A 144,179-nucleotide genomic window follows, 5' to 3' on the forward strand; every position below is an offset into this window, starting at 1 on the left:
TGATATGTATACATATGAATATCAGTATTTCCAATATTATAAGTACAATGTATATATTGCATGAAAAGCGATTATGTTCTTAAAGTACCTTGTACAAGATTCACGGAAGACGCTAAATTTATGAATTGAAACATGAAGATAATTAGGTCCATTAGGGCCCCTTATCGGTTTATTAAAATCTCCTGATAAAATTATGCAAAATATACGATATAATTGTTATAGTGAAGGTAATAAGGGCCTTTGTGGTTTCTTTATGTGGGGATTGTTGTCGAAATAAATGAAATAATTATGATCAAAATAATGAAAAATGTAGTTGTATTGTATATTTGATAAATAAGTTCCTCTGAGAAAGGTTCGTTTACTCAATGAATGAGTTTGTAAAAATTGAAGATTTAGAAGACTAGTTCATTATGACGGAAGTTGGTGTGGCATATCGCTTAGCTTGTGTAAATGATATTTGTAATGAACTTCTGACTTAAAATAATACTATTGTATTATAATAAATAAATTTCCACTCTTCTCCACAAAAATATAATTATCAATTATTCAATCTCTTGACTTTATGGATGTAGGATGTAAGATGAACAACGTAGGACATAATTTATCCTTAATTGACAAAAATTATAAAGTGTTTTATTCCAGAATAGATTTATTCCTCACGAAGGGATTCGTAAGAGGGCGATAAAGTCATATTATGTAATCGATGCCAAACTGTCTGACTACAAGGCTATCCAACTAACATTAAACCCTCTATCGAAGGAAACAATGTATGGAAAACAGTGGATACTTAATTCAAGTATCATGGATGATCCTAAAGTCAACAAAAACATTATAAACATAATTCATGACGTATCTGCAAAGATACAACACGGCGGGATGTATTTATGCTCTTGCAATCAATACTGCAAGAAATCGAAAAATATATACAGAAGGAAGGGATCTATTTTGTCCATAAGAAAGCGAGATTGTCTCAACAATACTGAATTAATTTCTAGAAGCGACATCAGCGATGAAGAGAAAAAGGTTAAGTTAGACAGAATCTATAGAAAGAGGGATTTTATGCACAGAATGAAAATGAAGGATATAGACGATCTATCACGTTCAAGATAGAAGTGCGTGCCACAAGAAAAAACAGGAATAAGGTTGACAATATTTATCTAATGCGAAAGAATCCCATAGCATGGAATGACCCAGAGTACATATGTAGTGAGATCGAAAAAAATTACTTCAAGCTATACTCATGTTATGAATGTACGAAAGAAGTCAAATGCAGAAGATGCATGACGTACACTGCCTCTTTTTTTTTGAAGAATTAAGATGTGAACCTGATGGGGATTTTAAAATAGGAGAAGAAGATAAAAACCAAGTGGAGAAATATTTGACATGTGAAGAAATTAGGAATGCCATAAAATATGTCAAGCTGAATAAATTACCTGGGACGTCGGGCTCAACATTTGAATTTTGTAAAAAGTAAGTTTACCTTTCACTCCAGTTTTGCTCTTTTCTTATGAAAAGGTGATGTCGCTAGGATATTTTCTAGAATTTGCATCGGATGGACGGATAGTTCAAATTCGGAAGATAAAGAAGAAACTTGGACAACTAAAAAATTAACGCCCATTAACCGTGCGAAATTGCATATACAAGATATTTTGATATGCATTGGCGAATTGAAAAAATAAAATCTTTTCTACACCCCTCTCAATATGGCTTTTTCGAAAGCAAACATATGAATAATGTACCCTTTATAGTGCAGACCTTTTTAAAATCTCAATATAATATTTTATTAATGGCAATAGACTTTGCTAAAGCGTTCGACAGGGGATCTCACAAATACATCATTCGTACACTACATATATAAGAAGGGATTCGGCGATCTAATTATTAGAATGGTGGGAGTTACTCTTGCAAGATCTCGCACACTTGTTGGGTATGGAAATCAGGAAGCTTACTTCATGAATAAGAGAGGAGTACGACAAGGTGCCTCTGTGTCAGTAATTTTGTTCATCATAGATATTGACAAAATTATACAAGACATTCAGAATTAATCCTGATATACAACAATTGTAAGTCTTACATTTCTTTTCTAAAGAGGCTTATTGGTGGTGATGAAAATCCGGTGTATTTTTTAGCAGGTCCGTTTTTTAGAATGAGTAATCTGTGGATGGACTTTTCTTTTCCTTTGCAGTTGTCATTATTATTTAATTCATGATTAGTGAATATCCTCTCCTAAATAGATTCAATTATATCCAATACATAATTTGAACATTCAAATGTGTTCATAAAAGATAGAGGGTAACTCTGTGGACATGTTGCAGAGTTATAATCTTGAGTACTTGTTGGACTCAGGATAGAATTGGAGATCGACATTGAAGTAATTCTTGGGATTGTACTTATTCATTTCCTTCCCCCTCTACTTCAAGCTGATTATCCGGGATATAAAGAAACGTAATGACAGCGAAGCTTCTCTCCTCGAAAACATTTTTCAAATTGTCAGGGTTACACTGTTTATTTTCGGGTTTTGCTTAAACTGCCCAAAATACACACTATTTCCATAACTATTTAGTTTAATAGTAACAGTAGGTAGTGACCGAATTGAAAAGAAAAATAGCTTACAGTATTGAAAATGATTTTGTAAAAAACCAAAAACATTCATACAAACTGTCTACATTCTTAGTTTCCAGCCAGTTTTTGTTTATTATTATATTAAATACAGTATCGCCTCCTTGCGGATTATTTATATATTTTTAGTTTGCTCATGGCCCATTACTTTTTGTTTACATACTTTTACATATAAATTAACATAATATTTTATCATCCATGTAAATGATCACTGACCATCAATCAGAAAAATAAAAACATGTATATAGATGTACAAGGAAGAATATCAACTTTTTTTTTTTTTTCTTGTTCTTGGGAATAAAAATACAGCTGTGGGGATTTATAATGAGATGAAGATATATGATGACTTTTTGAGTAATTGAGACGTCACAAACATGGACACGAGGATTCATGTACATACTTACATACCTAGGGTGCTAGTCCATCTGTAGTGAGCGGTTCTAAGAATATCCCTTCACAAAATTGTTAACTTCACATTATATACAGTATTTCATCTACCAATCTGTCTCATCTATAGATAGCTTTCCCGTCTCAATTTTTTTAATTTTGATAAGGGCCATCGTTGTAAAAAAGTTTTAGGAAATTAGGAGGGCTCCTTTATGATTCTTCAAACGGCGGTGGTGGTTTCATATTCTACAGGGAGCGGGGATCAAATTGTCGCCAAAATATTTTTAATACATGCATCTTGTAGCTCCTGCACCTTAAATCCTCAGATACACAGTCCCTTATTATTTATCTCATGGCAGCCCAGATCCCTCGCCATGGCCTTGATGGACCTGGTAGGGTCATCCTCAACCATCTTCTTCACCTTGTTGACAAAGTTGGTGTCCCTGACCTTCCTGTCGGCGCCCTCCTCCTTGGGTGTCCTCTTGATGGTGGCATCAACATCCCAGGTGTCCTCTAGCTTCTTACGGATAGGCTGAACAGTCCGTAAATTCACTCCTAAGGTTGAAGCAATCGTTGAATTGGAGATTTCACCTCCATTATTAACCAATGCCATCAATGCGGCGGACCTCGAAAGCTCCTCGTTCCACTTATAGCTCTTTATCTCCTCATATGATGACGGTATGATACTAACTGAACTACGTATCGTCAGCTGACAAGAATAGCTTTCCTATTTGGTAACCGGTTTTTTATTTGATAATGTCGTCTTCGAGTTATCAAGGTTTAAAGTAGGCGACAATTTGATCCCACCTCCCTGTACTTAGAATACTGAAGAGCTCGTTGACCTTAGAGGGATTATATAGCCTGTTCATTCGCGTGGCAACTCTGGTTTTACTTTCAAAGGTCTTGGGTTATCCTAAAAAAGCCCCCTATCAACAAATCTATAATTTACATTAGATCAGTAGATGAATCATTACATTTATGGCCACTATAATTGGTATACCGCCCTTTAGGGTAACTACATTAAATAAATCAAATTTTGTCAAATAGATGTGTTTTACATCAGTGTGCGAGGTAAAATCGTGGACTTGAATTTAAATCAAGCTAAATTAATTAAGATTGTAAAATAAACAAATAAAAAAGGGTTTAAAAATCAACAGTTGTCGTGCTGACAACGAAAACACAAAGGCTGTCTGATTTGATTCTCTCTCACGTGAGTGTTAAGGATGTCATGAAGGTCGTAGGGTGCTCCTGTAGTCTTGTTTACAAGATTAAAATCATAGTGCTTGAGGTTAGAGCCCTGAGAGGGATATTAGAAGCGGTAAACGCCGTAAAATCGGGATCAGAGATGACGTGGACACAGCAATCATCAAAAGTCCGGTCAAGTCGACAAGGTAGTGTGCCAAGGCTCTCAATGTGAGCGAAGTAGGAAGTATGTGAAGTCTGTGGGGAGGGCATTGTATGTATGACCACATTGGCTACTACTGTCAACAGCAACTAAGACTAACTGGGCCAAGAGAGGACAGAAATTGTGTGACTTGATCAAAGTCTGATAGGAAAATAGGCCACCCCCTCCGTTGACTGTTCACCACTCGACTATGCCATATTGATTGTAGTCGAGAACTGAGCCTGTGCTACCCATCCCCGAAATTTGGCCCAGGTTGAAGGCCAATATGGCATCTAAAGGAAATCATTTTAAAAAATTGAAAAATAAATCAATAAAAAAGTCCTTTTATAAAGCCTAAGTGTTGTACTTAAAATTGCAAAAGTGGACCCTATTTGTTGATTATCAAAAAGTCATCGATTTTACCTTGCACATTGCATGTTAGCCTACAAAACTTTTAGCTGACCTGTTACATGGTACAACCATATATATTTTCAACACAACTCAATTTAATAAATATGAATAATCCATCATACTGAGGATCAATTTCATTAATTAAACCGCTTGGACCCCTCCAGCATATTCATAATTGTAGGAATAAAAACAAAGCGTGAGGAGACGGGACTTTCCCAATGGTCAATCTAATTGATTTAGCCTTGTACATGATATACATACCTTTGCATGTTTGTAAAAAGGGTATTTACAAAATACATTCATAAAAATGTACATTTTATGCAGGCTTGAAACCATTTATGGATTCATGATTTATTTGAATTTGATGCAAATTTATTTGTCCAGTTCTTTGAAGATTGCTCTCTAAATTGTAGGGATATTATACCTTTGCATATTTATATATATATATATAGATCAAGATTTGTAAAAGAAAAAATTAGAGTACTATGAATATGCATATTTTCCATGTAAAATTATAATTTTATTCTATCTATAATTATGGACAACCTTTCAGATGGACTCTACGTAAATTCTTAGTTATTATTATAATTTATTTTTGACAGACGGATTGTCGTTGCAATAAATTTAGGATTTTTTACGATTAAGACTATATTTCTTCAAATGAGGAGCTTTGATATTTGAGCAATGTAACTTTCAAAAAAGAAACCCATGAGTTACTTTTGTGTAATGCATATGCTCTTAAGTTTATATTTGCATATACATATACTAGCAGGCTAGTTACTGCCAGGTAGTATGAGGTTGCTAATAAAGTATTATTTATCCTAAGTCTCCTCCATGCCTTTCATAATCGTGAACGTCACAACATTTTCTTACCAAAAGAAGAAATCTTTTTGATTGCAAGATACTTTGTTAGTAATGTTTTGAACCAGAAATTGCATAAGGAATTATGTTTGGTATTGCCAACAACATGTTTTAGTCACTCTAAAAATGGCAAAAACATCACTTTGATAGAAGATATATGTTGAGCTGTAAATTCTAAGCATTTAAAAGTGTGCGATTTTTGTTGTTGTTGGCCATCTACACATGATTTATTTTCTAAAGCTGTCATCAATATTCTTTCATTCTGTATACCAGAAATTATAACAATAATGGATCACCATGAGGTGCACATGAATGAAGATGTGGAGGATTTGTTGCGTAGTAATAAGTTTAAGTTCCTGTTGGAATCAGAGTAGAATTGAGAATCGAAAACGGAATTATTCCTGCCTATGTCCTTGTTTACAACAGAGTGGAATTTGAGTTTATTTACTTCATAACACAGCTGCTCACAGCTAATTTAATGAAACGTCATGACAAACAAGCTGCTTTTTCCTCAATTATTTATTAAATTCTAAGAAGTCGTGAGGGTAGTTTTAGCCGAAAACTTTTTGGCCGAAGAACAATTTGCCGAACGTGCAATTCCCCGAAAGATCATTTGGGAAGTTTAGCCAAACAATGATATTAAATTTATTGATGTATACATATGCATATTTTAATTCAATTTAAAAGATATTATGCTATATGGGTATTTTTCATTTGCTATATATCTGTCATATAGGCCAATTATTGAGTGTTCTTTTGCAGAAAAATATTTTATATTCATTAACGAAAATTAAATAAGCAACATGAATCCAATTTTAACAACAAATTTGGAATGTGTAATCGCTAAAGAACTTGATTTTTTGACAAATTTCTCAGACAATGTTAATTAATTCGGACTTTTAAATATTTTTTATTCAAAAAGTTGAGAAAAACCCTGTTATTTTTAGTGTAGTTTTGTGTGCTTTCCGTATCATTTTCTACCCAAGTCAGATATATTTAGGGATTGTTTTTCATTAGGTCAAAAATAATGTTTTTGTCATAATTAGAAATAAAGATATGTCTATTAGGCTTTTAATATATATATATATATAAATTAACCATTTATTTTTTCTTTCATCCAATACGAATGAAACTTTGTCCCAAAAATAATAAACTTTTGTGCCATGAATATTTCATTTATTTCAACTTTTGTTTTTACTAAGGATGCTCATGACGATCGAGATAATATGTTATTTGTTTTATCTTTTAGATATACAGTACTTTCAATATTAATATTCGTAGATATATTCATAAGAAAAAGTTTAAGAATGGTGCACTTTTTGATAGATATTATTTTCTTTTATTTTATACAATATATTAGAAGAATAAATTCATTTTTTTTCTTATATGGACAACAATTAAAAGAGTTTCTTCCGTAACTTTTTTTTATGCATACTTAAATATTTAATTGTTAAGTAATAGTCAGATAATATATGTGCAGATTTTGAGACTTGTAGATTCATATATCATATAAAGTTAAACCTTTGGTCTTAATGGTTTAATGTCCTAATAATATCTAATGATTCTCCTCTAAAGTACTTTTCACTAGATCAATTATATTCACATAATTTGATGTTGTACTCTTGCCTTAGTTTTTTTAGTGTTAATGTCTTAGATTAGTTATTATATGTAAATAGAGCAAAAACAATATTTCGAATGATTATGAAATAATTAATGTGGTTTTATTTTTTCTAATTATTATCTTAGACACAAATCATAAAAGACCTACTATTAATGCCTTAGACCATTGAGTTTGTAATCACTGGTCATTATTAATCACATATGTATCTACACAGTAATTATACCTCATGGTTAATTTATCATTAAACATAAATAAATATTTTTTATAACATCTTGACTTTTTTTTCGAACACTAATTGCATCCTCTGATGTGAGAATATTTATTTAATGACTTTCAATTACTGTTTAACTTAAACATTAAAGATAATAATCAGTCTGTTTGTGGAAATAATTAAAAAGAACATGTAGTGTTAAATGAGGCTCTAACGAACTAAATGTTCAGTTATTTTGTCTCTTTGTCTTAGGAACTGCAATTGTTTTCATAGAAGTTACGCTATTAAAGATAAACTTTATGGCAAAATTGTCAAGTCCTTATTTATTTAGTCCATTCTTTGGACCGGTCCTTCGGACTGTTAGTACTAGAATTGTTTAAAAAATAAGTTGAGAACGCCATCTAGGAACAAACTTTATAACTTTTAGTACTACAACTGAATTAGGATGGATCGAAAATGAACCGGAGGGGACTGGAGTCTTCAGTCTTCAATAAGGACACACACAATATTACATATTTTTACCAATATCTCAAGTCCCAACTCTAACTATTGCCCATAATCAGAGATGTGAATATGTGGGCCACTTTGGTGAGCGTAGATTAAAAAAATGTATGTATTAGTTTTTTAGCTGTCCCGTTTTTTTATTTTTTTGGAATTGGTATCCTGAAGAACCATGAATTTTCTTTTCTTAAATAGATTCATTGATATTGCAAGCCTGATTGAACATTTGTGTGTGCTTTTAAAAGACAGAGAGCAATCCTGAGGATTTGTGGCAGAGTTATAATGGTATGTCCTTGTTGGACTCAGAGTAGCATTGGTGATCGACATCGGAGTAATTCTTCTAATTTCCTTGTTTATTTCTTTCTCTCCCTCTTCTCTTATAACAGCTGATTGTACTTGATCTCCTTCAAAACATTATCCTAATTGTAAGAGTTAACATGCTGATTTCGGGTTTATTTTCTTTAACATGCCCATTATACATACGATTTTCATCACTAGATACAAAATGATTTTATTAATTATTTAAGGAATAAGTTATTGTGAAATATTTAACGTATTCAATGTTTATAGAAATATGTAGGGCTGTAAATCGTAAGCTTTTTTCGTATGTAAAAAAAGGAACCGAAAATCAACATGGCGACCCTAACAATTTGAGGAATGTTTGAGATGAAAACAGCTTAGCTGTCACGAAATTTCATTATAAAACTTCAAGTAGTAGTAAGTTGAAACAATTAAAAACAGGTCCCACTTTTTCTCAAGCAAGAAGATTGACAGGAATTACTTCACTTTTGATCATCAATTTTAATCCAAGTCCAAGAGGGACTTAGAATTAATACTCCCAAAGAAATTTTTACTTTTTATATCCGTCATTCATGAGTTATTACTTTATACCTATATGTTGTCGACTCCAGAATGCAGGAATAATTGTAACAGCTTCACATAATACAAAAAAACAAATAGTAATAATGTTCAGGTTGCCAACAACGATAAAACTCACACGCTATGAAAGATTTAGCATTAACACCCTATGAACTTATTCATGAGACATATAATTTCCCAATGTTGTCATCTCTCGGCTGTATTTTTTTACTCACTAAACTAAAAAAGTTATTTTTATTAATCATCTCTTTTGGAAAAATATTAAAGTGGTAAATGAAAATGTCAATAACTGCTCTATGAATATTGAACAGTAATCCGTGGTTATATTAATTGTATCTCTTAAACTTTTCCTTAGAAAAAACAGAAAAAAAAAGGTTCAAAATAGTTATTCAATTATGCGGCCCAACTATGTATGGCCATATTTTTTAATATTTGTTGGGAATTGTTCACAACTGAAGAATAATGACTTCAAACTTTTATGTGGGGACTATAGATATAGTAACTTTATTTATATTTTATACATTTACTACGATGTACCCGTATAATTTTATATTTTATGAGAAATTGTTTTACTATGTACATAATCAAACAAACTTGCAAATCTTCTTCTCTCCCTTTATTACGAATTATTTTATTATGTACATACTAAGAGAAACTTGCTAATTCTTGGACAAACAAACTAACAATTACGTACTTAAATATTATATTATATTATAATATATATATATTTTAGTGGGGGGTAATCATCAGATACACCAGAGCCACAGACGTTTTAAAATATCATGCGAAGGCTTTTACAATTTTTAAAACTAACTATAAGGTGTCTTTATCTAATGAAGACGACTAGCCACCATTCAGCCCTAGTAATCTTCATTTTACCATATCCAAAAAAAATATATAAAAGCGCATTCAAAGTAAAGACCAAAAGTCTTCTCTGGGACTCTAGAAATTCTACCAAGGAAATAGGGAGAAACTGACAAGATAGTTGAAATACTTCCTGACTCTAAAGATAAAGCACCTTTCCTGTTTTTAAGAATTGTGCAACCCCGAACATTATCTCCTCCTTGTGTCTTATTCCACTATCTAAGAAAAGGCAAAGGCCTTTTCTTAGAAAGTGGAATAAATAGTTATTGTGCTAGGTGTGAATGAACTTAAATAACATAAATCTAAATTATATTCACCTTTTCACGCATTCTTGATACAAAAATCGACTAAGAATGACTAAAGAAAAGAATTTTAGACGGCGAAGAGAATAAAACTATAATTTTTCTTAACAAAGAAACGCATGACAAAAGATAACCATTGCACTATCAATTTTTTTCAGAATGCGAAACGTTAATTCACCCCCCCCCCCTTCCATTGATGTACTTGCCGCTTCGTTCTCTAGAGCCTCTTTATCTAAGGCATTCGTGAATTATAAAAATAACCAATTAAAGTATTTAACAATTGTCACAAAATTGTAGAATGGGAGTGGAAACTCAAGCATTTATATTTGTATTTATCGGGAGATATTATTCTCTTGAACTCAATCTGCGTTCGATCCCAGGTGATTCCCTGAGAAATAAATATATAATACTTTATGTATGTATATGGATTTCACCAAAAGAGATTCTTAGGTTAAATGGTAGAATGATTCTAATACGGTTCCCTGATAATTTGAAAATGTTTTGTGAGTGAGCAACTTAGCCTTCAATTTGTTTTATTAGATCAGCTGCATACCTTCATTGCTACTCTCTGTCTTTCATTAGGACAAACACTAGTTATTACTGTATAATTAGGTGTTTTCTTTTCCAGATTTATATCACAATGATAACTGCTTTGAAATATAAAAAAGAGTAGTAATAGAAGCCACTTATATGTATTTAGACATATTTTATGTATTCAGAGTTGGAAAACTGAAAGTAACTTTTACCTTCTTGAGCAGTTATTATTATTATTTTTTTCGAGGAGCGAATTTCCTTTTCTAGTACGTCGAGCCGGCATGCGAACTGCAGACAAATTGAGAGTTTGGTTGTAAGCGTCCCCTCAATTGTCTACCCGATCCGGTGCAGAGGAAGGGGATCCCAGGTGGTTTCGAGACATATATGGAGCAAACGATCCGTATTCTCGGATACTTCACAGATAGGGGAGCCTGCCTTGGAATGAAAGAATGGACGGTCGAATGTGTATAAGAAAGGATGGATGATGGAAAAAAGTGTCTTGGGTATAGATGTTTTTTTTTACTTTATACCAAGGTTAATAGCAATAAAAGGTTATACCCTAACGCGTGTGCAACTGATGTTTGACTTCCACCACGCTTTTTAATATTGACGTCATAGTGTATGAGTGATTGCATTTTTGTCAAATCTGCTTGTCTTGCCCAGCAGTCAGTACGATACATCAAATTGAAAATTCTAGCAAGCCCCGTTTATATGATGGTCTAACATTGTATTTCTATTAACCTTGTTTTACACTAATTGTTGGTTTTAAAATGATAGTTTTTTTATTCTTATGTTTACATAGTCTATCTACGATATTTAAAATTGTAAATCCATATTGGATTAAGAGTAGAATTGAGGATCGACAACGGAATCATTCTCATCAATCCCCTTGTATATTTACAACTTCCCCTCCCTCCCCACTTGTCACAGTTTTTTGCTAATGACATAATGGAATGCATTACAGCTAAGCGCTTATCCTTCGAAACATTCTTTAAATTGTTATTTATTACCATACAAAAAAAATAAAAACTGTCCAAATCTTCGTGAATATTAATTATAAAAATATATATGTCCGTAATCTGCAAGATATTAGTGCCCAAATTAATTATTTCAAAAGCTCTAAGGTATTAACAATTAAGAAGCACTATACTTTATTAAGCGATCGTTTTCAGTAAATACGGCATTTATCAAAGTTGCCAACATATGTTCTTTTTTATTATTATTTAAACAGATTTAAAATTATTTCAACACTGTACTATGCAGTTAGATTTTCCTTTCTTAAGGAATAAAATACTAATGATAACAGCTTTAGAAAATAAAAATCATGTTCATGTTTGAATAACAAAAACACTCGCGTGCTTTTTAAATCATATTTTTTACAACTTTAAAAATAAGCCCTTCAAACAATGTTATTTCATTGTTAAATTTTGAAATAACGAATAATACAATTTAGTTCCCCTTTCATAAGAAAAGGAGATGAAATGTAGATCACGTGTATTTTTTAACTTCCCTGTTTGTTTGTTTTTTTGGAATTGATAATTCAAAGTATTAATTTTCTTTTCCTGAGCTGTTTTCGTTATTATTTAACTATTGAGTTATGAACTTATTTTCCTACAACATTCAGTTATATTCAAAACCTAATTGAGTGTCTGCTCATAAATAACGGAGAGTAATCTTGAGAATTTGTTTATTGTTGTAATTGCTACAGCCCCTCCAGCCCACTCCCTGCGGACGCCTCCGAAAATACACACGATTTTCATCACTACATATACCCCCTCCCCTTATTGGGAGAATATATAGATCATCACCTTGAAGACATTGAGTAGTGACTGAATAGGGATCTGCATAAAAATTCGTATCCAAAATAAATATCATTTCTGATAAGGAGGTAGGAATGAGTGAATACCTTTTATCGCCTAATAATAATATGCACATACCGAGCCAGTTATGGAAGGTTCATACATAATATATGATTATATAAGTGAGGAAAAAAAAACACAATACTTTTGTTAGAAACAAAAGAATAATCTAATCATTGATTTAACAATAGATACAGACTACAAAGTAAGAACTTTTATTGAATTTGTTTAATATCAGAAGAAAAGAGAGCTAAGTTGAGTTATAGGGATGATTTTAAAAGTACATATATGTATGATAACAGAAAAGTTTTATTAAATGAATTACAATATACCTTTTCAAAACATTCAGGGGCGTAACTAGACTCGACGTAACTTGGAAAAAAAAATGATTTTATTAATGTAATTACAAATGGTGCACTCCCAAATCTCATTTTCTGTGATGATAAATATTTAATCATTCAAGCCACATTTAATCCCTAAAATGGCCTTGTGATAGGAGAGGACATAGCAACAAGAACCCGATATCGGTGTCAGAAGCCGGTAGGAGTTATGGTTTAGGCTGCTGTATGCGAGAATGAAAAGTCTCCACTTTTTTATTATAGAAGGGGGAAACTCAATTCAGAGACATACCCGCAGCTGATATTAAAATCTGGATTGTTGCCTAGGGTCCCATAGCTATTTCCAGAAAAGATATATACCTTTAGCCAAGATGGAGCACATCACATACCTCAAGATCCACCAAGGTTTGGTGTGGAAAGAAAAAGGAATTGATTTCTTATTGCAAAAGGCTGCCCTGCTTAAAATACCAGATATAAAACCCTTGGATTCTTCAAATCGGCCATTACTTGAAGAAAAAGCCTGTCGTATGGATCACACAAATATTAACTCATTGTAGGATGCATTCCACTGAATACTGTGCTTGCCTACGTAAAAGCTGTTTCGAGAAGGTTGAGAAAGATTATTCCTGCAAAAGGATGCCAAATTGAATAACAGTATTGTAATGATTAGTCACACTTTAAAGATAATAAATATAAAATTAATTAAATCTATTATTTTCCTTTTAATTAATTAAAAACATGTTACAGAATTTCTGTCATAACCTTGTAGTTTTGTATGGGAATGTAAAAAACCTTGTTTATAACTAATATTAAAAAACTGTATGCAAATTGTCCCGTATAAGAAAATAAAAATATTGTCCTTAAAAATAATTAACTACTAGCCACTGGATGTATTCCCTGCTTTAACGAGATAACCAAGACTAAGTCACAATATACTGATTATACATCTGTTATACACCGTCTATACGTACATATATTACTATTTTGAATCTCATATACTTTTTCCGTTTTCTATTTACTGCACAACTTCTTATTTTTGCAACTTTTGACTATCAGGTGTCATTTTGTATAATGATTTTTCCAATTCGAGTTTTTATTTGAGTTTATATAATTTATTTTTCAAAAACATATTAACTTCGACTGATTTCATATGATTATTAAAGCATTTATTTTTTGATACAAGGCAAATAAAATTAAACATCAATTTAATCTATCTGATCAGATTCCTGATTTACTCTATGAAAATAAAATAATGATTTAGAATCAGCCAATAATTATTGTTTATTTTCTTTGAAAATTATATTTTCTATGGTAAATATCAAAAAGTCACTGCTTATCAGACGATGGTAAATCTGATCTGTAATGTTGTTAATTCTTGATGATTTTCTTGAGTGATTAAGTCTAGCATTTGTAACTGTTTTATTTAATGATTCTCCAGCTTCTTCAAAATATGACTCAATTTCAAATGTGACTCAAATACTTTTTTTTTCACAAATCAATACTTTTTTTAAAATAATAATTAAGTCATTAAATAGTAAAATTTACAAAAAATGAATTTATTTTATTCATATTTACAATATACTCTTATTACGAAAAATTACTAATAAATTAGTTATTTTTAACTACTGGATTCACATGTTATATTTAAAATTGTAAAAAAAGTTCTGAATAGCCTTTAAAGTTTAATTAGAATAGATTATATAATAGATATATTCTCATACGTATCATATACTCGCAAATTAAGTAATAAAACTGTTTTCCTGTTTAATAAACTGTTTTTATGACCGAACAACAAAATATAGACACAAAAAAACAACCCATAAATAATATCATTTTTTAAGGTTTTGGCTGTTTTTACTGTTGAATCAAGCACTGTGCATTAGCAGGGCTACTGGGGATTATTTAAGAGTTAATTGTTGTTTACCATAGTACATACATACATTATAACATAATGCAGGGCCACTGATTACACCACTGTTAATTGAACTTTCAGTTTAAGATAGTTTCATCCACAGTTTGATATTAAACATAAATAAAACAATATTGCAAAAAACACAGTCTCATGATTTGGACATTTAATGGGTTTTTTTCCCCTTTTTGTACTAAGATTATTTTTAGACCTATCTGAACCAAAATTCAGACCCTCCACTGAATTGTCTTATATGTAGATAAAAGATAGTCCTTTGTTTTCTAAAATGCCATGGGACTGGACAAAGACTGATTTTTTTGTGTAGACATAATTATTTTATGGGACCACTGAATTAGTTAAAATTTTAATGGTCTCAGACCATTTTTAAACGAAATCCATGTATTTACAGGGTCTGACGTGTAAATCCGGAGTAAATGTATACCACAACCCAGATGGTGATAACTTAGTTGTTTTGTATTTGATAATTAATCATGGTTTCCAGGAGAGATAATTTATGGAATCAATGGTGTTCAGCCAAGTTGTACACTCTGGTGCAGGCATCGTTAAGATGTACAGTCTAGACGAGAATACGGACTCTGGGATCCTTGGCGGACCTGAAGAAGTCTTTTGTCATGGCATCCCTGTGCTAGCTGATAGTGGCTTTGAGGGGCTTGGTATTTGGATGACAGACATTTCAGACTTCCTCTGAAAATGCACCAAAAATATGTAGTCAAGGGGATTGGCACCAGGGCTGTAGATGTGCCAAAAGTGTCAAAAAGAGTTCAAAAGAACTCAAAAGACTTATTTAAAAATAGATTTATTTCATTGCGGGTGTTAAAAGTGGCATCTACAGTACTGTCCTAACCCTCGAATACACTATTCGGGTACATGTTGAGGGGTTGACATCATGGCTGAAGAGGGGGGGGGGCAAAAGTGTAAAAAAGAGTTCAAAAGAACTAAAAATATAAATTCAAAATAGTCTTGTAACGGAGGAGATAAGTTTCTTTATTTGTGGTGTCAAAAGTGACCTTTCCACCCTCACAAGGTACAAGGTTGTTTGGCAAACCCCGAAATATCTTGCTTTGGACCTCATGGACTTGAGGAAATTGCCTTGGGTGTTTTCTTTAATTCCTCCAGGTCCAGTTTGGCCAGTTTATAGAGCCTTTCTTCCTCTCCAACGCATAGGACTTGCTGAAAGCGTAGACTGTGGTCCTGGAAACGCCCAGCAGCTTGAAGTGTTGGAATAAAATTTGTAGATCACGTTCAAGTGTCATTTTTTCGACTTACTTGTACGTAAGCTTGAAAGTTCAGGTTTTTTTCTTTTAGACCAACTTGGTTATGCTTTAATATATCGAAATATAAATTAATTTCGATAACTCAACCTTCATTAATAATTGTATTAGTAAGTGTTCAGATTTCAATGGACTTCCCAGTAATTGTCAACCTGAGTGATCCTTTTTTTATTTTATTTTAATTGGTCAGATATAGTTGCACTGATTAAGTATGAGTAAACATTATAGTATTACATTTAATCCATCTAGTGTATGAATCTTGTGTGAAGTCCATTTACTTAGCGTTTATTTCCTTCTCTAGGAATGACCAAGACTCGAACCTAATTTAGTTCAAGAAAATAATTTCTCCTGAACACGTTGTCCATTGACCTACGTCATTCCGTAAAGAATCTGAAGAGGACTAAAATTGCCAATCTCAGTGTCCTGATTGTCGTTGCATATAGAGACCACATTTCATTTTATCATAAATTAATTAGTTGATACTCAATAAAATATTTTTATGACTCATTTGAGTAAAAGTTTGTGATTTCCAAATTTATCTACAAAACTTTCATTTTCGGACCGAGTCTCATCACGAAGAAATCTTTATTACATCGAGGTGCAAACATCTAGTATTACAATCATGTACACTCACATATGTGTGGATGATTGTATGTTCCTAACTATAAAACAAATACAAACATGAATAATTAGTTACTTACAATGCGTAAGTGTATGAATGTAAAGGTATAGATCTTAAAATTCTTTGAAGGTCGAATCAAATTAAAGTCATAATTATTTTAGTGTGTGAATATTATCTTTTTTTGTGAGGTGTTTTTATAGAAAAATAAATAAAAGAACAGGAATACCTAGGAGGACATGGTGACCATTTCTATACAAATACAATATACATAGATGATAATGGTCCCCAGAATCATTGTTGGAGTTAGCGGTGAAGGAATAAATACGTATAGAGACGTCACTTCCGTGGAATCAATTCTTATTATTTTTTTAACCACAAATTTAATGATTTCAAACTATGTGGTAGTGGTGATAAATGAATCCATGCTTCAAGCAAATATAAAACTCCACACAAGATCCACCTGAATCGTTGCCCCTTTTTATCACCAGAATCAAGAGGTCATGTCTTCAAACTATCACACAAGTTAGGAGGAATCTGTAGATTTAATTTTCTTCCAACATTATGCAAATAAATCCCCAGTAATTTATATTAATAAAACAAGGTTTATCTGTTTGCATATTTGCTAATTCCTCATTTTTGAGTGTTATTTCTTGTTGTAAAAAGTATCATTGTAGCAACTAGCGTGTGTAGCTATGAGAAAAACAGCAGTAGATATATAAAATAATGAATGTGGTTTTAGAAGGGGTTTAGCAAAGAACTTGTGTAGTTAAACTCAGTACCTCATATGAAAAATAAAAGTAGAGTAGATACATATTTGTTTGCTATTTCTAGCCATTTGTTGTGCATGTTGTTTTTGGTGGTAGAATAATAAAGATTGTTTTAATTTCTGTAGCTCTTTTCAATATTATTTCATTTTTGAGGAGAGAACATCTATGTATTGAGTAACTACATGTGGTTGTGCTCATGAAAAGCGAAAAGTAACATTAACGATTTGTTGGGGGAGTTATATTCTATATTATTTAAGTAAAGTTTGTCGGTTCGTCAACACATAACAATTCCGAGCAATGATGGTTACTACCGCTAGTTTTTTAAATATTTTTAAAACAAATGACGGTAAATAGTCTTGTACCTAGTAACATAACTACAAAGAGGCACTAGGGGCCATGCCCCCGTGTCCCCATCCCAACTAAAATATCTATACTAAAACTGAAGTGTCCTTTATAAAACATTTCAAGAATAAAAAATATAAATGGCATCTTTAGCTAATCAACTCCCAACAAAAAGCCCTAGTCACGGCCCTGGCCCCATGGAAATTTAATTAAATTTCCTTGAATATATGTAAGTCTGATTATAGGACTGCTTCGATTTTAAGTTATATTTTTTATATATTCCAATGTTAATAACTTATTTAACTAAAACAAAAAAAGGATCCTTTCAAAATGCCATTTTTAGTTCTTTAACTTACCAAAAAAGTTACTTGACTAATACAAAGTTAAAGAACCTCAAAAATCCCTTCGTAATATGAACATAACGAAATGAAGAACATAGTGATACACGTGTAGTTAATTAAAAGACATTTTCCCAAGGCACTGAACCTTTGATCTAAATAATTATTCTATCGTTTGGGCTGAAGAACAATGTGGAAATCTTAACAGATTAAAAAAATTAAATAAATAAAAAGTTTGGGGACGGAGTCAGTCCAATTTCTGTCGATTAAATCATCATAACTTGAATAAATTACGTCATTTGATGGATAAGTAGTTTTTGTAAGAGATTTTTTAACTGTTGTTTATAATTAAGGCTGAAAAATAGCAGAAATCTGGGATTAAAAAATGAAAGCATCATATTTGATTATTTGCCTGGTCTAGTTAAAGAGACAAGCGTAAAAGGATAGCTCTTTTGATTAGGGTAAGAGGGTGTTTACATGGGTTAGGGATGTCAAACCTTTTAATTTAAAGACCTGCATTTCCCCTTGAAATATTTAATGGGCCACATAACCTATTATATTAAAATTAAAGAAAACTAGCTTTAAAAAACAAAACTATTAAATACATATTTATTTTCAATTTAAGGCAAATCAAAAGTTTTAAATCCAAACTGCTTAAAAAAGGACAATCACGGAAACCTGTTTAGGGGCATCCACATGATTTCTTATTAATTTTTTGAAAAATTTAAAAAAAAAATCTTCCACTGCATTAGTTGATTGAATTTCCTTCTTTTTTAGAAAAAAAATGCTTAAAAAAGTTATTTTTCAAGAAATACTACTTGAAGTGAAATGAGTAGTGGGACACAATTAAACATTAAGGAGGCAGCAATGCGGCCACCAGGCCACATGTTAGACATTTCAAAAATTAAAGTGGTCACCCTGACAATTTAAATAATGTTTTAGAGAGGAGCAGATTACTTTTCATGATGTTTTAATAAATCAGTTACAAGCAGCTGTCAGAGGAAAGAAAGAAACACAAATCCTGAGGAAGAATGGGCTCCAACCTACCCGATTTTTATTCTAGAGGTTACTCTTTGTGATCCATTCATGAAGCAAAGGTATGTAGAAAGCCTCACAAGAATTTCTAGAGCCTGAAAGCTTAGCTAGTTAAGGGATGTGAATATATCGGTCATGAAGTTGTCTGTTCCGCTGTTCAGAACTTTAGTTACCAGCTGACAGATAAAGGTTAGAGGTGGCCATTTTGAATGGAATTTTTATACAGTATAGAAAATGTAATAAAAATTATATGTACAAAATTTAAATGTCGTAAATATAAAACTAAACTTGCTATTAACGTTTTTCTTGAGTACTCTAACTTTTCTACACTTAAACCACTTAGTTTAAGTATTACTTGACCCATGGAGCTTTTCTCCTCATGAAGTAGAATTGGAATAAAGTTAGGAAACAATTATCATTCGTTCTTATTTCATCTTCATTTATTTAGAAATACAACTATAATGCAAAAAAAAAAAAAAATAGCACATCAACAAAAGTAATTCCAATAATTAAATGACAATAATTTTTTAAGAAATAGTCGATGTAAATTTGTATAAAATATATATTTTGTGGGTCCTTCAAAAAAAAAAAATATAGATATTTTTAAGAAATTTAAAAAACCAAAAAGTATTACTAATAAAGAAATCTGCCTTTTTTCTTCATTTAATAAATAAATATATAGAATATTTGAGAATATGGCTTACAATGACTTCAGGCTTGAATGACAAATTAAAAAATATACACATTTATGTAAGGTGCTTTATTTTTTTCTATCACAATAAATTACTTCTTAATGTATGCCTATATACATTTGTATATATAAGTCAAAATTAGTTTTAAAATGAAGGATAAAGTGATAACTGAAAATTGAGCCATAGAAAATGTTCTGAATGAAAAGTAATAAGAGTCAATAGTAATACAAATTGTTATATAATAAATACAAACATGTTATTATTTCTGCTTTTGATTCAAATCCCTTTTGTATTAATAGAGCAAGAAATGTTTTATCCAGAAGATTCCAGACAAGAATAGAAGGAGATAAAAGTTTCCAGTGACTCTCGAACCAAAACTCTCATCATAGTAAAAGTTCTGAGTCCGTTTTCCATTGGAGTCAGATCCGTCACACTCCTTATATCCCAACTTGGTCTTTCTCAAAGGATCAGGGTTAAATCCAGGGATGAAAATACTAGGTGTCGATAATCTTCCGGTTCGTAAAAGTCTAGCAAAATCTCTTTCCATTTTATTTGCATAGGGTCCAGTAAAATGAAGCTGAATTTGAATGCATTTGCCCATTTGTTTTGTTTTTCTTGAGTCGGTGAATAGGAACCATTCAGGTACTCCCATAATGGCTCGTACTTCCTCCATGAATATGACAAGATTAAAACGGGGCTTTGTTTCAATCGACGCATATTTGATGATATCAGTATCTTTTTCAATATTTGCGCATGCCAATATATTACCATCGCCATTAGGACCATGAATAACTATCGACTTTCCAACAGCAGATGTGAACCAACTTCCAGAGTCTAATTGAAGGGTCTGATCATGGATGACATAAGCCTTACCTCCAATTGAAATTTTCCCATTCTTTCCACCTAAATCACCAACCTGACATCTCCAAGGAAATTCCTGGGTACATTCTTCTGAGTAAAATCCCGTGTCAAGTGGATCGGCAAGTTGGATATGTGTGGGGTTCCATCTATACCCAGCTGCTGTACATCGAGCACGTTGAAATTCCACTGCAGCATCATGTCCAACTGGATTTACGTAAATTGACCAGTTATGGTCATTTGTTTTATCTTTATTCGTTTGCCCTGGGTACTTTAATCGAACTTCCATTACAGCGGGAGTGAAGGATCCATCTCTATATATGACTTGGCGAAATCGAATATAGCCCCAAGCAAATCCATTGGGATGATGAAATGATGCAACTATTCTAACTTCTCGAGCCTCATCAGGATCAAATCCCCAACCAAGCGTGGCACAAGCCCAGCGAGCAGCTTTTACTTTTTTATGTATAACAATGGAACGGCCGACGATGCTGTTTGGTCCAAACAAAGGTAAATTTGTGTCATGGTAGACTTCTCGAATGTCATTCATGTCTGTAACAAATCCATATTTACCACTCAGATCTCCAATTTCATATTGGTCATCAGTTCCCGTTTGATTTCTGGGACTTTGAGATGGATCTATTTCAAAGGGATTGAAATGTCCACCAACTGCATCTCCTGTGCATGGAAATTCCAATTGGGATTGAAGAGGGATTTTATGAACGTGGTAAGATGCAGCTATTCCATCCAAACCCTCTAGGTCTATTAAAGCATGAGTTATCCCCACATTTTCTGACTCTTGAATGAATTCCAATCGCCCAGTTATAGGAGGAGGAGATATTCCATTTCCATACCACTCTCTTGCAACAGTTTTATGACGGTATCTCCTTTTAATAGGAGTACATGCCAACCGATTGCCCCTATGTTTTGGAGCATTTTTGTCGTGGATAACAATTGAGCGCCCAATAATTGAAGCTGCTCCAGAAAGTGCTAAATTGGAGTCTGTTACGAATATATAAGTATCCTGTCTGTTTCGAACCCGTCCTGATATTTTGATAGTACCATGTTTATTTGCCAAATCCCCAGATTGGCATTTGAAGGGATTCTTTTCATTAACACAATTATTATATTCATTTTCTTCAGAAGGAACTTTATATGGATTGAAATGTCTTCCAGCACTATTGCATCTTCCGGTCCAATTGTAAAAATCTTTACCAGGCGACAATACATGTACGTGCCAATCATGATCACGAGTATCGTTTTTAGTTCCATCTGAGTATACAAGTCCTTGAATAAATATGGATGTATCTGAGTTGGGATTGGAGCTATCTTGCTCAAACACAATCTTCCCGGCAATGGGGTAAGTAAATTGTGCTTCTGCAATTATTATAGGAGGAGATTTATTATCTTCTATTTTCAGGTGAATATTCGAGCAGATCCATCTCTTTGGAATGGGATGTTCATGGATCACCATAGACCTACCAAGAACACTTTGTTTGCCAAATAAGGATATTGTAGGATCCCAAACATCCATAATCATATCGGATCTATTGACTAAATTTCCATATTTTCCACTCAAGTCTCCTATTTCATACTGATCAAAGGACCCTTCACCCGCAGGAGGACTAGAGGAAGCATCAATATTTGTTGGATTAAAGTGAGCTCCAGTTGAACGAGAACATGGAGTGTCATCTTTATTCATTTTTGAATCAGAAGGAAATTCATGAATATGAAAACCTCCAGCAGTACCATTCAATCCATCGATTGAAATCCTTGTCAAAACGGGGAAAAATCTATTTATTTGTTGGAATCCAATGGTACCCTCAACACCAGATGCATCAAAAACAGCTTCAACTTTCTTAGTAGGAATGTTTTGGATTTGTGTACAAGCCAAAAAGCTGTCTGGATGTTCATTGTCGTAGATAACCAAATACAGAGCTCTTCTCGAACTTCCTAATTCACTCTGAAGGTCCAAACTTGTGTCAACATAGGCTCCTTTGGTAAAGAGGGATTCTCTCTGACCAACAACGACTTCTCCAAACTTTGACGTTAAATCACCATCCTTGCAACTTTCTGGTTTATCGGTTGAACATTCAGAATCATCTTTGCTTCCAGGATCATATAAGTATTGCAAAAAGTCACATGTCTTAGCATTTGAGTCTAAAGCATCTGTAAGAAATATTTCCCACTTATGCTTGGAGGTTTTTCCATTTTCGACTTTGAACAAATTAGTCAAAATCCGAGTTTCCCCAGGAACAGTGATGAACCAAACGTATCCGCCAAGTTCTCTTGTATTGAATTGAGCCTCGCCGGCTCTGACATCAGCCTTAGGAATTATGGTAGAACACATCCGCGAACCATCAGGTCCTTTAAGCATAAGAGTCTTTCCCCAAATTGATTCTTTTCCAGCGCCTATATTATTGCTCAAAAATTCAGTCCTTAACTCCTTTTGGAGAGTGTTATTTTCAAATACAAGCTTCTCAATATTATCATCAAGATTGATCTCGGGTTTTCTACCCATAACCCTTGATGAACACTGATTTTCTTGTCCAACAGAATAGTCCATTGGGAATTTGTAAATACCCCAAGAATATTCTCCAGGCTTGTCAGTCGTAAAATCCAGAGATATAGCAACATCCCCTTCAGATGGTTTTTTGGAAAAATAGATTGATCCCTTCAGTCCATTGCTTGAAAAGTGGGCTGCAAGCTCCTGAGAATATGCAAATTCGATTGAATTCAGTACAAGTAGGAGAAGTAGTTTTGTTACACGGTTATGGAAGCCGCCTGATGGTGCCTTCCTCATTTTGATGACTATTTTATCTAAAAAAGAAGTATCAATACCTGAAAGTAATACAAAAAAAAACATTAAATTTTTTGTCAAGAGTTAAAATGGATGGTTACAAAATAGAAGAAGAAGATAATCAATCTCCTTAAAATCCCATTTAAACATTAAGTTTGGGCATACAGAGAACTATATAGCACATATATTTACATATTTTGAAGTGAAGGGAACTATGAAGAACATGGGGTATAATTTTGCAAAAATAAAATTTGTGGAATTTTAAATATTTAATCTAAGGGAGAAATGGATGAATACAGGGTAGTACAGATAAATTGTCTAATTCTCTAAAGGCTTATAACGAACCAAATGAATGGAGTATAACTCCATTTGTTAATTATTTGAATGATTCATTTAATGACAATCAATTATTCATTATGAGAATTTTTTTCTTCATAACCTCGACCACACGGCGCCAGGAGCATTGGCAGGCCAGGGCGACCTCGTTCAGACACAATTTTACTATTATATGGTAAATATACTTCTTTAGGACCTCCACAAACGAAGGATACAGGCCTCATGTTAAAGTCTCCCCCGGAGATAGAAATCCATGTGTGTTCTGGCTGCTTTTGGGCCAAAAATGAGGTATTTTTGTGGCCAAAACATCCTGCACTTTTTTGGTCATTTGGGTCGGTGCACTGTCTTATTGGAAGGCCCTTGGGCTAATCATTCATCAATGGAACATAAATTAAAAGTGGAAAAACAGAATGAGTACAATGGCACTCCGCTCGAGGTCCCCCAGGCCTGCTTAAGCCATTTGGTCGAAGTTATCAAGAGAAGCGGATCTCATTATGAATAATTGAATGTCATAGAGTGCAGCTTTTTAACAATAATAAAAATATGATTCTACCCAAACTAATTCGTTCTTTATGAGGCTTTAAAGATTTCCCAAAATTGTTTTTAACCACCTTGTATGTATATTCAAAAGAAATAACTTAAAAACCCTCAAACCATACGCATGCATCCATAAAAACAGATCCTTACTACTTAAACAGCAATTATTATTGCCATATTTGTAATTTAAAATGCAGCTAAACTGCATTGGAGGCATATAAATTTGCTCTTTATTAGATACATACACTTATTAAGTAAGCTCTGCAAGGGGAAACAAAGGGATTCCGAGAAGGCGGGGACTCACTTGAGGCTATTTATTATGTTATGTGTATTATAATAATAAACGGAAAATGAATTAACTTCTATGATGATAAATATAATATATAAACCTTTAACAGCATCTAATTATATACATATATAATCAACCTTCCGAATAATGATAAATATGCAGTACTCCAGGGATAGATAATAACAAGTTGCTTTAAGATCTTTTGAGGCTTCATGGTGATAATTTTTCAAAAAAACAACAACAAAAAAAACCCGAAAAATATATTCCTTTATGATCATAAAGCCTATATGTATAGAGACATGATATGTAGGATCAAAGTAAGCGGAAATACCTTTTTATGTGCATGCTGTATACAAGTTGCAACTTGTATAAGGAAGTTGTTCCCGTTTTGATTACAATATGTGTAATTCTAATAACCATTTATTAATTGATACGATCAGTTCGAAATAACTTGTGTAGGTCAAGTGTAGGAACGCTATTTGAAAAGAAGGGAAAGGATCTTTAGTTTTTTGAGTTATTCGGATAACTAGAACTTTGAAGGCTCGCAAAATTAGATGGAAGATCTCATACTCTTAAATAAAGAAAAGAAGCATTCTCAAACAAATTAAAATCATTAAATTAAAGCAGTCATCATTTTCAATTCCTTTAAATTTAATTCACAATCCCTCCAAAAGAAAATGTTTTGATCCAAAGCTATCGAACAAGTCCAATTGGGGAATACTATATCAGGTATACTTCTTCTCCTTGGCTGAGAATAATGGGTATCATTGTGCTAATTATCAGAATAACTTGATAAAGTCGAGAACTTTCTCCTTCTTTTCACTTTGTATTCTTTCACTTGACGTACCAAAGTTATTTCCTTATTATTAAAAGGTTGGGAGAATTGAATTTCAACTATCCTCTGTCGCTGTCTCCAATTTCGAGATAGAAGGAGAAAGTATGACGTACGGGCAAACTTATACAGGAATCCGCCATTTTTCCCTGGTCAGCAAAAACAAAACTTTTTTGGTCACTTTTATTAACTGATTAAAAAAATATATTTACAACAAATGTTGGGAAATCACAAAGGCTGCATCCTATTCCCTATGCTCTCCATTAGAATAATGGCAGCGTTGATACAGTGTATGAAGCTGATACTGGCTTTGACATTTTTGTCCTTGGAGATGATGGAATTCAGGTCATCCACATTCCCGTGTGGGGTTACATTTGCGATGCCTCGAAGGCACCCCACCAACAGTAATCAAGGGGGCTCAAGTTGGGGGATGAGGGAAGCCACATTGAGCCAGACATCAGCAAAGATTTTGGGCCAAAACTCCACTTCCTGGAGCTTTGTACGTCCCATTGCCAACGTTCTTGTAATGATGGATATTACAAACTGTCCTCACAGTGACCCTGACGATGGAAGGGATTTCTTTTGGGGCCATATGTGGCAAGTCGGATACCAGACGCCTTTTGGCTTCCTGTTCACTTATTTGGTGGTCGATTCGAAACAAAGTTTTTCATGACGTAATCGCATGATTAAAAAAAAACGCAAGATCTTATTCATAAAATGAATTAAAATGCGATTAAATTGAGCAGATAATTTTGATGGCACACCTTGTATACTATATATGGGGGCTTTTGTAGAGCTTCGCCTATTCTTTATTACAAATATCACTACTAGTATAAATTTTCATGCTTTAGTTGATATTGTTAAAAGAAAGGTTGTTTCTGTGTTAACACAATTAGTTAAATATATATTTAATTTAATTGTAAGAAAAAAGTACTATCAAAGATGGAAGATTAATACATAAGGGCACTTTGCTTCTTAAACAGCGGATTAAAAACAAAACAAATTCTTTCAGACAAATGAAGGGTCATAGTTCTGTAGAGACTTTTCAAACCAAAAGGTTTATTTCCAACAAAATGGAACACCTGTATTTATCCCCCTTGAAAGTGTTATCCTGGTTTAAGAATGACTAAAAACACTTTAGAGATATGATCAGCTAACCTTCCTCTCAACACCCTAGAACTTATTAAGAAAAACAATAAAGTTTTTAGAACCAGCAAGGACAACTTAGCACCAAATACCAGACAAAAACATCGCGGGCTTTACTCCAAAAATATTTGTAGTACTTTTTCTAAGCCAAATATAACAATTTTGAATCTTTTATATATATTTTTTTTTGCATAAATACTCGTAGATCTTCAAAATGTGTTGAAAAACATAGTCACTTGGTTCATACAATTTTTTTTTTTTACTGTGAGACGTTTAAATAAGCCCCCTTACAGTTCATAAATTGATTTATTACAAAGGTGAGTGGAGTGATATCATAACCACACGGATCCACCTCTTTCCCACGAAAAAGGTGTCATTCTATTAATGAATTACGAACATAAAACATAATATTAGTATATGTACAATTTCATGACTAAGGGAAAAAATAGAAATGCCTCTTGAAAGATATATATATGACATATGTACCTAGAAGTAACATAATACAAAAATTATGTCCATTGTTCAATACCGCAGAATATTATTAACTAAACAACTTTGTAAGTATGTATGTTTCTGGATACTTAAAGAGCATAATGTGACTGGGAATAAGAGTTTCTTGAGACTCAATAAAGTTATCATTACTATTAGTGGAAATATAAATAAATAAATTTCCCAGTAGGTGGCCCATTACTACTTCACAGACAATACTTAGTAAGCGTATATTTTATGTATGCTATAGGTAACAACATTATAATTATAAATTAATTAGGTATTGCACTAAGCAAAATAATTCAAGTGTTGGAATGTCTCAGGATAAAACCAACATTGATTTTTGCTATTTAAGCCATAGAATCCTAGAATGACCTCTTTTAAAATATTCAATTAAAGAAGGTTTGACCTTTAAAATCTTTCCTTAGAAATCCTGATAATTTCGATTCAGAGCCATATTTCAAAATGAAATAGTTATGGAGATGAAAAATAAACAATTGATAAAAAAACATTTTAGCATTTAAAAGATAAAATGTCTATTCAGTTATCTTGAATACAGATTCTTATTTTTTATATATAAAGTTATTTTCATTTCCAAATATGGCTCTGAATAGAAATTATAGTCAAAATATAATTTTTAAATTAAATTTTTTTATAGGCCTGTCTGCAATTGGAAATTATAAAGATCCTTTTGTGTTATATTTGTAATTGAATTTCGAAAAATTGTATTTATTAGTATTGAAAATCGGTCCAAAATTGGGAAAAGGAGATCCCAAGAGAGAAATCTTACTAAATATAAATTAAACTAATATGTGCACTTGGTAAAATCAAATGGTGGTATTAATGTTTATTTGTTCCAAAGTTATGGTAGATTATGTATTTGTTACATTTTGTGATAGCTTGACCACTCAAAAATTAAATTTCTTTTACATTGACAGTATATAATCTTCGTCCCAAGTTTGATAAACTCAGACTCCAACACATAATTTCTTATATTTTACTGTTCAGTCATTTGAGTCTTGAGACTATAAATATAGATTAAATTTATAGCAAAAGGTGGTTATTAGTTATATGTATTAAATAATTGTACAGGTATAAAGATAATATTTGAAATATAATATATTTAACAAGATGAACAACAAATGAAATGGATCAAAATGTTTCTATTCCTAGTAAATTCATAAGTTTCGGAACATAATTTATGCACTTGTAAGATACAAACAAACTCTCATGGGAGCTATACTTTACACTGATGCCATGGACTATTCACAAGTCTAAGTAATAAACTAACATGGGTAGTCGCTATATTCCACGCAACAAAATACTTAAGATTTTACAAATGTTCTGGAAAAGGACTTTGTAAACAATAGAGCAAACTAATAATTTGGGAAGTAAGGTAATAAGTGAGTTAACCATTTAGAAAAAGACTTTACGAATACTAAATGTAAGACTTAGATTATAAATAAGTTTTATTTAAATAAATTATTATAATTTTTGTAGACAGAGTCGGTAAAATATTTTCGATTCCTACTTCGACTCCACAGCCCTGGCTATAATCCCTGGTGACTAAGAAACAAACAAGGTCGAAAACATAGCCTCTGTTCAACTTCGTGTCGGAAGTAATGAATGCAAGCTCATTTAGAATCCACACGTTCTTCAAATATGATATTCATAAAAACATTGAGAAATACCTAATTATGTAATACCTTTGGAACAGACGTGAATTGATATAAATAATATTATTGATAATCCCATAACCCAAATGTATCTATCCTTATTGACGTTGATTTATGTAATAAATTCATTTTATATGTCAGGAACACACGGAATATAAATGATTTCAAAATGAATGATAGGAATTTTACCACCTACGATCCTTAGTTTTTCTTTATCGTTTTTGACTTTTCAACCTTGACAGTGTTGATGATTGGAAATGACCTTATTTTGACATTGAAATCAGGTGGAGAGAAAAATATAATCAATAATGAAAAACAAAGATGAGGAATATGTATTCTTGACATGCCTGTAAAGTATACATTAAGTGATAATAGGAAAACTTTATCTTTCTGTGAATGTATTCTTATATCACTCCTTAAGCAAAATAAAATAGAAGATGTATTACCTACGTAGAGTTACTTGTATAAAATAAGTATTGGAAACATGAGATCCAAATTTAATATTTGAGATCAATAATAAAGAATAGCACATACTACTATGTAGTGAAAGGAATTGCGACTCACTAAAAAAGCCGGCTCTTTTGGCTCCCAAACGGCTCTTCAATTTTTTTTTCTTTAATAAATATATTACAACTACAATATTTTCCACACAGGGTCGACCTCAGCGGGTGGCTGGAAGGGCTATATACAATTTTCCAAAAAAAGAATAATTCTTAAAAAAAAAGTTCAAAAAATTTAATTTTTTAAATTAAAAAAAAAAGAAAAAGTTTTTTCAAAAAAATTAACCTTTATAAACAGTTGTAAATTTTTGATCTTTTTTTTTCCAAAAAATAAATATTTGAGATTAAATTTTTGCGTTTTTTTCCCCAAAAATTTTAATTTTTACATTTTTTCCCCCAAAAATTCACCTGTCGATCAATTCAAAGAGCTGTCTCATAGAGCCATTACGTTCTCGAACGACACATCACTACTACTATGATTTACTTATTAAAGAACTAAATTTAATCAGGTTATTTCTAATGTACCGGGTGCGCAAGGTATCTATGCCACCACTTGGGTGCACTAGCTTGGGAAAACGTGAGCACGAAGGAAGCTTTTTCTTTATAATTTTTTTAAATAGCTTGTTCAACCCCACACCAGTTGACAAAAAATGGAATCATTTGACGAATTCGTTTTACTAAATATTTGGAAAAGGCACGGATCCCTCCTTGGAATCCACTCTGGGAGTGCCAATATAACAATTGCTCGAACTCTTAGACATAGTGATACGTTCGTTTCGTAAAATTGAAGGATCAGGACTTGCTCCCGGCCACATCTTAAAAAAACCTGAAATAGGTCAAACACACTTATCAGTCGGATCAAGAAGGAGTCCCTGCATTTTCCAAGGGAACAAGTGGCGAAGTCCTGATTGAGCTTTCGGTAACATCAGTAAAGAAATGTTATTATAATATATTCTAATAAAATATATTATAATATATTTTATTAGAATATATGATAATATATCAGTAAAGAAACGTTATTATAATATATTCTAATAAAATAAACTATTTAAATGTAATTTAAAAAAAAGAAACATCGTCAAAAAAATTATTAATCATCAATTTGGTTGAACAATATACTGAGAGGATTGTTACATAGCAATCTGTTGATTGTTTAATGTTACTGACTATTTGATCTACGGTGCTTTAGGAATTTGTATCTTGGCATTTTCACGTTTAAAGTGGTTCACATGTGAGTGCATTTTTTTTTTTGCTCATCTTCAAAGCAGGCGTAACTGTAGGAGCATCCCCCTACATAATACCCATTCAGGTAATTCTGACAAACTAAAACTTTATTATTTCAACATACTCAGAAGGTCACCCCCACAAAAATTTTAATTTAGGTTTTACTGATAAATATATTTGGTTTTTTTAATTATTGTTCTGGAATAAAATAGGTAAATTAAAAATATCATTATTGATTTGAATTTTTAAACTATTTGACAGACATACACTATATACCACTAGCATTTTATGTTCAAATGCGTCCCCCATGCGTCCGTGGAACGGAAAGGCTCATACTAGTATACTTACAGATACAAGTAAAGTCAAAACAATATTCGAAACAAAAGCAGTCAGCATAATCATATTTTTTTTTAATAATAATTAACCATAATATAATTAATTTTATTCAAGGTTAAAACCATAAAAAACAACCATCATCATTCCACTCCCCCCTCCCTACAACTTAACACCTCATGAAGATCCTCGTCATTATAAATATGTATTAATTATTATTCTGAAAATAACTCATTTATGTTCCATCAAACCCTCCAATCTTAAATCATGGACCAATTGTTCTATACATTGCGTAAAAGGACTCATTTGTCAGAGCGTTACTCCACTCAACCACAAACTTACGCTGTTTTTCGTTGGCAGTTGTCAATTTTTCTAGTTCTTCGCCCTAATATGTGTTCTGAACGTTGATTGGTTGAATCTCAATGCCCACTTGTTAATCTTTGAACTATTTCCAACAATGATTAAACAATTATTCCATTTTTGGGAAGAATTGGCCTACTATTTAAGCCTCCCTAAGTTAACGGGGATTCTATAGACCCTGAGATATATAAATGTTCTTTGAATTTAAATTCTTAATTTATTATGAGATAATATTTTTTATGACTATATTTATAAATATAACCATTTTTAATGAAGGTTGAATGCATTGAATTCTGATTCAAATATTATAGCTATTTTTTTATATAATACACTCAATTACATCAAGAATTGATGGGCAATAATTTGACTCCCAAAATACGCACAACGTAATGAATATATCATGAAAAGTATTAATGTTTTTACTCGATACCTGTAAATTCATTCCCACTAAATTAATTCCCTGTGTTTATGGAAGGGAAATTACTTCATGATAAATTTTTAATACTAAGTAAAAATGGAATCCCGATCTGTGAATAATATTTTTACCTTGGGACATAGAAGTAAATCCTGGATTTTCTTCTACTCTCAAAGGTATAAACAACACAAATCATTCATATCCGTCACCCCTCTATCACTAGTCATCGATTACTCACCACTTGTCTCCAGTGCTAACTGCTCAGGCCTCCCTCTTCAGCCCTAAACAAAAAATACTAATTAGCACAGAAGCATAAACCGTATGACGTCACTAAATATCCCTCTTCAAAGTGGGAATGCCATGTCTAGGGAATTGAATTTCTAGGAATGAAAAGACAAGTATTTAATTTACTAGGAATGAAACCATCTAGCACCGTTTTTACTATAAAAATAGCAAATAGAAGCCCCAAACTAATGTTGTTAAGATTATTTACAAAAATAAACGAATGGAACGACGTAGCGCTCAATGGTCAACACAATCGGGAGAAATTATTCTTTTTAATTCAATGAGTGTCATATGGAGTAAATATAATGTTTATTTATACTTAATCATTGCATCTCCATCTGATCAATTTAAGGTGGATTCGCCAAAGTGCTTACGCACTCATTTTGCACGCATAATTTTCCCTTTTTATATTTATTAGTATTGCACTTTACATCATATATTTTTTTGGAAAATTAAAAAGTTACAACTTAAGGACAATAATAGATATAAAAATGAAGAAGAAATGCTTGCTAAATTGTGCTCAAGTACTTCAGTGGCCCTACCTTTAAGGAACTTAAAATAAAAAAATCATTTTTTGTCAATGTCTTATATTTATATGTATTTTTACCCTTTTAATTGATATTTAAGAGTGCAGAATCGATGAAACAGTGGCGTAATGACATTGCTATTTTAATGGTACAACTGTTTATCATGTAATTAAAATATATTTAATTTTTTGGGTTTCCTTTGTACCCAGTTCACAAACGCGTTTTAAAAAGTATGCTTTTTAATGAAAGGTTGCGAGATACAATACAGATAACGATGTGATGTGAAGACATATATCTAAAAAAGTACATATGTTAATAAGTACTTATGTCCTCTTATAAGCTGTCAAACTTATCCCTCCATGATAGTTATTAATGATTCCGTAGGGTAAGTGCTCCAAGTCAAACTTTCATAGATTTGAATATTATTATTTACAAATTATATATAGGTATAATTTTTGTTTGAGAGGGCATCAAGAATCTCTCCTCACCCCTGTTTTTCAAAGTAACGAACGTTTTAAACCCCTTACAAAGCAGGAAAACACATTATGTATATATACATGATTTAGTAAGATAAAAATTGATTAATAAATGAGTTAAAATCAAGCTCACGACGCTCATATAAATCAATGCTGAGGAGAATTTCATTAAGCATCCTTCGTGTTTTAGATATGCCTCATGAACAATCACTAATCTATTTATATACGTACGTAATTTTTTTTAAATAAATAGATTATGATAGATATTATGAAGAAAAGGATAAAAAAAACAATATTAAAAGCAAGAGGTTGAGTGAGCTCTAAGTACTTCGTGATGAATCAATAGTTTTGAAAACCTCTATCTATAAGTTTAATTAACTTAGAATGTAATTTCATTTCCATGGATATTAAATGAAGAAAAAAAACATTTCATTATAATTAAAATAGACCACCATCACATTAGGAGGGACTACTTTTTGACTACCGTATAATGAATCTCATTTCATGGCAAGACATCATAGAGATGTATCTACTTAGCTTTTAAAAGGAATTAATTAAGCTAACTACTTTTGTTTATTTATAGGAGTACATTGCTAGCGTCTGCAGAAGTATAAATAAATATATATATATATTTATTTTTTGGAGGGGGAGGGTTGGATTTTTTTAAAATCCAAAAATTAAATTTTTGGATTAAAGGATTCCTTGCTATTCACAAGAAAAATCAAAATTCCATAGCCATTTACAAAAAATTGAATTTTTAACCAAAAAAATTTCAAAAATTATCACCTTTTCAGAAATGATATTTCAAATATTAAATTTTTTGTAAATTGTTTTTTAAAAGTCAACAGCTGTTTACAAAAAAATAAACTTTTTTCCAAAAAAAGTTTCTAAATGAAATAACAAATGTTAAATTTTATTGGGAAAGTTTTTTAACAATTCCAAAAACTATTAAATTTTTGAAAAAAAATTCAAAAATCCACAGTTAATCCCACAAAAAAAAATTGAAATAAAATTTTTTTGAAAAAAAACTCAAAAATGAAGCTTCAAAAATATATATATATATATATTTTTTTAAATATAAAAGTTCACAGCTGTTCACAAAAAAATTAACTTTGGGATAAAAATTTAAAAATGAAATTATAAATATTTCATATCTAAAAACAATCGTGTATTACTTTTTTGGGAAAAAAAATCAAATATCTATTCATAGAAAATTAAAATTTTAAGAAAAGAACAATTCTTTGGGTGGCTACACCCCCTCCATCCCATCCCTGCGGACGGCCCTTGCACTGGGTATCAGGTCTATTCTTTGTACATGTGTTTACGATTCAGATCATGGAAGAAATAGATACGAATGTTCAACGAACCTATATTTCCTCCTAAACCTTAATTACACATTTACAACCACTGCCAAAAAAAAAATCATGTGTAACAAAATACGAACTAGATAGCACATAATCTCACACGAAACATGATATAAATCATTAATAAATATTTATAGAAATATGTATTTAATCCAGGAAGAAGTCACATAACCTCATGATTGCATCATGAGAGTAAAGTCTGTAGCATATGAAATATTATTTATACGGTTATAAATTACGTATAATTGTATATAACTCCACATAAAATATTAAATTCTTTAGAAAAATACCTTTTTAAATAACCCATCTCAAATATCTAGATAAATGGATGGCTGTCAAAACAGTTATTAATTGATGTTCATCGGTGCAGTATGCTTCACACATAGCTACATTTTATCAATATACATTTAACATGTCCTGTCCTTGAAATGCCTTTGACAATGGGTAACTATTTGTACGTCATACTACTTCAGGAATGCACTCAGATTTCTTACATGATAGATATTATCTGCTCTTGATGTACGTGGTGGTTCGGAATTAATGTCCCATAAAAAAAAAAACACATTATGGTTTGTATTGGTTCTTGGTAAGTGCCCTTAATTCCTTTAATTTAGTATTTATACTAAAGTATTCATACGGTACACGTACTGATACATGGTGTTAAAAGTAGCACTTATGAATACTAAAGTACTTGGAAGTACTTTTGACAAAAATTATAAAGAAGACTTCACTCGTTTCAGTTAAAAATGTTTTAGAAACAATAGATATTTTTATTCGTTATAATATTGATATGTATGTATTTGTAAGTTCTAATAATACATAAATACGAGGCCTAAATCCCTTGCAGGCTTTGATTATCTAGTCAAACTCGATCTTGGCCCACTCCTTCTTGATGAAAAGCTCCCACACGCCTCTAGAAATCAATTTTGATATAGCCAGGGAGTTATTGTATTTAAACGTAATATCTAGTTGCGTCCGATAGGAAATCTACAGTGTCTACGGATTTTTTGAAAAATTAAAAACGGCTTCAATTTGACCTTATAACAAGATGCATTTCTCATCTTAAGATTATTAGAACTATTGTTTTCTTTGCAAGGAATTACTAAACCCCTTCCAGTAATTTACTTTCTATAAAAGTAAATTAACTCACAAAATGGGATTGAGACAAAAAAATAAGTAAATATATATTCTTTATAGTACAACAACTTCAACTTAAATACATTCCAGGTACCCGTAAATTATTTAAATATCTCAAAAAAATAAATTTTATATTTTTACTTTAAATTTCAATGAATTACTTGACGTAATTACATTTAAATGTACTTGGCCGTATCCCCGATTGGAATCTGTATGAATACTTTTTTTAAAGGTTCATTATTGTCCCACAATTGACCAATATCTAATTTACTTGCTCTTGTTTTGAACATTTTGGCAGAAAGGCTTTGTCATTGACTTTTACGTAGTTAGCAGGTACAACGTCATAGAGTCAGAAAACTGAATGGACCTCCTCCTCAACTTTAAACTATATACATTTCAAAATTAAGGGATTTAAATCAAGTGTGGTTAATAATGGTCTTTACACTCTTCTAGAACATCATTGGCACTGTGGACTCGGGTCCACACTATATTAGTTTTTCTGACAAAACGCCATTGCAATATTTATGACTTTGGTAACGAAATATCTATTCCCTTGATTTAATGACGTTTAAACTAATGGAACTCTAATTCTGTAAATTTAACATAATCCTTGAGATTCTCTTGCATACTCACCCAAAGCGTTTGCAAAATCCTTTTGCACAGACCTTGTCCATATTTTGCTTTTGCCGTTTGATGAACTGACAATATCCTTAACATAATATTAAATTATTATTATATATATGCAAGTGTAAATATAAGTGCAAAGAATCTATGTTATAATTATAACTGCCTTCTGGCCATCAAATACTTTTTTGCGGAAGAAAAATAAAATGAAATTTAAAGAGCCATTAACATTATATATATTTGTAGCGGATTAAATTTAAAGTACTTCTCTATCATATGTACATATAATAAGCTGTAAATGTTAAACACTCTAAGCAAAAAAAAAGGAAGTATTTGAAGAGGGCATTAAGTTAATTATTATTTCAAAATATCGTATATATATAGTTTCTAAATTTTGCACCAAGGAACCCTTTAAGATTTTTTTTTTGTACCCATATCTTTTTGTATTGTTTTACGAGCTCAATTTGTTTCATGGCAAAATAAGTATAACCTATATTGTTATATCTATTTTATGTAGATTTCACCCTTTGAATAAAAGAATAAATAAATTAGTCATATATGATAGAGCGTTTTTACTCACATCATAAATAGCATCATAATTAGAAGATCTTTTTACTAAATTAAATGGACAGATGATTTACAAATTAAATAATGAAGAAAGTGCATCAAATGGCTTTTGAAATAAGCGTTTTCATTGACGTAAAAAATAACATCTTGGAAGTACATAGTGGATTTTTGACAAATTTGGTAATTAATCTTCATTAACCTCCATCAAATAGCTTTAAGAATAAATAAAAAAACTATACGCCTGGATTGAATACTACTTGACTCCAATTTAAACAGTAATATTTGAATTATATCAAAGTAATAGGTACTGAAAATCACTACAAAATGACTATAAATTAGATATTCATTTGATATAATCACCGTTGGCATCAATAACGGCCTCAATACGGCCTCTGAACTGACCGCAGTCTCTTCTGACCATCTCATTGTCCATGTTGCCGAATACCTCCTTGATGGAGTCCATCAGGCTGGCCTTGGTGCTATGGAGATGTCTGTTGGTATGTCTCTCGACATAGCCCCAGACAAAATAGTCCAAAGGATTAAGGTCGGGAGAGTTAGGAGGCCACAAATTCTTGGTTACGACGTCATAACAGTTCTCGGTTAACCACTGCATGGAGATTTTGGACACATGGGAGGGTGCTGAGTCCTGTTGTCACACCCAAGGCAGCCCAGATCCCTCGCCATGGCCTTCATGGACCTGGTAGGGTCATCCTCAACCATCTTCTTCACCTTGTTGACAAAGTCGGTGTCCCTGACCTTCCTGTCGGCGCCCTCCTCCTTGGGTGCGTTCTTTATGGTGGCATCAACATCACAGGTGTCCTCTAGCTTCTTACAGATACACTGAACAGTCTGTAAATTCACTCTTAAGGTTGAAGCAATCGTTGAATTGGAGATTTCACCTCCATTATTAAACAAGGCCATGACTACGGCGGACCTCGAAAGCTCCTTGTTCCACTTATAGCTCTTTATCTCCTCATATGATGACGGCATGATGCTAACTGAACTACGTATCGTCAGCTGACGAGAATAGCTTTCTTATTTGGTAACCGGTTTTTTATTTGATAATGTCGTCTTCAAGTTATCAAGGTTTAAAGTAGGCGACAATCTGATCCCCGCTCCTTGTATATATATTATTTTTGTTAATCGATTAGGCAGGAAAAAAGTAGGATAATTTTGAGAAAATTATTTTTTTCTTTTTTATTGTAATAAAAAAGTTAATTAATTGACTATACTAATGAAATAATATAACGATGTACCATATTTTGAGTGTATATTATCTGATACTATAAACTATAATTATATTATAGGTAAATTTCTATTGTAAAACTTCCTTGTATACAATTTTTTTGTTGATTCTGCGTATTTGATGTAAATATAATCAAACACTGCACCCTCTTTTGACACTCTTGAAAATGCAACATGCAATTGACTATGTGAAAATACTGGTTTTGATAAATATATAACAATTTTTTCAAATGTTTGACCCTATAATTTATTTATTGTCATTGACATTGCTAACTTGCCGTGTTTCTTCTTGCCCTCCAGAGCCCAGGAATCTGGTCGGATTAAAGTAAAACTTTGCCTTACTTCTGTAACTCAGAATTTTGAACAACTTTTATTCTATGTCTAAAGTCTGTATATGTCTCTGCTTTTGAAATAAATGCGTTTGTATCATTGTTTTTCTATGCGGGACGTACATCACACACAAACACAAATTATTTTTTTACACTGTAGGATTATATAACAAGGATGTTTAGACCCCCAAATGGTAGATATGAACAATGATGGTGTCAAATTAAAACTCTGACATATTATGTATATATGTAACTCAGAATACATACGGCTCATCAACACAAAATCAATCTGGAATATTTTTTCTCAACATTTTGTGTGGATTACATTTGAATTCTTTGAAAAATTATCAGAAATAATTATTCCTACTACCCATTGGGTGCATGGAAAATTGCACTTAAAGTATCCAAAATTGATTGTCACAAGAAAAGAATGATAAGTAACACATATAAATGTTCTAAACTTTAGCCATTTTATAACATCCCACAAATTTGAATTCATAGCCTATAACGGTATCAAATATGTCAATGAAATATTGGGGTCTGTTTATCTATGAAGTAACGGTATAAGTAAATTTGTACAATCCAAAAAGATCCGAGATCCAAACTGGCTTCGGATACCCGAACTTTTACGGATCATAAAGAAGATCACAGTGATTTTCCGGATCTTAAAAAGCTTATATAAGTATTGGATTAATACTTAATCCTAGTTATAAAAGAAATATTTTATCTACATCAAACATACACTTTATTCATCTTGATTAGTCATTGAAGCGACATCTACATGATCAGTTGCCTCGCATAGTTATTCAACACGGCGTTATCTCACACGTAGTTACCTTTATTGTATCACACAACTTTTCCCCCAAAAAGAAAAATAAATCAGTTTGGTAGTTAGACAATTTTTCTCTACTATGGAACTATTGTTGAATGATTGGCTAGAATTGTTCACAGTTTAAAAGGACCTAATTATAATTCAACCAATAAACGTTTAGAAAACTGATTAGGAGAAAAGAAGCAAAAACATCGACAACTAATCACAAAATACATTGTTTATTTTTGTGTTAACGAAGTAACGCCATCCACAAAAACACTAAAATGTAGACTGTTAGTGGTTGTTCGCTGTCGAATTACCTTCTTCTTTTCCTCTAATTAGTGTTCTTTACATTGATTGGTTGGATACCAATTAGTTCTTATTAAGCTCTGTATAGTTATCAACTATTAATTATTCCATAACAATTCCATAGTAGGAAGAATCGGACAACTACCAATTGATTTGGGGTTTTCTTTTGTTTCTTTTCGGATGAGAGGTTGTGAGATACAATAAAGGTAATGACGTGTACAATATTATTATTATAAATATAATTCTAATAATAACAAATAAGTATATTCTATTTATTGTTTTGGCATGAGTATTCGGTAAAAATTTAAAATTCATCCAGATCCTCCTTTATTCAAATCTGAACTTTGGGACCAATACTTATAAAATGTTAGACCGAAATGTACCCGAGTATTTCTTTTTAAAGATATGAACCCAACCAGAACAGAGGAAATGTGTACCCATCCTATCTTTAGAGTACAATTTACATATTCCAAGACGCTTGATGTTATCTACAAGGAGGTCACGTACAAATATCATTTCAATAATATCATGAAAGATAAGGGGGTGGGGGGAACTTAATTAAAGACTATTCATCTTGTTCAACCACATCATGTAATAATGGCTTTATCACACAATCCCATGCACGTATTAACTACATCATACAATATGTAATGCTAATTAAATAGTATATAAAATATGTAAGACTCTGCGTGTTTGAATTAAATAACGCTCAAGGAGAATCATTGCAAACAAAAGGATTGCCCATTTTGCATTGTATTCATGTATATTCATACATATCTAAATTAGGTTGGTTTATTTTGCAACTTTTCGGTTACGGATAGTTGGGAAAAGTTGTGATACTATGATATGAAAACAACCTAGGCAAAAGTTCATTATTTTGCATGTATTGATTATAATGGACATTGTTCTAAGCTTTAAAAAAAGAATTATAAAGTTTGTTTCTAAAGCTACTCTGATGAAGCAAAAAGAGATAATAATATCAGAGAAATTTGAGCTATCCGTTCACAAAATGTAAACAAAAAATGATGCCTGCTATTTATGGAGCATCGAATTTAAGTAACTGTTTTTTTGTTTTTGTTTTTTTTAATATTCGCAGCAGCGTATGTCTAGTTTTTGTATAAGATTTTTGTCAAGATTTACCCAGGCTCCTACATACAACCTCAAACCAAGCTTTTTGAGCCATTGTGAAATGCTTTACCTTCAAATTTCCATATTTTTCCCCCAGGACATCTCAAATGGTTGAAATTCCTGCTTTTCCTCATTTTTCATGCATGAAAAATTATCAGCTGGACAGTCAGGTTATTTACCTTTACAATGTTGGCTTACTTCCAATTTGCCCATTACGCTACAATCCAACCAACTATCGACATCTTTCATGGCGTTACATTAGTAACACAACAGTGTATCTTGTTGTCAGCTGTCGATTGTTCTGCTTCTTTCCCCCCTGCTCAGTCCTCTAAACGTTGATTGGTTGGTTGGTAATTATAATTAGCTATTGTTAAGCTGTGAATGCCAATCAACAATATTTGAATAATATATCTATAGTCGGGAAGAATTGGGCTAGAATTGTTAAATTACCGCCTGTATTCGGCCCTTTTTTCTATATTTCTTTTCGTATGAAAGGTTGGTGTGATACAATAAAAGTAACGACGGAATTTATTTTAATTGGAAATTATAATATATCATTTGAAAGGTGAGAGCTAAGAAATTCAGTGATACCATCAACTTTTTATAAATGCTCATAAATAAGTGTTTAATTATAACTTAATAATAAAAAAAGTACCTCCCTCTTTGTAAATACCTATGCACAGAGTATCAAACGGAAGAGGAATCCATATATTGTGCAGTGTACACTCAAACATTTATTGATCCATATAAAGCTTTAGGTTATGATTGCTCCCTCAGAGGAAGGAATATCTACATATGTATACATGTATGACTCAAGGATTGACCACAAGGCTCTATGCCTACCAGATGTTGAAAATCCAACATTCACTCAAATCTAACAATGTACTTATGTATAGAACATACGTCGTAGCTTTGATAATATTTTGTTAGATATGTAATAGATAAGAGATTATGTACATATCATGTATACCTAACTCCAAGAAATATACTTAAGGAAGGGGCGGCAAGCACAATTTGGAAACCGAAGAAGCCTGAAGGCTAATGCTTTACAATGGTAGGGAATAATCATATCAATTAACTTTGAGGAGTTCATGAGAGGTTTCATTTTTCAATGTGTGTATGTAATTATACCTAAATAAAAAGCGTATTATGATATTATCATTATTGCTACGCCTATTGACGAATATGAGAGATCTAAGAATTTATGATAACTTTTAGCAATTCCATTATGTGTCTGGCAAATTTGTAAAAAATTTTGTTTTCATATGGGATTATAAATTTATACATTACCTTGACTGTTTTAAATGGAAATACATAATACCTCATCTGTCGTATTTAAGTTCATCCTGAAATAAATTATCACAGTTCGAGTTTTGATATGAATTTTTACACAAGTGAGTTAGTGTTATATTCTAATAACCTATTGCAATTTCTGTATAACAGAAACATTTGCTAATTCTTCAATGACGAAAAAATGGAACCAAAAATAATTATATTGCTGGACATGATCGTGCGCCAAAATCCCCCAACCGAGATTGCCACTGATGTCAAAATTAGCCGGACTATGTTTAAGGGATTAAATAAACAATTTGAAACACAAGGAACAGTTGTCAGGAGGTATGGACAAGGTTTGAAACAAATATTAAGAACAAAGGCTATGAATATGCATGTCAAAAACTGCCTTCGTAGAAATCTAGAGACAAGGAGATAAATTTGAGCAAAATAACGCTTTGAAGGATCATTAAAGATGACTTGTGAGCATAATCAAGATCAAGTAGGAAGAAAAATCTCAAAACGAAAGAGACAAAAAGGAAGAGCCTGCCTAGATCCAAGCTTCATTAGAATGTGTACAAGAACATTTGGCTTCCCAGCTCCCCTATCTTAATCCCTATTATTATTTTATCTATGCAAAAGTCGAGGGAGCTGCCTGCAATAAGTATCTCGGATCTTGTAGATCTTTGGAGTCCGTCATCAAAGCTACATGGGCTTACTTGTCAGAAGACTACCTCCGTAAGGTTTGTACAGCCTTCAAGAAGAGAGGGGATGCCTTCATTGAGGCTTAGGGAGGCCATATTGAATAAAAAATATAAATTTCAATTATAACTCATTGGAAATAAACTTTAATATGTTCACACAGTCTTCACAAACTCGTTTTTAATAAAGTTTGAAAAACAATCTTCAATGTAATCTTAAATATGACAATTGATGTATTTTTACCAATTTCTGTTACATGTATTCTGGAATTTTTGGAGGATTCTAAGGAATCGGGTTTGATTCTTACTCAGTTGGGAGGGAAGGGTGGATTAAGTTATCATACAAAACGCCATCTACGTAAAAAAACAAACAAACTAATACGTCATTGCATATTATATTTATTGAGGTTCTCAAATTGGGAAATGGAGGTGAACAATGGTTGAGAACAAATGCTCTAGTGGATCAAGAAAATGCAATCAAATATTGGTATTATCTGAACAAATTTGTATACGAAAAAAGTTTTCTGATGATTAAGAGTTGAATGAAATTAAAGTTTGAATCTGAAAGTTAATTTAATACTGATTAAAAACATAAATTGGAAAAAAATATGAACTAAAATAATGGCCTTGGACTGTTAAAAGAGGCTATACCGATGGTTTAGTTATAGTTGGAACTTATCATAAAAAATGAAATGTAATAAAAATTCAGTAAAACATCCCTTAGGTAGAATGTCTTGCAAAGATATTTCCGGCTCCGTATTTACTTATAAACCATTAAATAATAATTTACTTGAGGTACTCCAATACATGAATACATATATGTTATTTAGGCCCATGGGTAGGTAGAGTAAATAAATATTTGCTAATCAAGAGAGAGGAAGAGGGAATTAAAATGGAGTCTTGTCATTAATGTAAACTCATTTAGCAGGTGTTAGTCATCATCAAATATACTCATAGGTATAATAAAACCCAAATTATGACTTCCCGGAGACTCTTGGAAACTTCTTAATTAAATTCCCACATATATCATGAGGAAAAATTATTACCTCCCCGTCTCATCCGCAAAATATTTCCGGTATGGCAAAATCCATTCCATGCATGATGGTAATTTAATCAAAGCCTTCATAAAAAAAAATTACCATTTGTACACAAATTCAGAAATAAAATTTCTCACAGATAACGGTAAAGGAAAGAATCTTAATTTAGCATGCAAAGAGTAGATACTGGTGCTGCAAATCGGTATAAAAATACATCAATCGTAGGAGTACCTTAAAGAGTAGATCTTATCCAGTGGTACACATTTCATTATTTTCTATCCAAAATGACATTGTTTCAAAATTACGGAGGGAGGACAAGATATCTTACCCCTGAACAGAGCAAGTTGGGACAGTTGGAAAGAGTAAAGAAGATTCTAAACTTTCTGAGGGCCAACAAAAATTTGGGCAAAGTTTTGCTTTTTCTGTTGGAAATTTTTCACTGTAGATACCATTGTGAATAGGCAAAAGAGTCGTGACATCACAACCTAACATCCAAAAAATGTATCAGCTTCAGTGAGACAAAAAATCCAGTGGCCAGTATAGGCGAAGTCTGCCCACCCATTTTTGTGGAGAGGAAGGAGTGGCTCAATGCAGATGCTTACATCGAATTTCTGAATGAGAAAGTGGTACCTTTGACCACAGAAAAGTTCAGGGACAACTTTGTTTTCCCTCAAGACAGAGCTCTGTACCATCAAGTCACTAAGACCCAGGCCTTCCTGAGATAAAGCTTTCCTGAATTTTGGGACCTTAACATTTTTCCACCCTCCTCTCCAGACGCAAACACCTTAGACTACTCTATCTAGCTGCCCCTAGGGAAGAGGCTCTGTGCTAGACCTCAGGGACCTCTTGAGGCTTGGAGTGGACCAAGCTCGAGTCAGACTAAATAGTAAAAGTCTACAAGAGATTTAGGCCTCGTATTCAAGCAATTATTAGCGCTGAAGAAAAAGTTGTAGCGATCACTATTTTTAGATGATTTTGTAAATAAATGTTCTCACAAAAACCTCGTCGTTTAAATTTTATTCTTGAAAAATTGAAAAAAATAAAATGTGCACCACTAGATAAGATCAAACCTGATTTAATATATATTCTGATCTCTGTGAGCAGATAGGTTTTTTGTCTAATATACCAACATATACTTTTTTTAATTTATGCTCGCAAGGATTTCAACAATTTTCACATCCCTAGTCCTCAGCATTACTGTACATATACTACCAAGAAAAGTTTGGAAAAAAATACTTTTTCGTCATTTTCATCAATGCTTATGACTTTACCAATATTTTTTTTACTTTTACACGATGGAAATTAATATGAAAAAAATAGATCCATAAAATATTTTTAATTATTTGTCTGTAAAAATCCAGCTGTTTTGGCCAAGCTTAATTTCATATGTAACGTTTCCCTCTGGCAAATTTGAAAGATTGGTAGTTAACTCCTTCAGAATGGTTATAATTCTATACTGAAGACGCAAGCCATTCCTTCTGATCAGAGATTAATGGCAAAGAAGTTCTTTTTTTCTTCAAAAAGACATCTTCCTAAAACATACATCCATGCTCTGCAAAAACTTTTGTAAAAGAAAGAAGCCTCTCACTTATTATTTATTATACATAAAACTCAATCTCCTGATGTGAACCTAATTGAGCTATTGTGGGAACACCTAGACAGAAAAGTTCGGGAAAAGTCAGCAATACATGAACAAAAATCTGTAAAGTTAACAGCAATAATGCCAGAAGTCTGTAAAGCAGTTATAGTTGCAAAGGGAGGATTTTATGAGGAAGATAAAATTAAAACAAAAATCACTTACGATTGTGGAATGACTGTGGATATTATTCATAAGAATCATGGAAATAATTTACGGGACACTGTGTCTTTGAAATGGGAGGCACTCACAAAAATCAACTAACAATAAATGATATTGGTTTTCACTCAGGGATTTTTTTTTACGGGGAAGTTTACCTTTCATCTCATTAGACATGCCAAGCTACACAATGTGCCCGTTCCTTGGCATTTGAAAATGAATTTTTCTCATTCGGATGAGGACTCTGCGTTGTCAAGGTGGAATGGACGGATTAGAGATTTATATCTATCTAGTACTTGGATGTATAAGATTATGTCTTTGACTTTCCAAATAGCTGATGGAAGAAAATTCACAGCTCAATTTCAAATAGCCACAGGAATTTTATTTGTCAGCATTCCATGTAAAGATTCCAGTAAATTATTCATCACTATTATACACACTTTTTCGGAATGTCAACAATTACAAATTCTGAGATCATTGATTAGTTTAAACCTAATGGGCTTGGAGGACAATAACGTTAATATAATTACAGGAATAGTTTTATTCAGCGTATCATCAAACAATAAAGAGAGTACTCCTAAAGCTAAGTCAATAAGGAATGCTTTTGTATATGTTAAGAGCTACCTAGTAAAGAATATCTTTGTCGGAGAGCCAGTGGTTGCGGTCGATATTCGTACTATTTTGTTCGAATTGAAGATCCCTAGGACAATTGATGTTGTTTGGGACTGGGCCTCAGATATCATTAGATGTCATACATCAAACGCATCAAGACATCAAACCTCATGCGGAGGCAGTGATAGAGGCTGGATGCAGCCATATTGAATAATTCTTACCAAGATTGATTCCGAAAACGTTTTTCGAAATGTTTTTCATAATTCTTTTCTGATAAAAAGTTATTTAGGTTTTGGTTTTGCTTCGTGATCACGGAAACTTTCCCTGTCGCACTCTGTATATATATTTAGTTTGTTGATGCCTTATAAATTTAATTTCCTCAAAACGCTCATTTTAAATAATTGCCGAAAATATTTTCGTCTCTAAGACACCAAACTATAATCGCCTAGACTCTTAATTAACACTTTGGAGAAAAACTACCGAGCTTCACAGATAACGGCGCTATTTATTTTTTAATTTACCTCATTTTCAGTAAATACTAACAGCTGTCACACATAGCACAATCTCTTCTTTAGTTTGTGAATTATTGTGCCAAGTGTGACGCATCCTTTGGGATTTCCAAAAAAATGGATCAAAACAATTTTGAGTTTTAATTTTACACTTGTTCTTAATCGGGAAAAATACAGTTCAAGGGTAGCAATGACTTGAAATGTGTTGTAGGGACACCCCTCCATAAAACGAATAAAAAATAATTTAAAAAGGCCAATTTTGACCAAATAAAATGGGTTATGTTCATGCCAATATTCAGCTCATGTAGGTACATACATATTGAAACAGATGCCAAATTAATAGATGGTTTGTTAAGATGGTATTACAATAAGTACTAGGAGGCAAACCCAACCTTTAAGGAAATGTTCTTCAAGTTATAAATTATTTAGCAACGAAATAGAACAAAAAAAAAAAAGTTGTACCCGTGACTTTTTCAAAATATACGAGTATACTATTTTACGTCAAATATTATTTGCAATGAGGAATAACCTTTGGACCAAGTGTCAAATACACACAGACAAAACAAAAGTAGTACATAAAAAAGTAAAGTGGCTTTATGTTGGGCAGATAACTATTATATAAAAGTGTTGGTTTGGAGTGCTACTCGAACTCGAAGAAAAACTTGTCTCTATTAAAGTCGTAATTTTATACAAATTACTCGAAACTCGTCTGAAATATTATTTAAAAACTGCATTAAACTCTAACTTGAAATAATTTTATATCATTGAAAGTGTCGCAAATTGCACTTAAAGTAACTAAAATGGATCGTTTTAGAATAAAATATTGATAGGTTTTATTCGAAAGGCTATATCCGGAACAATAAAGGTATTTTAAATAGAATAAAATGTTCTAAACTATAGCCAAAATTATTGGGTAGATTAACTAATTCATAAAAGTTAAATACTAAGCCTTTAATTGACAGAAATATGTCTATGAAATATTGGCTCTATGTGCAATGTTGGGTCGGTCCTTGGATTGGACCCCTAATTAGTCTCTTCCACCTTTTTTTATATCAACTTTTAGCATATAAAAGTCTTATCGATAGATAAGGATGGACAGTATTTATATCTTAACTACTGGAAATCTTATTATTACTTATTAAAGAAGGGGAAATGAGCGCGTTCGGCCTGTAAAAATTAAATTCTCCCCTTAGATAGTAAAATTTATTCTACGCATAAACGGAACTGTGAGATAGACACATTCAAATTACTCGAATTTGATAGTTATAACTGGGATCCAACACTAATTATTATGACCGAATTCATGTCTAACATTTCCATATTTTGTCCTAAAAATGTTCAAAGGATTAGCAAGTAAGTAAATTTCCATATATTTATTTGTTAGATCTTATCTCTACACCATTCCTTATGCCCAAAGGTATTAAAAAAGCAGATATCTATTACTTTTTTTGTAGGTATGCAAATAGTAATTAGATTGCAGGATGAAAGAAATAATTATTACTTTTTTTTGTACGTATGTGTTTGACAGATTCTATAAAAAATCGAACCCAACACAGCTGTTGAGATTAAACTCATATAATACATTTCATAAAGCGCATCCCTTCAACAATAAGTGTGCTTAAAAGTGATAAAAAGTTAAATATTAGTGTTGTGTTGGTCTTTATTTATGACTCAAGATCACGGTCCAGTCAAGTCCACTTGTGGGTCTTTAAGGAAGATAGTTTGATCCTTAGAATAAATGCCATAACTAAGTAAAAATGTAATATTATTGTTTTATAGTGCATTATCAGGGGAGTCCGCAGGGGGTGGACTGGAGGGACTTGATCCCCCTCCAAAATATAAGCCGGAAGACCCCCTTATTATAATGAAAATCATAATATTTTTTGAAAAAATATTTTTTTTAATACATATATATTTCATAAATCTTTTTTGGATAAATAATTCATAGAAATTTTTGGGAAAAATTCAATGACTTAGAGTCCAAAGAACAAATAATATGGTTCATCTGACTGCAAATTTATAAGTATCAACATAACACTACTCAATATCATTTGATGAATATATATATAATTTAGAACAGGAGGTAAATAATCTGCATATTGATTTGTATGTTTAAGAAGGTTTTTTGTTTACCAAGAGTGGGGTCTAAGGCGAAAATAAATTTCGTTTTTTTTTTAAATTTTGTGTAGAGATTTTATTTTATTTTTTGCATTAAAGTGCAAACTTAATTGGTTTACCTATGAGCAAAGACAGAATCCTGAGCCTCCTTCTTTAGCGTCATGGTGACATTTATATTTGGCTTTAGTTTTTTGGAAAATTTATTTAATTTTTTTTGGATACTTTATTTGTAATAAAATATTTTTGTATATAAATTCATTTCATCAAAAATATACATGTACAATATGAGAGGCCCCTATTTTTGTTCATTCAATTGGAGCCACGTTTTTATAGATTAAAGACTAAATAGACTAAAGCTCAGATATGAAATTGTACAACTATTAGAGTGAGTATAATTAAATGTCCATTCAGACTAAAAGTCATATTGGGTACGGATACAAAAACCTTTTTCAATGTAGTTACTCACATCTTGCCAAATTGCTTTTTGTATTAATTTTTAGGCAATGATTTGAATTATTAATAGCCATTACTGATATTATAAAGGCAATAAAAAAGTGTTTGAGGCAACTAATTTAACCAAAATGATTAATGATAAGCAAATAATCAAAATATTTATTAAAAATCGGCAAAATAAATATGCTGTAGGTAAACATCACATTAATTATGTATGTACAAACAGATAAAAGCCCCAGAAGAGTTCTTAAATTGACGAATGCATAGCCCTAAGATGTATTCTGAGTACATACAGTGAAGGAATATGTATTTGATACCTTGCCGATTTTTTAAGTTTGTCAAATTATAAAGATTTTCTAGGGGATGGTGGTCTGATGACTAGGTTGTCCAATGCATGGTTCTAATATCCTTCGTCTTGAGCCAGTCCTTTATAGCGTTGGTCGTATGGCTTGGGGCATTGTCGTGCTGGAAGACCCATCCACAACTAATTTTCAGTGGATCTTCCTTAAAAGAAAATGGTTGTCGCCCAACGTTTAGGCTCACTGTGTAGCAGTAAAGAGAAACACCAGCAAAACATAATGTTTCTAACCCCATGCTTGATGGTGTGGAGTGTGCTTTTGGGATTGTACTGAGCTAATTCTTCTTTCTCCAAACACTTTATTTTCCTTATTAGTGGAGAAACTGACAAAACTGGCAAGAGATCAATTCTTATTTTCTCCACTGTATATGGATATGTCAGGTTGTAAATTGTAAGCATTTTCGGTATGAAAAATGAAATAAACTGAATATTAATATTGTCACCCTGAAGGTTTGAAGAACGTCTTAAAAAAGAGAAGCTTAGCTGTCATGATGCTTAATTAGATTAGCTGCAAGCACCTATAATAAGTTTGGCTCATTTTCGTCCTCTCTTGACAGTCTGGAGCTACTCTAATGGAACCTCTTGACAGCTCAACTGCTCACCTCCAAAACATTTTTTCCATAGAAATGATCTAATAGACTCGCCATTGTAGATGCAAATTCTCTCAGGGAGACCATTAGAGGCTAAAATATCTTATATTAAAAAAGTAATTAATTTTTAATTACATTAAAAATAATACGCTGAAGATATGTATTTATTTATATGAGCATGTTATTTGGGCCTTTTCATGCCCTCAAAATAGGCCATAAAGTTTCCCTAATTAATCAACATTTATACAATCTGCAAATTACTCGTAAGCTATGGTGCTTTTTTCAGAAGGAATAATAAATATGTACAACATATACCTATATATATACAAGAGGTCCTGGCATAAGAAGATTTCAAACATAGCAGATTTCGCATAACTTGGTGGTTGGAATTCTTCTGATTCTCCTTACAGAGTTCATTCCCCTCATTTTGCATTTTGATATTTTATAATAATAATATATATGAAACTAAATTTTGGGGTAAGCAATTTTTTTTTTGTAATTGTTAGTCTATATTTTCATATAATTTAAGTATACAATTTCGCATAGGGAGAAATGTCTTGTAATTATTTGATTCAATACTTTGACAATAAACTTTTGGGTATTCATTATTATAAAAGCTTCGAATTAAAGACATTGTTGAATACATATTGGTTCAGTTCAGTTTATTTAAACTTTACCATATTGAAATGACTGGATTAAAAATAAAGTAAATACCCAATTAAAATTAAATTTGAGAAGCCTCTTGCCTAGCATATAATTAACTATGAATAAAATGTTTTAATTGTACTAACCATACTTAAAAAATAAATAAAAAATAGTAAAAAGTAAACTTTTTAAAAATAATTTACCCAATTTTACGGGTGTTAGTATAAAAATGTCCGCGTACAATGCGGATTTTTCTTGGTCCCAAAACTACATTAAGCAGGAACACCCTGCAAAATCCCTATTGTAGACATGAGGGTGGAGGGAAAGTCATGCCTGTGACTTCCAGATGTTTGTTTGTGGGGAAAGGGGGCTTGCTATGCATGGCTGAACAATTCTCTCACTACGAGCTTGTGCAATTTTTGAAAATAAAAATAATAATAATTTAACAATTTTCTTGAATCTAAATTGCACCTTTCCTTAAAAAAATATTTATTTATCAAAACAAGTTATAAATTTATCGTTCTTTATCAAAACATGTAACTGTCCAATTTAAAAAATAATTTTGAAAAAAAATATTTTTTCAATATTGTCTTTAAAAATATAGTAGGTAATTTCAAAAACTTTTTTTTATGTGTATTTTGTCGCTTTTATAAATTTTGAGGAGTCAAATTTGCCATTTATAAAAATACAAAAACATTCTTTCAAAATTAGTAAAGATTTTTTCAAAAAAAAAACCCTCCCCCCCCCAAAAAAAAAAAAAAAAATCTAGTCACAGCCCTAGTTTAAGTGTTGAAGTTAAAGTCGATAATAATCAAAACATTGTAATCAACCCATTATTAGGGTGTTGTAATAGTACAACAAACATATAATTTATGTGTGTACACTTAAAAATCCATATTTAACAAACATGCTACACTCCTTAACTTCTTTAATGGTATATGCACAATAGATGGACATATTTATAAATAATATATGTTAATCAAGATACAAGTTTTTGTTATGAATAAAACAACAATCCACACTTGTGCATAAATGTCAAACAAAACAATAAAAAAACGTGACAGATAGTGTTGAAACTCCGTGCAAGACCGAATATAATTTGCGATTCGGTCTAATGTAAATTTGGTTAGAACTATCTAGACTAATATTTCAGTGTAGGCCACTGTAGCTAATACAATGAAAGGCCGTGATAGAACTTATTTACTCCTAAACATTATTCAAATATACATATACGAAGGTACTTTGAAAGGTCTATGAAAAGTTCGCGAAATGGCACAACTGGCCCGTTTGAAGGCTACATTTAGTTACTAGCATCTCTTGGAAGAACACACACCAACTTTCAGCCAGATAGGGGCATTTCTTTCTGTTTGGCTTTCGTTTAAATCGGGGAAATAGAGTGATTTTCAAAAATGGACGAAAAATAATTTTGTGGTTGATTAAACACTACTTTGTGAAAGGCAAAACGCCTCAGGAGATTAAAAATATTGTGTGTTGATAAACATTATGAAGACTCTGTACCTTTTATTGGAACGGTTTAATAGTGTTTTCAAAACTTTCAGAGTTGTCATATGTGCACAAGTGATGCTGAACGTTCTGTACTCTCTGTTGAGATTACTACTCCAGAAATAATTGATAAAATCCATGATATGGTGATGGATGATAGAAGAGTGAAGGTACATGAGATTGCTAGTGTTGTGTGTATCTCTAGTTGGACCCCCTATTTCCATTAATTTTGCGAGCACAACTGCAGAGGTGTGAGCTGATGCATTATAGTGATGGAAAATGACTTTTTTAATGGCCAATTTCTTGCAGCTCGGTTTTCAAATGAGGATTATTCCTTGCAAATCTAAAAAAACACCCGCCATAATCTTTCTGACCGATTCCTCTATTCAAAAGAATGCCAAACAGAAATAAATATACTTTTCTGGCTAAAAGTTGGTGTGTGTTCTTCCAAGGGAGGCTACAAACTAAACATAACCTTGATATACGCCAGTAGTTCCATCTCTCGGAATTTTTACACAGACTTTTCTAATGACCCTCGTATGAAGTATATTTTTTTTTTGCATAGCAACTCTTCATATATTTTTATTTTGTTTAAGAATATTTATTTTTATCTTTATAATGATACTTTATCCAATATATCCGTGAACTAAAATTATTTTAATTTTTGTCAAGACTAAATTTTACTTTAAAACTGGTCCAGACTTAACTTGGACTGAATTACTTAGGTCTTAGAAAAGCTATAACGCTATAAGACCAATCTACGATTTCATGAGCGAAACCCATCACAAATCACACCTGGGGCGATTTTTAGTGTGAATGGGGTCTGTGGAAAAGGCCCTTTTTTTAAAAGATATATTTTTCAAAAAATTCATTTTTTAGTTGGCGTTAAAAAAATTTTCGAATGACTTTTTTTTATAAAAAATTTACGTATTTTATTTCTATAATCAATACTTTTTTTTAAATGCAAAGCCTGATTATAGTTTTTTTCTATGAAATTTTATTAATATTTCATATAATGACGTTTTGTAGATAAAGATATTTCGTTTTTTTAAATGATATTATATCCAACACAGGGCCCATCAGTAAAAACAGAAACTGGGGAAGTGACCCTAGTGTCCTCTCCTAAAATTGAGTCTGATCACAACCAAAGTAATCAAGAATAAACACCATAATGGAGCGATATATCTCATTGGACAACGTGCTCAGGACAAATTATTCTCTTGAGCTAAATGTTCATTCACAGTTGTAACTAGAGAAGATAATATACCTTAAGTATATTATCTTCAAAGATATTCCCAGGTCAAATGAAGTAATAGAGATTGTTTAACATTCAGTACACTCTGTTTGTCGATGCATGGGCTAGTATCGTGGCAAAACGTAGTAGGATTTAAAAATATAATTGTGACTGTAAATATTGAGAATGAGGGAAATTCCAATTTTAATGCAAAGTTTCTAACACAAGAAAATTATGCTACAATGTAATCATAATTTTTCTAAAGAAATTTGACTTCCTCTTTGTGCTTCAAATTTGAGATCCTATGAGGTTTCGACGGGTAAGAGGGCGCCCTAGGGAGTATTTTTGTACATTAATCAGTGCAACTCAATTTGGCCAATTAATGAAACTTTAAAATAAGAGACGCCATAGATCATCATATTTGTCCTATTAAGTATCTATTCAATAGAATATACATCTACTGGTCTTCAAGGAAATCCCAGACATTGATAGTACATAGAAAGACGTATGTATCTCCTTTATCTGAGCCTCCATCATAGGTATGTATTTAGTTGTGACCATATAAGGTTATATTTCAGAGTCAACCACAGGATTTGAACAATGAAGGAAGATACCATAGTCTTGTTATTATTTTCATTATTTATTGATGACTTTGAGGTCTGAGAAAAAATATAGACTTACCTAAAAAGAAAGAGATGTATATATAGGTATATGTTCAAGCAATGTAAGTACATAATTCATATCTACTAGTGTTGAGACTCAGTCCAAGACAGACACATTTTTCGGTTCGATCTTGAATGTTTTTTTCTAGACATATATTTAATCGTTTTCAAACTGTGAAACAAATTTTTAGGTCTCAATCTATTCCCAAATGTCATCCATATTCCTGAATTTTTAGCTCTACAATTATAATTTATCTAAGTCATTGAACTTCATACGATTGTATTGTAGGATAAAATCGGCTTAAACCTAATTTTTAATGATACTCATCAACATTTTCTCGAAATTTTGGATGTAAATATTCGAATAAATTTCAAGTGCTCGAACTTTCAGTTCCAGATGCGAAACTAAAAGTAGACTGATACTCGTAGGATTTGGATTAAGATGACATTTTTACTGATACCGAAACAATGAATAATCAAATGTTATATCTATTTGAAAATAATTATTAATTATATTAGAATAAATGTTATATCAACATTGGAATAACCGCAGTGTGTAATTATTTATGAAGATGTCGCTGGAAGCAATAATCAAGATAAATAGAGACATTCGACTAAGATTATACTTTATTTTTCAATTAAGATTAACAACTAAGCATTACTATAAGCTTTTTAAAATATGTAAAAGGCCGAGACAGGAAGCCTGTTTGCATTCCAGATATCAAACAATACAAATTTATTTATATTGTACCCAAGTACTTCGAATTCATATCCAAGACTTAAAAAGCGTATATTATTGCTTAATAAGGATACATATATTAAGCAATACTATATGAGCCATAAAAGTTCTACTATTTGGATTGAAAACTATTTGGATCATGGATTTTGGACGGTACAAATTTGTTTATATTGTAGTCGAGTTATTCAGATCTGGATCTAATGCATGTCTTATCCTAATTAAGCAATACTATCCAGGGTTTTACATTTACACTTGTCTGACCGTCCCGGAATTATTAGTACTGTGTGTATACTTTTCGAACGGGCAGGTGGTCCCAATGAATGGAAAATAAATTCTTTTTGACATGTGACGCAGTTGTATTGTCGTACAATGAAAGGGTTCTGCTTTATTTTAACAAATTTATATAGTCAGTCATTATTTCATGTTTATATAGGACAAACAAACAGTACTGTTCTTATAGGACAGTGCAGGGGAAAAATGTAATGCCTTAATATAAGCTTTTTAAGATCCAGAACATTATTTAGATCTTTTTGAAGATCTGTAAAAAATCGATTCATAAGATAGTTTGGGTTTTTTTTCCGTATGATACAAGTTTACTTATTACGTACCCGGGTACGCTGGACCCTGATTCAAAAACTGTTCTATCTCTAATTTATACCCAATTTTTCTTTGTAACCGATCTAGACCCAACTTATTAAGCAATCATAACGGTTTCAGACCGAACCCTAACACTAATATCTACACTGTTCATGCATATCCATAATAAAACTAAAACTATTTTTGTAGATACAAGGATAAAATCCACATCGTGATTAGAATGGAGAGATCATTAATTTAATTGCACACTATGTACTTGTATATTAGAGTGGTTCTTACAAAAAATAAAATACTTCTAAGGTCTCAATATGTTTCTCTAGAATAAAAATAAGTACTACAAAAATGGAGTAGATCAAGAAATATTTAGAGGTTGCAGAACGAACCTTACGTTTCCATATATACTGATTTTTGGAATATACTGGCTTATTTCCTTTTAAATATACAAAATACTTAGCGATACAGAACTTACAAAAAAAAAAAGAAAGAAGATATTTTAGGTGAGGAATTGATCTTAAAAATATCTAAACAATAATTCCCCTAAATCAAAAATTTAATATGAGTAAGGCATAACAAGTTATTGATACTTTTTTTAGTAGTGCGTATAGACATTTACTGATATTTTCGGACATTAGTGATATTTTCGACATTTACTGTTGATGAAGAGATTTATTTATTAATAGTCTTGTATAATAAAACAAAGGATCATCTTTGGGTATTATACTCTTGCTTCCTACAATAAAAAAAAGATGTTCAACGAAATGAACTAGGGCTTTTCAATGTGTGACCATGGGATTGAGTTTGAGTATTCATTAATGTAATTTGACTTAGATGAGTGAAACATCTGTTTTTTTGGAAAAAATCTGGCTAATTGTCGTGAAAAAGTCTGTTAAAATTAACATCGATTTAATTTAAGAGCCATCTAGCGACAAAAAAATAATTTATGTAGGTATGAAAATGATTCACTGGGTGGACCGTATATAGTAGTACCTGATATATATCATATACCAAAACAGGTAAGGGGCGTCTCCAGGGGGTGGGTTGGAGGGGTTGTAGCCCTCTCCTGCTACAATTAAGGATTTTGTATATTTAATAAAAGATAAAATATTTGAATTTTTTTTTTTAAATTTAATATTTGAAATTTAATTAAATGTATCATATTTTTTTCCAAAAAAAGTAATATACCAAATATTTTTTCAAAAAAATTATTTTTCTTTGAATAGCTACAGATTTTTGAATTTTTGTACATAATTATTTGTAAAAAGCTGTTGATTAAAAAAAAAAATCCAACAACATTAATTTTGAAATATTTTTCGAAAAACTTAAGATTTGAATTTTTTCCCCCAAAAACTTAAGTTTTATTCAACAGTCGTGAATTTTTGAGTTTTTTTTTCTAAAAAATGTAATTATTTGAGAATATGGATGGATTAAAAAAAAATTGGAACTATTTAATTTTTTGTAAATAGCTAAGGTTTGGAAATAAGTTCACCACTCAATAGTAAAATAATAATGATACCAGGCAAGGGAAAGAAAATTCATTTTTCAGATGACCAATTTAAAAAATAGAAAACGGGTTCGATAAAAAATACAAACGGAATAAAAGAATAATGATTTCAGTTTTGCCCAATAAAAAAATCTTTTTTTGGATACAATTACAAAAATTCATATTTTTTTAACCTCTGGTCATGAGTATTATGAATGATTAGATACAAAATATTGATTCATTTATATTTAAGATATTAGAATAATTCTTAGTCCTATGTAAAAAATATGTGTATATATAATTTATGAATGGTTAAAACCACACCTACAGGTCCTACACCCTTTGAAAGAAGGCCCCTGAACATGTTTTAACCACCATGAAAATACTCCACATTCTTTCTTTTAAATCCCCATTAATTTTTATGATAATGACATTTTGGTGGGTGAGCACACACTAAACACAATAATGAGAATAATTGAAGTCATGCAGTACGTTCATTCAATGATTTAAATAGCACAAAATCTTTAACAATGATATTTTACTGGTTAAAAGGTACTTAGATTGATCAAAACAAAGGCTCTTTTTCTTTCCATGGATTGTTTAGTCCTTCTAAAAACGTTTCATACATGTGTGCGTGTCTAAAACTAAACACTCTCAAATTTTTAAAACTAGTTCAATAATTCTGTAATTTTTAAAGTGGTTATTAATTTCTTTAACATGAAAGATAAGAGTCTTAGACAGATGTCTATTCAATATGGCCGCCTATGTTATCCACTACCAACTCCACCCTGGACCGGAACTTGCTGCATGACTTGGTGATGAAGCTCTGGTCGAGGTTGGCTCAGGCATTCTTGAGGCAAACTTCAGCTGGTCCTTGGACTTGAATTGGACTCCCGACAGCATCCCCTTTAAACGCCCAAACATTGCAAAGTCAAGCGGCGAACAATAGGGCAAGTTAGGCCTTTTTTAAGCTTGTTGAGAAGAATCTTCGATCTTGCAAGGCGTTTTTCCTTGTCTACAGGCTTGAGCGCTTGACGAGGGGTTCTCTTGTAGACCTAAAGGCCAAGATCTTTCTTAACTAGCCGGTCAATGGTCCTTCTGCTCACGTTGAACTCCCTGGAGAGGCCGGTGACGGTGACCTTGCCTTTCTTGTCCTCGACATACTTTTTCACGGCAGCTACCATTTCATCCGACGTTTGAGGCCTTGACTTATATCTTGTGGTCGCCTCAGGAGTCCCTTTGGCTACTACGCTGTAAACGGTGGTACGGCTGCAGTTTCAATTCAGTGGGAATTTCAGTGGGAGTTTTTCCCCGCGCGGAAAGTTCCAAAATTGCGACTCGACGTCTCTCCATATTATCAGCTGTTGTTTCACTGTTGCTATTTAGATTTTGCTGGAGTTTTGCTTATAACAAGTCAAGACCCTTGCCTCGAAGTATAAACTGGTTTCAACTCAATAAAATAACGAATATGTGCATGGCGTAAATTTAAAGGAGTGTTCAGTTTTAGACGTGCACACCTGTATATGTAGTGGTTCAACATAAGAATAATCTTGAGCAAAAATCAAGAAAATTAATTGTGTGTCTTTCATTTATAGATTTATACAGCCTAATGTCAAATGATGAAAATCCATTGTAGAATGAGCATATTTAAAAAAAAATCTAAAACCTACATTTATTATTGTTATTTAAATCATGGAACATGGAAACTTTTTGGGGTGTAAGACTAACAAACGCAAGGTTACAAAAAAATATTATTAATAAAATAGCCAAAAGGAATAAAAAGTAAGTGAACAAATCAAATATCCTTGATACAATTATTGCAACTTTCGTGTTTGATATTTTAAATATGTTAAAATCGAATTACATGCACTCATTTTACACTAATAAATGCAAAAATACATACAAAATTACTTCAACTGGGGAGAATACTCATTTTAAGCCTTAAATTATTTATACTAAAATATATATACGATGGCGAAACTTCCCAAGGCAGAACTTCCCAGGGCTAAACTGCTACGGGTGTAACATCCTAGAACCATTTCCTACAAAAATGTGTCTTGCAATTGAAACAAATATGAAAAAAGTATTACTTTTCATAAAAGATCCTTCATTTTACTAGATTTTTGTATGATTAGACATATTTTGTGAGACCTGAATTCAAGATTATTCAAATCAAATGCCGTAATGTTTTTATCATTTGTCATTACTTTTAATTTTTATCAATATAGTTATTTCATTTGAAGTTTTGAATGGAATTGAAATCATACTCCTAAAAAACATGATATTTAAAAAAAGATTTTAATGGGCAAACTTACTACAATTGAAATTTTTATGGGCATTTTCCTGTACTAAAGCTTAAACAGCAATAATAAATATGGATTTTAGCTGACGGGCGTGGTTGCATAGTGAATTGATTACTTATTTCAAGTGCTATGAGTGTAATTTGAAAATGACTATTTATATGAATCGGGAAGATTTGATTCAGTAGAATATTCTAACTAAAATATCCATTACATAATAGCAAACTCACAAATGAGGATCATTTTCACATTGGGCAATCAGACAAGAAGATGTACATTAGATATAGTTGTGAGGCCCATTCTATTAACCTATGTATGTACGTCAATTTTGATTTAAATGGAGTCTTGGGAGGAGGAATGTCGGAAGAATGAAGATCTAAAATCTTAGATTACAACGAATAGAGAAAAGACGAAAAAGGAATGTTCCTTGGTATCCGGAGTAATACATAAGAATAATTATGTCAATAACATGAAACAGTCATTAAAATGAATATGAGAATCAGTCGAAATGATAGTTATCATCAATGTATGTTGTGTCAAAGACCTTATTTAAGTATGTTCAGCAAATGGGAGGGAAAATGAACGCAGATCCTATTAAAATATATTCCATTTCATTTATGAATAACTCCTTTATAAGTTTACTAGTGGTAGTAACCGAAATTGCCCAGAGTAACTGGATTTCCGGATCAAAGACCAATTTTCTTTAATAATATAGAATCAGTGTTCATCTCCATTTTCATGAGCACACTCTCACGTAACTACTCAATACTTATATCAATTCGTATGGCGTATACCCTCTTCAAGAATTAATGAAGAAGAATAAAAGTTTAAGATTTATTTTTTTTTGGGATGAAAGTTTAATTTTTAGAGCGCTAAAATATATAAGATACCAAAAACAAACAGAAACATGGTTCATCATGGTTCATGGTGTATACACGTTGGATGCTGTATTAATCATATATAGTATAACAATAAATAACATAAATATATTATTTATATGTTCATATGATTTAAATAATGGAAAAATATATACAATGCACCCGGTAACTCATGTTCCTATATTACGAGATTCAAACAGAAAAACATTGCCACATTTTTTAATACTTTTCTATTCTATGTACACACACTCAATGTAATTACTTGGTTTAGTTTGAAGCATACATCTTTTTAAAAGAATGAAACACTCAATGGGTCTACTCCTTATTTTTTCTCCTTCCAACTTTCTTGGTTATAAAATCAAATTATACAAATAGGAATAATGTTTTTAAGAGATAAATTTTAACTACTATGCATAATAAGATCCAAAAAAGTAACCAACTAATAGCCTCTCTTTTTTTCTTCCTCTAACTCTTTCGGGATCAAGAGCAAGGCATAGAAAATAGATACGAACATATTAATGTAGTGGTTTGATCTGAAAATTATAGACCGGTTTGACACTATAATAATTTTTGTTGGATCAAACTCATTTGATCATTTAGAGAAGTTCGGTCTGAATGGGTATCAAATAAAAATTCGGTTTAGATTGGGAATAAAGAAATATTTGGTCTGGATCGGTCCTACCCAAAAATCGGTTTCATTCCAAATTCACTATAGAAAGATTCTATGAATAAATTGTTAAGGAAGTTTTGTTTGTTTCGAAATTGTGAAATTTGGAAACAAATTGGACGTCATTTGAAGTTCATAAATCATATTTGATCAACTCATAAACTCGTACTCCTGATTATGAGTAAAAATGGAACCATGATCTGGATATTATTTCATTTCATTCCAAATGTTCATAAAATTCGAGACACGTATCAATCTCATTTTGATTTCGAATCTAGATCCAAAGTTTCGGTATCCGAAACTTACTCGAACATTTACGTCTTAAGATATGAGCAGACCTGAATCTGAGAAAATATGGATCTTTCCTATCTAGATTAGCCTGTCAAACAAATAGCTATCCGTTTGGAGCAGGGATGTCCAATCTTTTAAAATAATGAGCCACAATGGCACTTCAAATATACAATTGGGACACAGAACCTATCAAATTAAATTTCATGAAAGGTGGTTTCATAAAACAAAACTATTAAATACATGTTTATTTCAAGTTTAGGCCAAATACGATAAAAGACTAATCTGGTAGACCTGTTCTGTTGTGTCCGCGGTATAGTATGTATTTGTATTTTTGTTGGCTCAGTTTTTGGTCTGCTGTATAATTTGTTCGAATGACCAATTTTTTTCCCACTAAATTTTTTCCATGCCGCAATAATTTTTCAAAAATTATGATATTTAGGGGAGGGTTAAAAAATACTACTTGAAGTAAGATGGAGTAGTGGGCTGCACTTAGACATTAGGATACTGGTTGGACATCCCTGGTCTAGACTGATATATTCTAAAGATGAATTATGAATGACGTCATGTATTTTTCTAAGTTGTGAACATCTACATAAAATAGCATGGTATGATGTTACATATGGTGCATCAAACATATTTGTAGAACTCATAAATCAGGGATGGGGATAAAATCAGTTCATTGATGGAGACAAAAAAAAATCGGTCTACTAATTTAAAACGATTCAACTTCTGTCCATGTCTGAGATCGCGAACCGAACCAAGTCCGAACCAAAAATAGCTCGGTCTTGGACCAAGTATCAACACTAGTAGATTGGTATATCTAAGAAAAAAGTTCATTATCCTATGAGCACACATATAATTTTCATTATACATATATACTCAGTTGATGATTCCAAATATGGGGTTAAGTGTGTGAAAAGAGAGAGAGAAAAAAGAGACTGAATATCAAAATCACAATTATGGATTTTTTCACCTTAATTTTTATGGGTGGATCACAAGGGCAAAGCAATTTTTTTATAAGAAAATGAGAGGCAGTCAAAAGAATTTGAATTTATATGTCCTTTTTATAGGTAGATAAAACAGATTTGACGAAAGGTCGTCTTTCAAGGACTTACAAATGTGCTTACATTCTATCTATGTGTATAAGATTGTGGAACAGGATAAAAAAAGAACCCAGTGGATCTAAAGTCCTAAACACATTGAAAAATATTTCAGAGAAGGGCAGCTTAGTTGTCGTGACGTTTAATAAAATTAGTTGAAAGTAGAGATGAGATAAAGGATGAGAAAAAAAGTCCCACTCTGTGTCTAGTAAAGTCCAACAAGGACTTCGAGTAGAAATGAGGTTTTTTTTGAGGGACTGTAGCCCTAAAAAAAAAAACACAATAGGAATTTTTTTATAAGAAAATTTAATATAATTTTTCAAATTTTTACGAAAAAATTTGATTTTCTGTAAATAGCTTATGATTTTGGAAATTTGTCTCTACAAAATGTAGAATCAAATATGGGATATTTAATAAAATTTTCTAATATTGTTTTTTCCAAAAAATTTAATTTGTGTGAGTAACTAAGGATTTTTTAAATTTTTTTCCATAAAATTTATAATTTGAAATTTTCTTTCAATAAATTTAATAGTTGATATTTAATTTTTGAAAAGCTGTAGATTATTGAAACTTTGTTCCAAAAGATTAAATATTTGAAATTTTTTTTCAAAAAATTTGTATTTCTTGAGAATAGCTATAGAATTTTGATTTTTTTTTTCAACCAAAAAAAATAGCATGCGTTCAGGTCATATTTTATACAACTCAATTGATATCCCAAAGTTGTTGGGATCTTTGCTACTTAGTTTCTACTCATAAATAAAAAAAGAAAAATGTACTACAATCCAAGATTAATAGAAATGCAATTTTATATTAAAACGCTTTTCCGACTGATGTTTGACTTCCACCACGCTTTTTAATATTGACGTCATAGAGTATTAAGAGTATCTATTTATCGCCTTCCTTGACTGTTACTGTTAGAGTACCGATCTTATACTCTATGACGTTAAAATATGTCTGTCTTGCCTAGCAGTCGGTACAATACATCAAATTGGACATCTATCAAGCCTGATAATATGTTGGTATAAACTTGTATTTCTATGAAACTTGCTATAACCCATATTAGTAAAGTTTGCCTCAAAATAAGTCAATATAGCTAAGACCATATGTAGTTATTAGTGATTACGTTATAATAAACATATTGGGGAGGGTTTGATATTTTATAAAATAATACGTTGCTTCCGAGTAAAAAGAATGATTGGTTCCTCATTAAATCTTTACATACAAATTAAAATAGTGTAGTCAGCCATTTTCATTCGCCATAAATCTTTTTTTTTTTTTGTTGCTAAATTATCTTCAATTAGGAACTGTAAGACAGGGTTCATCAATCATCAATTTTTCCTTGGCGCAATATATGAAGTCCTTCTGTTTATTTGCAATATTCATACTCATTACGTCCCTAAATTGGGCATTATAAAATCAGTGTCTTCAACATACCTTGTTTCTAGGAAATATCTATGTGAAGTTCGCAGTTTTTTTGTTTATTGGCGTTTTTTGTTTTTTTAATCTTGAAGATTTTGTCCTTGCACAAAAAACTTACTAGTACGATTACTTTTAAAGTAAAGATTACTACAGGATAATTAAAAAATCATTTAGATGAACAATATAGACAGTAGTGGTTTGTCGTTAAGTAAACCAAAATTATACGTATAAACAAATGCTTGGATTGTTAAAAGATAATATTTAAATAATGAGTTAACATCGTGTACTTAAAAACAAAACATATACTATTAAGTAATGTTTACGTCATGAATACAAGGACTGTCAAATAAAAACTTCCTCCATTAGTCAAAAAAAACAATGCACGAATTTAATTTTATTACAACCCTCTTCATATATAGTATTTACATTTATCGATTTATTACAAAAAAAAACACAAAAACACACAGTGGTTAAACCATTTAAGCAGAGTAATAATCTAATTTCAATTGTTTTATGTATACAGCTAATATCGATTGATATTTCCTTATTTATTTTTCCACAACTTAACATTGCGGGATTCTTTTTTATATTTTAAACAAATTTTATGTTTAGAGACCTTTGTATTATACAAAATATTTCTTGTCCTTGAAGATGGATAAATGTTAATGTAATACGTTTAAATGAAATTAGACTATAAAATTCATATAATATAAATACTGTATATATATACTGACCGAAGGTTATTTGTACTATTCAAGGGATAATAATGATGGTACTCAAAAATTGAGCTGTCAATTGAGAGATTTATTCATTAAAGGATCCAAGGCGAATGTTATATTAAATTATCTTTGTTTTTATTTATATATGCTGAAATGGAACTCTGCAAGATCGAACTTGCTGGCTGTAACGGATAAATATTACGACTTTGAGTGTAAATATGTATATATGTGCCGTCAAGACAAAAATAAGCGAGAATGATTACTCTCAAAATTGAGTGTGGACCACATTTGTATTCTTCGACGAATTATCGTCAACTTATATAAACAAACTAGTCAAAATTGATTGTCACAATAAAAATATCAGAAATTGACAGACTTTATTGAAAATAAAGGGTGATTCTATCTTATTTTTTCTTCATTTTTGTTCAAGAGTATTTTTAGGTTGACATAATATGTAAAGTTGAACCAGGTTTTGATTCCATAAAGGGTTTGTTTATTAGACAATACCATTGTTATATTTCAGAACATATTTCAATTCAAAGTCAATATCAGGCCAATCAAAGTATTCCCTTGCGTTTTGTTGCACATATGTAATATATACCTAAAAACAAACATCCTTGATATAATATTTAAATAAAATGTGTCAAATCGTCACTTTTTCATATAAACTTCCATCAGAAAACTCTCTAAGTAGGTAATTATTTAAAAAAAATATATTTTTGTTATGGTACTTCTATGAAACGTTTTTCACCGGATAAAAGTATTTCCAACTAAAAAATAATAAAGTAATTAAGGCTTCAATCAAATAAAAGTTCTTAAATATAGGTCATGTTCTTGGGTATCTTAACTTATCTAACCAATTTGAATACAAAGCATATAATTGTCTCAAATGAGACTGTTAAACATTCAACTGTATGTATATACAGGTATTTACGCATTTGTAAATCCCCCTCCCTCCCACAAATTAAGGAACTTTTGCTTCTTACTAAAAATGTTCATGTTTCAACAAAAAAAAAAAATCCAATAAAATAATTTTTCCAATTATTTTTTAATAAAATTAATTTTCTTTGAATAGCCATGGATTCTTGAAATTTTTCTCCAAACTATTAAATTTTAAAAATTTTCGATCTCCAGTTTTTGAGAACTGTTTTTAGGAAAATATACCAATTGTTGTGACATGGCACAGTGGAGTGACACAATTTAATTGGAAAGTAAGTCAGACCAAGAGAGAGAGAGATAAAAAATGGCGTGGAGGAGACTTCAGTACATGAATAAATATTAATTAAAGTAGACCTGAGAGTTAAAATAGGTGTCCCCAGGATTATAAATATATATAGTTTTATTTTGTTATTTCTTTTTTTCGGATTTTTATTTATTTTTGAATTTTAAAAATCCATAGCTTTTCACAAAAAATCAAATTTTCAAAGAATTAATCTAAAATTCACAGCTGTTCAGGAAAAATTGAATTTTTTTTTTTTAAATGAAATCTCAAATTTTAATTTTTTTGCTCTGCTGTTTAATTTTTCCGAATGGCTTTTTTTAAGAAAATAAATATTTGAAAAAAGAATTTTCACCCCTTATTTTCCGTAATTTTTTTCCATCCTGACCAAAAAATTCCTTTATTTGGGGAGGGGGGGACTAAATCCCCTCCAGGGGCATCCCTTACAAACGTCTCTGGTTACTCACCTGCATTTGTGAGTGACAATATTACACGATACACCATTTATTCAATATGTAAAACATTTTAAAATACTTAAAGGATTGAGGGTAAAGGATAACAACTTAATCGTAATATACAACACCATTTTTTAGCTTGGTCAAATTCATTTTTTTTTATATTTTCCACATATTTGAAGTGTTTTCTGTTTTTTAAACATATTAACCCTGATTTTAATAACGAATATTAATACAGTCTATAATAAGTTTTTACAGTCCTTTTGAGTAATTATACTAGACATGTAACTAATTAATTATCTTTACTCAAATGTTTCATGTTTTAATGATTCATGTCTAACTAAAGAAAAAAAAAAGGTCGACTTGAGTAAAGTCTAATTTTACAAAAAATTGTCGACTTATTTGAAGTCTAATTTTGCAAAAAAAATGTCAAATTGAGTTTTATTTCAAGTAATACTCGAATCTACCACTTTGATCTTGAAGGTCAAATTGGTGGCGCATTAGAAATGATGCGTTAGAAGATAAAGATATCTTTAAAACTTGACTAACCTTTGAGTTAATGAAGACATTCCACCGAAGCTAATATGAAGCAGTGGGTACCTATATATGTAGATATGTAAGTATACAAATATCTATGTATGTACATGGGTATATATAATATGAAAATAACACGAAGGCGTCAAGAATAGATGTGATAATCATTAGAAATACACGTCAATGATAAATGAAAGAGATATGAATAATTTTGAATATATAACGTAAATACATTAAAACTTGTAATTTAAAAATGATTTGGGTTGTTAATTATCTTTTGTGGCCATATGTTTCTATTTAAAGGTGTATTTGTATATAGAATACAGTCAAATCCAGATATAACATAAGAACAGGGGCGTCCAAAGGATTATATTTTTTTTCCCGGGTTGAACTTGGTTTTTGGAATTAAAAAAAAAAATCAAAATATTAAATTTTGCGGAAGCCAAAATTGAAAAATTACATTATTATGGAAAAAAAATATCAAAATATTAAATTTTGCGGAAACCAAATTAAAAAAATTAAATTTTTAGCCAAAAAATTTTCAAAAAACTACTAAATAAAAAACTTAAAGAATCCAAAGGATTTTTACAATATAACAAATTTTTTCAAAAATTTACAGCTGATTTACAAATATTAATTTTTTGAATTTTTTTTCGTCAAAAAACCACATTTATTCCCAAAAATTTCAAAAATCTATAGCTGTTCACAAAAATTAAATTCTTTGGAAACAAATTTCACTCATAAATTTGTTAATAAAACAAATTCTAATATTATATTTGTTAAAAAAACAAATTCCAATGTTAAATTTTCATGTGAAATATAAATATTGCCTCATTTGGGGTTGAGGGAGGGCTACAGCCCCTGAAGCAATTCCCATACAAGAAAAATATGCTAACTGTCAAGGTTCCATCAGAAGCCAATTTTTAATACTTAAAATACTTTACAGGATAGTAAGATTTGTTGGCGAAGTTTCTTCTATATAACTTTTAGCAAAATTTGAATGTTTGCCAAGGCCTAATAACTTTGGGCAATGCTGAGTGCTACCGCTAGTATTTACCTTTGTATTATGATGGAAATATGAGTTTTCTAGTGTATGGGAGGAAACTAATTTCCTTCTTTCTTTCCTTCTCAAATACATTTTATGTACATATAATGCTATTATTAAATAATATAATTATTGTTTTAATAAGTACAACTTCTCTCAAGGCCAAAAAGATTATAATACATTGTGAACCAAGCAATATATGTTATTGTTTTTCATAGCCATATAAAAATAATATTGAACAACAATTCAATGCTTAACAGACCATTACAATTATTATAATCATAATTATAAAGGTATGACTGATTATGTATGTAGGAAAATCGAATCTCATTTTACATATATATATCTCTGTTCTCTCATATAATTATAGGTACATTAATTCAATCGGTTTGAAAAACTACATTGCATATAATATCAAAGTGGTGATAATTTGAGTCGTTTGATGATATTTACTTATGAAAAAAAAGTGGAACTTTCAATATTTGGTTATGGATAGTGTTGTATAAAATATGTCTTAATACGCGTGGAATACTTTTTTGCAACCTAAACAGTATTTATATTATTTTATTTCATAATTATTGAGAAGGATACATCAAAGTATAAAGTAATAACAAGTGTGTGCGCTTATGAAAAACGAAGAATTTCGATTTTTTGAATTTTAAAATAGAAAGCTAAGTATTTCAACTTTTTATAAGGCCAGATCGAAGCCTCTTTTCACTTTAAAGCAAATCTCTAGGAACTGTTGACTTCCTAACCGACATAACTAAATAATGCTTTGAAAGTCAAAGATTCTCTCTACCCAAGGCTTATAGAAATACAAGGTTAGACCATCATGTAAGCGGGCTTCCTACAATTTTCAATTTGATGTATCGTACCGATTGCTGGGAAAGACACACAGATTTTGTCAAAACATGCAACCAATCATAGCCTATGACGTTACGATTGCTAGAATATTCGATTTGATGTATGATACCGACTGTTGGACATGAAAGACAGATTTTGACTAAAGACGCAACCATTCATAGTATATGACGTTACTATTGCTAGAATTTTCAATTTGATGTATCGTACCGACTGTTGGACATGAAAGACAGATTTTGATAAAACACATAACCAATCCATCTATGACATCACAATTGCTATAATTTTCAATTGAATGTATCGTACTGACTACTGGCCACGAAAGACAGATTTTGACTAAATACGCAACAACCACTCATACACTATGACGTCAGTATTAAAAAGGGTGGTGGAAGTCAAACATCAGTCGTCCAGGGGTTATGGCATAACTTTATATTACTATTAACCTTCCCGCTACCAATATGCTGTAGAAAGCGGGAGCGGCTTATTTTGCTCCTGGGAGTCGTAAATGTTAGTTCTTGTTGAGCCCGGAGTAAAAATCAGGATCCAAAACGGAGTAATTCCTACCTATGTCTTTTCTATATAAGCTAAACCGCCTTCATTCTAAACATTCTACAAATTGTCAGGATTACGATGTTAGTTTTTGTTTTCTTTGATTTTGACATACCTGCAGATTATATTTTATACAACTCAAGCTATCCGATATAAAATAATAAATGTACTCCAAAACATGAATTTCATTAATAACTCATACAATAGAAGGTTCTTTATACACCCCTTGCCAATAGCAATCATCTCCAACACTCATTTTTTTAATAGGACTATTCAAAATTGGATTCCTCGCTTAGTTGAAGTAATCAAATCTCTTTCCTTTTATAGTTTTAAGAAATTTTTAACTACTTCTTATCCATTTGTTTTGATTTTCCACTCGTTTGTTTTTAGGCTTCTAGGATAATTGGACAAAAACATAATTTGACGAAGAACGATTGGCTTAATGGTACTTCATCAAAAGAGCCAATTGCAACATTTGGCCGAAAAGTGATGTATTGATATTTACGATAGTATATTTTAATTCAATTTAAATAATATTAAAATAAATAAGTATCCTTCATTTTCTGTATATGTCATTAGTTGTTGTTGTTTTTTTGCATAAAATTTTTATTAACAATTACATTAATTAATGATCACTATATGATCATAACACAAGAGTATCTACTTCAAATGTAGTTCCAATGATAAGTCATTGATAACGGAGAAGGGATTAACACTTCCTCCATTGGAGTTGCTGACGTGTTAGTTTATTATTAAATTCGTTTAAAGTACTACAATGTTAAAGATTCAAAATACATACTTCTGTGTTTAATTTATATAATGATCATTTATGAATATAATTAATCAAAAACAAAATCTGCAAAAAAACACTCATTAATTGACCGATAATATATAAACAATATTTATTGATCATACTATTTTTTTAAACTGAATTAATATATACAATATCCATGTATTAAATATCTTTTTTTTGGGTCAAATGTCCCAAATGATCCATCGACAAAATGTACGTTTGGAAATTGTCCTGAGGCAAAAGAAAATTTGCCCAATAGTCCGCTCATGTTTTTTTTTTTTAGATTTGATATTATTGTTCTGTGTTATTCACCATAATGAATTTAAATAATTTAACATCATTATTAATTTTAACGTCTCACATAGAGTCGACAATATTAGACACTCTTAACCACAAGTATATAGATTGAAAACTAACTTACTAAAATATTAAAAAAACAAACATTTGTAATAGTAAATAAGTGTAATGTCTGTAAGGAATCTCTACCTAAATGAAGTATTTAACACTTTATAAATACTTTTAAAAATCAATTACTAATAAATTAAGGGGTTGCTTTTATTTTTACGGACACCACCTAGTTTTATGGACTTTAGTATGTGTATAATTTTTTTTTTTCATTGTTTAAAGTGGCTCACTCATGCGTAAATACAACAGGATATACATTGAATCCGGAAAACAAAGTCTTTTATAACATTACAAATAAAAAAGACATAATTTGAGCTACATAAAATACCAATTGAAGGTTGTATTTTAGATCCAGCTGTACAGTGTACAATCTATAAGAATGTGTAGGAGTTGAATACTCATAGGTCATCAATACTCAAATCCAGATGGATTTTTTTTTGGTTGAACTCGGATAAATGTGGTACGTCGACAAAAAAAGATGTTAATAATTTATCTTGAAATTGACTATGAGCAGGCTTGGACATTGAACGGAAAAATGAACGCCGTTCATTTTGACCTGCATTTTCTTGTTGTCTATAAGCTTTTGTTTATACGTTGACTACAAGTTTTATTCGCTAAATATATTATAATTAGACGCTTCTTTATATCTATAGATTAAGTTTAATTATTTTATCATAATAATGAATGATGTGCCGCGAGCTGAATTTTTCTACATGAGTATTTTCGAGTTTCTAGCCTTACTCGTTGTTACTCGCTTGAATATTCGTGATTCCCAAAAAACTCGTGAATTGTCTGTACACTCAATACTAACTCTAAAACTTTTAGCTCCTTAAAAAACTCGTCAGTCAAAAAAATCATATTTTTAATGTATTATTTCAACTTGTCATTTAAAAATATGTGAGGTTCTTTACAGGACTCTGTATTTTTTAATTGAATATATTATATATATACATAGAAGGACAACAATACATTTAATATAGGTAAGGTACAGATGAGTGCACAGATTAATCTAAAAATTAGTTAAACTTCTTTGAATCGTGGTCATAAGCATAATTCATCAGTTTAAATAGTCAATCAACCAATATTTCACTATAGTCTGCTTATAACTTGTAACAAATATGTTTGTAGTGACACTGATGCTTCTTAATATGAATGCATATTAATGATAATATATAGAAAATATAAGTTTTTAGACGGCTAAGTAATTTCATGCAATGTTGAGTACTCCCTCTGGTCTTCAACAGATCAAAGATTATTTTTAAAACAAGATGGGACTATGAGTACAAATTGCAGAAAAGTCAATACATCTCTATCTGACGGGAAAACATAAACTATACATTTTGCAAAGAAAGGCATTGGGCATGAAAAAAACAAAAACAAAAAATCCCAAGTTTTAACGAACCCAAACAATACTCTACTTTTTATGCCCACAAGCCGAGTTTTTTGTGTCTTTTTTATTTATAAATTTCAAACTTACAAGTACAAATTTACAACTTTTGCTTCTGGCATATCATTAATAATAATGACTCTTCAAATAGAATATAAAAATAAGTGCTTGACATATTTTGGAGGACACGTAAAGGTCGAACAAATGAGTAATTTTTATAAAAATATGTTTATAATACGATACAGATTCTAAATTATATAATTGGTTGGGGAATTTGATACTTTTACTAAGGACCATCCCAAAGTCATGGGAGTACAAAGAGGACGCAAGAACACCCGCTATAATTGCACAACCATACAGTGCAGATATTATGACATTTGGGTGAATATGCCAATTATCTGATTTCGATCCGATATACCAACCCACGTCTAGTGTTGTATATTAAGTCGTTCAATAAGTCCACAGACTTTCTCACAGAAGGCACCACATTTGCTTAATCTCTATATTTTTTACATAGTACCAGCCTTCCAACGAAAAATATCAAATTTGTATGACAATCGAACTGTTTGTTTACAAGTTTAAGTGCTTGAAGTGACTCTACTTCTGATGTTTGTAAAAAAAAATAGATTCAAACCAATTTCGTGTATTGATATGTCTATATCACTGCTTCTTGATGAGAAAAAAAACTGTAATGGCAAAAGTTTGGCTCGATAAGTGTTATCCGAACTCTGCTCCATCGAAAGTGACTGTGGAACGTTTGTTTACTGATTTAAAATGCAGCTATACAGATTCTGTTGATTCTGAACTTTCTGGTCGTCCAAATTCTGCAGTTGTTCCAAAAACATACAAAAAGTCCAGAAAATGGTTTGTCCAATCGTAACAATAAGGTGCACAAGATAGCTGACATCCTAAAGATATCATATGGCAGTATGTTTACTACTTTGCATGAAAAATTGTGTGTATAAAAAAGGTATTCTCAAAGTGGGTGCCGCATTTGCTCATAGTCCACCAAAAATAGCAACGTGTTGAGGACTTGGAGTGTTGTTTGAAGCTCTATCACCGAAATAAACCAGAGTTTATTTAAAAATAAATATTTTTAATTTACAAAATATATATATTTTTATAATTTTTTTACTTTTTATTTTAAAATTTTTTTATTTTTTTATAAAAAAAAAAATTATAACTTGAATTTTGTTAAATTATTGAGTATTACTAAGTTGGCCTCTGGAATTATTGGACGAAAAGTTACTTGATCATATTTGCATAGCTTCGAAACAAATTAATAAAAAACCAGAGGTAAGTTATGACTATACCTCAACTTGCTATTTTTGGTAATATAACATATATACAGGGAGCGGGGATCAAATTGTCGCCAAAATATTTTTCTACAAAAAAACAACACAAAATATAAATTTTTTAACTTTTTTATTGAAAATCAAAACTATGACGAGCATATAGGTATTGAGTAGCAATTTATTCGATATAATCACCGTTGGCATCAATAACGGCCTCAATACGGCCTCTGAACCGGCCGCAGGTAGACCTCTGTATTGACCTTTAGACCCGTTTCAAAACATGTGAGGAGGCATAACATGACCTTCACTGCTGACCACCCGAAACATCATGACCATTGTAGGGAGCTTGGTATTCATTACCTTCCTCACATGGCTGGTGCAGGTGGCTATCCACCTGTTGTTCTGCTTGTTGACGATCTGATCTTGACAGAAATTCTTTTCATCAGAGAAAACCCACAGCATCTCGGGCTGCTTTGGGTGCTTGAGCTTGTTGAGCAATTTTGTTGACTTCATCAGCCTGTTGTCATTTGCCTTCTGGGTCAAGATCTGACCCACCTGCATCTTGTAGCTCCTGCACCTTAAATCCTCAGATACACAGTCCCTTATTGTTTCTCATGGCAGCCCAGATCCCTCGCCATGGCCTTCATGGACCTGGTAGGGTCATCCTCAACCATCTTCTTCACCTTGTCGACAAAGTTGGTGTCCCTGACCTTCTTGTCGGCACCCTCCTCCTTGGGTGCCCTCTTTATGGTGGCATCAACATCCCAGGTGTGCTCTAACTTCTTGCAGATACGCTGAACAGTACGTAAATTCACTCCTAAGGTTGAAACAATCGTTGAGTTGGAGATTTCACCTCCATTATTAACCAATGCCATGACTACGGCGGACCTCGAAAGCTCCTCGTTCCACTTATAGCTCTTTATCTCCTCATATGATGACGGCATGATGCTAACTGAACTACGTATCGTCAGCTGACGAATATAGCTTTCCTATTTGGTAACCAGTTTTTTATTTGATAATGTCGTATTCAAGTTATCAAGGTTTAAAGTAGGCAACAATCTGAGCCCCGCTCCCTGTATATATAAATAAATGATCTATTTACATACAATATCTATACACTTAAATATATATATATAAACACAAGTTTGTAGTGTGTACCAATAATATTGTAACCACATATAATGAACCCATCCTTAAAACAAACACTGAGTCAAGAGCATCTCATATGTGTTTTCAATATCAGATGCATGATTCTTTCCACTCATTTGGAAAAATGAAGAAAAAAATACTAATCATAATATTGAATAAGGGGGTTTTAGGGAATGAAGATGCACAAAATTAAATAATATATCCAAGTACTTATTAGTGTTGAGACTAGGTCAAAGATCGAATTTTTTGTTTCAGTTCGGTGTTGAGTTATTTTTTCTAGAGCGAGGGGGACAGATGTTTTGGTTCAGATGGCAATTTTGGAGAGTAGACCAAACTTTAATCGTTTTCAAATCGTGGAATACAAAATTTGGATTTTAATATTAAGAGCAATTTTCTGCCGATCTCGGATTTATGAGTTGTACATCATCTGTATACAAACGACAGCTGAAACAAAAATAAACCAGATTTGTTTTTATCCCATGTCTCAAAGGTTGTTAGTTCTGGGAAGGCTGCAGAGACCGTTAGAAAATCCACCCAGACTGTCTACAATATCAAGAAGTCCATTAAAGATGGGAATGGTCTCATACAGCCAAGAAAAACCAACACTTAAGTAGCGACAATACCGATGACTTCTGGCCTGCCTTCATATAGCTCTCCTCCAGCCCTGATTTCAACCTCCTGGACCTTGGAGTTTGCAGTGTTTTGGAGAAGAATATTTCCCACACTTATGGCCAAGCTCCAAGCCACGATCATGACAGCGTGGTACGCCATGGACATAGTCTTCAAGAGCTGCAAATTTGACAATTGACGAATCAAGGCTGTTATTACATGTGAAGGACGACATATTTAATAAAAATACACCAAAATATAGTACTTATTCTATATACACAAATGGGTTTGGAGTTTTCTTTTCTTTCTTGTCATAAAAAAATGGTAAGTAAAATGTCATTGGAAAATGAATTTGAGGCACAAATAAGTTCACAATTATTTTACAGATGCCCTATTTCAGGATGGATGTTCTAATTTATATCTATTGTTTTATATTAATGTAGACAGTTTGATGTAAGCAAGGCAGGTTTTTGTATAAGAAAGATTCTTATTTAATACAGTTGATTTTTTAAATATTAAATTGAATTGCAGGATAATAATTTGTTTGTCATGTGTTCATGTCCCTCAAAAATATACATTTAATTCAATTTAGGTTCAAATAGTTTTTTAAAAAAATGGGAAAAATTGGTTGCCAAACGTCCCTTGAAAAAGTAGCCATCCAGACCTGACCAATGAAGGGTCCCTTATTTATTTTTTATATAGTTGTCAACCCTAATATCGACGGAATTTGAAATGAAACCGATCCAGATGGAATTTATCTTTGAGACGGGTTCTTTCCAAAATTATTTTAAGGGCCAAATTACTTAGGTTCATTCAAAATCATAACAGTTATAGACCGGTCTAGGATTTCAAACCGAGATGCAACACTAGTACTCGTAATACTAATATGCTCATTATATTGTCATGATTAAGCATGTTTGTACTGTACTTAATGTGATGTGGAGACGGAAAACGATAAAACAACGAAATTGAGAAAGAGAGAGAAATAAATAAAAAAAATTGATTATACTTCCTTTTTTTGATGTGAAGAACTCAAGTTCACAAAAAAAAGAGACGAAAAATTGAAAAAAAAATAATAATAAATAAAATTACGTGAGATAGAATCATATATACCTATACGATTATACGATACATAGGCACATTATTCTTCTATATATACCCATGCCTATATACATCATCTATATTTAATACTAAAAGTTAGGAAGTATATGAAAAACACGTAAGGCACTCTACATAGTAGTATAAATAATAACGTACTCATAGTTCCTATATGCATTGAAAATCCATTTGTTATGTTACCTATATACAGGGTGCGTTTTCAAAAATGTCCTGTTTTTATTTAATGGGTATATCAGAATAAAATTTGAAAGGCAATAAGATAAATATATCTTTGTTCAGAGGTAAAGGACTTGCGACTCATCGAGTCCGTATTTTGAGGAATAGTGACTACACTTGCTTCCACAATTACAGACCTGGGATTTGATTTGGACTATGAAAATATCTTATACATAACTGAAGAAAAGCCTTAACTTCATATACCTTATATTATTAAACTTACTGAACTTGATAAAAATATTTAAGTAATTGACTTTGACTTGTGAGCATAGGCTTGAGGCTTGTCTTTGTTCTTGAAAAATAGGACCATTTCACACTTTTCCCTATTTTAAACAAAATTCATTGTATATATATCCTCTATTATCATTGATCATAATCTAGACTCTGATCCTAAATCTGGTTAGATTTTATGACAGCACTCTTAGAATATTTGAGCAATACCTTGATGATGTCAACCCTTCCTTGGACTCAATCAGTTCCTAATTTCGAATTTGTAGCATGCTGTAATCACCAAACAGAGCTAACATCTACTCCAACAATCTTGGCTATGTTCTTGTGACCCATGACAAGAAGAAAATAAATTACACAGGGGAACAATTATGGGGGGAAGGGGGATTTTGTACATATGAATATAAAACAATAAACAAATTTATCTATGAGTGCAAAATCCAAAACTGATTTCTTTTTTTCTCTCAGACATCTGAATTCTAAAATATCTGGGATTATAGTAATTTGGGACCATTATCATTCAGAGTCATTTTTTACCCTTAAAACAATCCCCAAATTAAAAGTAAGGTATATGAAACTTATTTAAAAGTGTTTTTATGGACTCTGTATATTCTTCTGAGCTCAATATATTCCCATTTTTTGACTGAGACGACCCTTTTAGTTAGTCCATTATAACTTCTTCATAATTCATAGTGATGAAAAATATCATAGATAATCTACTATAATATAAATTATAGTTGTATGTCCTATGATAAAAGCGCAAGAAATAGGGTATTTATTTCAAAAACAGAGACAGATGAAGACTTTAAATATAAAGTAAAAGTTGTTAAGAATTCTGAGTTACGTATCCAAGGCTATGTTTCATTCTGATCATTTATTACTTCTGAGCTCTGGAGGGCAAGTTTGTTTTTTCGCAAATAAGTTGATTTTTTTTTATAAAATAAGATCGATTCCCCGTGTCTACTTCTTTTTTTTAGTTTATGGGTTGTTGATTCAAAAATGCACAAAAAAACTAAAAATAAAAAATAAAACAGATTACTTTACTAACAGAAAAAGGGGGAACGTATATTGTATACGAATTACAACAAGGAATAAAGGAATTAGGAAGTAGGATTAGCGAGTTGTTCTTAGTATCTATTAATAAAATTATTCGAAATAAAATATATAATACGGTTAACCCCAAGTTTTTTATTAAAATATTCAATTTATGATTTTAAAATAGATCTATATTTAAAAAAATATGCATCTCCAAGAATTTTTGTTTCATTTTGTACACCCCCATTTTTTATGGGGGTATACAAGGACATAGTCAACATTATCGTCATATTTTTTCCATTTTCAATGCCAATTTCAAGACGTCATGCTTCGTAAAAGAAAAATCGAGGCAATCGAAGTAAGATACTTCTAACTTGATCATCCATCTCAAGAGATGTTGGAATTTGGATTCTGAATTCCAAGGGAGGATAATTCATCCGAGGATAACTACTAGACCTCAAAGGGAGTAAAATGAACTCCTTCCTTGGGAATGAGACACCAGGATCGAAACAATAAAGCAATCCACGCCCGATGAATAGATAATTTTTTTACATTTCAATATGGGATCACTTTTGAAATCAAAAAATGGAATTGCAACTTTTACAATTTGTCTCTACTAGTTACAACTTCCAAAATGAAGCCTTATTGTATTGTAACTAAAAGATTTTACACAGATTTAAACAAATTGTAGGTATTTTTATAATTGCACTCAATACATATGGTATGTACCCACATTATTCTTTTAAAAAAGCAAAAAGAAGAAAAACAGTATATAATTGGTATTACTGATACAAAATCTCAATACAACATATTTCTATAAAAATTACTTTTTCATCAAACATATTATGGGTTGACTGATGACATATTTTGCATGATTCCTACAGGATACATACAGAATAGATAGTTGATAAACGCACAAGAAGGTTCGTGCTGCTCTAGCAATAACATTCACATTTAATGCATGTATATTCTACAAAACTTATTCGTTGTTACATAGTTTCAAAGACAGACATGCAATGGTAAATAGGATTGTTATTATCAGATATCATGATTTTTAATTTTACAAACCTCAATTATGTATATACTTTCTACTGCTTCTCCCGATTAATTTACGTATAATAAGCTGAGGGGGAACCAACCACAAGGGTCATCATTTTCAATCAGCGTCCTTCAAAAGCATTGTTATTTTCTTTTATTTATGTGACTGGAATCAATTTTAAAATCGGTTGGAAACAATGGGAGAAAAGTTTTTGTAAGAGCAGTTTCAAAATGACTCTTTGGATGATAAGAAAGGGAATATAGATACAAATAAAAAAAAGTCGCACACACATGCTAAACAATAATCTTGACTCCAAGGTGACGCCACTATACACACTGCACTGATACCTATATCAATAAACTAATAAGTAGACTGAGGATTTATGAGCAATCGCTCAATTGGTCAAAAAAAAAAATTAGTTTGAACTTGTTTTGTGTGAAAAATGTTCATATTTCTAAACTGGTATAAAATAAATAGAGAAAATTGGGATTTTCGTTAGATTACACAACAGATTTTGATGATTCTTTGATGAAAATCCAATTGCAAAAAAACCCTCCTTCAAAGGGCCCTTTTTTTAAAGGTAAAACTATAAATTTAATGTAATCAGGCTTATGTTTACGTGGTTGGATATGATTCCGACAACAGCTGATTAGAGGAAGTGGAAATTTGTCAAAAAATTGACGGTTAAACGATCCCCTTTGAATCTTGTAACAAAGGAAAAATACTTTTGAACCAAATTGCAAAATCCTGGGAATGATGAGATGCCCATTTCAAATATACTTCAAATACTGATGTGGGTGTCTTTGAGTAGGCTCAAAACTACCAATACTGATCGAAGACAATATTGAAGGGAATTAAATCTTTTTAAAATCTCAATTTGTCCATGAAATACAGCAAAATTAATGAATAAATTATGATAAATATAAAAAGCACTTATAACTATAAATTATTCTTGGAAAATGTATTTGTCTTGAAATACAAATAGTTCAATTTTTGTATTTTGGGTGCTCATTTTTCAAAATATTAGTGCTCTTTTTATGCTAATTTTGGCCGAAAATCACTCAAAAATCCTTAGTCTACAAATAGGTAAACAAACTACTACAAAAAAATCTATATACATGTTATCGTGTTTCAATCCCTGCCACAAGACAGCGCCGCTATTCTGGTAAAGGTTAACCAGCTATAATTAAGTGAATAACACTCATTCCTAATTGGTCATTGGTAATCCTGTAATTAATTTAGTAGTACTTCACTCTCAATGAAATTGGAATTTAACAATTTTTAATTTTCCTCACATACTTTTTGCTAAGAAAACATAGAAAGAAAACAGGCCCAAAATCAGTTAGTAGATGGTAAATTAAAAAAATTCTCGGCAATTGTTGGACCATTTCTTATTTAATATCAGAGATATGATGTCAATTCTTTCACAAAATTTAATAAAAGCACAGTTGATCAACAATTCGTTCATTAATATGCATAAGTTAGTACTTACGACTCGACTTGTGCTCCAAAGATAAGCCTTGAACAGGGCTCGATATTTAATTGGATTTTTGTTTATTTTTTAACAAATTTTCTCAAAGTCCTTCCATTTTTACTAGATAAAAAGCATTCATTAAACAATCTTTTAAAAGGAAACAAACTCTATTCCAGAAAGATTTTTATAAACTTAAAATTAACTTGTTTAAAATTTGAATACTCGAACTGGACTCAAATCAAAAATGGGCTTGAATTTATGAGTAAAACTTTTTTGTCCAGTATAAGGATTTTTCCCAACATCTGCTAATAATTGGCAAAAGTCAGCAGATCAACAGTTGAGGATGTGTTACAGGGAGGGTCCTAAGAAGATCTCCCTACAAAATATTGTCATAAGAAAATTGACATAGTAAGAAATTCCCTGCGGCAAAATTGCCCCGTTATTTTACTGTATTTGTAGTGGTTCATCTATAGTCCCATTTATAGTTCATGAAGTGGTAATAGTGTTTTTTGTCCGTCTCAAGGGACCAATTCGATACTACACAACCCATTGACCTGGTTAAATAGAGTAAAATTGGTGTAAAAACAAAAACTTGTTTATTTTTGCTTCATCCGTTGTTTAGTTTTAAAATGAAACCTCGTAATTAAAAATAACGGGAATAAAGTCGTAATTAAATGCTACTCCAAGTTTGGAGTCCTCACTCTAAAGATTCAACGGGTTTTCTGTAGAAAGAAAAACCTTTAATAAGGAAACTTCTCCACCACCATTTCATTATCGTCCACCCCTTCTTTTCCATGTAGTTCTATTGTACAACATAGATTATTAACTTTATATCAGGCCAAAAAAAACAAATAATATGAATATAATAATTCCAGGTCAGAAAAAGAAGTATAAACATCCAAAATATTTTTCTCCAACTTCCATGTAAGAGTCATGATAATCATATTTTTTTAATACTTAAATCCATTTTTTGTTTACATAGAAATGTGAGATGATGATTATTATGCTTTTCATGGCCAATCTCTCTCTTTCTTGATGGTGTGGATTTTGAAAATGAAATAGTACAATGTACACACAATAATCATAATAAAAAAAGAGACACGAAAACTCATGACTCTCAATTTGATTTGGAAATGTTATCATATATTGTAGAAATATGTCTGTAGGTATTAAGCATTATATATGTGGCCCGTCAACACAAACTTAAGATAAAAAACTTTATTTTTTTCTAAATTTAGTGTAGATTACATTTGTATAGTTCAACGAATATTCCTTCGTTTCTATGAACAAATTACTCTTATTAACCCTTTGAATGAACCGCAAATTGCACTGATCAAGTGGTCCATTAAAATCCGAACACTTTGAATTTTAAACTTCAACGAGATATAATTTATTAATTAACAATTGAATTTCAACAAAACCAATACTATAAATAGATGTGTGTATCACCTCTCTTAATAAGGAATGTACCCGCCCTTAGTGGCAATGAGGGATTCCAGGGCACGGCAGAAGGTCTTGCGCCAGTGCTGGGTCACTGTGGCTTTGAGCGCCTCAGTTTTTTGACGATGGACACTGCAGGCCTTTCCCTAGACATACCCCCAAAAGCAGTAGTCGAGAGTGTTGCCATTTGGAATGTAGGGGGCCAAAAGTGTCAAAAAAAAAAAAGAGGCTCATTCAAAAGAGTCTTGCAAAGCAAGAGAAAGATTATTTAATTATTGTTGTCAAAAGTGGCCTCTCCACTCTCACAAGGCAGTTTATATCAACTTTTTTGATAGCTCTCTTGAGAGTTTGGTTTGAAATCCCAAGATCTCCTGCATGGCCCCTCATGGATTTGAGGGGATTACCTTTATTATTTTTTTAAATCCTTTGGGCCCAGTTTGGCCTTCATGACAGAGCCCTTCTTCCTCTCCAACGTGTCATACGTGTTCACAGCGTCGGCGGTGGTCCTGGTGACCCCCAACTGCTCGGAGTACGCAAATGAAAATTTGTCGATTCCGTTCAAGCGTCATTTTCTCCACTTGTAAGTAAGCTAGAGAGCTCAGATTTGTTTTGTTTTCTAACCAATTGCTTATACTTTAATATATCGAAATACGAATTAATTTCAATTTTCTCCTTTTTTTTATTTTTGTTAAAGATTTTTTTCTTTTGTATTATTGGAACATGTGAATAAAATTTCAAAGCTCTTCTTGCCTCCCTTATTGATCAGGATGCAGTTAAAGGTCGTCCAGATTTACCTGAGTGACCCTATAGGTAATGTTTACAACTTACCGGAACACAATGTATGAAGTGTACAATGGGAAGGAAATAGAGCGGAATTTGGAATTAATCCTTCCTTCTTTCAAATTGTACATAGTCGATATATATACCTACACAGGTTGTCTGCCAAATAGTAATAATTATTATTATTATAGATAATAGTACCAACACGATTTCATTAGTACACTGATAGTCTCTTTTTTCTCCGTAGGCTTCTTAGTTCCTTGTCTCCCTCTGTTCAACAGACGTCAAATTCCTTTCATATAATTAAAGGGGGAGTTGTTCAGGGAAAAAAATCAATTGAAATGATTTTTAAAAACGTTTATGGGCAGAAAATAAGAGGCCTTTTGAGTGCTTCTGTCAATTATTCTTTATGATTAGGGGTTTATAAGAATAAATTATTAAAAAAATACATAAAATAATGATCTACATACGTATTACGATCAGATAAGTTAAGTAGACAGCAATGTGAAGAAGATCAGAAGTTAAAATTACTCAAGTGGGAAAAAAAAAGAAAAAAAGACGTTGATAGTCTTCCATGTATCTAAAATTCGATGAATGGAGGGAAAAAGGAAGATCGACATAAAGGGTTTTTTTTGATTAATTTGATCTTGAAAATATAAAAAAAAAAAAAAAAAATGCATGCTATACGTGGATCATCAACATTTCCTTTACTGAATAAATATATAATTTTGGCCTTTTTTAAACTTTGAGGTAGATGTGCTACCTAAAAAGGAAATTGTAGAAAATGAATTTTTGTGTATTTTTTTGTTTTTTTCGTACATAACAACTTTTTCGCAATACTACCATGAATCAAAATTCGAAGAAAGTTGAAAAATAAACCACACTTACTTCATGTACCAGGGGGAAACTTGAAACTTACACACGTGTATTATATTGAATTGATATGTTCTGCGTGAGGAAATTAAAACTGTCTGTAATTGTATAGGTGGCCATGTTTCTCAAGTACCAGCTTCTTTTTTAACTTTTTATATCAGACGAGAAATGTCATCACAAGCTTAAGCATCAACTCTTCTTCGTACGACTCACACTCCAACAGAGGTGGCAATCGTCTTAATGACCGTTATCTCAGGTTCGGGGAAATCAATGAGGACATTCGAACGATGACGACCACCAAACACCCAGAATCAGTCTTGGTGTAAGGCATTGTTTTTCAAACAACATTGTGGCGCCCCTGATCTAGTTTCTGGAGGGTTGCAGGCTCACGGCAGCCATGTATATTGACGTTTTCAAGCCCAATCCGTACCCCTCGGTCCAGTCAAATTTCCCAGACGGCAACGTCGGCTTTCAGCAAAGACAGGGGCCACAATCACACTTTCAAAATTACTCAGACCTTCTTAAGTAAGAACATCGCTTTCTGGGACAAGAGGGATTGGTCACCATACAGTCCGAATGTTAATCCCCTCGACCTTTCTTTGTGATAGCACATTAATATGAGGGCCTGTAGCATCTGTCAACCGAACGTTGAAGCCATGAAGGCCTCTATCGACGAGGAGTGGGCTGACATGGACCTGAACTTCATTTGCAATACTTTCACCTCTTTTCGCAAAAGGCTTGTCGCCCTGTGTTAGGCCAATGGCGGCCAAAAAGAATTAATCAATTTGACGTTGCCTATGCATCAGAAAGAGATAAATTCCGATTTTTGTTAAATATATAATTAAATACTGGCAGGCTATTTTCATCTTTCTTTCCAAGTTTGTAAGTTTCAAGTACCTACCCAGTAGTTATATTAATTTTTCATTAGTAAAGGTCAAATGAAACTTTTATATATGTAAAAGAAAAAAAATATATACAAATATTTCTTTAATATGAGTTTAAGTGGTCTTTGAAATGACACACACATGAACACATCATTTTTTTTTTTTCTAGGTTGGTAGAAGGTTTTTAAAAATGATTATTTGGAAGGTAATTTCAACATTAATTCATTTTCTTGCAAAAAATTTAAAGCTTCTTGGTAATGATGATTGACTATTATTTCCTATCCTACTCTTTTCATTTTTATATACTCATAAATAGGATTGTAAATCCTATTTAAATTAAGAGGTGTTTTTTTTTGGTTTTTTTTTGTTATTTGCAACATAAACAGTATTTTTTTTTATATTCAAAGCTCTTATAAATTATTCTTTAATGTGTGGAAAAAGAACATCTAAGTATAAAGTGTTTGTGCTCATGGATGACGGAGAGACACGATGAAGAGTTATAAAAATAAGTTTATAACTAAGAATCGATGATGGAGTTATTCCTTATAAAAGACAAGGAGCAATGATGTAAATCCGTTGTATTTTTTTAGCTGGACCGTGAATTTGTAATTGGTAGTGTTAAGAAGGAATTTTCTATTTTTTTAGAAATTGTCATTATTATTTAATTCATGAGTAGTGAACAACCTTTCCTAAATAGATTCAATTATATATTAAACCTGTTTGAACGTTTCTGTGTGCTCATAAAAGACGGAGCGGAAACCAGAGGATTTGTATGTCCTTGTTTGACTCATAGTAGAATTGGGGATTGACATAAGAGTAATTATAGCAAATATCATTATTTACAATCTGTTCTCCTTCCACTCTTGTCACAGCTGATTGTAGCTGATCTAATGAAACGTCATCAGCATGATTCTTTCTCTCCTTCAAGATATTCTTTTAATTGTTAGGATTACCATGTTGATTTTTGGTTTCTTTGTCATAATTTTCATATCAGCTAAGAACATTTTTAATTTGTTTGGGTGACCAATGACTAACATAATTTTCCATTGCTTTTTTTTTTACTATCAAAAAATGCTTAAAGTTTACAAACCTACTTATAAGTATAAGTCCTTGTTAGACTCCAAGTAAAATGGAGAACCCAAAAAGGAGTCATTCCTGTCTATGCCATTGCTTGATACGGAAGGAGTTTATAGTTATTTTATTAATCTCAGAGGAAATTCAATTAATTTGCTTTTACTATTTATATGAGAAGATATTTCCACTATTAACTTATACATTTTGCGGCTATACGTGCAAAAATTCGTGTCCAAAATTGAACCTAAGATAAACCTACTTTGCTCAGTGCATATTCATTCGATTAAGTCCTTGATTTGTTTATGAACCTATTTGCAACATCCACAGCCTGTTATGTCATTTGTTGAAGAGTCTCCATTTTGATATATTGACCGGAAAGGGAAATTGATATTATTGAAATGGTTTGCAGTAGTAGAAACATCGTTGATTTTATGTTTACAATATATTCGATTATTTGTTCGTTATACTACTTACATTTGAATATACATATGTAGAATTAAATTCTTAATTTTTTATCAATATAGTCAAATAACTGATATTTTTTGCCTCTGGATTAAACTTTATTGGGTTGATATGTCATTTATTATCATAAATTGCGCTCTGAATTTCATATTCATCTCACAATGAGAGGTGATGGGGTGCACATTGTTTAGCCACATGTTTCAAGGGTTGAACTCAAAAAAGTTTGGGAACCACTGCTCCAGAGTAGAATTGACCATCTCAAATAAGAATAAAATCTGCTCATGTCCTTACTTGATTCGGAGTTAGACTAGTGTTAATTTCCTTCATCTCACAACTGCTCGCAGCTAATTTAATGATACGTTCCATTCAATTAGCTAAGCTTAAGCCATGCTTAGAATTTACAGCCCTACTCAAACGTAGGATAGAACCGACCTATAGAGAGCACCATTCAAAAACAATATGTATAATTTTTAATTTGAAACAATTATAAACAAATATAATCAACCCTAAATAATTTGGTTTGTTTTAATTTATATTTAATTGTAGTTTTTCTTTCCAAGGAGTTCCATCTAAAAAGTAATAAAAAAACAGGATTGTTTTTTTTCTTCTTCTATCTAATTATACCATGTTCTACTTAGGATAGGCACGAGAACTCATGTATGTATAACGTTTTTTCAATTTAAACTAAATATACCTACATTCTTTTTTCTTTTGTTTTGTTCCACTTATTCTTTAACATAAATACTAACGAAAACGTACAAAGATACATTTTCTATACAACTATCAGATAGTACACAAAATTAGCTAATGAAAAAAGTGTTTGTCACATTAAATTTTAACCAAAAAATTTCAATTTTTCAAAAAAATTAAAAACCAAGCTCCCCCCATTTCGACAATTTTTATATTTCTAATAATATACCTTTACATATTACTACATACACACATATAGGCAGATGCAAAGTAAGTCATTTCTGTTTGTTAATGATGGGTACAAATTATAATTATATTCCGCTGCACGTAATTATGTTCCAAACAAATGTGTGCATTTTGCAACTTGTAAAATATATATTAAAGATTTTGGACAAAGTAATTAGTAATGATGAATTCATTGACAATGCAAAGGTAGATAGGCTAGCGTACCTGTTAATTAGTTAATAGTCTATTCATTGACAAGTAGACCCTGCTTCCTGCGGTTTTTGTAACAATAAAAATCCTCGTTATATGAATTTCGGGTTCCGTATTTTATTAAGTACACTCTTTAGGAACCTAAAAACATTTTATACATCATGTTTATGTAAATAATGTATACTAGACAATATACTTGTCAAATAATTATAAAAGTGTTGGTCTTATTTTGGGATTTACTTAATTTTTAGTCCGAACATTTCAATACTTTCAAATAAAAATAATCGGAACTTAAGTAATATTGCTTTAGCAACCTTTTTAATTGTGCATAATAAGTAAGTTAAGCAAAAATTTTAATTCTATGTATAAAATCAAACACTAACAGGGAAAATTATACACTTTTATTATATGAATATATTTAAATAAGGAAGGGTGGAAACTTGCAGAAATACAGCCCTCTGTTCTGTTGGGAATGGGCCACCCCTAGCCTGCTCAGGGTTTCTGTTTTAGAATTTTTGTTTTTTTCGGTACAAGGACTTATCTAGGTATTTTATTCTTTTCTTTTCTTTTGGTTTCCTATGCGGGGATCCCTTGTGGACCATGTTCCCTATAGTCATTTTCTTTTTGCTTCTTTTCTATATTCTGTTTTAGTACAAATATAGAAAAAAAAATTATGAAAATTTTAAAAAGTTCTATGTAAAATACAATCACAAAAACTCTTGTTTAATTCAAATTATAGTTTTGACTGCAATATAAGGGAATATACCGCATTATACGTAGAGTCAGAATAATTCCAAACATAGCATGACACAAAATACGCGGTGTTTGAAACTGCGTTGTAGGGGACCACCTGTACTTATATTTACTATATATTAAAGTAATCTTAGTTTCAAGGCTCATAAAAGACATCGTATTAGAGAACATTTTTGACATTCAACAATAAGAGAGACAGAAATAGAGAGAATCATCAATGATGTTATACACATTTATTATGCCCATATAAGGGCAGAATGCTTCTCACCCTTTTACTCTTGTAAAGGTCTTTTTTCCTTTAAAAATCATGTACTTGACAATACAAATCCCCTTGCCCAAAACCCTTAAAATGTGTAATATTTTTATATAAGAAGAAAAGAAGAGCCGACAGAGATGATTATGATTTAGAACAAGAAAAAAACCCTAATCAAGCCCCATTAAGTAATATATATTACCTTTCAGATCTTCACAGATAATGTCAGGGATTATAGTATTATGTACTATTATAAAAGGTCAAAAGACCAAAGTAATAATACTGTTTAGAAGTTCTCCTATTAGCAACAAATATATACTTGAATTCACTTGTAAATCTGTGAACAAACTACAAAAAAAGAAGATCTTTCCAACATTCAATTAAAAAATCATTTGATCTCCAGGCATGTACAAACGTAGAAGTACCTCTCTCGTCTCCAATAATAGTCTACCCCTCTTTCTACAAAAAAATATAGGATAAATAAAATAACAATAGAGAATCTTTTTTATTTTGTGCAAATGAATATGTGCAAAGATGGATAAAATTGAACTAACAAAAGAATCGTAAAGAGAGGTTTAATTTACAGGTATGTAAATGCAGTCGGCAAATGAATCAGAGATTTTTATAAATTAATTTACTTAAAGAATGAAAAAAAAGTGTGCCTTTACTTCATTAAGGAGTAGGGCCCTCATTAAGGTCATTATTAACTGAAGTATATACCTACAGAAATAATAATGGGGAATATTATTTGTAGATTGAGAGTAATTAACGAGTGATCCATTAAAATCTGAACACTTTAAATTTTAAACTTTAACAAGATATAATTTATCAATTAACTATAGAATTTCAACAAAATTAATACTTTAAATAGATATGTTTCTGAGCTCTCTTAATTATTAATGTATCCGCCCTTAGCGGCATTGATGGCTTCCGAGCAATGGCAGAAGGCCTGGCACCCGCTACGGATGTTGTCCTCTGTAATAACGTCCCAGTGCTTCCTGACAGTGGCTTTGAGGGTCTCAATGTTTGGATAACGGACACTACATGCCTTCTCCTCGACATGTCCCCTAAGGGTAGCTCATGGGGTGCCAAAAGCGTCAAAAAAGACTTCAAAAACTCAAAAGACTCATTCAAGAAAGTATTGCAACAAAGGAGATAGGTTTCTTTCATTGTTGGTGTCAAAAGTGGCCTCTTATCCTCACAAGGCTCTTTCCACCCACTTTCTGATAGCTCTCTGGGCAGTCTAGTGTGAAACCCCAAGATATTTTGGATGGGCCCTCATAGGCTTGAGGGGATTGAAAATTTGTAAATCTTTTACTTTTACATTATATTACATATTAACGTTTGGTCCGTGGCCACAGGGTGGTCAAAAGAAATTATCATTAATTAGAAAATCATTTATGGACAGCAGTGCAACAAAAATCAGAATATTTGACGAGTTATGATGATAAAAACAAACGTGACTCAATAAAATATGATCCGGGGTTTTTATCGATTAAAAAAAATGGACTCACCATTGGAGACAACTCGACACAACACTGTTTTTGGCAATACTATAAAGTAACTTGCATTCCATTAACGTTGTTTTTCAATAACTACAACAATAAGTGTCTAAGCTGTGAAAAAACAAACCTATTACTTTTTTTTAAGTAACATATTTTATATGTTGCAAGAAATTGTGTATTTGAATAGTGAAATAGTTGAAATTATGAATTTGAATTATTATAAATAAGGGAAAATACAAACATTAAATGATGTCATTAGATTTGTAATAATTGCAACTCATATAACGACAAATAAAAATCCCCGACAATATTTTCATTGTGTTGATATTTGGCAAATGTGCGAACAAAAATATAGAAAAAATAATGAATGAGGGGAAAACCTAAGAGAACCTATATTTTAACATTTTATATTATTTATTTTTTTAAGGAAAGAAATTTCATCACAGAGATATCTTTTACCTTATATAAAAAAGTAATTAAATAAATACCTTTCCTAAGCAAAATAATTATTAAAATGTACTTTGTAAGAAATCTTAGTGCCAAAAGTTTGATTAAATTTGACATTGCCGCCCTTAAAATCCTCATTTTCTACGCCTATGAGTTCGTTTAATAATCATACCAACAGACTGGTGTTTGGAATATCAATATGGAAGTATAGTGACCGTTGTTATTCTGGATTATATCATGTATCTATCACAAATATTGGGTTGGTCATTATTTGGTATTAAATACTTTAGTCCCGTCCAGTCTCGGTTCGGTACAGTTAAGTCCTGCATATCAGTCCTTAAACAGATAAAATTTGGCTGCTCATGATGTAACTCAATTTATTTATTTTTCTTTTAATCAGTTCTAGTACGAACAGTCCGAAGGACTAACGATATTAAGGACTGTTCCCCATGGCTGACTGATACGATCTGTTCTTAGAGTAGACTGAATAAATCACTATAGATTTGTAATTTCGATTTTTTTCCAATTTGTATGAGTAATTCAACAAAGCGTTACCTACCACTGTTATTTGTAATTAAGGTTATATAGCTACCAATTTCTGACGGAGAATACAATACCCGTGTCTATTCGATTCGTATAAAAACACTCCAAACCCATCACTAATAGATTAATATAAAGATAAATCGTCAAAAAGGAAAACTTCAAAAGTTATCTTTTGACATAAAGACCCATCACTTTTGATTTGTTTGAAGGAATCTAAATTGTTTTAAAGAATGTAGAATCTATAACAATATTATTTGTAACCAATTGCTTCTTCATGATGTACCTATGTGAGGAAGAAGAATCTTAAAAGAATAGTATTAATTACTTCAAGTTCTATTTTGAGTTATTAGCAAAATAATTTTTGAGACAATAGGAACTCTCAATCATAAGTTATTTAATGATGAAAAAACAAAAACCTAGATTCCTTTCATATAAATCCTAGACCATAAAAATAGTTATATTGAGTAGAAATGAAGAGGCAGACTAATAAGAATATAAATATTTGGAATTTGTCTCCTTGGAATAACATTCTTCTTCGCAAATTCTATTTTGATCTTTTACATAAAGCAATTACTACACATTAAATGTAGGTATGTGTGCAAATAATAAAGTTATTAATAGATGACTCAGTAAAAAAATCCCATTAAAGTTATTTTTGGTCAATAAAAGTTTGGATTGATTGGAGGGACATTTAATATATGGTTCAATATCCTATACAACTATTTGAATTGAATAGACGACAATAAAACGAACCTTTTATATTATAATGGAGATTTAGTATTGTTAAAACTCGGCAGGGCATGCACTGGGGCGAGCTCTAGACTCCCCCCCCCAATTAAAAAAAATATGTATTTTTATAATCCTGCGGACGGCCTTACACGGCCTGTGATTATTTTTTTTTTTTATAGTTGGTTCTTGATCTAAGGCTCAATTTTGAGCTTGTCAAAATGAGGTTCGGACGGCAGGTTTTCGGACTTGGGCCTATACCGAATCCACCTTTAGTTAAGACTCTGACCACTGTAGACAGTAATATAATTGTTTTCAAATAATAGACCGATTTTTTTCGATCTCAATGAATGGACCAAATTTCTCACCTATACTTGATGTGACATTATTGTAGGACGTTCACAAATTTGAATCATAACTGACTTCATCAACAATTCATCTATAAAATCGGTCTACACCGAATTTTAGATAAGACCAATTCAAACCAAATTTTTATTTTGTGGGATCGATCTAGACCGAGCTTTTTTGAAGGACCGAATTAGTTCGGTGCACTAAACCGTCTAGGATTTTCAGACCAAGTCACAACACTAATATTTGCCAATTTATATTTTGAATATTTACCATAAAAAACCAATGATTGGAAGGAATAAATCATTTGAACAAAATATACCAAATATATTTTTTCCTACAACAGAAAAACCTTCAAAAATTTGTAATTATGAATTCCTCTTATAACAATAACTAGATGATAGATTAATCATTGATTACTCAAACATTTGGTACACCTGTGGAGGGACATATTTGTAACATTCCATGTCAATTCAATAAATGAATGTCACCGTAGTATATAATTTGATTATCATATGTTGTTTCCGAAAAAAGAGGACATGTGGTCAGACCCGTGAAAATTTTGAGGATGTAAGAACAGAAGGGAATATTAACATTTTGACATTCATAAATTTTAAGAATACTATTCATATTGATATTTGTCAGTTCCAAAATGATTGAGACTGGTTCGTTTGAAGGGAAAGATGAAGAGTTAGACATCGATTTCCACATGGTCACGGGGAAAACATTCCTTAGTTATTCAGAGACTAAATAGCTAATGCCGATATACCCCATTTGTACACGTTTCTCTATTCGTAGATGAACATGGAGACTCACAATTTTCACTCGCACTTTTGGATATGCTAAAAATTGGACAAAAGAGTGTCTGAGATCCATACCAGCCTTACTATCGTTTAGCCTGATGCTTGCACTATTCGTGCAAGCATATTTCGGTGGGCTGGTGAGATCCGGGATGATACTTTTAAGTTCAATAAAGGTGTCTCATCACGACGTCCCCGGAAAACAAGGGCACACAACAATATCGCCCAAGTGAAGGACCTGGTAAACAACAAACCTCGAATGAGCATTCGAGATGCCTTAGTGGAGCTTTACCTACCCCCACCCTCCCCCACAGCCAAAATACTTTGTTAAAGTCCTTGTGGACGACAGGAAATCGGTTTTCCAGCCTAAAAAAGAACTGAACTCATCTGAAGGAATTTTTGCTCATATGGGACAACGCACGTTCCCACATAGCCAACGACACCAAGCAGTTCTTAATGCACATACATAAAGGTGGGGAACGATGAAACAGAGTTCCTACAGTCTGAATCTCAATTATACCTTTTTTTCCTGTTTAGTTTTTTAATTGTGGTCTTTTCTCATTTTTAGTTTAACTTATATATATTTAAATCCACTTAATCCACAAAAAATAGGGAAAATCACGAAATTATAAAAAACAAAGTATCTTGGTGCCAAGTATAGGTTGTAAAATGGAGACATATTGGAGAAAAATAGAACATTTGATCACCCTACCATATATAAGAAGTTGATTTATAGTATTGAAGTTCCTTTTCTAATGAAAAAAGTAATTATTCCAATTTTTAGATTGTAAACTTATAGATGCATGAAAAATATTAGATTTTGGAAAAAGTATATGTTTTAAAATGGGAAAAAAATCCAACAAAATAAAATTTAATTGATCGTCACAATAAATTGAGGAAGAAATTGATAGCTTCAGTTTGAAAGTGGCCTTATCGGGCCAAATATAAGTATATCTTCAATCAAATCAGAATGATAAACTGTAGATAAAACACTGTGGTATATTAACTCATCCCAAAAATTTGAATATAAAACCTATAATTGTTTTAAATATGGCAATGACATATTGAGTAGTATATAAATACGAAGTAAGAAAATTAATTACGATTTTTTTATTTTTTTTTTGAGATTACTTTTATGCTGACAAACAGTCGTGTAAGGGGATGGATTAATAATCATTTAACTATAAATCATAATTTTTTCATTTCCTAGGACAAATGTCCTCCTTTTTTGAAAATCAAAATAAGATCATTCTATTCAACAGAAAAACATCACATTTCTACAGACAAGACTATTTCAAATATCCATCAGTATTGATTTTGAAACAAATAAAAATGGTTTTATATAACATAGTAGAAATATATTAGTATTTAAAAGAAACTTCCTAGTTCCCACCTTTGTTTTTGACATTTCCTCATTACAAAAAGAGTCTCTAGGGCATAACGAAGAACTTATGGATTGTATTAATTCAAAAAAGAAATCTTGATCGAGAACGGTTCTGACATTTGTATCATAAAACTTTGATCTATGTTGTACTAGTCTTGAGTTTCAGTCTGGAAATCTTAGACCAGTCTGAGACCGTTCCATTTTTTGTTCGGTCTGGACCGGTGTCATATACAAATTCGGTCTAGTTTGTCTCAAAAAATTGGTCTAGACCGCTTTTATGGATAAATTGTTTATAACATCATATGTTTTATCAAGTACAATGACGTTACACGAAGTTTAAACAGATATAACTCAGCTTAACTTTGATCCAGCCGTCTCTTATACAGTTGATCTTGAAAAAAATGGTGTGTCATAATATATGAAACCGAAAAAAATCGGTCCATAAATTGAGATCGAATAAAATGTGACCGCAGTACAAATTGTTTTTTTACTGGTTCGAGTAAAAATATATGTAGTTTGGTGTTTTGATACTGTTTGGTCTATTCGGCAAGAGTATTATCATATAGGGCGTTGCGTTACTTTGCTGCAAGACGGCGCTACTTGCAATCGTTTTGTATACAAAATCATATAAGTAAACATTGCTCATACTAACTCTGATACACACGTAAAGGGGCTCGCCTAATAACTTTTGTTTGGGGTGGAGGCTAGCTCAGAAATCTGGTACATTTTTCTATGAAAAATATACATACTTATCCTTACTTTAGGTACACTTTAAATTGAGATGGAGAGGAGGGTGATACATTTGACCTATTACATCATCGATGGGCCAAAACTTTTATGACTTAGTGAAGCTACAAGTTCCATTAAAACACTTTGGTACGTACCCTCTATTTCATCACTCAAAAGTTCCTTCGAAAATAAACAGAGAAAATGCCTTAAATCAGTTGGTAGTTTGCCAATTCTTCCATACTATGGAATTATTTACACTTTAAATGAACCCTCACTCAATGGAATAATGTAAACGAATTATTAAGTGGTATAGATAATAACATGACGGTCCTTAATTATTAGGTGCAGTCCAGTTTAAGACTTGGTCCTTAGGACCGTCGGTCCTGAGGACTTTCAATATTAGAAACTGATTAAATAAGGAAGAAATAAAGTTGAATGACGTCTCAAAAAATTCATAAGATATTAGGACAGATATACTGGACTAAATTGGAGCGAGACTGCACTAGACGGGACTGTAGTCTTCAGTCCTAATTAAAAACCAATACAACATTAGTCATAGATAATATTCATTCACAATTTCATGCTTTATTAAAATGATATCCTTTTGATAGTGTACTATATGCTTAATACTAATAGTATATCCTTAAAATCCCATTAAGAGAACAAGAAAAACAAATGACGACTCTATTACTATGAGTAAAATATACAGAATACATAATAAATATATGTAGCTACGATTATGAATATATATATATGATAATAATGTGGGAACGTTGGAAAGTACATAAGTACATTTGTAAGCATATTATCGGCCTTCAAGTATGAACAATATTCCTCTGTAGGGGTTTCCAGATAGATTTGGAAAAATGTATATTTTCACACGGCGCCAGAGACTTTGGCAGGCCCGGGTGGCCTCATGCAGATACACCTATGCCATTGACCGAGTAATGGCCTTATTAAGGCCTCCACAGACAAATAATACTTGGGACAGGGATAATGGTCGACCCTCCCCTGCGGATAGAAATCGTATGGGTTCCGGGTTTCAGGGCTAAATTACGTGCTCCAAAAGTGAGGACATTTTGTGGCCAAGACACCCTTTACTTTTTTGCCCCTGTGGGCCTTTTTGGAAGGTTTAATTTCTTCCTGGGGATACGTCATCTCTCAAGAGAATATAAATTAAAAGTGCAAAGCCAGAAACAGTAAAATGTCAAGCTGTATCTGCACAAAGTCGCCCGGACTAACCCCAGGTTCTGGCCCTGTGTGGCCGAGATTACGAGGAGAGGCAGATGTCATTATGATTAATTAAATTTTATTACTTTTAACTTTCAAATAATATAAAATTTTTGATTGTTCCCCAACTAAAAAATAAAAACTCCATCGGGGATAAAAAAAAAATCAAGTGGATTTAAAAAGTCAAAAAATTAAAATTTTTTGAAAAAAATACTATATGCAAAAAGAATGGAAATGGATAAAATAAATCTTAATAATATGTAGAATGCTAAGAATTATTTTGTCCATTTGATTCTTTTTCTTTGTAGTATTTTTTTTCGAAAATAAATTTCAGTTTTTAGAAATCCAATGCTTCATCATTCAACATTGGATTTCTAAAAACTGTAACTTATATAATTAAGAACTGTTTTCGTCTAAATAATTGAAACTATTTAGAAAAGGATATTCACTACTCAGGAATGAAATTATAATGAAAACTGCTATGGAAAATAAAATTTGTTCTTCAGACTACCAACTCCCAAGAAACGGGCTAGTTAAAAAATATACCGGATTTTCATCACTGGGTTTTGAAATTTTTTTACAAAGAATTTATGTAGTTTGTTCGTTATAAGCCGTTGAAGATTTTTCCAATATATCTGGACCACCCTGTATAATATCCCTCTATATATTGTACACTCATATAAATTATTACTTAACAATTATTTTATAAAATTACTCTTCTTTGATGATATACATAATATTATTGGCTTCGTAACGATAATGATAGCATATACTTTAAACGTATGTAATATTATATTAGATAGGAGGGTGCTTAACCCCAATATAAGCACATGACTTACTCATAATAAAGATGATAATACTCACATAATGTGAATGTAATTTTGTAGCATGAAGTCTTAATAATAATAATGAAACCCCCATCGGTGGTAAAAACAAAAAAACAAGGATGGATCATCATCATCTCGCCATGACAAAAAAAAATTGTAATCGAAACCTTACCTCTTATATATATATATATATATATGGTTTTAAATTAACCTTTAGCAGTGGGGAGCAAAGCAAAAATTATATATTAACACATTGGTTGAAAAATCCATGGCTTCACATCTAGATGGCGCTATTTTTATTTAAATTTACGTCATTTTCAGTAGGTATCAATGTTCAAAAGGCAGCTGTCAAATTTTCATGCCAATATGTTTCTTAGCTTGTGAGTTATTGTGGGCAAAGTGTAACGCTACTTTTGTTGTTTTCAAAACAATGCATTAAAAACAATTTCCTGTTTTAATTTTACACTGCCTCTTGATGGGGAAAAATACCATTCAAAAGTGTAACGGGGACTCCGCCCATCAAGTAAATATAAGCATTCTTATAAAAATAAATAATATTAATTTTAAAAAAGTCAATTTTGAACGAAGAAACGTATTTTTTTGTTAAGCATGGGACTTTTCAGATCATATATTATATTATGTGATCAGTCAACACAAAAACAAGCTAGAATGATTTTTCTCAAAATAGCCTATTTTTGAATGAAATATCGTTAATCTTTTTAAGAAATTATACGGAGTAGTCCTTTGTAGTCTCCATAATTGCATTTAACGTAGGAGCAATATTAAATATTATAACTAAACAACTACAAATGGATACATTAACAAATTTAAATGTTTTTATTATTCTGTTACTCTTGAGGAGAGAACATCTAAATATTGAGTAACCACGAGTGAGGGTGCTCCTGAAAACTGGAAAGTAACACTGATGATTTCTCGGGCAAGATTGTCGGTTCGTCGACATCTAAAAACTCCGGTCAATGGCATGTACCAGATCCAATTTGGCTCTATTGACAAGACCATGTTCCTCTTCAACGTTTCAGACATACTGACGGCGTAGACAGTGGTCCTGGAGATGCCCAACTGAAGGATTTTTATTTTTAAAATAATTGTGTATGCTCTAACATATAGAAATATCAATAAATTTCAATCACTAACCCTTAATTAAATATTAAATTTGTAAAAGTATTTAGATTTTAGTGTAGCACCCACTTAATTTATAAGCTTATTTTTAATATTACTACACATGGAGTCCAAAATGGTCAAACAGATCTGTCTTAAACTTAAAAAGTAAACGGATAAATTAACCAAACTTGTCCGAAAGGTATTTTTTTGGTCCTCCGAGGTCATTAAGAGCCTGTTTTTGACGGCAATAAACCCTCATTTCCCTTCTCTCTGTCTTTTTTCTTCTACCTTCATTCTTTGTTTCTATTCCCTTCTATTCAACCCTGCAAGGCAAGCACCCTCTGCCTCTGTATATATAAAACAAAACTATTTATGTAAGTAAGGAAAAAATATTGTTGATAATTTTTTGGGTCTAAGCCCCCAAATGATGAAAGCTAGCAACACCCCTTGATATATACCCAATATGTCGTAGACATATTGTAGTCAATTATAAGCATTGTGTTCAAATTTGTGGGATGACTTAATATACCTAATAAAAAGTCTTAGGAGGATGATCCTGAAGAGACAATTTGTTATTTTTGCCATAAATAATTGGAGACCTTATTCATTTATTCTACCAATGCATAAAAATGATCCGGGTCCTTAGGATGGTGGAGGAGGAAGACTGTAGAAACTTTCATGTTTGAATGAGTCCTTCGGATTGGCATATTATAACGTTCTCACAGTATAAGGATGGGTGGAAGATTGAGTGGCTAATCTCCTAAGTGAAAGATATAACAGACGCTGTGAAGCACAAGAACCGTTATTTAATCTCGGCTCCCTCTCAAACCAAGAGAAATAATACTAACTCTAAGCACAACACAAATCAACTAATATAGTGTGTACTAACGCAACTTGTCAGAACTTGCTCGAAAACCTCACTTCTGGATCTGATTTATTGTAATTCAACCTTTAATATTTCAAAATCTTATATTTACTTATTTTTATAATTGTTATTTGGGCATTGTATGTTTTCTGTTTTGGATTACAAACTGATATGATTTTTGACTGATGTAATATGTGTGTAAATAAATAATTTAACATACAGTTTTAAACCATTATTTGATTTAAAAGAATTATTGGCACAATTATATGGGCCCTTTCAAATAAAATTTATTAATATATCATTCAATGACAGTCCCGATCAATTTTGGATACTTGAAGTGCAATCTGCGGGGCCTCCCCAAAGCTAATAAGATTAATTAGTTGATAGAGGATGGGACAATCATACAATGAATAATACATATGTAATCTGCACTTAATTTTATAAAAATAATCATAGCTTGCTTTTGTGTTGACAGACTACATTTGTAGGATGAGTTACCCACTTACAAAGATTGAGATCGCTGATAGGTGATAAGAAAATATTTATATCGATTCAACTCATATTTGAATATCTCATCAATCAACACATTCATTGCTTTTAAATAAAAGAAGGTATTCCAAGTTTTTTTCAAATGGAAGAAAAAATATGTATTTAGTTTATAATAATATTCATTTTTTATCTATATAGTATTTTCGACTTGAAGGGATATACCTATATGATGTTAAAATGTTTAGGTGGTTGATCTTGTCTAGTAGTATATATTTAATTATTTACAGTTTTTCAAAAGTAAAATTTAAATGAAAGGTTTTGTGAGGACATTTACATATTTTACAAAATTATTTAAAAATAGTTATCTGTACAACTTTTATTCAATATATGATTGTTCAGCTCTAATAATTGCCTTAATATGAGACCTAAATCCCTTTGCAGAACTCTACTATGTAGTCAGTCTCGAGCTCGGTTCACTCCTTCTTGATAGAAGCATCTAGAGACTGGACACTCTTGTGAGGAATAGCACACACCCTAGCCTCCAGACGCACCTAAATAGAGAAGTCAAAGAAGTGTACGTCTGAACAGGAGGGTGGCCACATGTTGAAGTCCCAAAAGTTCGGAAAGTTGACTCCAGAACGACCAAGACTATGGATCCGGCTAGATTTTTTGTTCTGATGACATGTCTTACGGAAGTTAGTACATTGTCGGGATGTTCGGTTGTGATTTAGCGGCTGTTCTGCTTATTCAGAGCGGCATCAACGTTGAAAAAATTTTCATCAGAAAAGAACAAATCTTTGCACAAAGTTTTCTTGCTCTAGAGAAAATTTAGAATCTTTTTTGTTCCTTCCAACCGTCTCAGCTCTCTCTGTTCAGAGACAACATGTCTAGTTTTCCTCTTTCGTGATTTTAGACCAATGTCATAACGGATTGAAAAGAATAAAAAGTGTACCACTAGATAAGATCAACCCTGTAGAAGAGGCGTTCTACGCTAAAAGCTACATTTTTTTAATAAAGATGAAATATGACAGGATTTCAAACTATTTATAATTAAAAAAAAAAAAGGTTTTAAAAGTTGATAGAACAAAAGGAGACGCGATAAATTAACAAACAAAGAAGCATTCAACATTTGGAAAATGTATAAATATATATTTAATTACATGCTTCAAATCAGACATTAAAGGTCATCATCATCTAATTAGTATAAATTTCAAAATAAATTTAATTAATCCTATAACGCTATATATATCATATTTGATAGATGAGTTTTGGAAACTTTGAAATGACGTAGTTTGACAATTTTATGGCTCAGTAAACTTAATGGTTGCAATTGCAAATATGTAATCAATGGATCAATAAACATAAAAAAAGAAAATTTATTTCATATGACCTTCCAGTGTTGCAAATAAATTAGCTCATCGAAAAAGTAATAAAACCCCAGGTTTTTTGAAGAATTACAATTCTAATTTAGAGATGTTATTTACAAAAAAATCCTTTCAATTATTGTATTTTGTATTTGTATTGTATATATTTCTAATTTCCAATCAAAAACTACAAAATCTTCGATTTTGCAATAATAAAAAAAAAGTTCTGAAAAAAGGACAATAATTCTAGTTTCCATTTCAATGTTCAAAAAACTTGAATTTTCAAATAAAACAAAAAAACATTTTTGTGATTTAAAAAAACCAGAAGGCTTCTAATTTCCAATCAAAAACTCAAAATGTTCGATTAAAAAAACAGAAAAACATTTTTGATCTTAACACAGAACAAGGATTCTAATTTCCAATCAAAAAACATCTAATTTCATAAAACAAAACCATTTTTGTTTATTGAAAAGGAAAGATTCAAATTTCCAATCAAATACTCAGAAATCCTCGATTTTCAAAAACAAAACAAAAAAAAACCATTCCTTTTCCTGAAAAAAGCTCAAGGGTTCTTATTTCCAAACAAAACTCAAAAAATTTAAATTTATAAAAAAAAAATTATTCTTAACAAGGATCAAGGATTCTAATTTCGAATCAAAAATTAAAAATTTGTAATTGAAAAAAACAAAACCATTTTTGTATCCTTAAAATTAAAAAATATTTTAATTTCCAAACAAATGCTCAAAAATCTTTGATTTTCCAAACAAATGCTCAAAATCTTTGATTTTCCAAATAAACAACATTTATTTTTGTCCTGAAAAAAGAGCAAAGGTGTATATTTCCATTAAAAACTCAAAAATCTTCGATTTTTCAGAAAAAAAAATCCCCATATTGTATCTAAAAAGGGAAAAAGATTCTAATTTTCATTGAAAAAACTTAGAAATCTTCAATTTTTCAAAAACCAAAACCATTCCAATTTCAGATAAAAAAACTAAAAAATCTTCGATTTTTTTATATACATAAAAAACTATTTTTGTTCTTAAAAAGGAAAACGATTCTTATTACCAATCAAAATACTTAAAATTTCGTTTTTCCAAAAAAAAACACAAGAATTTTTTTACTTATAACAGATACATTACGATAAAAACTTTCAATCAAAAACTCAAAAATCATGAAATTTATCACAAAAAAAAAAAAATAATATTTTTTAAAAAAGGAACTTGATTTCCAATCAAGACCTCAAAAATCTTCGATTTTCATAAATAAACGAAACATTTTTATTCTGATAAAGAAATAGGGATTCTAATTTCCAATCAAAAGGACAAAAATCTTGGATTTAAAAAAAAACAAAAATACAATTTTTTGTTCTTACAGAGGAACAAGGATTTGAACTTTTAAAAGTCAGAAAATCCCTCACTAAGTATTATATAACAACCTAGTGGGAGTTACAGAACTAAATATGACTTTTTCCAGAAAGATGTTTAAAATTCGTCAATTGATATTAATTGTATACACGGGAAATCTGTTGAGTAAATAAAACATTCCTTACATATTTTCTATCAAGGAAATTACTTTTAATTCTTATCACAAAGGATCATTTGTTGAAACTCCTTTTAAAAAAAAAAATTATTAAAGGATATTAACCATTAAAACCTTTACATATACATGTCATTACACTCAAAATTAGCCATAATTATTTAATACGTAATCGATATCAAGTATACAGAGATGTAATTTAATTATTTTGTCCTTGGATGTAGCCAATTCTTAAAAGCTATTACCAAAAATTATCTAGGTTTGAATATATTATAGATACATTACATATTAAATTAATTTAATAATTCAGGATGTTAATTGTATGGTTAAAATATTAAAATAAAAACGATTTAAATATTGTTGAATGATATTAAATCGCTTTTTTTTTTTTTTAAATTTAATGTTGCTAGCAAATATATATTACTCTGCTACTAAATAGGATATTAAACTCAAGGATTTTAAATAAAATGTAAAGAAGATCAACTTTACGAGGAGAGTGGTAGTTGCATTCAAAGTTGTCAATATATTTTTATTGTATAGGTTACAAAAGAAGAAAAATACATATATTGAAGGACACTTTAACAATTGTAAAGGAATTAGTAACACGCAGAAGTTCATTGTATAAGGATTGATTTTAAAAACTTTTTATAAAAAAGTAAAAGAGTTCATACTAGAAATTTTCTCTCGGAGTCTACGGATTCAAAAGGAATTATTTAAATGTTTTTATAAATTTTTTTAGAGAAAAATTTCTAAAATTAAAGTTAAAATATAAAATTTTTTGAAATAAAAATGTAACCTTATTTTCGCTTAGAAATTTGGCATCTGATAATAATTATTTGAGTTGATTTTAAGGGGATTATAACCCCGTCTAAAATGACAATATCCATTCCATGCCTAGATATTTAATAACCAATACACGAATTATAGTATATCTACTTCAAGTATTCAATTGTTTTTCATCAAATGAGGCACTCTGCTGCGTTGATTAATTTACACATTTTTTTTTCAACTACAGAAGCGGAGATCGATGGATATCCACCGAAATGAATCTATAAACCTAAGAAACGTGAGGGATATGTGACACTTTATTTCATGATAATGTTGTACAGTAACAATAGATTCATATATCACTTGGGCTTTAGACTTATATGTGCTTTATTCTCTAGGATAAGAATGACAGGTTGTTGCCAGGGATAAGATAGAAGGAGATGCTATGGGAGGTATTTATATTATATTATACATATTAGGTGCATATACCACTCAGAACGTAAATAGTAATACTAATCAGTGAAGAAGGTAGCACAAGATACGACAACGTTTCAAAATACACATTACAATTGAGATTGAAAGACATTCCTCTCGTAATTTGTTCACTAGAAAATATGTATGTTTGTATACCTTAAGGTAAAACTACACAGCTCGTTAGAATCTACTTTTTTTTTCAATGGAGTTCACAGTGGTAGTAAAAAATTCACTCAAGATATATTAATTGTAAAAGTAGATAAACTTTGATCAAAACATATATAAAGCATTTTCATGTGACGTACATATTATAGATGTCGGCCATTTTGAACCAAGTCTTGTCAAATTAAAAAGTATTTTATCATTAATATTAAAGAAAATAATTAACTATTGAATGACATAATGGGACCGACAAATAAAGGGACCTTAACATAAATATCAATTACCGTTACACTATCATTATACCGTCACCTAATAGGTAATGCGTCTAAAGTGATCTTACATTTAGTCCAAATAGACCTGTCGTCCTAATGATAATCCCTGATCATTGCTAAAGTGTATCTCACTTCCACATAAATTTCATTTATCCATGTGCATAATATTTTGAGTTGGCGGAATTAGGATAGTTAACGATAATTGAGTATTTAACCAAATTGTGTAAATAGAATTTGAATACATTTTGATGTATTTTCAATAAATGTGTTTTTTTTAAATTTAAATATCACTGTATATAATTAACATCAAGTACTATTCTTTTTTAATCTTTAAGCCACTCGAAGAAGTTACATTAATATTTATTGTAAATATGTTCATTTTACATGGTACAAATAACAAACATGAACCCCCAAAATGACGTGGCTTTAATGAGAATACGTCAGTGAAAATGCTCTATTAAAAAAGATCTGCATGACTTAAGAACAAACAAAGCAGGTCATTTTTTCTGAAGCATTATAATCTCTTTTTTAAATACATATAAAGTCATTCAAAGACAAAGACTTTATTTATTACAAAACCGGTCATTGGACTTCACCATCATCATAATACAGTTGTTTTATTAATAGATATAGTCAGCACAGAGCATATTCTATACCTGCAGGATTGCAAAATAAATAGAAACTTACGCAATAATCATGTTGATGAAAGTTTTCTATGTTGAGGTAGGCACTTGAATGAAGAAGTCCTTAGTTTGATGAGGAGGATATTTGATGTATAGTCTTGTAAATATAGGTAACACTAATAAATATCACTCAATGATACGTTGTTGAAACGATATAGATATTTTTTTTTTGTTTTTTTTTGTTCAAAAGTGAAAACTTATAACAAATAACAATAACAAAATGTTAAAGAAGAAAGAGAGAGGAGAAAAGTGAAGAACCTTTTTTTTTCTCCTCCTGACGTGGAAACGATGATTATTGAACTAAATTCATATTCCTTCACTATAAAAAATACCGGCTAAAAGAATACGCAGATGATGGCGTGCAAGTAAATGAAGGAACGCTCAGCTCCTTCATAGAATGTGTGTTTTTTAACCTGCTAATAGCAAGGAAAATATATGGCAATTAATATTATAATATAATAATATCCTTTTTCAATATTAATTTAATGTACGAAGAATTATTATGAGTAATTAATTACTGCGATTGTTCATTACAATAGAGCAATGACTATTTTTAGAATGAAATATGTAGTTTCAAGAAAATAGGATTTTTTTTTTAAAGAGATAAAAAAAATATTTTTGAAAATTTGAGTAGAAAATTTTTTATAAATTTTTTTTTTTTAATTAAAAAAAATATATATATGATAATTCTTTTTAATAAAAAAAGATAAAGAATATCGAATTTTTGAGGATCTCCATGTCCGAAAAATAAAATTCAAGTTCCCTATAAGTCTTTCCAATACACACAACGGCCATTTTTGGCTATTTTTAGTATGTAGTTGAAAGGATATATTTATTCTTTTATGTTGATGTTAGAAGGCACATTAGTCCTTGTAAAATGGTCTCATCAATCACCCAATAACAAATAATATTTGAAAGTTTTGACTAATTTGATACAAACCCTGATGCAAAATCTTTCTTTCCGGCTACATTTACAAAGATTATGATTGAATTTTTGAAAATAATGTAAGGTGGACTGTTTGTTTGGGGCATATCACAAATCAAAATATTTATATAATCAATCATAATGAATATTTGGTAGTATTGTAACCTCATACTATAATGAAAGTAGATATATGCAATTACATTGGTGAGTTTTGAAAAATACTTAGAATCAGTGACACTGGAACCATTGGAGCCCAGGAGACATGACCCAACCCTAACTTTTATTTTTGCTTTGGTCAAATAAAATTATACTATGAGTATTAAAAAATATAATTGTCAAAGTCTTCTACTAAAAAAACAGTTATTTGGCAGACAACAAAAATATTTTGTCAAAATTGTCAAATTAAGCCAACACCCCAAATAAAAAAATAAATAATAATAATAATACTAATGACGTCAGAGTTAGTAGCATCGCTAGTCCCTGTTTTTCCGGGGGATTGCAAACCCAAAATGTTTCTGAAGCCCCTCCCAAAAAATATTTATCATATATACATATATAAAACAAATTTATATAAGTAATTGTATTACGGTGCTGATAATCTTTGGGATTAAGCCCCCTCCCCTATTAATGAAAGGCTATGGCCACCATTGAGCATTTTCTCTCTAGTAAATACATTGTGGCTCACCTACTTAGGGTGAAGGTATTTTAGTAATATTTAGACATGCCCACACATTCATACTTTAAATAGTCCCCATTCATACCGTTTCATTTCAAAAGTGATCAATCTAATATTGACAATACTCTTTTAGGTATATATTAGATTTTTTTTTTCTAACACAATAATATATCTTTATCAATGTATAAAATTGTAAATGAATTTCATCATTCGATATAGGTACATTTATTTGTGATAATCGTGGTTTTGGATCAAGTTTTCTTTATATATTTTACTTCATCTTTTTTCAAGGTGAAATCGCAAGATCCCACAACTACAAGGAAGAAAATTATCCTAGTAAGTATCCATGAAGCCGAAGGTGTGGTTACTTTTTGCAAAAAAAATAATAATGTATACAAAGCTTTGTGTGACCAAGTATATTACGTAAGATACATTTGGGAATTCTTTATATTGATGACAAAGACTACCTGTTTTTGCACACTTCTTATTCAGTCTGAGTGAAGATGTCTTTGTGATGATACAATAGCATGAGTGAGTAGATTGTAAATTCCAATAATTATTGACGTCACATATTGCATATAACTGATGGAAACACTATATTAGAATCATATTTTCATATACATCTGTATTTATTTACTTCATACTGGGTGATCCATTGAAACCAGAAAACTTACTAATTCAATCATTAATAAGGTGGTGTGATTGAAATTAATTTATATTTCTATATATGAAAGCATACACAAATTAGTTACAAAACGAAACAAACTTGAGCTCTTTTGCTTACGTACATGTTGAGAAAATAACATTTGAGCTGGATCGCTACATTTCCGTTTACGCACTCCAAGCAGTTGGGCATCTTCAGGATCACCGTCAACGCCGTCAGTAAGATCGAAACGTTGAAGAGGAAAAAGGGTTTTGTTAAAAAAGCCAAACCGATCACAGATGAGTTATGTAAAATAGTCCAAGCCAAATCTCTAAAGTTCATGAGGGCTCAGGCAAAAGATATCAGGGTTTCACACCAAACTGTTCAGATAACTATTAAAATAGTGGGCAGAATGAGCTAGTGAGGCTGGTGATTTAATTAGATTCAAATAGTCCAATCTATAGCAATGCCTAAAAAAGGCATGTAAGAGGCCTAATATTGGAATTAAATAATTTCATAAAAACTGTATATTATTCATTTGACAGGCTTGATTTTTAAAATAAGTAAAGGGTGATTCAAAACGAGCGGTTTTTTCAAGTAGGGATTTTTTGGCAGGCGCGTGCGAGTTCTGTCAAATTCATACATCATTTTTAATCGGTATTTTTTTTACAATTCTTCATGGAAAGATATACGCCACAACAACGTGTACAAATTGTTCAGCTGTACTATGAAAATCAGCGTTCAGTGAAATAAGTTTTTCGCAAAATACGCCCAACTTATGGTCCACACAATCGACCTTCAGAATCCACAATTCGAAGAATAATCGAAAAATTTGAAGGGGCAGCAACTTTCTGGGATACCCCGTCGTCTGGTACGCCACGTACAGCTCGCAGCGTAGAAAATATTGCGGGTGTAGCTGAGAATGTATCCAAAGATCGTGAAGAATGGATTTGCCACCGCTCTCAACAACTTGGCTTGTGGTATGCAACAAAAATTGAAGCACATGGTCTCCACGATATTTGGTTCCATCAAGACGGTGCCACTTGCCACACAGCGCGCGTAACAATGAACTTATTTGGACATCATTTTGGTGAGAAATTAATTTCACATTTTGGTCCGGGGAATTGGCCACCAAGATCGTGTGATATCACCACACATTTGGACTTTTTTCTTTGGGGCTACATAAAGTAAAAGTCTATGTGGATAAACCAGCGACGATTGAAGCATTGGAAGCAAATATTGAGCGAGTTATTCGTGAGATTCCGGTCACAATGCTCGAACGCGTCATCGAAAATTGGCTCGAAAGAATGGACCATTTAAAGGTTAGTTGAGGCCAACATATAAAGGGGATTATTTTCTAGAAATAATTGTAAAGGATTGTTTTTTCGGTTCATAATAAAGTTTTGACCATAATATAATATTTTATGTGTTTTATTTCTACAATCCAAAAACAGCTCGTTTTGAATCACCCTTTATATGTTAGATCAGGGATGTCCAACATTTTAATATAATTGGCCGGATTGCCACTTCAAATATTTTCATGGGCTGCAGTACCTTTTAAATTAAATTTCATTAAATAAGGCTACATAAAACTAAACTAATAAATAAAAAGTTACTTCAACTTTAGAGCAAATATAACTTTTGTCGGCTGAACTGCTTCAAAAAATACCTATTTGGCAACCTCGTTTGAGTCTCAGAAAATACAAGATACCGTCAAATATTGTATGGTTGTACGTATTATGTGCGTTCTACGAATTCTGATGATATTGTGAGAACTTTGCTAAACATTCTAATTGAAGAAAGAATTAGTAGTAGGCTGCACGTATAAATTAGGCTGGCTGCAATGCAACCCACGGTTCCTTTTTTGAACATGCCTTTGTGAAACTATTTAAATCTCATAAATACTTTTTTTTCAATAAGAATATAATAAATTGTCGATAAATGTCCTTTTCAACTTATGTTATGTCATTGTAGTAATTTCTCAGTTCTTCACCACATTTGTAGGGGGCACGCTTGAGTCTTCGCTTACAGGTGTCTAGTATTATATGGTCAGGATGACCATTTTAATTTAGGGTTTCATTTTTTTACGTAATATTATATATATAATATATTTCTGAGTTGAACATTCTTCGAATTTGTTAAAAAGTAATTATTAAAAATTGATTTTTTTTGTTCCAATGAAAAACCAAATCCTATTAAAATTACATTTGAGTAGATGTACTATCCTTGAGTTTTAAGGACTTTATTTACCTCTGTACTTTTTTTGACGCAATTTGCCTACTTAGTTTAGGTTACTAATATATGAGGCACTTCCTCCTTCTTAGTCCTAATTCATTATCAGAAGAATCATTTTTTTTTTTTTAAATTTAATAGAAAGTTTGTCTGAGAGGAACGACATCTGTTAGTTGTTTCAAATATAATTTAATATATTATAACAAAAATATATTTTTACAGATAGATAAATAAAATGAAAGTTTTAAAACTTGAAAAATATAATGTGGTCAGGCAAGTTATATGAAAATGTTAAAATAGACCCATTTGTCAGCCATATAAAGCTTTTCTATCTCTTGAAAGATATTCAAAATAATTACTACAATGTCTTCCAAAGTATAATGAAATGTATACAAACCTGACAAACTTGTGAATTGTTCTTTAAAAATATCAATTTAACTTATGCTTACAATAACTGAATCCAGAATCATATATACACAATTATTTTATAGAAACTATAATAATTAATTGATCAAGAATGAACTCAAAGATAAAATTTTGTTATACAATGTAAAAAATTGGGTATCATTTATATTATATCTTCTTCGATGACTTGTACTACAAATGTGGTGCGTCAAAATTGATACATTCTTGAACAAAAAAAAAAGAGAAAATCCAATTTCAATCTTGTATATTTTGTGTTTATACATATAGATTTAAATATTTCATAGACATAATTCTGTCAATTAATGCAAGGTTTGGGACAAACCTTGCATTAACTGTGGACCAGTCAACGCATGACAATTTTACTGCAGAGGGTTTGAAATTATAATAATAATGAACATGAATCCACTGTGTACTCAAATGGAAGTTTATTAACCCACTGCTCCAAAAAAATAACACTATTTTAACATCAAAAACTGTGTTTAACGCTAAATCAAAGGAAACCCTGAGCTTGATTCCTTGCAACTACCGATTGGTCAATTACACTCTGAACACTTGGAATTTTAATCTTCAACAAGGTATAATTTATTATTTAATAAAGTCTTGCAATGGAGGAGATGGGTTTCCTTCATTACTGTTGTCAAAAGTGGCCTCTCCATCCTCACAAGTCTCTTTCCATCCACTTTTTTTGATAGCTCTCTGGATAGTCTGTTGTGAAACCCTGAAATCTTTTACGTGGGCCCACACAAACTTGATGGGATTGGACTGGCCTGTTTTTTTAACTTGTTGAGGCCCAGTTTGGCCTTTTTGCCAGAACCCTGATCGCTTTCCAACGTTTTGGACTTGCTGAGGGCGAAGACAGTGGGCCTGGAGACGCACAGCTCCTTGGAGTCGTCGAATGTAAATTTGTCCATCACGTACAAGTGTCATTTTCTCAGCTTGTACGTAAGGTAGAGAGCTCAGATTTGTTTTATTTTGTAAAAATACATTTAAACCGAGTGTCTAAAATTTTACAAAAGATTAAAGGTGTTTTTTCTTCTTCATTAATACTTTTGAGTGTGTAAATGGTACCTATTTAGTTGAAAAAACTATTTTATCCTCCAAGTCATATCTTAATCGTTTCTGGAATGTAAGCCCTGTTCAAAAATGAATAGGTGGAGTAGAGTGTAGATCTGATTGTGTAAAAAAAAATATTCATTTCAAATTAAGATTAAAATTACTTATCTAACTCAATAAATATCAAGTGTAGAATCCTATGTTGTAATAAATAGTTATGAATTGACTTTTGAGCCTACGTGTGTTTTGTATAGGAATTAAATCTTCTTTTAAGCCCTTTAAACAAATTTCTTACAATATACAGGGTTGATCTTATCTAGTAGTACACTTAATTTAAATTTTAATAAAAGAGAAACATATAATTGTCAATTGTCTTCAAACTCGGTGAGAGATAAGTTTTGTAACTCAAGATTCCTTATTTAAAGTTTTTACTCAATTAAAAATAAATAAACCCAGAACAATTAAAATAGAGTAAAAAGAAAATACTTTTTGAAGCTTCTTTAACATGGTATGCCCCCATAACTATATCCAAGAGCTCCAGTCAGCTTCAGTGAGACATGTCTTCAGAAAAATAAATAAAGCCGGAACCATGGGCATGGGTGTCGTGGACAGCAAAGGCAAAGTTTGCCTTCCCATTTTTGTGGAGAGGAAAACGGCTCAATGCAGATGCTTAACTCGAACTTCCGGATAAGTAAGTGCTATCTTGGACCAGAGCAAAGTTTGGGGACAACTTTCTTTTCCCTCTGTGTCATCTCGCTGCTAAGACACAGGCCTTCCTGTGAGACAACTTTCGGAGTTTTTGGATCTCTACATGTGGCCACCCTTCTCTCTAGACACCAAAATTTTGGACTAGTTTATCTTGGTGTGTGTGGAGGAGAGGGTGTGTGTTACTCCTCAGAGGTGTTAACAGTCTCTGGAAGCTTCCATCAAGAAGGAGTGGACTAAGCTTGAGTCTGTCGACATAGTCGAGGCTTGCAAGGGATATAGGTCTTGTATTGAGGCCATTATTACAGCTGAGGGCTCACATATTGAATAGAAGGTGTGCCAAGGACTAATGTCAGTTGATTTTGTTTAAATAATGCCCTCACAAAACTTGTCGTTTAAATTTTACTCTTTAAAAATTGAAAATAATAAAATGTTTACGTCTAAAACAGATCAACTCTGGAAATACAATGTGGGGAACCAAATTAGAAACATTTATTCCAATTAACTGTGACACGCTGATTCTCATAATGCAAACAGGTTAATTCAATAATTCTTCAAGAATGAAAGATTAATTCCAACAACTTTAGACCATGAAAAACATGGTTGAGGTTCCCCACTACAACAAAATTTGCATTCCTGTTGCATTCCTATAACTTTGTGTCTGCCTTGAGATTTGAGAATTGAACTCGCAGGGAACATTTTTTTTAAATGTAAAAAGAAGATCAGCAACGTTGTTCTGATCCTGTGTATTCTTAATAATAGTTGTATTATGTTGAATTTGGGTGATTAATATGGACGCACACTTATACCTATTAATTAATAATAATTAACTAGACCCTTGATATAAAAAAATGAGATATCTACAATTAAAATGAAGCGAAAAACGCATAATACGAAGTATCAAAAGAGTATACTTTTTTTTAATTGTGCCATCTTTAAGATTAAATTCTCAAAACGTTAGTAAGTTAAAGCAATGCTTCTACAATAGTTTAAAAAATAAAATTCCCTTCGTCGATTTAACTCTATAACTTTAAAGGAAGAACATGATTTTTTTTATTTATCATAATACACAGATTATTTAAATCAAACCACGTCCATGAAAAACCTTATTTTTTGTATACATGAAAGTTATTTTCAGGTTTAGATTCATGAAGTTATAAATAATCTTGGGCTCCATATTCCAAACTTTTGTTGTTTTGGTTTAGTCCTATATAAATGAGTGAATTAAAGTTCCTAGTTAGAAAAGGTGCGCTTTTTCTCTCTATTCAAATTATAATTTTCTAATTAAGATTAGTTATTTTTGAAAAAATATATATATTGATTTCAAAGATAAGAGTTGTAGAAACGACAGAATATCTTTAATATTTGACGCATAGGGCTATGAGCAAAGTCAAATCACTAATTTGTTAGTTTCATATAAGTTTCAAATGTTTTTTAAATTACTCAAATTTTTTTATTTCTTGGTTTTGGTAAAGGTATTCTTGATTAATGTCAAATTTAGTTGATTTTTATACTTCATCAATTCATTCTGTAATAATATAGAATCTTATACAACTTTTAAAAGGTTTAGCCTTTATATATGTTTATTATACAGGCTAAATTGTTATCAATTTATAATATGAGTGGTAAATTGTATGTTGTTTTATTTAATACCTTGAATATAATTATAATTATTTTATTAACATCTTTACGGTACACAAACCATACACTAAGTAAGAAATACTGGAATTACAATTTTAAATTATTTTTAAATAGTTTGATCATAGCAATATTTGGGTTATTTACAATTTTGGTCCATCAACCGACTTTTTTCTTGCAGTAACAGAAATTTTCAAATTTGATGTTATAAATTAGATTTCTTGTTCGACAGGGGGTTCGTAGCCCTCTGGTCTCTCAATGGTATCCCTGGTGCTAGGATCATAGTTGTGATCTTTCCACTGATCTTCTCCATGAAGATCCATCAATTTGTTAAAATCAAATTTAGGCTTTTTGAGAACCTTTTACATTTCTGAAATTCAAGTCGTGAAGAGGGTACATTCAACTGCAGGTCTTTTGAACGTCGACAGCCAGTGATTCAGGGATCAGCTTTTAGAGGACGTCCTTCAAATGGCAGTAAGAAATTTCACAGGTCATGATGTAGACCATCTAGGTTCTGATTTGACGGATCTGTTGCAATTGATTGTAATAAGTAGTACCAATTCTGTAAGCATGGATCAAAACCATCGTTGGTTTCTACATCAGCATTTGCCTCAATCAGAGATTTCCACTTCTTGACAAAGGATCTCAGCTTATCTGTGATCAAATTCATTCCATCGAAGTTACTAAGTAATAAACATATTATTAAATGAACTGGTGACTCATATTTGAATATTTCCATCAAATAAATCATTATTTATCGAGTTGGGGAAAATATGAACTTAGACGCGAGTGATAGTTTTTGTAGTTGCAAAATGACTGTGTTTTACAGTTTCAAATGCTGTACCATTATTTTTTAATTCTATTATAATATAATCACTAGTGCCTGCGCTAGTTAGGGATAGATGGTAAAACTAATGATTTGCTGAGAGGTCATTGGGATAAGTCTTTGTTGGACTCAAAGTAGAATTGGGAGTAGTTCCTGTATGCATATGGTCTAAGTCCTTCCTATAAATGGATAGGAGTTTGTGTTTGGCTCCTTACTATTATAGATGTTTGCAGCTAATCTAATAAACCGTCATGACAGCTAAGACAGCCATTTTAAATTTCCTTTTTTTTTTTTACATTAAGGCAGGTTATATTTTTACAACATTAAATACTAACCTGGGCACAAACCTAATCCTACCATAAGTTTCACAATCAAAAACCCCCAAAATATTAATTGTTCATATATTTCAATGAAATTACACATATATATTTCATTCGGTCAACATAAACACATTACCAAGAAAGTTTAATTATCAAAGTCTAAAAAATATGTTGGGCACTAGCCTCCCCAAATATGTACATCGTCCCCCAATTAAACATAGGACGAGTTGTGACCCTGGATCTGAAGTACCTGAGTATGGTATAAGTAAAGTTGCTTTTTAAGAAAAACATTTTTTGAGAACGGAACCAGCATTGTGTACTTAAAATTTTACGGATCATAAAAATGATCCGTGGGATATTCCGTATGTTCAAAAGCTTATAGGTTATTGCAAAATAAATATAGGACGATTCTTGGATCCAAATCAGATTTACTCGGGGAGGGATTTTCTTGTTCATAAATAACTATCCTTGTTAAAAATTAATTATCTATATAGAATGTAGCATCTCTATTTATCCTGTTTTGTACTGAGAGCGACATCCTCAGGAAAAGTTGCTTTGAATAGTTATTCCGAAATTATTAAAACATTATAATTCCAAAAATAACTAATGATGATGTTCAAATAGTAGCAACATTAGGATATTCAATGTCTTTGCATTAGTAATCTGTAAAAATGTAACCTTAATCCGAATTAGTTATCTTGAAACTTTGCATAAAATGCTCATGAAATTCGAAACAAGTATGTGTCTACTCTTAGTTTCGGATCCGGATTCCAAAGTTTGAGTACCCAAAAACTCAAATAATTACGTCTAAAGATTCGAACCGACCTGGATTCGAGAAAATGTGGGTCTATTCTATCTTTACATACACTTAATAAGAATAAAGAAATATGAACACTTTCTAATTCAATAATTAATGAAGGTTGATCAATGGAAATTAATTTATATTTTGATAAATTAAATCATAAACAATTAGTTAAAAAAACCTGAGCTCATTGGCTAACATACAAGTCGAGAAAAAGACATTTGAATGTGATCGACAAATTTCCAGGACCACCGTCTACGCCGTCAGTAAGACCAAAACGTTGGAAAGGAAGAAGATCTTTGTCAAAAATACCAAACTGGATCCGTAGGAGTTAAAGAAAACAGTCCAGATCAATCCCCTTGAGTCCATGGGGGCCCATGCAAGAGATCTTTGGGTTTCACACCAGACTTTTAGAGAGCAATAAAAAAAGTGAGTGGAAAGGCCACTTTTGACTCCAACAATGAAGGAAACCCACTTTTAAGACTCTTTTGAATGAGTTTTTTTTTCTCTTTTTTGACAATGTTGGCCTTCCTACTTCTCTGATGCCAACCCTCTTGGCCACATCTTTTAGTTACATGTCATGGGGAAGGCCTGCAGTGTCGGTTTTCCAAACACTGGGATACTCAAAGTCATTCTCAGTCAGCACTGGGACGCTATGACAGAGGACTACATCTGAAAGGGTTCTAGGCCTTCCACTACTGCCTGGAAGTCATCATTGCCACTAAGGCCGGCTACCTCAATGATTAAGAGAGCTCAGACACATATCTATTTATAGTATTCATTTTGGTGAAATTCTATTGTTAAGTATTAAATTATACTCTACAAGTACTCTCTTATTCATTCGGTCCAGTCCAATCTTAGGACCGGTCCTTACGACTGTCATTCCTTCGGATTGTAAGAACCAGAACAAAATCAAAAAGAAGAAATAAAGTTGATTGACATCATCATAGACCGAACTTCATACACTTTGTAGGACTGAACTGGACTTAACCAAGACTAAACTGGACAGGCCTGCAGTCCTCAATCCTAAAGAGCGATCGTCACAAGCCTACTACGTACCCAGTTAGACATACAAGTTCAATGATTCTTCCAATTGTTTTAAATGTGTAGGGCGATAACAATCAATGAACTATCATAAGGATTAATCATTAAAATATTTATTGACTTCGACATACAAATATAGGTATTTATTTTATTTTAAGTAGAGTTTTTCTTATCAAGAGGATCGGACTTATTTAAAATAACTGATGGAATTCTTTTTTTTTTAGATAATGAGGAACTGTTGATAGGATTTTCAGGTCCTACTAAAACAATGTCCTTTCATTATCCCAATCAAAGAAGATTGTTTTAACTCGCTCATATTCAACTTGTTTCCTGCTGTACCCACATATTATGCTCAGAGGATATGTTATTTTTTACATCCTTCGTTGATAATAAGTAATAACTGATGATGGAAATCCAGTTTGGAATGGGCATGTAAAAAAAAAAGAAACCGAAAATCAACTTGATAACCATGACGTTTACATTAGATCAGCTAAAATCAGCTGTGACAAGAGAGGAAGGAGAAAAGGATATAAAAAAGGACATTTGCTACAATTACTCCGATTTTGATCACCAATTCTATCTTGAGTCCAACAAGGACTTACAATTATAACTCCGCAACAAATCCTCAGGGTTATACTTGGTCTTTTATGAGCACACACGAATGTTCAATCAAGTGACCAATTGTACCCCAAACATATAGGAGAAACAAATAATAGATTATAATTTTAAGCCAACACGAATTGAGAACTACAAAAATACCCCAACATTCGGGGGTACAATGGGGGAATTTTGAGGGGCTCTTCGTTATTTCTTCAAGTATCGATGGTAAGTTTGCATCCTTTATCCGAAATCACCTCCAACATGCAGGGCACAATTTGAGGAACATAATGGGCTCTTAGTAGTTCCTTCAACTATCGACAGTTGGTTCCATCCTGTTTTGGACCCAACGGTACACGAAAACACACTCGTTATTCAGGGTACAAAATGTCCGTACACCATTTTTATATATAAACATTTTTGATTATGCTACGATGATTAGAAAATTATAATACCATCTCTTATAAAAAAAAGATGTCAATATTTACTTCATTGGATGTATATAATTAATGATTGGATGACACATTGCCAAAACCCATTTTTGTCAAATAACCACTTTGCCTAAACAAATATTATATTTATTTAATGATGATTCATGCTGAATTTACATGTAATTATTATTCACATTCATGTAACTTAAATTTTAAAACATAAAATATTAAATTATTTGCCACTAATTATAATCATTAAGTTTTTATTAATGAATAATAATGGATTCACTTAATTATGAGGATATTTCAAAGTTGGCTTGAATCTATATTAGAGCCGTTGTAACAAAACTACTGAATAAATAATTAAATTAAAAACACAAAAATTATTTAAAGACGTGAGGGAGTCTGAAATGATTCAATTATCTTTATTTTAAATGTGAATGTCTGTGTGTATGTTTTTCAATCACGCCCGAACTAATTGATGGATTTTCCTGAAATTTTTCATGTAGGTTCTTATGGCTCCAGAAACGGTTCCAGTAACATTTTTTTGGTTCCTCGAGGCCATGGAACCCTTTAAATAGCATTTTTAGCACTTAGCCTGTACAACCTTAGGGCCAGGGTGTATTTATGGTATTAGAAGGGTTCTTAAATGCATAGGCAAGTGGCAGTGGAAAATTTTTAGCCTACCTCAGGAACCACTGGTCCAAACCCTTGGGGGGGGGAGGTGTATTTTAGGATATTTGAAGGGGTTCTTGGTGTTTAGAAATACAGCGGTGTTATACTTTAAATATAATTTCGGCCCAGTACTTCACTTGTACAGCCTGAGGGTTGGGGTCATTTTGGATGTAAGAAGAGTTACTTGATGCTTAGGGAAGCGGCGGAGGATACATTTAACTTGACACAGGCCCAGCAGTTCGTCTACACAACCTGAGGGCAAGGGAATATTATAGCATATTGGTGGGTAGGATTATTGGTGCTTAGACACGGAGTTACAGTGCAGTTTAGACTACCTTGAAGCCTCGTACTTCACCTGTACAACCTGAGAGCTATGGGGTATTTTTGGATATTAGGAAGTTTCCTTGGTGCACAGGAAAGGGGTGGCGGATAAATGTAACTGGCCTCGGGTCCATCAGTTCACCTGCATAACTCTTGGGCTGGTGTGTATTATAGCAAATTAGAAGGGATCCTTGGTGCCTAGAAACGCAGTGACCCCAGAGTTTAAAATGAATTTACAATCTGAGATCCAGCGTGTATTTTGGGATATTAGGAGGTTTCCTTGATTATCAGGCAAGCAGGTGCGAGACTGCGAGTTTGACGTCTGACCCAGAATGAAACAACTAATTCCTCATTGCATGAAATAAGAGTGCTTATTTAATGCCTATATATTATTATACTCATGCTAAAAAACAAACATGAAAATACTTCTTACAATTTTACAGTTTTTATTTTTGTTTTATATTAAGCAAAAAAGTTATAAAGTAATTTTAATTTTTTAATGTCCTTGGCAACATCAGGCAAACTTACTTTAGTATTAATTAATGAACACTTAATGACTACAACTCTGCATAACTGCATCCAAACGAAGTTGAACAAAGGTTATATTCTGCGTTTTTTATTTGTTTGTTCGTCACCAGGATTAAAAAAAAAGTTAAATATTGATTTTGATCAAACTTGGTCATCATATTATATGGTCACACTAAGAGGCCATTAAATTTTGAGATATTTAGGTCAAAGGCATTATGTAATGTAAAAATGCATAATTGGCTTTAACTTTAGAACAATTGAGATACATCACTCAATTTGCTTTAAGGCAGAGGTTTAGGGCTCTACTGAGTGCCCATTCTCGTATGTTTGTATTAACATAATTTATGATAACACTATTTTAGGTGCAGATTATAAGATTTATGTTCCTTTTTAGTAATTATGACCATATCTATTTAAAATCTCAAGTTTCATATATTGGAATATATATATTTAGCAAAAAAAAAAAATCCCCAATAAAATACTCAAAAATGCCATTTGTACATATAGATTTTTGTCAATTTTCCAGAAATTTCACCAACTTTTTTTGATCAATGTAAATATTAATATATTTCAAGGATATTACACATTTGTGTTTATGGAACTCTAGATATCTGAAATAAAGACGCCATTTATATTTTGTACAAGGTTATACCTTAACGCTTTTCCGTCTGATGTTGACTTCCACCATGCTTTTTAAGGGTGACGTCAAAGAGTATATACTGTTAGTGTTAATCATATAATTTGTAGTATTATATGCTTTTAATATACTGTTGTTATACTGGATGAAGTCAAAATCTGTCTATCTTGCTTTGGAATCGGTACGGTTCATCAAATATATAATTCTAGCAGGTCCAATTACATGATGGTATTTCCCTTGTATTTCTGTTAGCCCTACTTTTCCATAAGATTCAGTTTTTCTTTTCAACAATTATACATAAATATGAGTAAAATAAGGACTGAATATATTGGGATTTAACATTTCTGAAATTTCAAAATAAAAATTTTACCAAATATTAATCTTCCTTACTTTTTTACTACAAACTAGCGGTAGTTCCTATAGTAATTAGGTGTCAGTTAAAAAAAAAAAATCAACAATTCCCAAGAAAATTCTCAGGGCTACTACTCCTTTTTTTTATGTGGACACTAACTCGTAACTAATCAATACTTTAATACAATCATATATAATGTCTTTGAATAAGATATAAAATAATAATATTCAAAGTACTTCAGTCTCTAGGGCACTCACTAACAAAAACACGAAACTAAATACAAAACGCCTGGTAGAGTTGTTTCATGTTGATATAACAGCGTTATTGCTTGATTCAAGTCTTAACATATACTGTAAATGCATATGAATTATGATATACATAAGAGGAAAATCACAAATTTAAAAAAAAATACAGTATGAGTTCTCCTTGCAAAAGGTTGGCTTAATAGTTTCCGACCTACCCAAGATACGAGACATTTTTCATTATATTTCAAGATAGTCTCCTTGCAACTCAACACACTTCTTCTAACGATGCTCCCATCTCTGTAATCCTTCTAAAGAGTCTTCGGCGTATTTCCCAGCAAAATAATTGTACACGATATTTTTTTTATTTTTGTCTTAATTACTCCTAGATGGATTGACTTAGACGCGTCAAGTTTTAACACAACAAACTTTTATATATCTGCTTTTGTTTGAATTTATTTAAAGGTAACACATTCAAAAACAAATAATTAATTACAGCTCGATTTGTGATTTTTTCCATTTTCACAAAAATACTCACTTTAACTGACTTAAAAGATGTTACAGAACAAATATGATTTCAAAATGAATGAAACTTTAGTGAGTAATTGTTAACAGGTTATCGATACTTGTTTTTAACGAGTGCTGCTATCTTTTTGTTGTGGTCGGAGACTTTTTAGACCACCCTCGTACAGGCACACGCCTCCAATATTTCATTAATACAACTACATTCCTGTTAATTAGATCAAAGTATCTTTATAATATACATCAGGGAGCACTATATACAATGAACCTTATTACTGTTTTTAATAAATTCAGACATAAAGATAAAATTTCCTTTATTAATAAGATTTAAGTCTTATCAATAATGTTTAACAAAAGCTTTTAAAAAACTCTTTACTAAATACAAATATCGTTGAATGTACATATTTATTTCCACAGAATTGGCAGCAAAAACGTATCTGCATATGTACACGCGGGGGCAAAAATGTGGGGAAATGACATTGATAAACTTGCATGTTTCTAAAAGCTTGCCTTTGGAAAATTTATTTGGCAACTTTCTTATGGGATTACTCATTCAGTGAAAATTCATCTTTGGTAAGGCTCGCTGTGCAGAAGAATCCTTTATTTAATATAAATAATAATCCGACTCAAGCTATCACTAGGCTAAGGATTTGTAAGCAATCCATCAATCACTATAGAAACTGCTCACTTAGATATTCGTTGTAAAAACTGCTCTTTTTGTTGTTTTTTGTCTGAAAATTTCTCCTATTTTTTACACAAGTATGAAATAAATAGAGAAAATTCGGATTTTAATTCGATTGCACAAAAGCTTTTGATGATTTTTCGATGGAATATCCATCTCCCAAACCTTCCTTCATTAGGCTCTCATTTCAGAGGTAAAACTTTCTATTTGATGTAATTCGAGTGATTATTAAATGATCGGATATGTGAGGGACCCGAATTATGACAATAGCCAATTAGAGAAAGGAGAAATTTGCTTCAAAATGTATTGTTAAATACTCCCCCTTGAATCTTCCATCAAAGAAAAAATACTTTTTCAACAAGTTACAAATCCTGAACTTACATTCATGCAAAAGTTTGCCTGTAAAATCAATGGTGGTGATAGTGAAATACCTCATTTTAACGAAACTTTTGGAGATCTCATCAATTTTACATTTACTCTAGCTATTATTTTGAATAGTAAAGGATATTTTAATATGTTTCAAACTACCAATACTGATTGAGGACAAAAGTTGACGGAAGAAAATCTTTTTGAAATCATAATTTGTTTATTTAATATAGCAAAATTTATGAATAAATTATTATAAATTTCAAACAAAACCCACGATATTCGGCCTTCTCTGTTAGGATTCCAAGGGACGATCAGTTTTCATGGAACTATGCAGGGGACAAATTACCCTACTACCACTCATTGTCAGATAAAAACTTAAAGTTCTTGCACCATTTCATGAACATTTATAGGAAATTTAAGAGCCCTTCCGGATTTTCAGAATAGTTACTGTTTTATTCTTTTATTTAAATATTATATAACTACTGTTCAATCTTTTTTATGAAATGTTGAGCTATTTGGTGCCTTTATTTTGTTTATATATTCATTGTCGAATTTTATAAAAATAATGTTGAGTTGTAAATGGATTGATTACTAACATCGTATATAGCAATTTTTCAAGATGTTGGACTTTGTTTTAGAAAATTAATTTTTAAGTAAAATGTTTATTGGTATATATTTACATATATATAACTTCTCTGAATAAATAAAGTCATTAAAAAACACTCAGAAATTACTTTAAATTATCCTAATAAATCTGAATTTTCCTCTGATAACAAATTGCTAAATTTTTGATATTTGGAGTGTTCCTCATTTTTCTAAATTTTAGCGGTCTATTTTTTTTTTTCCTCATTTGGCCAAAAATATTGCTCAAAAATCTAGTAATAATTGTTTAGTTCGAACCAGAGACAACATAAGTAATATTTATCGATAATAAATAAAAGCATACAACAGTAATTCGAATGGGGGAAGTGCTAATCACTTAATTATTCGTTATGAATTATCATTATTCATATTCATCGATGGGAACAAATATAAATCAGATTAGCTGGGGTTTCCATATTGGTATGACATTTTTCGATGGACGAACAAGGTTGGTCATAACGAAGAAATGAGGGACGTTCAGAAAATTGTTAGCTAGCTGAAATCATCCAATCCCATGTCCCATACAAATGATCAAAATACGGTAAAGTTTGCTTAGACCAAGTTGGCACATTAGCTTCATATTAATATAGATACTATATACCCCATGTAAAGTGTTTAAAATAATAATCACGAAAGTATAAATTGTTTCGAAATAATAACATCATCAAAACGTACTATTTTATATGGTTACTAATGCAGACAATATAAAATAACCACTTACCAAGAGCCATCATCACGTGTCATGGAAAATACTGATTACCTTTAAAAGAATTAAACACATTTGTGAGATTTGAAGCAATTAGTCTTCACAAGCTCATAAAAAAATGTGGATCAGAGTCAGACAGATAGACACTGGACTTGGATTTACAGAGTGGAAATATTTATAATTATGAAGCAATTATATCACAGAAATTCAATATGAAGGGCCGTATGCAGCGAAGGCATTGGACTGACTCATAAATCCTCTCATTAAAAATAAATTATTAATGATGTTTTAGAGGCTCTACATATAACCATTGGTCTGTAAAAACCTATTAAAGAAAATAAGTCACTCGTTCTCATGGAAAATGCCTAAGAGTTTGAGTCTCCATTTGACATAAACCAACAGTCAAAATTAATTTAAAATGGACCATTATCCTTCGAATATTCACATAGAAATGTATATATTTATATTATGAGTATATCTTTTTTAATGTTTTGACAGAAGAACAATTATATTATGTATGTTCTGTGTACATACATTAGGGACGCCCCTTTTTCAACTTTCCTCGAATTTTCATTAGGGCTAGGAAAGAAAAGTGGCCATAAAATAACCTAAACATGATGTCATTGTTCGATGATAGCATCTTTAGGTCTCATATTTTGGTCTAAGTTTGAAAAAAGCAAAAATTAAATAATTACTTTCTGAACATGTAAAGAAAAACAACAAAAAAACATCTGCAAAACATTCACAAATCATTCAAATTTTTGACAATATTACCTCTTTTTGCTCCTTAGAATGGCTATAAATAAAAATCTATGTAAGATAATTATTAGGGCATATCAATCTCAATCATAATGATTCCGTGTAAAATAAGAAATAATGGTTGGATCTTCTCAAACAAAGTTTCTGAACATTAATTCAACTTAAGAGCAATCTAGAGACTAAAAGATTTTGTTTATGTTTGAATGAAAATATACCATGTTCACACACATATTTTTGACCTAATAAATAATAATGTAGCACTATTAATGAAATGTTCGCTGGAGTTTTGTATGTAGCATCGAGCGTGTATATTAGGTGCACTGTATATAGTGATCCCTGATATATGTCATACACATATATCGTATATAAGAAATATATGTGTAGTCATTTTTAACAAAATCTCATAGGCGCTTGCCATATAGCATCCAGCCTGTATATCAGTCCTAACATCATATAATTATTTTTTTGTCAAGCTATTATTGTTATTCTTGAGAAAATAACATCTATCATTTATATATTAAGTAACTATGTGTGAGTATGCTCATGAAAAATGGAAACAACATTGACGATTTCATGGATAGTTATCTTCCATATTTTTAAGCAAAGTTTGTCTGTTTGACGGCGCCTAATAACTCCGGGTAATACTGGATAATTCCTGAGAAATAAAGTAAGCCTTTGTTTAATTATGTTAGTTTGTAGCATTAGGGTAAGAGAGTGGCGACATCTTGTGGCAAAATAATGCCCCTCTAAGAATGATAATATTATTTAATATAAGATAACGCCACTTTACTGATTATATACTTTTTTAGTTAGCTCATGACCTATTGATTAGATGGACCTGCATTAATTAATTATAACTAAGCGTTCTAGTATTACAGTCACTCTCGTCTGAAATTGGAATCTTCGTATATATCCTTCTCTAGGAGTGACCATGAGTCGAACCTACGCACAATGAGTTCAATAGAAGAATTGTTCCTTCCGAATACATTGACCATCAAGTGTGGAGCAACGTACTTTGAATGAGATGTCCAGCCTAAAGATGAGATCGTATAATAATGCAACGGTGCGTAGTTGTTTCACTACCACCTGAGATCATATCCTCACGAACTGTGATCGAAATTCGAAAAAAAAGTATAGAAACAAACCAACCTAGTGTATAATGTACATAGGTATGTAGTGTACTCATATATAACTATGTACATACCTATATGTAATATATACTCCTGTTAATAAAGGTGTAATTAAAAAATAAAGTTATTTTTTTATGGCAATGGAAACGCTGGAATATACAGACATAAAGATTGTAAAAAGTTAAAATCAGAGATTATTTATGTACCTACCAATGTGATCATCAGTTAATTTTTTTTACATATAAATCCTTATATTACTATACAGGGTTCGGAAGTAAAATGTGGACTGAATGACTGGTTTTATAAAAATGTCAATAATTTTATTTTTTGACAAATAATTTTGAATTTTTTTTTACAAAACTTTGAAACAGACCTTTTTTGACATGTTCACTCAATATGACCGCCCTCAGCAGCAATCACACAGCCTTCACACGGCGGCGGAAAATCTTGCAGGAGTTGATGATAAACTTTTCGGACAAGTTGTTCCACTCCTACACAATGGCAGCCTTCAGGTAGTCCACGTTCGGGTGAGATGCCTGGTTAGTCTTCCCTCTCCAAAGTGCCCCGCCAAGCAAAGTCCAACAGGTTCAAATCTGGCGAAGATGATCGCCACATGTCCTTGGGCCAAACATCAGCCATGTTGTTGGTACAAAACTTCTGACATTTGGCTGATGTGTGTGAGGGTGCACCATCTTGGGTCCACACATAGTTGTCCTCTGGGTAGGTGGGCTTGAGCCATGGAAGTATGGTGAACCTCAGCATCCTGTAGTAGGTCTCCTGGCCGATTTTCTCCCCAACCTTAAAAAAGAAGGGATGCATCTTTTTGCCATATGTTTTGTACGGAACACCCCTTTGACCTCCTCTGGTGATACCCCAAGCCAACAGTCGTTCCAACGTCTGTAGACCTGGTCCACGGTGAAAATCTTCTCGTCATAGAAGATTTTGATTTTGGATCCATTTGCTTTGATCCACGAACGAACTTTATTGCACCTCTACAGTCTCATTTCCTTCAGAGTGTCTGTCAACAGGTGGTGTTGGGTCCTTGTGTAAGAAGATTTGAAAAATGTTTATGAGTGTTTACTTATACAAAAAGAACAGGACATTCAGAATATGCAGGAAAAAATCACAAAACTTTTTTATTTTAATTACATAATTAGCATTTATTAACAGTCCAAGTTTTGCTTCTTGACCCTGTACTTGTGTGAGTATAACACATTTCCACTGACGTCATAAAATATGAAATAATTGTAGTAGACACCATCTTAGGGCTTACATTTGATATATTAATTACATAAAATGCGTTGAAAGGTATCCCTATCATCGAAAACCCACTGAACAGGCCCTGGCTACTGATATTGTGTTTTTGAAGATCTGTTTTTAGCACTCCCATAAATGTCCGTCCCCTCTAATCCCTCACTCACTACGTGTTTTTAATTCTTCATCTTGTCTCTGAGGAGCTTGAAATAAGGATGCATGAGTAGTATAAATCAAACAAGGGAATTTTGGAATCAATGTAAATGATAAATCCCTTTTGGGAGTGGACTCCTGGAGATGGGAATGTGAGAAGGAACCCTTGATATGTCATTAAAAAAAAATCCGGTTAACTGCTCTTACTTACTAGGATTACAAAGTTGGAAGATCCACTTTGACGATTTCAGAATATCTTCTTCCATAGAACCTTTTCATTCACGTCATAAATTGTATAATAACTGAAATTTGGGTGGCTCAAAATTCATATTTTACTAGACAAAATCAACAAATTTCCAAGTAAAATTGATGGGACTCCATCACCTGGAGGTCAATGATAAAAAGTTGTACACATTGTAGATAATCTTTATCAACAATGTGGAAATAAGTTTATACAACGATTTAATGACAGGTAATAACGGAATGGTTTTTTACATAGAGTAAAGTTTAACTTCTTGTTGTTTTGGTAGTCCCGTTTGAACAACCAAGAATTAACTATTTCCCTAAATACTAATGAAAAAAAGAGGTTTAATTTGTTATAAAACTGGGTTGTTTATGCCAGTAGTTCTCAAATGGGGTACGTGTACCCATTGGGATACTTGGAGGCACTCCAGGGGGTACTTCAAATTTGGACAGGAATATTTTACAAGTGGTTCATAACTCAGGGGCGCCGGCAGCGGTTGAGCTGAAAGGGCTGTTGCTTCCCCTAATTAAATAATTTTTGCCTTTTTTACAATAAAATTTAATGTTTGAATTTTTTTCCAAAAAATGTAATATTTGAAATTTAATTTAATTTTCTGTTAACAGCTCTAGAATTTTAATTTTTTTTTCAAAGAATTTGATTTTTGAGAATAACTATCAAATTTTGAATTTTTCATGAATAGCTAAGGAAATTTGTGTGGGTTTTTTTAAAAAAAACTAATTTTTGTTAACACCTATTGAGTTTTTGATTTAAAAAAAAATATATTTTTTAGATGAGATATAGATTTAAAAAAAATAATTATACTTTATGAATAGCTAAGGATTTTTGGAATATTATACCAAAAAAAAAAATTTTTCATTTTTTTCCAAAAAGTTTTAATTTCGGGATTTATTTTCAAATTATTTCCAAAAATAAAGGCCCCCAACAAAATCTAATCCTGTGGATGAATCTGCCATTAGAGCCATAAATTATTAATTTTAGTATCGGGGTACTTGGGTTAAATGCATATTTTACGTCACTAAAAAAATGTTGAGAATTCCTATATTAACCTCTCAAATGTCCGGCATTAAGAATACTAATGTCACGTGAAAATGTTCTATTCACCCCCCTCCTTCAACAAATAAACCATCACTAATGGAACTATGAAGATTCTCTTTCTCGTTTATTGAGTTGGTAAGGTCCTTAACTATTTTTTACGTACGTTAAGTTAGACATATTATGTGGTATCGTCATATTCAAAGGCAATTTATTATATTCCTTAAAAAATCCACTGGTCATAAATAATAATGATTATACAAAATTTTGATATTGATTCAAGGTCAAAATATACATTAACCATTATTTTCAAAGTTAATTGTTTCTAATTAGTATATTATATTTATACGTAAGTAATAGTAATTCGACCAATAAAAAGAATTACACATCTAAATTAGTAATACGAATTTCAATCAGTGCAAAATATGACAAAGTTTTTTAATATACAGGGTGCGGTTTTACAATTAAGAATTTTCGAGGCCAGGACATCTACCTTTTTATTTCTTAAATTAGGAGAGATATTTACAAATCAATTTATACACAAACGTAGGTACCCTCCATGAACCTAATCATTCAATCCAACTACCCTCAGCCTCAACCACGGCCTCCACCCTTGCGCGGAACCTTCTGCACGCCTTGGTCAGGTGGCCTTTATTCATATGTTTCACAGCCTCAATAATGGAAGTTCTCAGAGAAGCCAAATGGTGAGCACGCTTGTTGGATTCCCTCTCCAAGATGCCACACACGAAATAGTCCAAAGGATTGCAGTCCAGGGAGCTAGGGGGTCACATTTCCTTAGAGATCTACCTTCTTCCTTGCTGGTGTTTCCATCCCTCCAGACTCCCTGAACTCCTTTGCGACTTTGTACAAGGTGGCAGAGGACAACTTGAGAAAGTCGATGATCTCTTTGGGCGCACGGCCTGCATGGAGGGTGACAATTATTGCTGTACGACGGTAGTACTCGGAGGACATTTTCAAAACTTTATAAACAGAATTGATACAAAATTGTCTGCTGAATCTGATAAACTGGTTTTTAAAGCTGTACGACTAAGGATGCCCAAGAAAAACCGGTTTAAAAAAATTCTTAATTCTAAAACTGCACCCTGTATTTGAATATAAAGTGTAATCGAAATCTATTTGATACTTTGTAATATCTTGATTAGTGTATGGGTCCCTCAACAAACAAGTTTTTGAATGCGAAAAAATGACTTTGACTTACATGCTCCGTCTAGGAACAAACTAAACTCGCAATTCAAGATACTATAATATTTATGTATATTGGGTTGTCCATTAAAATATGAAAACTTACTAATATAATAATTAATGAAGGTTGATACATTGAAATTGAAATTTCGATAAAAAAAAAAAAAAAATAACCCTCTCTAGCTTACCTGAAAATCGAGAAAAGGACACTTGAACGCGATCGACTTTTTTAGGAATTGGATCTCCAGGACCATCGTCTACGCCGTCAACAAGTCAGAAAAGATAGATAGGAAGAAGGAATCTGTCAAAAAGGCCAAACTGGACCCGGAGAAGTTAAAAAAAACAGCCCAGGCTCTCATATTCATGAGGGCCTATACAAGAGATCTTAGTAAAAAAACATTCAGGCTAGTGCAGGGTAGCCTTTATACACCCTGCTTGGTTTTTAATGTCGTAGCTTTAATACAGTATATACACAGTCAATTTTGGGTTAAAATCAAAAGTACTTCCTTGTGTAAACGTCTTATAAGTCGAATTGACATAGAAAACAAACATTATGGATGATTTTTAGATTTAACATATTTTTAAAAGAAAAATTTCGCAATATTTCATTGCCTATATAGTTCAGAAGTGTTTTTTTTTGGTTTTTTTGTAAATAAAACTGATATTTCTAAGTACACTGCAGAATTTCAAATTTCAAATCAAAAACTAACCATTGATTAGACAAAATGGTACATTAGAGGGGATTCCCTGCCTCAACATAATGAGACCTTTTATCCACTTTCACGTTCTTCTAAATTGCAAATTCTCCAAATATTTCGAAAAAGTCGAGATCCCTCTCTTCAAAGTCTAATAATATATTTTTTTACTTCGAGACGTGACACTTCACTTCACTTAGCCATGAAACTAAAGATATTTTGAATATAAAAGGCATTTTTCTTGTTTTTTTTTACAATAATGAATCAAAGTAAAATAGTAAAGATTGGTCTTCCTCACATTTGTAAAATATAACCATTCCTAATTATTTTGTTGTGACAATCAATTTTGGCTACATAGACATATTTAAGTGAATTATATGTATATCACTCAAATTTTTGGGATGAGTTAAGATTCTCACGGATTTCAAATATACTTTAGAGGCCTTATTAGATTTAAAAGACATAGAGTGGCCCCAATATGGTCATTCAAACACAGCCATCAATTTCTTATTATTTTATAGTGACAATCAATTTTGACCACATAAACATAATAGGTATATTGTTCAAATTTGTGGTATGAGTAAAGATATTTAAAAATTTTGACTATAGTTTAGAACATTCATTTGTTATAAAAGATAATCTAGGATCTTGTACTTTTTTTAGAAAGTAAATTATAAATCTCTTTTCAATTAGACAGCTTTCAGAAAATATCTTTTGAAGCCTCTAAACGACATAAATTTAAAAAATAATTTATTAAAAGAAAATTTCGATTTTTTTTTTGGAAATGAAATTTGGAATCTTAACTATTCATTGCGGAAGAAGCCATATGGGGATCATATTTTTAATTGATGATAAAAGAACAATTTACAAATGGACAAAAATTGTTTTTTTCGGCAGTGAAAGTGATGGCGATTGTTTTTTGGGACAGTCATGGAGTTATTTTAATCCATTATCTTGAAAAATGAATAACCACTAGATGAGCATTACTTGTTAAGCTGAGGACAGATTTTCTTCAAATGAAGAGGCAATCACTTTCGTGAACAATTATTTTCCAGATAAAACGCTGAGTACTGTTTTCTCGAGTTACAGAGATGCGAGCAACGCTGTGAGATATATTTATAGTTACAAGGATGGTATGTTGGAAAAAAAAGAAGTAATGTCTTGTATTTGTTATAGATCGGTAAATTTCAGACCCACCTCGTAGAAATAGTTATTTATTAACATCTTAAAAGGTTTAAAAATGTACAAAAATTCATTTATCTATTCTTTTTTAGCATAGTTCAAACTTTAAGTTTTAAGATTTGAAAAATGATTGGGAAAAATTATGTTTTATGCCCATATTAGTTGTCGTTGGCCTGATATAGCCAAACTTGTTCATAACTCTATAAGATCGTTTATCCTCCTGTGCGTCCTTGATGCCCTCTTTAGTCTTTGGGTCTATGTGGATGAATAGAAATGAAATATTATAAACTTAATGATAAAAACATAGTCTCCAGACACAAGAGATTTTACATTTCTATAGCATTCCAAGGAACATTCTTTGTATTTTTGAAAAGGAACATTAATTTCGAGTAAAAACATTTACATTATAATGATTGTTTTATTGTACTTCAATCACAACTGGATTAAAGATACATGGAATGTTAAATTATGTAAACGAAAGAAATAATGATGTTGAAGGTGATGTCTTTGGATCATTAAGCACTGATGCATGATTATTACCTGACATTTGATGAAAAATGCCATTCATTTTTCATTCCTGCTCCATGATTTTTATCTTTAGATTAAAGTTGTGGCATATTTAAATATCAACATCATGATTCATTATCAATTGACAATTACAAATATTTGATGCGTTAAAACCGTTTGATAATTGATTTTGTAGCAATTCGTCAAATTCATATTTCTATTCTTTGTTTTAATAAAAAAAATATATATCAAAATACAATAAGGTAAAAAGTAATTTTAAGATTTTATCTGAGACTGATTTTTTTTTTTAGTTCGGTCTGAAGAGATTTTTTCTAGACCAATTGGGGTTCAGACCGGGATCTATGACTGTAGACCGAAATTTAAACGTTTTCAAATCGTGGACCAATTTTTGGGTCTCAATTGATGGCCCGAATTTATTTCCACTCTTAATTTATGAATCATTCAAATATGACATATGCAACACATTGAGTTACATAATACCTTGTTGTCCCGTTGCCCACCATTTTGAATCACAGCTTACGTGATCAACAATTAGTCAATAGGTTGGTCCAGGTAAATTGGGAAAATCTCTAAAGGCTTATTTAAAACAAAATAGATGGACTAGAACCATATTTTTATTATTATTTGAAAGCTATATGTAATGGTATTCAATTATTTATAATCTGATCCGCCTCTTTAAATTATCTCCTCCACACGGCACCGAAAGCTTTGGAAGGACCGGATCACTTTGTGCGGATCCATCTTTGCCATTGTACGGGTAATGGACTTATTCACATGCTCGCCCCTCCTACAGAGATATAAACTACATTAGTTCTGGTAAGGGCTAAAAAACTGATTTTACTCCATCTAGTTCGTTCATTAAAAGCATTTAAAGACTTTCCCAATTTATCTGGACCACACAGTATAGAATCTGTCTATACATAAATATCAGGTAAGACCTATCCATACCAAATTTTTCTTTGGGAACGATCTAGACATATTTTTTCTTTCAGACTGCTGTAGATCGAACTTGTTTAAGGAAACAATTTTGTTGGTACTCTAAAAATCATAAAAGTTTCATAATGTCTAAGATTTTCAAACATGAACCCAATTCTAGAAAATGTCCATTTCTTCCCCTAACATTGAGACTATTATAAAACACCTCACTAACACAAAAATGCCCAATGTATTTTGGTGTCAGCTGTTGAGTCCTCTGACTTTATATGTTATGACTATTTCATAATTTATTCTTTTGGATATCGTATAGAACGAATTAATAAGTTTAATATTGCTTATGCCTCGTTTCCAACAAGACAGCAATACAATTTCTTGTTCATCACTCGTCGTATATATATTTACCTTTTTGTTATTTATATGAAGAAATTATGCCTTTCATATATAGAAATGCCATTAATTAAATATACCGAAGGAATATTTAATTAATGGCATTTTTTAGTTGCCTAAAATTGATCGTCACAATAAAAAAAGGACAAATTAGCTGATTTTATTTGAAAGACCATACCGGGACCAGTATAAGTCTTTGGGATTAAATAAACATGATACAATATAAGTAAAAGTATTGAATATATTAACTCATCCCACAAATTTGAATACAAAGAATAATTTTGGTATTTATATCATGATGTAAAAAAAATTAAATATTTTTGCCCTTATCTTGGTTTTGTTCAAAATTGCTTTTTTGTTGAAGTGCCATTTTCAAAATGTATACTTATAACGTTACACAATTAGACGTGCTTATAAATATTTTCAGTTCATGAAAACAGGGCTTCTGAAAAACGTTTTCTCTAAGTATCTTGCATTATACAAGTGAACTAATAAACGCCATTTAAATACTAAAAAGATATTAGAATTATAATGGAACCTACATGTCCTTGAGTGAGGGGCGCTTTTATGTCCGAAATCCAATTACTATGACTATGTAGATGCAGAAAAGATAGTTGATGGGGGTGTATACAACATATCTAATGCATTTGCATTGAAAATGCTCAGTCATTCCGTCCTTAGACTTCAATTCTGCGTTCATGTATTTCTTGGTCTTTCATTTTGTATGCAAGGTTTTTGGCATTAGATTTTACATTTATGAAGCTATTGCATAAATGAAACGGATATCAGCTTCATTATAGTTAATAACTAATGACAGACATTTTTGTAAAAATGGTTGACTAGTGTTTATGTGCAACAATCGTTCAAACGTCATTTATCATCGCGAGCCTATGAAACAATGGTTGTCCTTTTGTTGAGAAACTAATGTGTACTGTCAATAAATTTTATTTGTATACCTGTACATCACAATTTTAAATCTTATTGTGAACCCATCTAACCCATTTCAATTCAGATTCCAACAATATGGATTTTTGGAGAAGAGACAAAATTCCAAAATCTGATTTATCGACCAGATATATATTTTTTTTAAAGCCTATTAGGCATACCTTTATACCTGAATTTAACTCACTCCTTACACATAACTGTTATGAGTTAATGATAAACAATAATAAGAAAAACGACAAATAAAAATCACAGCTTTTTTCGTTTTTTTTTTCCATACATGTACCCTAAAGTCCGAATTAACAACCATTGTCGGAAAAATTAGCTAAAACGTCGAGTTCTTTCTGTACCACACCTTCCAAATTTGTTGGTATGGGTTTTTGTTACATCTGGAAGAATATATTATAACCTACACTTTACTAATAATGGCCCCCATCTTAAAAGCCCTGGGAAGAAGTAGTTTCTTACGTCAAGACTTGTAGTGTTTCTTTAAATTTTACTTAACATATCCATAACAAATGATTCACCCAATTACACTCGTAGAAAACATGTGTGCTAACGTTTCTATTGTCTTGCTACAGAATGTGCAGTTCATACTCTCATCCTCGTTATATCAGCCAGATAGTGATATGAAAAGTTTGAATAAAGAGAAAACTTATGCACTCTATAATTTTCTTCATCACCATAGCAGCAATGGTTTTGAGACCTCTTATAACTTTTCTCCCTTATCAATTTTAATATGTGGATTTACTGTTGTATAGACTACATAAATATCATATTTTACTGATGGTTGATAGCCCCTATTTTATGTTTTATACAAGTTTTTAGTCAGTAAATGATGAAATAGAATGAGTAAGGTTATGAAAATTACAACAGTTAAAAGTGATTACAAAGACCTTAAATCAAAATGGATTTTCAGGGTCATAAAGATTAATTGAGAGTGAGGGAGAAAAGGGAACTTTTATAATCTGAGTTTTGTTGTAATGTTCCTGTTATTCGTTAGATGGAGCTGCACTGATAAAGTATGAGTAAACATTATAGTATTACAACTACTCTGTCTGACTGATGAGTGGTTGCGTGTTTTGTCCAAATCTGGGTTGCTGTTTTTTTGCCCAGCAGTCGGTATGATACATTAAATTGAAAATTCTAGCAATAGTGACGTCATATACTATAAGAGGTTGCGTGGTCTGTCAAAATCTCCCTGTCTTGTGCAGCAGTGGGTACAATACATCAGTTTGAAAATTCTAGGGAGGGATGGTCTTTGAAGTCCATATACTCGTAAATAATGTATATTTTCTTATTTCGGAACAGTGAACAAAGCCTACACATATTGAGTTCAAGAGATTAATTTCTCACGAGCACGTTTTTAACTGAGCTACGTCGCGTCATTGGGTTATCAATGGCTATATCAGTAAGATATTTATGGTCTCATTTTTTTTATTGTCAATAAAAAACATTTAATCTTTTTTTTTATAGGAAAATATTGATAATATAGAGGAATTGTTGAAGATGATCGATTATTATTATCAATTTGGCTATAATTAATGGGTCCATTGGTATATTAGAAGGATCTTGAAATCAATCTACGATGTAAATTACCATATTTTCATAAAAAAGTTAGATCAAAGTAGATCTTTCTTGCCCAATATTGATCTATTCTATATAACTTGAGCTGAATAAATCAAGGTTTAAAAGACCAATGAATAAGAACAAAGATTAAACAAAAAAGAATTTTTGATGCTCGAAGAATACCTGGGACTTCACACTTAAAATAGTTAGAATGCACAAAGCAATCACATTTTTTGATCAAAATATTAATACTGAAGCCATCGGAAAATAAACAACTTTGTTTAAGCCATTTGTTTACCATGAAAAGTATTTATTAAATAAATCTGTAAATTTTTGATCAGCAAACTACCAAAGAACACCCTATGTTTTGTACTAAAAAGGGCGGTTTTTTTTCTTTCTTATCTGTACTTATATTTTGGATAATAAAAGCTCTAATCAAGATAATGTTTCTTAAAGGTTACACAGATTCAATGTATGAAAGTGGTTGAACAACTGCATTAGCTCATTGAGTCCCACATATTGTGGTGTGAAAACTTACCTTGTAAATTAAATTGTACCAAATATTTTGAAACATCCGAGGAATTTTCCAAGAAGCCCAAACTAAGAAAAATATATTATCTGCAAGGTAATGGGACAGTTTGTAGGTTATTCCTTAAACGAGTTCTTTTGAAAAATGGTGATTGGATAAAATAGTTTTTACAGCGCCCTCTATCTGAGTAACATACACCCTTATTGTATATTAAATAATACTATCATTGAGGGAGCTGTATTAATTTATCGCTAGGTGGCACCACATAAAAGCTAATTTAAGTAAACAAGGCTTTTTTGCCTAAACCAATTCTTTCTTTAAATCAAAGGATGATTTGTGTGAAATAGCGTGATTTTCTTTTTGTAAATTGATATTTTACATATACAATTTGCTTATACAAGGGATTCAAACTCTATGAAATTGTGCTCTTAATTTGGTTAACCACATTTCAGATCATTTTCACACACAAGTTAAAATCCACATGTTTAATACTATGATACCTGTATTGTGTCTTTCAAATTTTTTTTCTAAAAGGTGAATGAAAAAAGGTGCAAAATCAAGTTATTGTTAATAAATTCTTCCCAATATTGGGTATGCTCTTCAAAAATAATAGGAAATCGTTAACAGCTTAAATATTACAAATTTGAGTCAATCAATCAGTCCTTCAGAACATTAATAAGCGACATCAGTGGCTACAAAATCAACATTTGCCAAGAGAATCTAGTGTAAAAAAAAACAACTTGTTAACAAAGAAAAATTTAGAAGTTGCCTGATATGACAAAAGCATTTGTGGGTTGTTTATAAATATACTGTTTAATTTTGGGACCTTGTTTCGTTTCTTTTACTAAAGAAAATGTTTAGAGACTAAAGGATATTCAAATACGTATGTAAAGCTATTTATGAAATGATTGTATTAAGAAATAGATTTCAATTTTATAATCCAAAGGTATAATTAATATAAACAGCTCTGATATTTGTATAGGAAGGACCGTTGTTAGGAATTTTCTGGGGAGGGGGGATTTTACTGACCTCTCTTTTTTAAAATTCTGACATGAAATGATATTTTTTTTAAATAAAATAATTTACACTTTTTTAATATATTTTAAATTAATATTTATTCAATGACTTCTTTTTAGAAAAGGCGAATCCTTTCTTTGGTTTTTTTTTTAATAAATAGTATTTATATTTCATTTAATAGCTTTTTTTAGGAGGTAATATTTATTTCTATTTATAAAAAATGGTTTGGTCCATTTGATAAAACAGCATCCCATTCTTGCTGACTCTAATGTAAAGTAAATTTCTTATTTTTTTGGCATAACATTCAATTTTTTTTCCAGTAATTACATAAATTGCTAGAATGGGTACTCCGTTGAAGCAAACCTCTGTCTAAATGTAATATGATTTCTTCTTTAAGTTAGAATACAAAAATGTGCGATTTTGAATATAATGAAATTGAATAAATATTACATTCAATACTTTATTATGTGGTATTTACGTATATGTACACATATTGTCTGTCACAACGTGCCAAGAAATCCATCATATGTCTTTAAAATATGAATTGTATTCCAAACTTACTTATAATAAAACAATTTGCTCCAGAGATGATTTCAATATTCCATTACTGTTGTTATGATGTCTACATTCTGAGTCAGCACTATTTCTTTGTGCAAGAGATGATTTCAGCTGTATATCTCAATTTATTCAAAAGTAACGGATGATTAAGCCTTTTTGACCATTTGTGAGATTTGGAGCTTTTGTTATTTTTTGGTATAGAATGTATCTTTATAGACATACAGAATGATACCAATTTGAGCTCTCTAACTTTTTTCCTTTTAAGTAATGGTCGATTATTATTTTTAACGTTTTGTTCTCCTGACCTTTGACCTTGAGCTCCCAACATTTAAGGGCCTTTTTCTGTGACAATATATAATCTTCGTACCAAGCTATATCAAAATTATTATGTAACTTTTGGCTTAATCCTTCTTACCAAAAGAGAATCAGACAAAGAAACAGATAAAAATATAACTCTGTTCAACTTCGTTGGCGGAAGAAATAACTGGAAAATTTTCGGATTCTAACAACTCTTAAGGGGTGACACCCCTTTACAGGCGCTGTCCCTGAGTTGAAATTAATTTAAAATCTTCTGGAGAACATTTTATTGAACTCTTTTTACAGGAATCATTATGGCTCTTTTAATGAGTGGAATTTACTTTTTAAGGTTATATATATTCCTTCTTCTAAAGTAAATGTAACTTTACAAAACGAATTGAAACAAGGTCTTAAAAAAACCTTTAAATACGAACATTTACATATTTAAAGCTTTTCCCCATATTTTGAGATACATATATTTATAAAAAGCATCATTAGAGTTCGTACCATATTTGCTGGAAAACCTATTAATAGGTTATTTAAAATATTTATTGGATAAATTAAAAGAATAATATGGCTCTATCGATAGGAAGTTCAAAGTACATATTAAAGGAACATATGTATAGCACCAATACCATAAATATGTATTAGTGTTGGATGTCAGTTTGAAAATACTAGACCGATCTGATACTTTTATAATTTTTAATGGTTCGAATTAATTCGGTAACTTAACGAAGTTAGGCTGGAACGTATAAAAAAAAAAAGAGGTTTGTACATGGGTACATAAATAAAATTTAAAATAATAATCAGTCTTATATATAATTTGGTTGTTATGATGATTTGTTGATAACGTCCGTTATATTTCAAAATTGTGAACATCGGCAAAGTAACTTGATTTGAACTTAAGCCATAGATATAAAAACATAGATCTATGATTTTTTTTTTAAAGTTGCCGACGTTGTAGTTGCCCAAAAAATTCAATTTGTAGAAGTAATAACTCGGTATGTTGACAACATAGAGGGCGCTTCAAATATTTCTATGTTCGATCCTCACTCCATTTTACATTTGATTATATTTTTCTAAATGGAACTCTTCAGCTTTTAAAGAAATATTGGATGATTTCATGGAATATGTGGAGTGATTGATGTATAAATAATAGAACTGATACAGTACGGGATTGTACTGCAGTTCAGTTCAGTACAGTACGTATATTGATATTATAAAATTTTGTTTATTTATTAAAAATCAAAACTTGAAGAAGTCAATTCGTCAATTCAACAATACTCCATCTTCCGGTTGAAATAATTAATTGATGTTAACTACTGAAAAGACTTTGATGCCTAAAATATTCATAGATACCTACAAATCTTAATTAAAAGAAGTAACACATTATCCAAGAGAAATAGAAAAATAGATAATCACTTAAAAAATGATAAAATGCACCCCAGTTGATAAAAACCCAGTAATATGGTTGAAGGATAATTTAGATATATTTCCCAATATATCCAAATTAGCTTAACGATACCTTGCAACTAAGGTACATCTCTATCAAGCAAAATAACTTCTTCGACAGTTGGCGATATTGTGACTGCTAACCAGTCTTGTTTATGACCGGAAATTGTAGAGAAGCTCATTTTTTACGTAAAAATTTATACATTCATGAATAATAGTATAATATAACCTGTGTTTATTTTATATCAACCTTTGTTTTTAGAAAAGTTCAGTATATTCAGGAATAATTTATTTGTAAAATAAATAAATTATTATATAATAAAATATAGAAAAAATTACATTAATTCTATTAAAAAACATTATACTATTAATTTGTATCGAATGGCAAACAGTGAAAGGTATAATAAATACAGTTTGTGCCGAACCTTGGGTTTAGCCTACCGTCCCAGCCCTAATAAATTATATGCTTTTTATTTTTTTGGTCAACTAACTTTCGGCTTCAAAAAATGTTCATTGATTTTACTGAGCAGAAACACTCTATGTATTTTATTTTTATCGCCTCTGTCCTCAAGTAAAAAAAAAAGAAGGATTCAATAAATCGAAATTATATAACCACTGAACGACTTTAAAACAAAAAAGTTAATTAAATTCAAAAACATCGATCAAAAGTTGCTATATATACGAATATATCATATACAAGCAGGTATGTTAAGTGATTTGTAGGGGGCGCTCATTTCGTTCTTCAGTGGAGAGAAGGGAATTTATAAGTAATACGCAATTAAACAGTATATTATTAGGTATAAATTTTTGTCATTCTTTTAATTTATTTTTTCAAATTTTTCTAAGATTTTTAAATATTTCAACTATCGTTTGATTCAATTTCGTGAATTTGACATGAACCATCTATGCTCTATTGAATGTTGCAAAATCATAATATAGAATCAAAGAAGCTGGGAAAATGAAGTAAGAATATCTTTCAAAAAGTTCAAATTACTCCGTCGCTGTTGAATGAATAAAGGAACTATTAACATCAATAAAATCAAAAGAAAAGCTACATCAAATAACGTTTCTTATTGCCTTCCAATATGATTTTATTTGGAACCCTTTAACATACTTATACACAAGGCCTCATCATCATCATACAGAAATGCTGTTTCATGAGTATGCTGAAAAGTCATTGCGATAAAGTGAAGATTAAAAAAATACCGTAGAAAAACGGTTCACGATTAAAGTTCCGTCTACTATTTGAGATCGCGGTCTGGACCGAAAATCGGTCCAAATGGATCAAAACCGAAATAACTTAAGTCGGAACTTAAGTATCAACACTAATATGCCTGAAAATACAAATATTGAGAAGAATATATACGTGGAAAATACTTTGCTCACTTTTTATTCCAAGTGTGTGCCTCAGTGGGATTACAACGACAAAAACATTAAATACCAATTGTGCCTTTCCCCCCGCTGATTTCTTTGGAAATTTATAGATTATATATATTGATAAACGATCATAATTACAATCAAAATATTATAAGTCTTTGACTTGAGTAGAATTCATAATTTGAAAGTTCTCACCAAAGACGAGAAAAATATTTCATTGATATAAATATACTTTTGAAGAAAAATAAGATATGTAATTAAGATTTGGGAAAAAATGAACTGTAAAAATATTTGGATTTAAGTATAGATTATTCATCACCTTGAGGAGAAGAAAGATCCCATTAATTAGGTTTGAACAAGTAGCAAACATGGGAGACTTCTCTGACTAATTACTCTAATCTGTACTTATGCTAACTATAATCTAACTGTGGGAAAACTGAGAGTTATGTAGGTACTCGTAGTCATGTTAAATCTCTACCTGTTACATTTTCTGAATGAATGATGTTACTTGGAGTGACTTTAAAAAACGGTCTTGCTTCATAATTCACTCAAGACAAAATATAATACATTTGTGTATCCATAGATTGAAATAATTATAAGAGGAAGTTTAACAGAAGTGAATGAAATTGAGGCCTAAATTGATACCTTTAAAAATATATAGGTATTTATACCCCTGTTCCTCGACCAACAGTATAATGCATTGAGCGAAAAGGACATACAAATATGCATAGATATACTTTATCAGTTGATTATTTTTAAAATAATCCACTCAATTCACAACTGTTAATTAACGGTTGTATATATGCTATAAAACATATATTCACAGTATAAATCTTTTTTTTTTCACATAAAAAAACAAAAAAAAACCACAGCGTCCAGATTGATGAATATATTATTTCCTTACTAAAATTATCTACTTGATCATCTTTTCAAAATCACTCAATTATTAATGCACTTATACACAGAAGAAGCTAACCATATATTTTTATAATTATAACTATATCGTGTCTACTTGGTTCTAACAATATATAAGTACTCAACCTAAGACAAGATTAAAAATAACTATGCAAGTACATGTCTTATATATGTATATGTTATGTACAACTTGAGATTTTGTACAAGTTGCAACCAAAAATTGAGGTGAATAATTTCGAATGAAGGATTTACAGTGATTGGGAAGTGGATAGTACAATAACTGAGGATTTTCTGGATAATCCAAGAGTACTCTCTAGAACATTATAAAGTTTAAATGCCCACAGTTTTTATAAGTATACATAAGTCAAATTGATATTTTACATAAGTACACAATATCCATATAAATTTAATTAATCAAAATGAAATGATAGTATCAATTCATAGTTGTTTATTGGAATGGCCAATGTTCTAATTAAATCATGCATTTTAAGACGAATAATCTGCAAACTGTACAATTTGCATATACAAGTGGTAAGCTTAAGAAACATTGCACATTGTACACAACATTTCTTTAAAAGTCTATTTGTTTTTTTGTTTCCTTATGGGTCGATCAAATCGGTCAGAATTTCATCAAGCATTTTTTTAATTAACTAAATAATTATTTTTTGCATTTTTTAAAACTTTGATTGAGATGTGTGAACTAAAATTGACACCATAGAATAATGAAATTGACAAAGTTAATTTTCTGCACTAGTGGTTAAAAATATCAAAAAGTTCTCAAGAAAAAAACCACACTAATGCAAAAAATACACCTGTTGGGTTTATTAGGTGTAGTAAAAATGAATCCATTCCTTGGATATAAGAAACAGTGCTTAAATGACGACGAAACTCGACAATTTCCATTATTTTATCCACATTTTGACTATTTGCCTTCCAAAAAATAGTACATTTTGAAATAAAAATTACTGGAACAGAATAGTAGAAACCAAAATTGCACAGAATTGGTTGTTACAGTATCAAACCATAAACACTATTCACATTTTCAGCTGTGTGTCTTGCATTTTCGCCTTTTTTGAAAAAAGAATGAAAAAAACAATGGAGTATTTTCTTTTTACTAGTGTCCATATTTGACGTGTGCTGAAAAAATCACAAAATTGTCAAATAAGTGTCCTTATCTTTTTAATACCTGCACTTATACAACTCGAGATACACATTACTAAAGCCGTATATTGGAAAAATAACCCCTTTTTATTTACTACACCTAATATTTTTGTAAATGTATTTTCGTTTCTGTCATAGAATTCAAATGGACGAACCAGGCATGTTTTTATGATATTTTTTGAGCCTCCAAGGTCATTAAAAGGCTGTTTTAGAGCAAATTAAGGCTTCATTTCCATTTTCTCGTTCTTTCTATATCTCCTTCCTGCTGTCTCTTTGCTGTTTTCTTCTCCTTTTCTCTGTCTTTTTTTTTAAATTCAGCTCTGCCACATGGGCACCATTTGCTTATTATAAATGTATATGTACTTAGTAGTGTTTGGTTTCGTTCTGGAAATCCTAGACCGGTCTGAGACCATTATATTTTTCATTGTACCGAATTAGTTTGGAAAAATGAAAGGAAAAATTTAGTCTTGTCACATTTAGAAAAAAATTACATGACATCATATGTTTTTTTAGTAGAATGATGTCATATGTATTTTAACAGAGATAGCTTGGATGAATTCTAAACCCGTCATCCCTTGTGGAATGCAGAATTCTGAATTGGAGCATCTCTTGAAATGGATGATCAAGTTAAAAGTAACTTTAATTTATCTTTATTTAGTCTTAACTTCTGAAGAACATAGAAGTTCACTTTTTCCTGCATTAATAAATTAAGATTGCTCCTTAGCAATTGTATATATCGTGTGCTTTTGAGATTATTTTGAAAAAATCAATGACGGTTGGTCTAGAAAAAAAAGTAATTTTGTGTCTCATATTATATGAGACCGAAAAAATCAGCTTATAAATTCAGACTGAAAAAAATCCATTGCACAAAGTGAGACAGAAAAAAATCGGTCCACGGTGTGATACTGGAGTCTGCACTAAAAAATCGGTCCAAATTCGTCTAAAAAAATTATTTAAACCGAACTGAAAAAAAATAAAATAATTGTGGCTGGACCGTGTCTTTAATACTAGTACTTGGTAGCTTGTATTATCATTTTAATGATTAAAAATGTGTTGTTATCTACGCATCAACCCCGGTTATGCGCAATCATAGATGACAGATAAGAAATACATCCATGGTTAATGAGGAATTAAAGAAATACTTGATAATAAAGTTGTAGATGGAGGACATACATATATTTGTGTATACTGTATACATAGTTACATTATTTTTGAATGTCTTCTACATATTATTATATATTATTAAAAAGACGGATAGGAAAAGTATTCGTTGTTAACGAAAGATTTGAAGCGTAGAAAATAAAATCCTTCTTCTTTGGACATTCCGGAAATGTTTATACTTAATTTGATACGTAGCTTCAAAGTTTACAAATACAAACATTTTTTAGCAGTGAATGACAACCTAAAGGAAAACCAAAGGGAAATGCAACAGCTGTAGCTATTAAATTTGTATGAAATAATATAAACAATTGTCAAAAATTATCAACAATATTGGTCAACTTTTTTGAGGTATTGGATACAACTTTTTTTGAGGGGTAAACGTAGATTGTTTAGTGATCCTTATTTCTTTTTTAAGGCCGTCAGTTTCTTTTTGTTTTCCTGTAACTAACATTATTTGAATTTTTGACTATATAGCTATCTGTTAATATAATTGAATCAAATATTAAAATTTAAAAAGATTGCAACAAGAGTGCAATTTGCGGTTATTTTTTTTTTTTTTGAATTTTAATAGAGTAGTGAACAGTATTGCCCAGAATAGTTACGTGTCGACGTACAAACAATCTTTGCTTTTATAATATAGAAAATAACTTTCCAACAAATCCTCAGTGTTACTTTCAGTCACATTCAGTTACTCAATACTTAAATATTATCTTCTAATATCTCAATAAATATAATAACTGCTATAGATTCCTGACTAAAATACTCTGTGGCTTACCTTTAGCTACACACGCTCGTTTTTAAACATCATCTGAAGGCAAAGTCACACGAATTATTTTTTAATAAATAATGTATTTCCCTATTTTTTTTCTTTTTTATATGTGTTGATCTAAACGTCTGCAGGATTTCAGTTTTTTTGTATACTGTTTTTATAAAACTCTAAACTATATGTCTAAATAAATGATTTTTTCAAAATAAGGATGTGCATACTCGATTGTATTCTTATTTCTTAGATCGAGTATCCACGTACCCTTCAGTGACACTGAAAAATGTCGTATATTTATACACTATACATTTTTTGAGATATTTGAATAATTAATATGCAATGTACTTAAGTACACTTACTACTTATTGTTTTGCCTCAATAAGTTAAAGGATTTATTGGACGTGTAGATAAAGTAAAATACTAGTATTTCACTTAGAAATTCCTTGCAGAGAAGACAGTTTACCGTCCAAAATGACGAGGACATAACTAATTATGTTATGCTGAGAATTGAGATGCAATGTGCGGCAACAAATCAAGCAGTAGGATTTCAACTGGTACCCCTTACTTTTAATTTATTTTAAGTTACATGAGCTTATTCTATAATACTATTAGAACATTTTTTTCAAGAGGAACGATGTCAAGGTGACAGAAATTGTCAGGTTCGTCGTCTGCTCGAAGAGGCTCATCCTCAAGGTGAAGAAGCTGAAAAAGAATCGTCTGAGGCTTGCCCGGAGTCCTGGCAGGGATGTTCTGAACAAAATTTGGTCTCCAGCCTTATTGGACTCGATGAAGGAGAATATAGACAGGAGTCCTATGAAGAAATTAAGAAAGTTGGCCAAGGGCTGCAATGTCTCCAAAAAGACGTTCCGGAGGACAGTGAAGGACCTGGGAGCCGTCTCTTACGTGAGAAGGCGACGTCAGCTGTTGACTGAAGTGATGAAGGCGAAGAGGATCGAGAAAAGGACGAAGCTACTTAGATGACTAACGAAGTATCAATCTAAGATCCAAGTCTTCATGTCAGAGGCAACGTTGACCATGTAAGGAAAGCTAAAGATGATAGGTACCTCGCTTAAAACATTAATGGGGTCCCTGCCATTCACTTGACTAAGCACATTGCATTATTTATGCTGTTCGGATGTGTGTGCTGCAACAGGATGAGGATGAAACCTCAATGATTCGAAAAGGGACTCAGGGTGGTCACCCAGGAGAACCCCTAGACCTCATGAGGAGCATTGTGAACCGTGGCTGGATGATAACTATCCGGAGGGGGCTATGCGTTCCCGCAGTAGAGTGTCCCCTCCCATAAGTATAAAAAAACACAAGATTGGTGCAAGAAAACCTTGCTAATTTCTGACTGTGGAGATGTGGCCCCGATCCCGTCGGTCCCGAACCCCCTGGACTATATGATATGGGGTGCCATTGAGAGTAAGGCTTTTGCAACCTCTCCTCCCAATGTGGAGTCCCTGAAGGATGCAGTAGGCAAGAAGTTAGGGCATTGGGAGGAAGACGTGCTTTTCCTTCAGCCCAGGATCGAGGCCATGCT

The 144,179-nt window shown here is 31.5% G+C and overlaps 1 protein-coding gene and 1 pseudogene across 1 annotated transcript; both read right to left on the bottom strand.

The window, feature by feature from the left end:
* Positions 1 to 19,494: 19,494 nt before the first annotated feature.
* Rsod (Related to Sod) lies at positions 19,495 to 103,692 on the bottom strand. The gene is made up of 2 exons (XM_040727633.2): positions 103,382 to 103,692; positions 19,495 to 23,467 (listed from the first exon to the last, which is right to left on the bottom strand). Exon 2 carries the CDS (start codon positions 23,427 to 23,429, stop codon positions 20,061 to 20,063), a length of 3,369 nt encoding a protein of 1,122 aa, XP_040583567.1. The 5' UTR covers positions 23,430 to 23,467; positions 103,382 to 103,692; the 3' UTR covers positions 19,495 to 20,060.
* Positions 103,693 to 111,887: 8,195 nt separating this feature from the next.
* On the bottom strand, positions 111,888 to 112,426 carry LOC121113853 (small ribosomal subunit protein eS1-like; annotated as a pseudogene).
* Between the last annotated feature and the right edge of the window lie 31,753 nt (positions 112,427 to 144,179).

Source organism: Lepeophtheirus salmonis, chromosome 2 (genome assembly GCF_016086655.4).
Source record: "Lepeophtheirus salmonis chromosome 2, UVic_Lsal_1.4, whole genome shotgun sequence".
Classification (NCBI taxonomy): Eukaryota; Metazoa; Arthropoda; class Copepoda; order Siphonostomatoida; family Caligidae; genus Lepeophtheirus; species Lepeophtheirus salmonis.

Excerpts from the sequence above, each read along its gene's own strand:
- Rsod (XM_040727633.2), bottom strand. The coding sequence starts at position 23,429 with ATGAGGAAGGCACCATCAGGCGGCTTCCATAACCGTGTAACAAAACTA.